The 144,179-nt window shown below is 36.2% G+C and overlaps 1 protein-coding gene across 1 annotated transcript; it reads left to right on the top strand.

The window, feature by feature from the left end:
* Positions 1–53,017: 53,017 nt before the first annotated feature.
* On the top strand, positions 53,018–132,361 carry LOC131029361 (uncharacterized). The gene is made up of 8 exons (XM_057959828.2): positions 53,018–53,180; positions 53,303–53,477; positions 56,703–56,832; positions 92,916–93,064; positions 95,301–95,408; positions 95,654–95,773; positions 131,402–131,572; positions 131,683–132,361. The coding sequence occupies exons 1-8, from the start codon at positions 53,143–53,145 to the stop codon at positions 131,782–131,784; spliced, it is 993 nt and encodes a 330-aa protein (XP_057815811.2). The 5' UTR covers positions 53,018–53,142; the 3' UTR covers positions 131,785–132,361.
* Positions 132,362–144,179: the final 11,818 nt, after the last annotated feature.

The raw sequence follows: 144,179 nt of genomic DNA, 5'->3' as shown, positions 1-144,179 counted from the left end.
TGTATCTTGATTGATTATAATTTGGTTTTGAAGCATTAATGTTACCTTTTCTAAACACTAAAATCCTGCATCAACACATATAAAACAAAATTCAATAGTTTTGCATGTAAAACTTTGTATGTGTATAGTCCAATCCAAATCATAAACCTTGAAACAATGTATGCAAACCTCGAATCAACATATTTGAGATAATTTAGTGTATATCATTTATATAGGTAGTTACTCATACAACTCTATTTTGATGCATTTGTGACATGTTTTACTGCATGTGGGGTGAGTGCACTAATATTTAGGACCAAAAAGTTGCCAAAAACTTTTTTGGCTCCCATCAGGCACTTTGGCACACACCAAATAAAGTGTATACCAAATAGGGTGCACTCCAAGTTTTAAATTCTTTATAAAAATAAAAAAAGGTTTTGATTCTTCATTTTTTTCCACAACCACGTGTTTTGTTTGATTTATTTGACCTCCAAAGTGCGCACGCCAAAGGAAGACCATGTTTGATCCCAGAGGTGTGAGATCACCATCAAAATGACACCACGACGTCAACGAGGTCAATGAAGTATGTATTTCTAATTTTTTACTCTCAAAATTTATTTGAATTGTAAATTAAATTAGGTTTTTAAATTAATTTTTTTTCTAAATTTTAGGAATTGAGAATCCATTTAAGAATATTGAAAACCCACCATCACCTACTCATCAAAAACCTTATAAAGAAGAGGTATATACAACCCCTCCTTCAATTACTAAGCATCACTTGGGCACACAAGAAAACATATTAGGGAAAGTTGTAAACAACAAAAAACAACTTGAGGAGTTGATCAATAGGCTTAAAGATCTTGCTTCAACAACCTCTCATAAGGAAAGCCTTGCAAACTCACTGCAATCTATCATATCCCATGTAGGTTCAGTCAGTGGTCAAATTAATATGTGGTCTAACAAAAGAGAAGAACAAAAAATTATCATATGTAGAAGTAAAGAAAAATAAAATAAATAAAGTTGACTTGTGTGCACTTTTTATGAACCCTTAAACCAATCAACTCTTATAGGTCGAATGCAGGAGATTCCCTATCCATTAGTGCCACCACAAAGGGATAAGGAATAACTTTTGGGATAGGTCCTGGATGGTTTTTTATTATCCGCCATTTAATAATCATGAGGTACCTCAGTACTTTTTTAGGAAACTCTATTGTGAATTTGTCCTCAATGAGATCCTTGACCATTTTGACTATCTAAATTTCCAAGGTAAGGGTGGGGGATCCTCACGTGATAGAGAAGGGGCACAACATGACCTAAATGTGGCATCAAGACCCTTGGGTAGACCTATGATAGAGCATGTGATCATTCCTTCCATTGTGAAGGAGTGTCAAGGTGGATACCTTAGAGGTCATTAGCTCACTAACTCAGACCCTCGTACAATATGTCAAGCCTCTAGTACATGTTGATGGGGGTGAATCTTTTAGCCCTCGAGTTCCAACTTATTATTGTCATTCATACATGTCTCTTTGCACTTATGACCTTAATAGTAATCAGCATATACCTATAGAGCAACCATCTACTACAGAGAACATGGTCATGATAGAGTCTTTGTTGAATGAGACATTTGACATTGATACCCAAGTAAAATTTTGTAAGTTCATTTAATTGTGTTTATTAAATTTTATTTTGAAGTATTAGAATAACTAAATTAGTTCAATGATTGTGATAAAAATCCAAGGTTAGAGTGTTTATACTACTTGTGACATTCTCCCAACCATGTTTTACACAACACCATCGGGTGATCAAGTATGTACCCAATAGAGAATTCAATTATTACAAGTGAATAGTTAACATTATATGAATGGTTTTCTCATAAGTCACTTTGGATGTTGAATATCTTGGTGATGGACCTTCAACATCGACATCTCGCAGTGAAGTTCACCAAGGCACTTACACCAAGGTAACCTTTATTCATTAATGGTGTTGTAAAATAAATTTAGGTAGTTTTGATAATTGAACAATATCTATTTCATTTTCAGTTGTTGACATCAGATACTCCTCTCGATGTTCATGCTATATTGGATCTTGGTGTTGTTGTAGCAATAGTAGGTTCTGAAGCTTTGACAAAGGTATGAGATAGATTAGTAAATTTCACTTGTTCTTTTAATAATCTATTATTGAAAATTGTAATGATACTTGTATGTAGTTAAATTACTATCTTAATGCTTGTTGCAGGGCCTTGTCACTCTTGATCATGAATGTGCCCCTATTGTAGATGAACAACATGATTATATGTATGCGGTAAGTGATTATTCTATTGTATGTCATTCTATTATTTAATTTATATTTATATTATACATTGATTTCTAAACTTTTGATTGTATTAGTTGGAGCTCCAAAGAAGTCTATATATGAGGACTAGTAAGCGCATTCAAAGGATGCTAGCATCACATACATCTCCATCCCCTCGACAGTCAAAGGAAGCTCGTGATCTATTTCCTCATGTTGGTGGGAAATCAGTATACTAGGGGCCTTTGTTGTATGCATATATGCCATTTTTAAGCATATGTTTGTTATTATGGATATGTGACATTTTATGTCCATATGGCTTTTGGAAAGCCTATATCACTGTATTAGATATATATGTTATACTCTTATCAACATGAAATGTTATATGACTTTATGACATTTTGGTTAATGCAAATCATTTTTACAACTATTATCTATAATTGCATAGACATTTGATGATTTAAATCAAGATTCTCTAATTGTAGATCAACATTTTTTTATGTGAGATATTATATATTCTATCTATTTTGTCTACAATTCTTATTACACTCTTGATTGAAATCAATTTGTGTTCCATGATTCAAGTTCGTAAGTTGGTAACTAGTAAATATTTTTTAGTTTCATGCCTAGAATTTCAAGTTTGTCATAGTCAATGGAGACATGAAGATTGTAGCTTGCATTCTAAATAAGAGTAAAAATTAGGTACAATACATGATCTTTCTTAACTATCTAGAAGATAGGAACAACTAGGAAATGACAAGGGTGTGAAAATTTTTACTTGCTCAAAATTTATGAAAGTCCTAGTGAAGTTAATTCATATCTTAACAAGGTCATGGCATGTGTAATGAAACTATGAGAGTCCTAAATAGCCTATGATTGTGCTAATGAAGTTATGATTGTCCAATGAACCTATCATTATCCTAAGAATATAACATATAGTAATAATGAACCTATGACTGTCCTAAGAAAGTTGTGACAATCTTAACAGTGAAGCTAAGACAGTTGTAATGAATTTATGATAATCCTAGATTTTTATGAACTACTCTCAACATATTATTTGTGCATACATATATAAATCATCATCATGCTAAGAAAATGACTAAATATAAGAATGCAAGTTACAATATGTACCCTCTTGAATGCCTAGGTTGTAAGTAGGTTCTCCAAGATTAACAATACCATTTGAAGTTTTTTGTAGTCCATGGAGACATAAAGACCCTTACAAAAGTCCTCTTGGAGGAATTAAAAAAGACAAAAACTCTTGGTGCTTATACAGGTTTACAAAAAAGTGTGTCAAGTTTCATACTTATCCCACACATGTAGATTTTATTTTTGTGAATTTGAGTGATTTAATGGGTTATTTCTATTAGAAGAGTGGTTATGCATGTTAGATATGTCTATTTACACCTTCCTTATCAATATTAGGGGAAAATAAATCCATTTGATTTCTGTTGTCCTAATTTAGTCCTAAAAACAAGCCTAATTTGATTGGAAACAACAAATTTTCATCTATTTCATACAAAACAACTCTATCTAATTTTCACATATGTTTAATAAGGGTGAAAATGGTATCTCAAATGGGTCTCAAATCTTAATTATTAGGTGCATGAAGAAAGTTATGGCAAAAAAAATGTGACTTTAATGCATTGAAGAGAATGTGTGGCTAAGGTATGGCTCAAAATGATAAAATGACTTGGTGAGTGAAATAGGGGCATGCCCAACATAAACCTAGCCTCTTATACTCACTCACACTGATGGTTTATGCCCATGATGAACAAAATGAAAGTTAGGGTATATTGCAACTTTTCATTGAATTCATCTAATGATTTTTGTTGCAACCAAAAAAGTGTCAACATGAGCAAATAAATTTGAATATTTGAAGTCAGAGATAGGCTATTGGAGAGGGGCATCACATGACCTTGTAGGTTTTGATGGATCATTCAAATGTGCCATAAACTCTAAGAAATGCATTGTCAAAGTTTCACAATTTTCACACTTAGGGCACTTAAGAGAACGTGTGGCTAGGGTATGGCTCAGAACAATCAATTGACTTAGCGAGTAAAATATGGGAATGCCTAGCATAAAAATAGCCTCTTTAATGCACTCGTGCTGACGGTTTATCCCCATAAAGAACAACATGAAAGTTAGGGTATATTGCAACTTTTCATTGAATGCATTTAACACTTTTTTTTGCAATAGAAAAAGTGTCAGCATGAGCAAATAAATTTGAGTACTCAAAATCTGGGAGAGGTTTTTGGAGAAGGGTATTACATGACCTCATTGGTTCAGATGAGTTCCTCGCATGTGCCATATATCTGAGAAATGCGTCATCAAAGTGAGACGAATTTGACACCTATGACACTTAAGAGAATGTGTGGTTAGGATATGGCTCAAAATGATTGGGCAACTTGGAAACAAAAATGGGGGCATGCCTAGTATAAAATTGGGCTCCTAGACATCCTCATGTTGTTATTTTATTCCCACAACAAATATAATGAAAGTTAGGGTATATTGCAAACTTTTTATTGAATTCATTTGATGTTTTTTGTGGCAACAGAAAAAATTCTCAGCACAAGCAAATGGATTTGAGTATTCAAAATCTAAAAGAGGTTTTTGGATAAGGACATCTCACAACCCCATAGGTTCAAATGGATTGTTTGTATGTTCCATAGATTCCAAAAGATGATCGGTCCAAATTTTCACAATTTTCGCCAATTAGGGCACTTAAGAGATTGCATCGACACAACTTTGCCTAGAACATTCTAACAACTTGACAAGAGAAATGGGGGCATGCCTAGCATAAACATGTACACTTAGATTCTTTGGTACTGATGATTTGTGTCTAGGATGAACAAATTGAAGTTAAGTTATATTGTGATTTTTAGGCCTATTTATGTGCTCTCAAGCCTCAAACTAGGGCAATATTTTAACTTGTGATTTAACTGGTCAAACTTCTTGAAATTTTGAATTCTTGATGCTTATCAAGTGCATGAAGGAATTTATGGAAAAAAGTGACAAATCATTCAAATTTATTACAACAACGCATTTTTGAATTTTATTACAAAAAACACACCTCAATTGTAAGACTAAATATCTTAATCATTGGGGAAAAAAAATATATTGCACATAAGTATCTTGTAAAAACATTTGATATTATAATGCCTCAAGTTTTTCATTTGCACAAATATACAAGTCATATGTACATATATCTAAATAAGCTTGATATAACTTTTTTTTTTGCATTTGTATTCAATTCAATGAACCATTTGGATTCATTCTACTATTTATTGTGTCAATTATTGCCTCATGATCAGACTCATGAACCTTACATAGGTTTCCATTCGGTGGTATACCCCCTCATTTCATCAAATGAACATTTGATTCCACCACAAGGTTGGAATAATGAAGAATCTTTCTATGTGTCTCAAAGTCCTCAAACAACCACAAGTTAGACTTCTTCATTGGGTAGCTCCTAAGCCATGTACCAATAATAACCACTGATCATGTAGGGTGTTCAATGTTTTCTCCATCTACCACAAGTCCATCCAATTAATTTTTTGTCTCCACACAACGACATAGATAATAATTTGTTCTTTCTTCAATGTCTTCAGCTGCAATAACTGCATAAACATGCCATGAAATGATATGCACAATCATTTACATAAAATTAGTGAATAAATAAGATACAAAATTTAATTTGATTAAATATAAATGTACATAATTTACCTAGTTGCATTATATCTAACACACGGTCAAAGCCAATTGATGCTTTCATCTATGTGGGTTGCAATATTGTTGGGAGTCAATATGTCTCAAGTGGGCTTAGATTTCTCATACACTATTCCTTGATTCACACTCATTTCATGATTCATCTGCACATGACGAACAAAAGAAAACCATATGTCACATATGTATGCTCCATGAACCTACATTAGAGCTTCTAAAAGAGTGTAACTCACTCGATCTTGTACAACAACCCTCATGTTTTGTAATGTTAGTATCATCTATCAACCAAAAAAATATACAAAATATAGACTCACCTTGATTACTTGAACCCATTATAGCATTAGACCACTCGACAATAGATTTCACATCCGTCAACTTTTCTTTATCTTTTTACTTTAAAACTCTTCTTGTGTTAAGGCTCTTTTGATACATGCCCCTGTGCCACCATGTTCCCCCTTTACATGCCCGACCTCACAAAAATTCCACATATATTGAACACGACTAATCTTATGCATTATTTTCAACCAATAAAACATTTGAGAGTTCTTGAATTGTGATGCACAATTATTTGAACATATGATATGTCGACAAAATGAAATACCCCTACTAGCCAAATTATGATGGAACATCTAAAGAAACCTTGCACAAACTTTGTAGAATATGTGAGATCATCGCTAATATAAAAATGATACTCCCTCAATATATTCCTATTGTCATCTATGCTATCACCAACATGAATGAATGCTATATGCACAAATATAACAACCAGTGTGGAGTTGTAATATTAGGATTGCACCTCATCATGTGGCTTTAGGGTGTAGTTCTTGTTGAATATTATTATGCACAAGACAATTGAGAGGGGGTGAATCATTTGTACCATTTATCAATCTTTTTCCTTAAATAAGATCCATAGTAATTTATCTTTATCACATAAACCATAGAAAGATATGAACATGAAAAGCAGAACACATCATACATAATGAAACACTAAATTTTATATGGAAAACCCTGTTAAGGGAAAAAATACAAAGAATGTGATTCTCAATATATTAACAACTTTTAGGGTGACATCAGTTAAGGTGATTTTTATAAAGAAAGGTTCACTACCCGAAGGAAAGAAAGAAAGGCTCAATGTTGAAGGGCTCACTACCCAGATGAAGAAGAATAAAAGAGAAAGAATCTACCACTGATATACCTCTACAATTGTAAGATTTGTAGATACCTTTGGCTCACTACTTCCAATAGCTCTAACACATGAAATTCCATATTTCTCAACACTTTTCACCAACTGAAAAAAAACTTATCAAACAATTAGGGAGATAGATCCTCTTTGACACGCCTTCATTGCATACACATATGCCACGACTCACTTCCTTTCAACTTCATGTCATGTATCACAAATCACCCATCCTCTCATCACATGTATCATCCTTAACAAATTATCCTTTATTTGTATTATCCTTGCATATGAAAAATCTCCCAAGGTTGGCTAAACATCTTAACAAAACACAATTCAAATTAGGTTGGCACTAAAAATTCCTACGGTGGAAAGAATGTAAGATGGACAAAACCACATCTTAACTAAGACCAATATAAACATCATACACATTATACAATGATCCATAATAATCAGAGCAATAATGTGAACTGTAAACACCCGAGGTTGGCTAAACCTAGAGTAAACACCATCGAACTTTGAAACCATGCTTCTGAAGCCCAAAAACTTGTGCCAACTAAATATAATGAAGCTAAAGACATTATAAAATTATCTCCAAAACTACAACACCAAAACCTATAAAGAAAAGAAATGCAAAGCATGCATTTCACATGGAAACACTGTCAAACATCGCCACACACACTAGTGAATGTAACTTCCTTAACACTGCGATTTAGAGCACAAAATCCCAAATCTATCATCTTTAAACACTACTTAACAACATATCCAAACCACATGAATATATGTACAATATAGAAGACTAGGAAACTCAATATCAACTATACCAACCAGTCACTAATGACAATCAAAGCATGTTGACATCAATGACAACACACCAACAACTAATTTTGTCCAAACTTGCAACAATCTCCCCCTTTGTCATTGATGGCAACACGTCAACAACAACAACAATATCGACAACATTCATACCAAATTTTAATGTTTTCCAATACACTATTCCCCGCCCCCCCCTTCACCAATTATTTAGTTACTCACATTTTCTCTCCCATTTTGCCAATATTTTCATTTTTTCCCAACTTCTAATTCACTCCCCCTTTTCCATCAAGGACAAAGGTCCAAACACAAAAAAATGTTAGCTTATTCTTTTCAGCTCCTCCTAAGAGGAAGCCCCAATCATTAGTCTAGAATAATAATATTCATAAAGTTCATTGCACTAATGCACGTCTATATGCATCTAGTTCAGAAAAGGAGAGGCAATAACCCCCAATTTCTCCCAGAGATATTCAAAAGTATTCTTAGAGAGTGTTTTAGTAAAGATATCAGTGATTTTGTTCTTTTGTAGGTACATAATCAAGTTTCACCTTATTCTCCAAAACTTTCTCCCTCAATAAGTGATATTAGATTGAAATGTGTTTCGTTATTGAATATAGTACCAGATTCTTACAAATAGTTATTGCACTGGTATTGTCATAAAAGATATAAACTGGCTTGTCAAACAATATACCAATATCCTTAAGAGTTTGTTTCATCCATAATACTTGTGTAGAACAAGTTGCAGCAACAATATATTTCGCTTTAGTAATACATAGAGATATCGAAACTTGTTTCTACCCGACCAAGCAACCAACTAGGGTCCAAGGGAAAATGCACCCCCAAATATATTTTTCCTGTCATCCACACAACCAGCCCAATCTACATTGGTATAAGCAATAAGAGTGAAGTTAGATCTTCTGGGATACCACAATCCATAATCTTTTGTTCCTTTTAAGTATCTAAAAATTATTTTCACAGCAACAACATGTGTCTCTCTGGAATCTTATTGGAATCTAGCTACAAGACAAACATCATGCATGATATCTAGTCTAGTAGCAATTAGGTACAATAATCCTCCAATCATTGATTTGTATTTTCTCTCATTAGTCTTTGGAGATTTTGTTGGCTTGATGATTATGATAGAATTATACTAGGTTGATTGATGACTTGAATTATATTGTCATTGATGGCAACCATGTTTTGTCAATCATTTAGTCTAACCGGTAGAGTCAAACCAGTAGAGGAAGCAGTTATACAGTGAACCGACAAACATGACAGCAAACCGGTAAACATGGATAGTGCTATGATCAAGCGATAGGTACGGTAGATCGGTGATGAGATACGTGTTGCGGTTTGGAATGCATGTTCATGATATTGGTAGGAGTTTATGATTGGAACTGCATTAGTAGATTCAATGGAATGAGTGAGTTATGTTGTTCTCAGAAGTCAATCAGGAAGAATAGTTAACCGGTACAAGCAGAGTTACTTAGATCGGTAAACCGGTAATCTTATCATTTTATTTTTGAGTTATAATGTGTTTGGCCGACATGAGTAAAGTGTAATGAGCAAGATTGACCAAATACACTGAACCTAGGAAATTTTTCCAAGGGTATTAGTTGACTTAACGAAGTTATCTATAAAAAGGTGAATATTGTGTGATGATGTATGAGATGAAGGATCTATAATGAGAATTTGATTGTGTGGTGTAAGGTGAAGCTCTATATTAATGTTTAGTCGATGCTAGAAGTAGAACTGAAGTGGATCTATCAGGAACATAGGTGCTATATACATATCACTTACCTATTGTTTCCTATCAGGCACATAGGTGCTATATGCAGATCACTTACCTATTGTTTAGTCGGTGCTAGAAGAAGAACTGAACTGGATCTATCAAGCAGATAGATGCTATATGCAGATCACTTACCTAGTGTTTCCTAATAGTTACAGCAGTATTAAATTCCCTTAACTGAGTAGGTCCTAATAGGCCTCATCTTGTAAATCCCTTCATCGGGTGACTCATTAATTTGGGTTTAAATCCTTTAGCAAGGTTACTCCTAATAGGGTTGAGGTTAAAATCCCTTCACCAGGTGACTCCTAATAGGGTCTTCTCTTAACTGGGCATTATTGTAAAGCTCCTAACTGGGCTAGGACTTTAACAGTGCGCATTCTGAAAGAGTGTAAATTTTGTGGGTACTAATTCCCACCGTGTTTTTTACCATTTGGGTTTCCACGTGAAAAATATTTGTGTTATGGGTTGCATGCTTTATTGGTTGTTAACTTATGTGGTAATATTTCTTGCATGCTTATTGATTTTGAAGTTGATTAAAATGGTGATCAGATTTATACTATTTTTGCTTGCACTGATTCACCCCTCGCCCTCTCAGTGCCTTATAAGTTTATGAATTGGTATCAGGGCCTAATTCCCTTAAGTCTTAACCACTTGGGAAGGATCCTTAAGGCTATCATGGGGATATGAGGTACAGGGAGCTTTCTAACCGGCTTGAAGATTTTGATGAAGCCCTAGGTGAACTGAGGGTCAAGTACAAAGCTTCATTGGCTAAGAGAAGAGAGTTGGCTGAATAGTTATTTGAAGTAAGTGAAAATAGTTCATCTGAAGAAGATAACATTGATGCATTGGCCAATGAGGTGGAAAAACAAAATGATGAGAAGTCAAATCTGAGGAGATATTTCAAAGCCCTAACCATCAGAATAAGTCAAGATCTGGAAGCTAGGAAGACTGCTAAAGACAAGATATGAGAAAAGGATGATGAGATCTTGAAGTTGAACCGAGAGATTGGTACCTTGCATGCTCATCTCCATGAGGAGAAAAAGAGTAAAAAGAGGAGATACAAGCTGATCTAGACATGGCTATGTCTCTTAGAGAGATTCTTATGAAAAATAATGAAGATCTTACTAAGGAGTTAGTTGATGGTAATGAGATATTGGCTAAATACAACAAGAGCATTGTTATGCTTGATGAGAAGATTCAGTCATAGAGGCAGAAAGGAGAGACACAAGGCTTGGGTTACACAACTTTTGAGAAAGGAGAACCATCCAATACTAAGGACATCATGCATGAAGATAAATCTGCACCTAAGAACAAGAAAACCACCAGTAAGAAATCCTATAAATCAGTTTGCTTTAACTATCATAAGGTAGGTCATACTGCTAATGTTTGTAGAATTAGATCCAGTGTTGTTAATGGTTATAGACCTGATACATGCAATGGATATATGCCTAGCACTTTTAATGTTTATTGCTACAATTGCAACAAGTATGGGCATAGAGTTGTTGAGTGTAGGTCTATAATGAATAATCATAGACCTTACATGAATCAAAGGTCTGGTGGTGATTGACAGAGATCCTTTTAATGATCGGATAAATCCTAATTGGTAGAGACCTTATATAAACTAGTCTAGTCCTTATGAAATGAAGAACAGATGGAATGTGATTTATACTATTTTTCATAAATATGGACATGTAGCTATGAATTGAAGAAGAAGAACTAGTAGAGGCAATGTTGGACCCTGGAGAGCATCCAGAATGGCTTGTTTTCATTGTCACAAGCCAGGACATATTGCAAGGTTTTGCAAAGCAATGATGAACCAATCGATAAATCAATCTGCTGACCAAAAAGGGAAGAAGAAAGTTGATATGGAAGAGACTAGGGCTAAGATGAACAAGATTTGGAGAAAGAAAAGTGAGGAGAAACCATCGAAAGATTCTAATTCTTCACCTAGTGTGGAGAATCCCTCACTGGTAAACTAAGCTATATATAAAGCTTAGGGGGAGCGTATTGTCAAATCTATTTTTGGACCCCCTAAATGATGTGTGGTAAGTTAAATTTATATATTTTGATGCATTATGATGTTGTGAAGTGATTTTGTGTTGAAACCGGTAAGATTAAATGTGATACGACTACCAGTAAGCATGTTTTAGGGTTGAATGATGTTTAGGGTTTGTTAAACTGGTTATAACATTTAATGGAGTAGGTGTTAAGCAAATAAAAGGAATTTTTTCAGTCTTATTTGTCACCTATCATCCTCGATAGCACTTGGAGACCAAAGAAAGAAGAGAAAGAGTTTTTGATTGCTACCTTGGCAAAGTTGACATTGGATTGCAAAGATCTGTGGATCTGTGAATCGGTGAAGTGTATTCAAACTGAAAACCCTAACTACGAAGAAGTTGAAATGTATTTATCTAAAGATCTGATCTATGTTTGAGTTTTCGCAATGGATACACTTCATATTGTTGATGTATCTATAAGGCCTTGACCGGAGTTTAAGAGGCATCCACACAAATCAACTGAAACTGATCCTATTGGAGCCCTATCCAATGTTCCTTATGGTGTTCTGCATGTGGAAGATGTCAGATGTTATATTCACTGTAAGTTGGAAGACTTAGGCATTTTTTCTATCTTTGATCAGTACAAGTTAATGTGTGATAAGGAAGGAATTTTGAAAGAACAATTCAGACGAGTAACCAATAAAGATTTTCATCATGCATTAAATTTTTTGAATAATTTTGAGGAAGAGCATGTTAGATATGTCTTGAGAAGAATATATGATCAGTTTATGTGGTTAGATAGACTGCATAAGATTACCAAGGAGGCTATTCATGATATCACCAGATTGTGGGCAACCGGTGAAGTCCCTGCATTGAGATCAACCCCTAAGGATGATGTGACTAAACTGACAAAATCGAGATGGGATGGATGAGCTATGACTATGAATGAGATTGAGGATCTAGAAGTAAAATATGTATCTATGGTCATCAATTAGGGCTTATCACTCTAGCCAAATGAATAATATTCCTTGTGCTATGATTCATACTGCGTATTAGATGATTAAGGATAATGCAAAATATGATCTTTCTGAAGCCTTAAGAGCATAGTTAATGCTGAATCTGGAGTCAATTAAGAAGGACAAAAGACAAAAATTCAAATTTGGACAGTTGATTGTTGGTTTATTTTTCTACTTTCAGAATTTCTTTCCTAGTATAGGTGAAACACAGTGGTCTTATGATACACTGGCATCCCTGCAAATCAATAACTATATTAGGGTGCTTGGGAATGAATTTAATAAGACCATTTGGGGTTACTTTAAATATTTTCATAAGAGGATGCATGAAAGAGAAAGGATACCGAAAAGTGTTGTGAAGTATTATGAGGATTCTATCTATGTCATGGTTGATACTGACACTTGTTAGATGGAGGAAACAAACCTTAGGACATCATGGGTGATGCCCATGGGTTATGAGGTAGAAGCTGATATTTTGACTATGTATGTTGATCATCTCCTTGCACAACCGATAGATATGAATGCAACCAGGTTTGGAACCTTTAAAGATAAATCATTAGAAGTGCATTTTGAGTTGGCCAAACCAGTGATTTCTAAGAAAATTAGAAAAGAAGTTGAACAATTTGCTATGGAACAAGGCTTCACAAAAGAAATGATTAATGAAGCAAGAGCTACGTTTGAAGCTAAACAGGCAGGAACCTCTAGTGCTTAAACTGGTAGAGAAACAAGGAGCACAAGTGTAAAGAAGGAGAAACCCCCTCCTCCTACTAAGATCCAAATTAGAAGAAAACCTAAGAAAGCTAAGCCTCAAGTTCCTAAAGTGAAAGAAGTGTATAGGAAATGGAAGAAAAAACAAGCACAAAGGACTCTTGAGACTATTGTTCAGGATGAGGAAGAAGATACATAATCTGAAGGTGGACAGAAAGAGTTGAGAGCCAATGGGAAGAAATCCAAAGTGGTTGGAGAGCCTACTATGAAATCTGTAAAGAAACCAGTAAGTAAACTTACTTCACTTGAAAAGATGTTGGAGAAAATAATAAAGTATGGTATTTTGGTTGATGTAAAGAAACATTATAACAATTTTGGTGAAGAGAAAACAAAAGCAAAGAAGAAAGATGAAGAAATGACTGAGCTATCAGTGATTACACAAGAAATTCTATAGACCACTGAGTAACCAAAAAAGACAGAAGCTCAAGAGCCACTGGTAAAGGAGATAGAAGAAGAGAAGACTGAAGAAAAGGCTCAAGAGGAGACAAAATAGAAGATACCAGAAAAGCAAAAGGAAGAAGAACCTGAAGAAAAAGTGACACCCCAAACACTTACATCAAAGAAGATCCTTGATGATGATGAGGAAGATGACACGGTAAGAATTCAAGGACAGATTAATATGGACATGTTGAGCCCAACTAAGCTAATGGAGATTGCATCTGCTATGTAGTCTAAGGCCCAAAAGAAAATTATGAAAGCTCAGAGGAAAGAAGCAAAGACCATACAGACCATTGTTGATATATTTTCAAGTCTGCTACCAGAGATAGACACTAATAATCTCTCCACTCCCATCAAGAAATTGGACCTTTTCATCACATCTGCAGGAGTACAAATGATGAGTCTTGAAAAGGCTTCTCTACACAATGTTGAAAAAGAATATGAGAAGAGAAGGATTGAAATATTGATCAAGGCTATTGACAAAGACATAGTAGGTCTTATTGTGAACATGAACCAGATCAAAGAAGCATTAAAGACTAGAGGTAAAATTTTGTCTATTATTTGTAACTTCTCATTGTTTTATTATGATATTGAAAAGAAGATAAAGGCAGAGCTACAAGAGTTAAAGGTTAGTGAATCATTTTATCCTCTAAATTTCAACAACTATTTTTGGTAGATCAATTATATGTATACAACAGAAGCTTAAAGGATATGAGGTTGAATAGGTAAAGAGGACATCATCATTGCAGGAGTTACAGACTTATTTAGTCCCCAAGTTACAAATTTTGTAGAGAGGTTATAAAGAAACAAAGGTTATTTTGGCTACACCAGAGAAGAGCACACTTGATGCAATGGAGGAGCTTGCATATCAAATCAAGACAGGTATTGAGATCACAAGGACACTTTTGGAGACTTGGGATAATGATTTGAAACTTTTGAAGTCTAATTTTGCATATATATTTCTTAATATGACATTGTAAAAACTGTTGAACTCCTATATATATTTTTGGTAATGCAAATTCTGATGTATATTGTACTCATATTTTTCATGTATTTACTTACCTTTGTCATTCCTGTCAAAGGGGAGTAGTATGTCAGTTAAAATTTTGTTGTAATAGCATGCAATTGCTAAGGGGGAGTCTTGAATTTTGTTTGTAATAGAAGGGGAGTAGTACGAGCCATTGAGTCATGATTTTTGTAATGTGACACTTAGACAAAAAAAATCATAAGTGTTGCCATCAATGCCAAAGGGGGAGATTGTTGGCTTGACGATGATGATGGAATTGTAATAGGTTGATTGATTACTTGAATTGTGTTGTCATTAATGGCAACCATGTTTTTTCATTCATCTAAGTCATTTAGTCTAACCTGTAGAATCAAACCAGTAGAGGAAGCAGCTATACAGTGAACCAACAAACAAGATATCAAACTGGTAAACAAGGGCACTGCTATGATCAAGCGACTGGTACAGTAGATCGGTGATGAGTTATGTGTTGTGGTTTGGAATGCATGTTCATGAAATTGGCTTGAGTCTATGACCAGAACCACATCAGTAGATTCGATGGAATGAGCTAGTAATGTTGTTATGAACGCTCAGTCAGGAAGAACAGTTAACCGATACAAGTAGAGTTACTTAGATCGGTAAATCGGTAATCTTATCATTTTATTTTTGAGTTATAATGTGTTTGGCTGATATGAGTAAAGAGTAATGAGAAAGATTGACCGGATACATTGAACCTAGGAAATTGTTCCAAGGGTATTAGTTGACTTAATAGAGTTGTCTATAAAAAGGTGAATATTGTGTGATGATGTATGAGATGAAGGATCTACTCTGAGAATTTGATTGTGTGGTGTAAGGTGAAGCTTTGTATTAATGTCTAATTAATGCTAGAAGCAGAACTGAAGTGGATCTATCAGGCACAGAGGTGCTATATGAAAATCACTTACATGTCATTTCCTAACAGTTACAACAGTATTAAAATCCCTTAACTGGGTAGGTCCTAACAGGCCTAATCTTGTAAACCCCTTCACTGGGTGACTCATTAATTTGGGTTTAAATCCTTAAGCAAGGTTACTCCTAATAGGGATGAAGTTAAAATCCCTTCACCGGGTGACTTCTAACAAGGTATGCTCTTAACCAAGCATTATTGTAAAGCTCCTAACTGGGCTAGACCTTTAACCGGGAGCATTCCAAAAGAGTGCAAATATTGTGGGTACTAATTCCCACCTTGTTTTTCCCGTTTGGGTTTCCATGTGAAAAATCTTTGTGTTATGAGTTGCATGCTTTATTGGTTGTTAGCTTATGTGGTTATCTTTCTTGCATGCTTATTGATTTTGAAGTTGATTAAAGTGGTGATAAGATTTATACTATTTTTGCTTTCACTTCAATGTCTTTTCTCAACTTACAACCAGTAGCCATAGGAGTACATACAAATTTAACATTTTCCAATCCAAACTTATTCAACATTTCTCTAATATACTTAGATTGTAAAATAAAGATACCATCATTCTTCCAACTAACTTGTAAACCAAGAAATAAATTCATTTCCCCAATCATAGACATTTCAAACTCTTCTTGCATCTCATCAGAAAAATTATTACACATACCATCATTTCCTCCAAAGATTACATCATCCAAATAACTAAATACAATCAAGATATTATTTTCCTCAACCTTAAAATAGATATTACTGTCAATAGTACCTTTTTGAAATTCTTTCTTTAGCAAATACCTGACAAGCCTTGCATACTAAGCTCTGGGAGCTTGCTTCAATACATACAATGCCTTTTTCAATTTGTAGATCGTATTTGTTCTCTAGACACTTCTTCTTTTAGTTCTCCATTCGGGAATGCAAACTTCACATCTATATGATAAACCTTGAAATCCTTGTGTGCCACAAAAGCCAAAAACATTCTAATAGTTTCCATTCTTGCCACAAAAGCATAAGTTTCCTCAAGTCAATTCCTTCTACTTGTGAATAGTCTTTACATACAAATATTGCCTTATTCCTTACTACGTGTCCATCCTCATCTAGTTTATTCTGAAATAACCATTTAGTTCCTATCACAATCTTGTCAGCTGGTCTAGGTACAAGTTCCCAAGTTTTATTCTTCTCAATCTATTCCAATTCTTCTTTCATAGATTTCATCCAATGCTAATCACCGCAAACTTCTTTTATTGTCTTCGTCTTTGTCTCTAAAATTAAGCATAAGTTCACATGTTCTTTAGCAACTACACTTTTTGTGATAACGCGTTTGTTTTTGTCTCCAATAATTTGTTTCTATGAATGATTCTTTTATACATTCCCTAGACCCTCAGGAGAAATTGTTGAAGCATCTTACTTATCATTCTACACTTGTGTTTATTAAGCATTTTCTTCTTCCAATTTACCAATAGACTCATTTGATTCATATCCCATCTCCACAACTATATTCTTCCAAGTGTCTTCATCAACTTTCACATTTGTGATTTCAACAATTGTTCTCAATCTTTTGTTATAACATTTGCAAGCTCTGCTTTAAATAGAATAGCCAAGGAATATAGCTTCATCGACTCTTGTGTCAAACTTTTTCAAATTCTCTTCATCTCTTTTGATATAACATTTACTTCCAAATACTCAAAAATATTCCACTGACAAAGTTCTTCCATACCATAGTTCATAAGATGTCTTTTTATAGTTTCTTCTAACTTGTACTCTATTGAGTGTGTATACTGTGGCATTTATTGCTTCTTTTTAGTAGATTTCAGGTAGACTTGCTTCAGTCATCATTGTTATAACAACCTCATGAATTGTTCTATTCATTCTCTCAATCACACCATTTTGTTGTGGCGTCCTAGGGGCAAACAAATGTCTTCTTATCCTATGATTCTCACAAAAAGTATTAAACTCATCATAAGTAAACTCTCCACCTTTGTTAGACCTCAAACATTTGATTATTATATCTATCTCATTTTCAATCATAGATTTTAACTTCTTGAACTTTTCTAGAGCTTCAATTTTTTCTTTTAAGAAAATAACCCTAGTCATTCTAGAGTAATCATAAATTAAGAGAATGAAATACCTGTCACCTTTTTGACTTCTTGTTCTGGTTGAACCATGAAGATCAGTGTGCACTAATTCCAATAGTCCAATAGAGGATTGTTCCTTAACTTTAAAATTTCTCCTTGTTTATTTTCCAACTTGACATTCTTCGCAGATAACATTAGTAGGCTTTGTAATCTTCAGCAAATCTCTCACAACTTGAATTGAACTAATCCTTACTAGATTATCAAAATTAGTGTGACACATCCTCCAATGCCATAACCAACTCTCATTGATCTACACCATCAAGCAATATCCACCAGTTGTCCTCAACTGATACACATTGCCATCTATCCTCTTTCATATTGCAATCATTGTTTTAGACCTTTTTCTAATCTCACACCCATCATCCTGAAAAATAAGATTATATCCATTTCCACACATCTGACCAACACTCAAAAGATTATGATTTAAGAATTTAACATAGAAAACATTGTCAGTATTATGTTTGCCATCAAAATTCATAGAACCAATTCCAACTATCCTAGTCGTCTAATCATCTCCAAATCTAGCAACACCTCCATCAAAATTTTGAAACTTTACAAACTTAATCTTGTCACCAGTCATGTGATTTGAACATCCATTATCAATAATCCATTCATATTTATCGTTTCTAGCATGAAAAGAAGATACAACAATACCTTATGTTTTAGTAGCTAGAGATGAGAAAATGGTTAGACGAATCAAATGCATATATTAATCATAAAAAACATAAATAAATCATGAAAATGCAAATGATACTCATATACCTTCTTCTCCTCCCTCGGATTGAGACTTAGGTGAAGTGAAGAATGCAACCCTTCTCCACTTGATTAGATTGTCTCTTTGATAGGATTGTGGAATGCTCTCCACTACACAACAAGGTGGAATTAGATTCAAATGATGATCATGAGTATGATGGATTTAACTATGAGGCAAGATTTTGGCATTATGATGGCATGATGGATGATTTTGGATCTCAAATGGACAACAAAAGATTAGATGAAAAGTGGATATGTAAATGAGGGGAGGAGAGCCCAATTTATAGATTGGAGGATGCCAAAATGGAGGGCCAAGATTGATTTTGTGATGAAGGGCTAGGATTGAAAGAAAGAGGAGGAGAGGATTGAGAGGACAAGGTGTGGAATTCAAAAGATATGCCATAAAGACATTTCTTGTCTCCACACCTCTCAAGGTACATGGGGAAGAGTTCCCCAAGTACATTGGGAAGAGAAAATGAATTAAAAATTCCAAAATAAGAGGATGTGTGGGAAAACTAAATGGATAAAGGAATTAAAAATTACTTGGGGAGAGGATGCATGGGGAGATTCAAAGAATTTGAATTTCCTTGAAAGGATCAGGGTGATTAAGGATGTGCAAATGATTAAGAATATTGATTAGGTGTCTTAATGAGTGATTATAGTGCAAGTGGGAAAGTTAGGAGGATGTGACATGAGGAGGGAGAATGAGTGGAGGAATTTAAAATTGGAGGATAACGATAATCATGCTTCTAGAATAATTAATTAGGCTAAGTGAGGATTAGAATAAGTGATTTGAGGAATCACTTGAATTAAGTTAATTAATTAAAATTAAATAACTTAAAGGGGATTTAAAAGAATTAATGATATTTCAAATGATTTTTAGAAGAATGGGAAATAATTAATTATAAGGTTATAATGATAAAATTGATTAAATAAGATTTAATCAATTTTAAGAGGATGAGGACTAGAACAATTAATTAAATTAATTATGTGGAAAGACATAAATTAATTAAATATTAATTTAATTAATTTTAGGTATCTATATTTTCCCCCTCTTTGATATAACATCATAAAGTGATGTTATATCAAAGAAGAATAAAACATAGTGGATGGAAAGGATAAGGACTAGTAGCACGATGCCCTAGCCATAGGTGAGATGAGAAAGTATGACGAGGAGGTAGTGGTATGCCCCCTCAAGAGAACATGTGGGTTCTAAGAACATGGTTGTGCTCTCAAAATGGATTAGAGGACTAGAGGATTGAGGATGAAAGCATATGGTGAAGGCGGAATGAATGAATTAGAGTATCCAAGATAAATGGATTAAATGAGATGAATGAATGAAATGAAGTGAGTGGATGGGATTTCTTGTTGTGTATATGTGGAGAGTGAACCTAGTTTTTATTTTGCAATGAACTATCTACACCACTAACTATAGAAGTTGGGATGTTGTGAATATTTGATGTGTGGACTAGACTTTCAGACAATAGGTATCTCAATGCACACATTTTTCGCAAACACCGATGATGGTGTAGATGTGAGACTGTAGGATTGTACAAGAGAAACCATCAAACATACCATACCACAAAAACTGCCCCTATTATACACCAACCAAGACATACCGAGATATAGGATGATCAAGGTAGCTCTGAATAGGTATAGTCCTGAGACACAAGATTAAAATCAAAGTGAAAAGATAAATCATGCAAACAACATGCACATGACCAACTGATATCTCTTGCCAAGACAAGGAAATGGATCTGGATAGACTGTTGGACATGGGAAGGATACATAACGATGGGCAAGTGATGGATTTGGATAAACCACCAAACATGGGAAGGATGCATCTTGATGGGCAGGGCGTGGATAGATTGATGGGAGGAAATAGATAAGTTGGTTGCACGGGGTCTGTAAATGAGAGGATTTCCACTTGGAGTTGATTAGCACAGTATGGATGGGTGTTTGGAATATGCACATGTCAATATAAGCTTAGAGATGGGAAAAGCTTGGTTTTGATAGGGATAAAGCTCAGTGTGATGGGGATCATAAATGGACTAGATAATGAGATTGGATGGGATGAGGAATATGATTGGATTGGATTGGATGAGATGGGGAATATGATAGATTTGATTATGGATATAGGATAAATGGATGGGGATCGATGACAATGGAGAACCCAGGCTTGGTAAGAGGATGGATGGAGGAAGTGATTGGTTGGATGGGAGATGGATGGATTAAGTAGATGGATAGTGATAGGATATGGAGGATTAAAGGATGAAAGATAGGTGGAATGGGGGTCCAAAAATTATGTTGCAAAGGAGGAAAATGCCCCACTAAAGGTAGTGTAGTTAAGGATGTAAGGATGGTGGATAAAGATGTATGAGATGGAAGGATAAAGATGTATGATATGGAAGGATAAAGTGCAAGGGATATGGATAGTGGAGAAATTAATGCTTGCATTTTCCAAAGTATGCATGGATATTATTTTGCCTCTATCTTGATCAAGATCAAAGGTATGGATTGAAGGATGGATTTGGATAGGATGAGATGGAGGATATGGATATGATAGTCAAGATCAAAGATAGGGAAGGAGGATGACCTTAGATAGGATGTGGATAGAGGATAAGGGATATGGAAGAGGTGGATGGTAGGATGACATGGATGAAGCTTCCCCCAAGTATAGAGTGAAAGAGGATGAGGGGATTATGTATGATGCTTGTTTACCAATTTGTCATCTTGGTACTTGCCCAAGGTGCCACAAGACATGGTTTTCACCATTGGATGGATTTTTTTTCTCTTTATTTATTTATTTTTATTTTATTTATTTTTTTGAATTTTTGAATCTTTGAATTTTTGGATGGATAAGGATGAGGATAAGTGGATATGGAAGATAGTGGATGTGTGAAAGTAGGATGGAGGGAGGACTCAAGCATCCAATTCAATTGATAGTATCCCTTAAAGATGTTCTTCATTGAGCCAAGATAGCTAGAGGTATGCTCATAGATGTTGGTAGAAATAGATGGGGAGATGAAATGGATGGAAGATGGTGGGGGATAAGGATTTATGCCAAAGCTTGAACTAAAGGGATGGGATTATGGAAAATGGATGTTGGATGATGGATGGGGTTATGGAAGACTTGTGGATAAATGGATGGGGATGTTGGGAGGATCAACATTGGCACACACCTTGAAGGGTGGTGGAACTGTGGAAGAGAGGGTTTTGAATTAGATGGAGGATCAAATGTGGATTTTGGGACATGAGAACAAAAAATAGATGGAGCAGATGGTGGGCTTAAGATAGTGGTTTTTGGGACATAAGGGCCCAAAATGGATTTTGAAGATGGAGAATTGTTAGATGGAGGACTAGAGGACTTATGAGTGGAGGAAGCTTTTGGATTAGATAGTTTGGATGCCAATTTGGATTTTATTTTGAGGTGCATTTCTTTTGTGAGTAGCTTGGGAATCGACATAGTTTTTTATTTTTTCTTTTGGGACCTTTGTGGCCTTTTAAATTTTTCTTCTTTTTTGGATCAAATTTTTCTTTTCCTGAGCATGTCTTTTTGATGGGACATGTTGATCCTTGGATTTTTGTGGATTTATAGCTATATGCATTTTATATTTGGCATCCAAATCACTTCCAATAGCAATGGTGCGGCTGCATGAGGATGGATGACTTTGAGGTTTTATGGATCGAATGATGGAGAGACAATGTTGGAAGGAATTCAAGGATGTGTGCCTTTGTTGATATTGCTTAGGGGTCATTTGAGGTGATGGAGTGGTGGATGGAGGGATGTAAGGACCTAAGATGGATGGAAGGGATGAAAGGTTTAGCGTTGGAACGTAAGGACCCAAACTGAATGTGGATGAGGAAGGAATGGACTTTAGGACATAAGGACCCAAAAGGGTTTTGGAAGATGGGTGATGGTGTGATTTTGATTTGTATTAAGGGATTTTGGATTTAGGAGGGATGGAAGATATACCAACATCTTGAGCATGAGCTTTATAGCAAAGGCCATATGAACTTGTATTTTCTTTGACTTGAAGGGGTTCCAATATGCCTTGTTCATGAAGGCCTAACCCTTTTGCTTGATAATTCATTTTTTGACAAATTCTTTTTCCAATGGGATACTTATTAGTTTGCAAACAAGATGCGAGTCCATTTTGAGGGGGATGGTATGTAGAAGGGATTGTAAGCTCTTGGAGGAAACCATAATGGATGAAGGTGGAAGAGCCAAGTTGATAGGTATGGGATTCATGGACAACCTGGATAGGGATTATGGTAACTTGTGTAGGAGTGGGATCTTGTGGGGGATTAGGATCATGTAGAGTATGGGAATTGTGTGTGGGATTAGGAGGAATATCAGGATCATGAGATGGATTGGTATCATGAGATGGAGATGGTGGATTACTTTGATCTTGACTTGGGATGGGATCTTGCGGTGGAGTGGGAGGGATGATTGGACCTTGAAATGGAAGGAGAACATTTGATGGAGGGATTTTTTTTCCTAAGATGGAGTGGAGGGGATGGGATCATGAGATTGAGTGGAGGATAGACGTGGATTTTGAGATGTAGAGGTATCATGAGATGGAGGGATGTTTGGATCTTGAGGTGGAGAGGGATATATGCTAGCATGCTCTAGAACAAGCACTTGACATGTTTGGGGTTTCTTGGGTAAAATTATGGAGAAAGGACTTGGAGGATGGGGATGATGTGGATTTTGGAGGATGAGGATTATGTGAAGGTTTAGGATTAGATGGAATTTTGGATTGGGATGTGGACGGGGGAGAAGATAGAGGTATAGATGTTGGATAGGAGTGGTATGTGGATGAGGGATAATACAAAGACATGGATGGGGGATAAGATGGATTCCCCTTGTCAAAGGTAGGGGAAGGATAAGGAATGAGATGAATTGGGATTGACTTGGTAAGTGGGTTGGGGTGGGAGACACAAATAGGCCAAAGTTGGATAACTTTGAGGCATGCATGAGCTAGATGGGCATGGTTGATAGGGTGATTGTTGAACTTCCATAACCATTTCCTCAAACCAACCCATGATGTTTTAATGTGGATTTTGGGTAGCCAACTTTTCTTTTTGTGATTGTGTGTAGATCATGCAAGGGTAACCTCAAAATGATGAGAATGGGAAGAAAATTTGGAATTGGATAGATAGACTTGGTTTGAGAAAAATGATGAGATGATGTTAGATGAAGATGAGGATTAGGACTTAGCAACTTCAGATTTGATTGAGGATTGATTGGATTTGATTTGATTTGCTTGGATTTGATTGAGTTTGATTTGATTTGATTGGATTGGATTGGTCCTTGGATTAGGAAAAGATTGATTAGATTAAAATGACACCTTAGCCCTTGGATTAGGACTTAGATGGGAATCAATTATGTTAACCACAAAGCAAGGTGATAACCAAGCTAGGTAAAATTAAGACCTTCACAATTGATCAAGCCTTATTCTACTTAGGGTAACCTTACATTCCAAAGCAAAAGAAGGTAAAAGGATTAGGGTTTTGATCAACCCGAAATGATTAAGTAAAGGTACTTGGGGGAGATTCTTTCCCAAGAACAAAAGATAATTGATTGATTGATTAAAGATAAGGGTCTAAATCAAACTTTCACAAAGTACCAAGCTTAGGTTAAGGTTGATTGATTGATATATGATTGATTGATGATTGGATTGGAAGGTTGATTAAGTTGACGTGCTAAGTCCTCGAGGATGAAATAAAATGATTATGTGAGAAAGGATTGATGATAGGTAGAAGAAGGAAAAAGGTTACCCAAGACTAGATTGATGATCGGCCAAAGATATTAGTTGGGGATTGATGATCGTTTGTGAAGCAGTCACTAGTGAGGAGGGACCTCAAAGATATCAATCCAGACCAGTTAGAAAGAGTAAACACAATGGAAAAACAAAGATATGAGGGAGGCAATGCAGGATAGATTGCTTTATTCCATGAAAATTTATTACATCCAACCAGTAACAACCGGGTTACAACATACTGGCTCACAAGCCAAGTAGAACATACAGAATAGGTCACAACTGTGACCTTGAATTGGGAGATCTATCTTCTATGCATAGTCTAGCAACTTCAGTTTCTAATCGATTACATCCTAATGCGTAATTACAATTATATATATATATCGATCTACAGGATCTAGTCAGCCCAAAAGGGATCAAAACCCGAAGAACAAGACCTAACATGTAAAATAACAAGGTCGATTTCCGCCAAGAGATTCCTCCAAAAAATCCAAAGGATGAAACATTGATTGCGAGAACAAGTCATCCACATGCCAAGGAACATTGAAATCAATGTCCAAGGCTCTACAAGCTTCGGAAGGGTTCCGGTAGATCACCAAAAATAGTTCCAAGCAACCGGTAACAAGAACTGCGAACCAGTAACAGGAAACTGTCAAGGAAACTGATAGAGATATCTTGCCGAAAAATGATCCAAATGCGATGCGGTCTAGAAGCAAGAAAGATGATCAAGTATTCAAGTAGAATCCAACTCCATGGGATTTGGTGAACCAAGACCACAACATACAGAAAGGAAAACTGAAACTACAAACAAAAACAAAAAGGAAAACAAAAAGGAAAATGTTTTTGGTTGATGCAAGATTTCTATGAACCGAGGATGCTCCTGCATCATACATCCGGCGTTAATGAAAAAGTGAGCCTCTCATTTTGTTGGGGTTAGAGGGAAACCAAGGTGGTCTACCTCTACCTGAGAAATCCAAGATGAATCTTCCACTGATTTTTCCTTCCACTTCACAAGATATTCCTTATACTAACTGCTCCGGGTACTATGCCAAATCCTACTATCCAAAATTTTTTTAATCTAATTTGGTTCCTTCTGGGGAAACTGTTTCTCCAAATGTGCAACACTATTCTCACTGAATTCTAGTTCATGGTACTCATGAATATCTACAATATTAAACACTGGTGAAATACTTAGACTATTTGGTAACTCCACTTCATATGCATTTCCAGAACCGAACTTCCTCAAAATCCTGCAAGGTCCAAACTTCTTCATCTACAACTTATTATAAGTTCCAACTGGGAATCTTTCTTTTATCAGATATACCATCACTTCATCGCCAACTTCAAATTCCTTATGTCTCCTCTTCTCATCGGCCTTCTCCTTATATTTGTTTTTCATGTCTTCCAAATGTTGCTTAACCCGAATATGCAATGCTGCCATGTGATTTGCAAAGTCTCCTGCTTCTAAACTTCACTGGTCTTCACTGCTAATGTCTCTCAATTCTGATATACCTCTAGGATGCACTCTGGTAACAATCTCAAAAGGTGTTTTTCCGGTACTTTTATTCACTGAATTGTTGTAGGCAAACTCTTCTTGTGCAAGGATCAAATCCCAAATTCTGATTTTATCTCCCACTAAAAATATCAACAAGTTTCCCAAACTCTGGTTAACAACTTCTATCTATCCATCAGTCTATGGATGAAAAGAAGAACCGAACTTCAAATCTGTCTTCATCTTCTTCCAAAGTGTTCTCCAAAAATAGACAACAAACTTAGTGTCTATGTCTGAAACTATGCTCTTAGGTAATCCATGCAACCTTATCACTTCCTTGAAAAATAGGTTGGCTACATGCAATGCATCTTATGTCTTCTTACAAGGTATGAAATGAGCCATCTTCGAGAATCTATCCACTACCACAAATATAGAATCATTCCCTCTCAATGTCTTAGGAAACCCAAGTACAAAATCCATTCTTATATCCTCCCAAGGTCTTACCGATACTGTCAAAGGTTTATACAATCCCACATTCTGACTACTACCCTTTGCAACTTGAAAAACTCTATAAATCTGCACATATCTCTTAACATCCTTATGAATCTAGGGCCAAAAGTACTACTCACTCACCAATGCTACTGTTTTGTCAATGCCAAAATGTCCAACTAGTCCTCCACTGTGTTTCTCCTTTATCAAATTCTCCCTCATAGAACTCTTAGGTATGTACAATTGAACTTCTCTAAATAGCATCCCATCCTAAATGAATTAATCCAACCACTTGCTTCTATTTACCACAACCGGGTCTCTACATGCTTTCCAAGGTTCTGCAAAATCCGGGTCATCATCATACAAGGTATTCAAATCTTCAAATCCTAATACTGTCACTCTCATCTCTGACAACAAATTCATTCTTCGACTCAATGCATCAACAACTTTGTTAGATTTCCCACTTCTATGCTTCAAAACAAAGGTGTAACTCGTCAAGAATTCTACCCATCTCATATGTCTCTGATTCAACTTACTTTGACTGTTCAAATACTGCAAAGCTTGATGATTTGTATACAACACAAACTCCTTAGGCAACAAGTAATGTCTCTACTTCTTCAAGGCTTGAACTATGGAATAAAACTCCTAATCATATACTGAATATCTCCTCTGGGCATCATTCAATTTCTCACTGAAATAAGCTACTACTCTCCCTTCCTGACTCAAGAATGCTCCTATTGTTGATCCACTTGAAACACTTTACTGAAATCCGGTAAATCTAACACAGGTTGCTCAATCACTTTCTGTTTCAATAGTTCAAAACTTTTGTTTGCTCTGATGGTCCACTTGAATTCCTTCCAATCTCCTTCATGGTCTCAGTCATAGGGTTACAAACTGAACTAAAATTTCTGATAAACTTCCAGTAAAAACTGGACAATCCATGAAATGATCTTACCTCTCCAATACTTTCCAGTGTAGGCCATTCAACAATTGCTTTCACTTTCTCGGGGTCCATCTTCAAACCATCTTCAGATATCACAAATCCCAAATAGACTAATTCATCCTTCATGAAAGTACACTTCTTGATATTGATCAATAACTTCTCTTCTCTCAACCTCTGCAAAACTTGTCTTAACTGCAACAAATGCTCCTCTTTTTTCCTACTGAAAATAAGAATGTCATCCAAATACAAAATAACAAACTTACCCAAGAATTTTTTCAATACTCATTCATAAGCCTCATGAAAGTACTCGGTGCATTAGTCAATCCAAAAGGCATCACCAACCATTCATGCAGTCCTTCATTTGTCTAAAATGTTGTCTTCCATTCATCACCTTCTCTGATCCTGATCTGATAATATCCACTCTTCAAACCTATCTTTGTAAAGTATTTTGCTCCACTCGAACAGTCCATTATGTCATCCATCCTAGGTAAAGGAAATCAGTATTTCACTATGATCTTGTTTATTGCTTTGGAATCAGTACACATTCTCCACTCTCCATTCTTCTTAGGTGCTAATATTGTTGGTATTGCACAAGGGCTCAGACTCTCCTTGATCAAACCTTTCTTCAACAACTCTTGCACTTGTCTATTGAATTCCTCATTATTTTCTGGTGTCAATTGGTGTGCAACTTTATTAGCAAACTAGCTCTGGGAACCAAGTCCATGCAATGACTAATACTTCTCACAAGTGGTAATCCATCAGGTATATTATCTGAAATGATGTCCTCATATTCTGTCAGCAAATTTTTATCTCTTTTGGATGTTCTCCTTCCGGTTTCGGTTTCTCAGTCTTCTTAGGAATTAAGGCAAAACACACATTCTCATGTCTGAATCCATCCATGAATTTCCTTCCATCTACCAAATAGATTCTAGCATTCATACAAACTTAATTCTTCAAAGGTTCCTCCAAGAGCAACAAGTTTTGCTTCATCCCATTGGCCACAATAGTGTATGTATTCCTCCTCCCATCATGTACGGCTTGTCTATCAAACTGCCAAGGTCTACCCAACAAAAGATGACAAATATCCATAGGCATAATATCACACAAGACTTCATCATGATAATTCCCAATTTTTAATTTCACCAAACATTGTTCACTTACTAACAACTTATGTTCATCCTGAATCCATGCTATCTGATAAGGCTTAGGGTGTTTCAATCTCTCCAATTTCAACTTATTCACCATCTCTTCTGAAACAAGATTATCTAAACTACCATTATCAATAACAACTTTACAACACTTACCAGATACCTTACATCTGGTCTTGAACATATTCTTCCTCTGCAAGTGCTCTTCATCTCCTCCGATATGACACAAAGCTCTCCTCATCACCAACATTTCTCCATCTTCCAGTTTATTATCTGATTTAGTGGGGTTTTCTTCCACCAGTGCTACTCTTCCAGTAGTTTCTATCTTCTTACACTTGAATGCATGATGTCCTTCTCCTCTACATTTAAAGTAGGTTCCTCTAAATGTCCTCTTGTCTTGTCTTCCAAAATTCTCATTCTGGTAACCATCTGGTTCTCTCCTCCTATAGAAATTTCTATCATCCTTCTGGTATGAATTACCTCCTTTTCTCACTTCCTTGTCCTTGCTTTGATCTATATTGGTTCCTCTTCCTCCAATATATCCTATTCCTCCTTAAAATATTCCTCCGGTAAACCTTCCACCTCTGCCTCTTTGCCTCTGCTCATGTCTTTTGTTTAACTTTTCTTCTGCCTTTAGGGCATACTGGTAAGCCTCTTCAACACTCTCCAAGTTGATCAACCTGAGTTCATCTTGTATAGACATCCATAATCCATTCAAATATCTTGCAACTTGTTCAATGTCATCATCAACATGTCTGGATATGATATTCAACTTGTAAAATGCTTCGGTGTACTCCTTCACACTAGATTCCTCCTGTCTCAAATTCTGCAACTTCTTAAACAAATTCACTTGATAATCAGTTGGCATAAACTTTGATTTCAACTTAGCAATCATCCAATCCCATGTCTTAATCTTCTCTTTACCTCTTATCTATCTATCAACTTGAAAATGTTCCCACCAAAGAGATGACCTATCAACTGGGTACAAACATATTTCACCTTCCTCTCTTTTGCAGTGTTTTCAAAATCAAAATACTTCTCCATCTCTGAGATCTAGTCCATCAGTTCATCTGAATCTAACTTTCCATCATATTCTGGTGGAAAAAAATGAGGTTTAGTATTCGCCCTACTCAAAACCCTCAAAAACCTTTCCTCATCCGGATCAACCGCCGGTAGCTTTGCTTGTTCTGTCAGGACTTCTTCTCCTTCATCTTCACTTACATCTTCAATATGTTGGCCTCTTCTCTGGGTTGTCTCCATGACTTCTAATTGGGTTGCTATACCTCGCAACATCTCCATCACAATAAGATCTACATTCCCACGCAGTCCACCATTCCTAGATCCTCTTCACGCCATCATTCATGGTAGTCCTCTGTAGCTACAGGTCGGATCTGCAATTCGCCACCCTACAACAAAATTTCAAGACACACAACCTCTAGAACCAAACTTCGCTTTGATGCCACTTGAAGCAGTCACCGGTGAGAACGGACCTTAAAGAGATCAATCTGGACCGGTCAGCAAGAGTAAACATATTGGAAACACAAAGATATGATGGAGGTAATGCAGGACAAATTGTTTTATTGCATGAAAATTGATTACATCCAATCGGTAACAACCGAGTTACAACATACCGGCTCATAGGCCAAGTAGAACATACATAATAGGTCACAAGAGAGACATTGAATTGTGAGATCTATCTTCTACGCATAGTCTAGCTACTTCATTCTCTGATCGATTACATCCTAATGTGTAATTACTGATGCCCTCCTAAATGGCACAATTGTTAGTTCAAGATCAAACAACATAAAACACACAAGATGTTAGAGTTAATCAATCTAAAAACCAAACACAATGAAGGCATTCCAAAGGAGACACTAAAAACATGCTAAATATATCTAACTAAATAAGTAAAGACAAATGAGATATCTCCAACTATCTCTTAGCATGAGATTAGCTCCTTCTCCCTTGTTCCTCTCCTCTCCAAGTTCCAAAATAGTGTAGCTCTCAGCAGCTTTTTGCACTATGGATGCTTATGGAGGATTGAGATTTATAGAATAGCTCTAAACATGAAATGAAAAGCTATTTTTATGCTAAAATGATGTGTTTTAACCAAAAGACAATACTTAGTTATGCTATGCTAAATGCTCTCTAAAATGGCTATAGTCTAAATGCTTACAAGTTTTCAGGATCTGGATTATGAAGGAATGGGCTCTATTTATAGGAAAAATGGAGCAATGGATGGCCAGGATTGAAGGGTTTAATCAAGGGTCAAGCTTGAAAGTTGGGGATCTATGTGCACAATTGGCACCAATAAAATAGTGACAAGTGTCAACACAGGATTGGGTTGAGAGAAGAGGTTGGAAGCATTAAAGGCCTGAGAAGACCTCATGGTTATCTAAAGGCTAAGGGTCAAGCCTAAATTAGGATTACCCACTGAATTAGGAGTTAATCCCAGGATAAACCTTTGTGCAAATGATTAAGAGATAATCATGGTCAAAGTATTAAATGCTTGATGAGACCTTTGTGGTTGGGTAGAGGTTGAGTCAAACAAATGTTTTAACCATGTGGGAGGGTTGAATTAACCATTAATGGTTATTGGAGACTTTGGGGAATTAAGTGGTTGAAAGTTGGAAGCCTTTAATGGTTTTCAAAGACTTTGGGGTTTTTGGTAGTTGAAGGTTGAAAACCTTCAATGGTTATCCAAGACTTTGGGGTCTTTGAGAAGTGACTCCATTTTGCTTAGGAATGTGACAATAATTAGAGGATGGATTAGGCTAATTAGGAAGGGTTTAGAAGAATCTAGAAGGGGATTAGATTTTGCAAGTGGATTTGGTGGGTGAGGGAAAATAGGATTTTATTGAAATAAAAATTCATTTATTTCAATAATGTGTGCAAGTTGCATTTGTAGGAAAATGCAAGTGGGGGGGTTTTAAAATGATTTAAATAAATGTTAATTTATTTAAAAGAGGAAAAGGGGGATTTAATTAAATAAATTGATTTTATTTATTTAATTGATTTGAATTGGATTTAATGAATTAATTAAAATAAATTGAATAATTTATTTAATTAATAGAAGAATGTTTGGGGATGAATTAATTAAATATTAATTTAATTAACTGATGGCTAGTGGATTTTTAATCAAATAAATACGAAATATTCATTTAATTAAAATGGACAGATTTATGTGACTACAATTACAATTATATATATATATATATATATATATATATATATATATATATATATTGATCCAAAGGATCTAGTCGGTCTAAAAGGGATCAAAACCCGAAGAACAAGACCTAACGTGTAAAATAACAAGGTCGACCTCTACCAAGAAATTCCTCTAGAAAATCCAAAGGATGAAATGTATATCGTGAGAACAGGTCGACCACATCCCAAGGAACATCAAAATCAACACCCAAGGATCTGCAAGCTTCGGAAGGGGTTTTGGTAGATCACCAAAAATAGGTCTAGGCAATCGGTAACAAGAACTGCCAATCGATAAAATGAAACTGTCAAGGAAACTGATAGCGATATTTTGCCGAAAAATGATCCAAATGTGATACGGCCTGGAAGAAAGAAAGATGATTGAGTCTTCAAGTAGAATCCAACTCCATAGGGTCCAACGAGCCAACACCGGGACACACAGAAAGGAAAACTGAAATTGCAAACAAAAAGCAAAACATAAAGGAAAATGTTTTTGGTTGATGTAAGATTGCTATGAACCAGGGATGCTTCTGCATCGGTTTAAATGGATGAAAAAATTGATTAGGGATTTGACTTGGGCAGAGACGGTGAAATAGGGGTTTGATAGTGACAAAGGTGAAGATTGAAGGGTTTGGTCAAATGTAGGGGAATGTTTTGGATGTTATCTACTCTTGGCAAGAGAAATCAAACAATGACAAGCACATTGGCCAAGGTAATGCTTTATGACAAGCGTGAAAGTGATTGGGGGCCTAGATTAGCCCAAATTGTTTTTACAGGTATAACACAATTGAAGACACTTGAAGACAACACAACTTAGGCTAGAAAGTGGAAACCACTTGATAGGCCCCTCGCATAAGAAATACCTCACTCATGCAGACAAATAGAGATTCTAATAGCATTGGCTCCACTCTACAACACTCGCTTCTTGGGCATACCAGATTCTCTTTCCCCAAAGATTCAAGGATATATTATATATGGGATTTATGTCTCATCATGAGCAGATACATGAGGAGTAAGTTTGGGGTATGATCTGCATACCCTGGACTATCAAATGTAACATTTTGGCTACTAAAACTGGTGTCTAGTGTAATTTTTGAGGGATCACCAATCCAATGACGGATTCTCAAAGTAAGCCAGTTAAGGCTCTAACTGAGCTTATTAGTGCAGGGAGGGTCCCCACATGCGACGAATTCACTCGACACTCCAACCGCCTGACCAGCTTATTTATATAGCAGCTTGGAAAAATCACTCAAGATCATACCAGGAGATATGATATCCCTAACATGTCCCAATTTGAGATACTCTTGTGGGGTGATGGAATCCCTAATCAAGAAATACCCCTCAACTACAAAAAAAATAAAAGAAGGGTGTTGTTGATAACTTTTTCTCTTACACCCAAGATCCATAAAGGCGAGGGGAGAGGATGCTTGAGTGAAACAGTGGGTCCACCCTATAATAAGCGTGCAAGTGCACCAAAAACATAAAACACTTGTTCATTTTAATCCCACATGCTTAATGTTTTCTAACTAAAAATGCACAATCAAATCTAAACTAGTGGGAAAATTTATCTTGGACAAACGTGTTGCAACAAAAACAGTTAGTAGTCTGATTTTTTAGTCTTGGACAAGCAAGAAAACCCTGCAAAACTCAAAATTAATTAATAACTGAAAACCTCTAAGGATACAGTGCAGGCGATGATCTACAAGCAGACGCATTGCAGCGCTTGCGAACGCGTTGAAGCAAGTTTGTGCACCTAACAAAACAAAAAGTGGGAAATTTGAAAATTGTAGAGTTCAAATTCAAATTTTACCTAATGCAGTCATGTTTATTTATGTCGCACGAGTTGTTGTGTATGTGCAAGCACCAAATGGAAGAAATAGGTAGTTAGCGAAAAGTAAGGAAAATTTTGAAATTTAAAAACTAGCGGGTTGTTTGGTTCAACATAGGCGTTGAACTAGGGTGTAGACGTCAATCCATCTACGCAGGTGCTGATTTGCATATAAACCCCCAAAATTAATTAATCGCCTAAAACTGATAAAAAACAAGATTTAAACCTAGCCTAAAATTATTTTTGAGTTCTTTTTAAATTATTTTTAGTGTTTTTTTTTAATTTTTTGATTGAAAGAAAACAAGAAATGAAATCCTAAGCTCAAAAATCCAGTGTCAACAGACACTGGGGCAAAGGCATTATTTCAATGGCGGACACGCTGAAACTGCAAAAAATGGTGGTCAAAGTTTCAAAATTTCAAATAGACGTGCTAATTTGTTGTGCACGCACTGAAGTAGAGAATCAAATGCAATGAAATGTTGTTGAACGTGCTGAAGCAGAACCTGTGTGCTTAAAACATAAGCCAAAAATGTTAGAAAATAGGATGTGGGTCCCACCGTGCATGCCAAAATGGACATGAGAAAATGGCTAGAGGAATCAAATGCATATATTAATCATAAAAACATAAATAAATCATGAAATGCAAATGATACTCTTATACCTTCTTCTCCTCCCTTGGATTGAGCCTTAGGTGAAGTGAAGAATGCAGCCATTCTCCACTTGATTGAATTGGCTCTTTGATAGGATTGTGGAATGCTCTCCACTACACAAGAAGGTGGAATTGGATTCAAATGACGAGTATGAGTGTGGTGGATTTGACTATGAGGCAAGATTTTGGCATTATGATGGCATGATAGATGATTTTGGATCTCAAATGGACAACATAAGGTTAGATGAAAGGTGGATATGGAAATGAGGGAAGAAGACCCTAATTTATAGATTGGAGGAGGCCAAAATAGAGGGCCAAGATTGATTTTGTGGTGAGGGGTTAGGATTGAAAGAAAGAGGAGGAGAGGATTAAGAGGACAAGGTGTGGGATTCAAGAGATATGCCATAGAGGCATTTCTTATCTCCACACCTCTCAAGGTACATGGGGAAGAGTTCCCCAAGTACATTGGGAAGAGAAAATGAATTAAAAATTCCTAAATAAGAGGATGTGTGGGAAGACTAAATGGATAAAGGAATTAAAAATTCCTTGGGAAGAGGATGCATGGGGAGATTCAAAGAATATGAATTTGCTTGAAAGGATCAAGGTGATTGGGGATGTGCAAATGATTAAGGAGATTTATTAGGTGGCTTAATGAGTGATTAGAGTGCAAGTGGGAAAGTTAGGAGGATGTGACACGAGGAGAGAGAATGAGTGGAGGAATTTAAAATTGAAGGATAATGATAATCATGCTTCTAGAAGAATTAATTAGGCTAAGTGAGGATTAGAAGAAGTGACTAGTAGGAATCACATGAATTAAGCTAATTAATTAAAATTAAATAACTTAAAGGTGATTTAAAATAATTAATGATATTTGAAATGATTTTTAGAAGAGTGGGAAATAATTAATTATAAGGTTATAATGATAAAATTGATAAAATAAGATTTAATCAATTTTAAGATGACGAGGACTAACACAACCAATTAAATTAATAATGTGGAAAGGCATAAATTAATTAAATATTAATTTAATTAATTTTAGGTGTCTACAGTAGTAACTTTCAGAGTTTTTTCCTTCACAATCTTGCTAGAGTTAGCAAAACAAGATTCTTTCTTTACTGCCAAGAACAAGCATTCACCGTCTTCTTCATAATTAGATTCATCATCAGAAATACTTGCATCTTCTTTAACATAATAAGTCTTCCCAATGAAATTTCCTTTGATTTCCTTATTCTTTTGATTTGCAATTCTATTAGGACATCTCAAAGCATAATGACCTATTTTCTAAAGCTAAAACATTTAAAGGGCAATTTACCTTTGTACTTTCTGATTCTTTTCTTCATTATTCTCATAAAGTTCATTGCAATCTCATCAAATTTCTCTTCATCGGATTCCTCATCTTTTGATGATTTAGTAGCCTTAAATGCAATTTTCATTCTCGCACTAGTAGTACCAAATTCTCTCATCTTAAAGGCATGTAATAAGCCATACAAGTATTCTCTAGTATACTTAATTCTTATTTTGTGATTCTTCTATTGTTGAGACCTTAGAGCTACAATGCTTAGTAAGAGTTTTGAGAACCTTTTTCACAACTTCATCTTCTAGCAAATTGCCACCAAGACCTCTGATCGCATTTACAACATCATCTATCTTCTGCAAGTAGCTAACTATATTGTCTTCTTCATCCATCTGCAAGCATTCATATTTGGTTTTAGCATTCTGCAATTTAGCTTGTTTTACTGTATCATCTCCTTCATAAGTCTTTTCTAATTTATTTCAAACCTCATGAGTAGATTCCAAAGATACAACTTTTGTTAATTCAGTCTTAGAAAGAGAACTAAAGATAGCAAACCTTTCCACTTCATTATCTTCAAATTCCTTGATCTCATCTGAAGTGTTCACCCCAGTTAATGGTTTGGTGTACTTTTGTGTAACAAACTTCCAAACTTTATAGCCAAGAGAAATCAAGTAACCTTGCATCTTCACTTTTCATAATGCAATAGTTGGATCCAACAAATATTAGAATTGTTATTTTTTGCGCCATCAAGATCTCCTCGAGCGGTTAAGCTCTTCTCAAAGGAATCAAAGCTCTAATACCAATTATTGAATGTTCTTATGCACAAGACAACTAAGAGGGGGGGGTGAATCAGTTGTACCACATATAAATATTTTTCCTTAAATCAGATCCATAGTTATTTAACTTTATCACATAAACCATAGAAAGATATGAACATGAAAAGTAGAACACATCATACACAATGAAACACTAGATTTTACATGGAAAACCCTATTAGGAGAGAAACCATGAAGAATGCAATTGTTATTATGTGAACACCTATTAGGGTGACACTGGTTAAGGTGATTTTTACAAAGAAAGGTTCATTTCCCGAAGGAAAGAAAGAAAGGTTCACTATTGGAGGGCTCACTGCCTAGATGAAGAAGAATACAAAAGAAAGAATCCACCATTGATATACCTTTGTAATCATAAGATCTATAGATAGATTTGGCTCATTGATTTTGGTAGCCAACAAATGAAAGTCCACACTGCTCAACACTTTTCACCAACTCAAACAACACTTATCAAAAGATTAGGGAGATATATCCTCTTTCACACACCTTTATCGCATACACATATGCCATGACTCACTTCCTTTCAATTTCACATCACATATCACATATCACATGTCACAAATTACCCATACTCTCATCACACATATTGTCCTCAAGAAATTATCCTTTCTATATCATCCTCACATATGCAAAATATCCCAAGGTAGCTAAGCATCTTAACTGAACACAATTCAAATTAGGTCAGCACTAAACATTTTTATGGTGGAAAATAGTGTAAAGTAGACCACAACACATCTTAACTAAGACCGAAATAAATATCTTGCACGTTATACAATGATCCATAATCATCAGAGTAATAATGTGAAGTGTAAACAATAGAGGTTGGTTAAACCTAAAGTAAAAACCATCGAACTTTGAAACCATGCTTTCAAATCCCAATAACTCGTGCTAACTGAATAGAATGAAGTTGAGAATAGCATCAACTTATCCCCAAAACCACAACACCATAAAACATAAAAGAAAAGAAATGCAGAGCATGCATTTCACATAGAAACACCGTTAAACATCGCCACACATACTGGTGAATGCAATTTCCTTAGCACCACAATCCTGAGAACCAAATCCTGAATCTAGCATCTTTAAACACTTCTAAACAACATATTCAAACCACATGAATAAATGTACAATATAGAAGATACATGGAGCAAATCTCTTAGCACAACTACATAGGAAACTCAATATCAACTATATCAACTAGTCATTAATGACAATCAAAGCATGTTGACATTAATGACAACACATCAATAACTCATTCTACCCAAACTTGCAACAGTTCTCTGCAAAGTTAACAACTGAAACGATGGTATCAAGTGGAAATGTGTCCTTGCATAGTGTTATCTCTTTATTTTGTCGATAGTCAAATTCCCCATCTTTGGCAAAATAAAGTGTAATTAATGTTGTCTCCCCAAATCTGGCTCGATCCATCCTTAATTATGTATCTTTCTCCTTATGGTTTTACTTGTTTTGTCTTAGTGAACTCGTGTGTTGAACCTATGTTTCGGTTCAGAGTTCAAAGTTCACGTATTGACCTTGTGGGTCCTATGACTTTGTTTTGTTGTCAAGGGGCAAGAGCACAAGAATGTTAAGTCGATTTCAAACTTGAACCTTTGAACCATTCTCATCTGGTTCAAGGTTCATCTTTGTGTTCGTTCTAAAGTCTTTGCTCGTTCTCAGTTTAGTTGTGTGTTGGGCCACAAGGTGGTGTTTTATACATCAAGTCCTCTTCATTATTGTTCTCTCATGTTGAAATTGAACCATTGAACCTCTTGCAAAATGGTTTATGGTTCAAGGTTCATTTTAAGTTGGCTCCGAAGATATAACAAGGTGAAGAAAGATAATGAAAGGCAAAGGAAGCGTGGTAAAATGAATATTTTGAGCATATCAAGTTTAAAAATTTTAATTATGGAAAGTAATCATGAAAGCTTAAGCAGCTTGTGTGGAAGTGATTTGTAATAAATACAGTCATCATAAACCCATCAAATTAGGAGTTACTTCACATGATTGTATGAGCTATTAAGAGGCATGTGTAAGTCTTGTTTAGATTTTCATGTCTTTAATATGCAAACCCTTAAGTTGTTAATTTAGTAGTTGCTTATTGTTGAAGAAGCAAAAGGCACTGAAGGTAATTATAGCTCCATACTTCCAAGGGTTATATAGATTTGATGATAGCAATAGGTGAATTTTTGGTCATCCCTCCCCGCTGTGTTACTTGCTCAGAAAGCCACTGTAGTGAAATCCTTTGTTTTGGGTAGAATTTTGTACCTTTTTAAAAAAATTGTTTGATGAATGTAAGAGCACTTTTCATGAGGCTGACCCTTCCAAAAGTTGGGCGCACATCATGTTTAGTGAGTACACTTCCAGAGCTGGGTGACACTTCTTTGGCTCAAGCTGACTTAGTAAATTTTCTAGAGAGAGGGAAGAACTCAGATGGTAATTCAATGATGGGAAAGATTGTTAAGAGTGGGTTGATTGAAGCTGCCACATTGCCTATTGCTTCCCCTTGCCCTGAACTGGCTATAGAGTGCATGAATAAGTATGATACCGACAATAGGTGTATTAGAACCAACAGCGGTGAAGTGTTGGTGAAGATTGACAGGGAAACAATGATGGCTACCATGGGCATTCCCCATAAGGAGTCGTATGAGGATTGGTCCATTGGTACTTCATATTCATTTTTCTCTAAGAAGAAGAGTACCTACAAGAGTGTCATTGCTAGGAATTGGCTCCTTAAATTGTAGAAAGGATGTTCCAAGTTACCCAGACCTCTGACAAGAGAGTATTTCATAACAGAGGTGTGAGACATTATAATTTTGTTGAATAGACTCAAATGGAACGCACATGCCTTCTATTGGGAAGACCAGATGTATTTTTACATTCAAGTATCATTGGTTGGTGAAAATATCTAGATTGGGCACAGGTTATTGCCAACAGACTCCATGAGGGTTTGCATAATTTTGTTGGTATGTCCAATTTCTATATGTCTTCCTATCTAATTATATTCTTCCTCATACCAGAGAATGGAAAGGGTTGCATCATGAGCCTTGGGTTGATGGCATGAAGGTCTATGAGTATTATCCATACTTGCAACAACATAAGTATGTTGAAAATTTTATGAGATGGAACGATGTCTTTACAGGCAGGCTTGTCTTTGAATTGCACGAAAATATAAACACAAGGATCTTAGTTGAAGCCATGGAGTTAGTCAGCATATATGGAAGCTACTACATCCAATTTTCGAGATTTACCTACATCAGGGTAGGGGGCTTCGAAGGTGAACCATTCAAACTGCCCAAGTATGCCCTAGACAACCATGTGCTTATTGAAGTCTGCAGGCAACTTACCCACATAGATAAAAGATTAAGGGAAAAAGGTAAGTCTGGAGTAGCCTTTCCAGTTGAACTTGAATATTATAGTTGCAAATCTGTTTCTGATGCTCTGAACCTAGAATTGGAATTTAAGAAATTGAACTTGCAGCCCTACGTTGCCAGGCGTAAGTTTGACAGTAGAGGATATGTTATGGAACATTTAAATGTTGATGCAGATTTCCACCATGAACCCCAATTAGAAGATTATTGGGAAAATTGTAATGATGAATTGGAGGCCAGAAGAAGATTGTGGTCAAGGTTCACCTTGCAAAAAATTGTTACAATGGAATTGTCAATAAATGTTTCAGGAGTACGAGAAGAAGAGGGAGAATATGCGTTAGATCCTGGGTTCAATGAAGAATTCAAGGGCAACTAGTTCTTGAACTTAATTGGGACATGAAAGAGGAAGAAAGTATTTAGGTCAAGTCCTTTAATGTCACAAGGAGAACAGAGAAATGGTTGAGAGACCACATATTTGTTCCTAAAGTTGAAACAATTGGTCAGCTTCATGCTACTACACAGATTCCCACTTCTTCCTCTAATATGATTGTTGATATTGCAGGTGCCACGAGACGGAAAGTCGGAAAAGTTGGAATTAAAAGGTCAAAGAGGTCTCCATTGAATTCCTCACCAGTTGGAGTTACATGCTCTAAGAAAAAATAGGAAAACAAGAAGCTTGCAGTGGAGCACATTGTTGTAGACCTGGACTCAGGCGAGGAGACCCAAGCGACCATGGATGAACAAGTGCCAAATAATCCTCTAGTTCAGGATGTGGATAAGGAAAAGGAATCTGAAGAGAACTAGGATCCAATTAGAACCATAACCATTGTTGATTCAACTAGCTACTAGACGCCTCCGCCCAAAGGTTCCTTTAGTGCTTCCAGATGGTTAGGGGTTTCCATTAGCAAAAAGCACAGTGTGGTTCCCATCACCATTCACATTGAAGACATGGTCAGTATATGTCTTGGGAAAACATGTAAGTCCAAGAAGCTTAAAACTGAAGCTATGATAGATATTGATGATGACACAAGGCACTAGGTAGCAGAAGTGGCTAGGCCTATCTCGGATAAGGATGTAGAGAATGCCACTGAAAAGGAATTTGTTGTTGAAAAGGTTGATCTAGTAGTTTCTTCTAGAACTATAGACGCCAAACATTTGGAGTCCTCCACCAAAAGGATAATATCCAGAACTTGGAAGGATGAAAAGGACAAACACTAGGAGTTGAAACAAATCATCAGATAGATGGTAGAATATATCATTGTCATAAATAACCTGAATCCCCAACCTCTATCATAAATGCCACTATCTTTTGATCCTAAATCAAGAGTGAACCAAAAGCTATTGGATCAAGTTCAAAGGAGTCGTATGATAGCTGAGATTTTTGATAAATGGCTCGAGTCCATAGCACAACAAGGCACATATTACATTGACAATCTGATAAAAGTGTTTGGGAACGTCGTGGCTATAAGTAAAGAGCTAGAATTGGAAGCTATAGCATGGGAGAAAGAAAAGAGTAAATGGGCAGCGATATTGATGTAGATGAATGATGTGCAAAAGTTTAGGGTTATTAAATTTCTTGTCGACAAGCCTGTAGATGATTTAGATGATAATGTGTTGTATGAATCAAAGAAAAACATTGAATGGAGGAGCTCGATTATCAAACAAGACCATGAAGATTCCATCAAATTGCTAAAGGAGTTAAAGGAGCTCATTAACACAATGCAAAAGGATATGAAATACATCGATATGCAACTCTTAAAGGATGATGCGGGCAATCGAGGATGCAATAGGCATGGTCAAAGCTTTCAAGGAGAGAGTGTAGCTCATCAAAGAGATGAAATACCTAACTACTAACGACTTCTGTAAAGTGGCAAGGAGATTGAATCTATGTTAACAATTTACTTTGATCATCTGGAAGCACATAAGATAAAAGTATTACAGGTAAACATGGACAAAGAGGTTTGGAAACAATGCATTATACACATTGGGCTTCCCCATTATTAGGTCATCCTCAGCTTCTCGATGACACATCTGGAGTGGCGAAATATACATGGCACTTCAACAAAATAGGATAAGCAAGCAGATTCCTCGGCCACATCGGAGTCTTGATCGTGCTACCATTGAATTTTCACCTTGTTCATGGCTCTTTGCCGATTACCTTTTTATTTATTTATGTTAGTTATAAGCAAGACAATTTCTTTAACTCTTGAAGAGGGTTAATATTTGACTCTGGTTATTTTCAAAACTATGAGCCTAGAGGCTATTTATGTAATTAAGCAAGCCTTTCCAAAGGTCCAAAATTTTTAGATAGATTAGCAGACTTTGTTTTTTTATATGTTATGGATATTCAATGAAGAAAGTTTTATCTATGAATGAAATGATACATTTTCTATCATCTTAAAATCTATGTGTTTGAATCTAAAAAGTGGATCTTTGTTAGGGTTTATTTTCATGTGCAAAATTTGTTGTCTTCTTGATTATCAATTTACTTGTGTGAGTGAATAAGTCTGTGAATGAATATATCTTATAAAATAAAATTTATTTAGCACAAGGTCTGTGAGCTTTGCGTATACAAGTATTCATCTTTTAACTGCATTCATATTGTGTTGATGAATGGATGTGAGATTCCTTTCTTGCTTTCTGGTTAAAAGTGAAATCATTATTTTGTTTCGTGTTTAAAAATTCATTGCACATCATACGAGGAGTTGTACCCTTATGCAGAGGGTTAACCAATAATCGGTTCACCCAATTGTTGGTTTATTTTGCCTTTCAATGAGGGCATAAATGAGTCATTTACTACAAAATTAGAGAAGGGAAGAATCCTTTAACCAACACATAGCTTGAATTGCAATTCCAACCATCGAACTCTATGGGTATGCCTTGCATACTCATATAATATATTCTCATAAAAATGCCCATAAATTAATATAGTGAAATCTTTTCACTAACAAATTCACACCTTTTTTCTTCCTTTCCATCTTTTAGACTGTATGCCATTGTCTTATATTTGCCAAATTCCACTAGTTCGTTACCAATAACACGTGTACTCTCCATATATTCACACATTGGCGAATTTTGCAAGCCACCACAATGAACACAATTGCTATCCAAGCATATGTTATTGTAAAATTGTTGACCATCATCTCTTTCACATAAAATGGTAGATATGAAATCTGTTGAAGATCTAGGTGGAGCCTTTATGTTACATTCCCGCAAAACAATGTTAATATGCAAATCTACACATATATGTGAATAAACATCATAATGATTTGAAAAATCCATATGTACTCTACAACAACAAGTTGTGCATTTGTGATTTATATTGACATAAAAAGCCTTTACCATTTCAAAAAATCTTTTACTAATTTTAATTTGAGGATACATCTCTAGAAACTTGGCAAAAAATTGCGTTTGAGTCATATCTAAAAAATGCTTCAGATGTGGATAAAGGATTTGACTACCAACTATCCTCCTTACAACATCTATTTGGTTAGGAGAGACCCTAGTGTTAGTCTTCCAAAATTCTTCAATTAAGGATCTTGAGGCTTTAACAATCACTTTATTTTTTCATTGTAGCTTACCAGAGAATGCCCATAATTATTTTTCATTTGAATCCTCAATTGTTTCACACCTTCCCATGCCTATCATTAGATATTTTCTACTTATTTTCATTTCTTTATTTGTCTTTCTAATGAGTTGATATTTCTTGTTTTGAGTGCTTACTATCATTAATGTGAGGACATGTCATGTGATATTGCTATCTTTTATGCATGATGTACAAAAACCACACTCTCATATGCGCTCATTAAATTCTTCACAATTGATTTCTCACTTGAATTATCTTATGCTCTTACCCCAAGAATCTCCATGATGGGCCTAAATTTTAGATTTCTCATCATTTCAACAAATAGTTGACATCTTTTGGTCTCATTTAACTTCTCAAAATAAAATCTCCAAATTTTTTTAGCATATATTTGACAGGTATGATTTGGAATCTTATCAACCATTGGTGAAAAAATATTAGCATAAATATCAATCAAATACTTATGCTTTATACGCAAAATTATAGCAGGTGTTCTCAAAGTTTGAGTTTCCTTAATATTAGGAATGTTAACATCATTAGGGATATATGGCATACCTTTAACTAGAGATGAAAATTATGACATACCTTGAAATTGATATGTACTTTCAATGCGACATTTTGTATAAGGTATGCCTTCAACTTGAGATGTGAGAGATGGTGTGCCTTCAACTTGAGATGTGAGAGATGGTGTGCCTTCAAATTGAGATGCAAGAGATGGTGTGCCTTTAACTTGAGATGTGAGAGATGGTGTTCCTTTAACTTGAGATGTGAGAGATGGTGTTCCTTTAACTTGAGATGTGAGAGATGGTGTGACTTCAGCATGACATGTACTAAATGATGTGCTCTCAACCTCACAATTCAATTGTCTCTTTGTACAAAGGTTTTGCACCCGTTCTCTTTGTTTCACCAATTCCATATCTCTCTTATATTGGGATGAGGTTTAATGTTCCTCTTGAATTGGAATATATTCTTCTATGGTGTTAAATTTCCTTGATTCACAAAGTTTCCTCATATTGTCTCTTGTCTTAGCATTCTTAGCTTCACTCTCTTCCCATGTTAGCTTTTGTCATCTTTCCACGACATGATGATAATTTCTAAATATACATTCACAAACAAGATAGTGAAATTAGTTCACACACACACACACACACACACAGAGAGAGAGAGAGAGAGAGAGAGAGAGAGAGAGAGAGAGAGAGAGAGAGAGAGAGAGAGAGAGAGAGAGAGAGAGAGAGAGAGAGAGAGAGAGAGAGGAGAGAGAGAGAGAGAGAGAGAGAGAGGACTACATTCATTTAGACTTCCATAATGAAGTTATGATAGTCCCAATTAATATGTTACTATCCTGCATTCATTAGGACTGTCATAATCAAATTATCATAGTCCTAATGAAGTTAGAACAATCCTAATAAAGTTAGGGTAGTTGTGATGAATTTATGACACTTGTAATGAATTTATGACACTTGTATTGAATTTAAGACACTCATAACTTCATTGGGGAAGTCCTGACAATAAAGATACTAAACTCTAATTATGAAAAAGGAAGATAATATTGAATAGAAAAGGATGTTTAATATATTATTGATTCCAATTTCGAGTACTTATTACCATGCATTTATCATATAGAAAATTTAAGCAAGGATGACTATAGAAAATATATCTAGGTGAATGTTTCTTTGGTATCTTAATATGCATGCAAGTTGATGGTTGGTGCATACATTCATTTATTATAAGCTATTTTTTTGTTTTGAATTTCACATTATATTATTGACCAAGTTTTGGTTGTTGGTTTTGATTGTGCAAGTCAAAAGTTGGATTTATTGTCATGTCGATGGAAACAATCTTATAGACAAGTGACAAAACAATAGCACCATATGAAATTAAGTTATGACATAACTAGAAAGATGTGATGAAGGTGGTCTTATTGACATATGCACTCATTAGATTATTCTCTTATTGATGTAGTTATTATATATTGTGAAATAACAATAACAAAATTCATAATAAACATTTTAATTATAAAAACATGAGAAATTACCTCATATAATAAAAATCACTCCAAAAACTTCAAATTTTTTGTCTTCTACCTTGTCCAATCAACAAAAATATCATGAAGGAATATGCTAAATATTCTTCTATGATATGTGATCAACATGAAAAGGAGTTTCTTTGTCACAATTAAAGAAAATAGCAGACAAAACCATGGAATGTGGGCCTGAACGAGTCCAATGTCCCTTTTTACTATTTTTCATGTGCATGTAATTTGGTGCACGCCATATGCTCTCTATTAACATTTGTAACATTCAACAAATTATGAGAGAGAGAGAGAGAGAGAGAGAGAGAGAGAGAGAGAGAGAGAGAGAGAGAGAGAGAGAGAGAGAGAGAGAGAGAGAGAGAGAGAGAGAGAGAGAGAGAGAGAGAGAGAGAGAGAGAGAGAGAGAGAGAGAGAGAGAGGATGGGGAGATAGAGAGAGAGGAATAAATGGAAGGAGAGACCTATAGAGGGGAGGGAGGGAGACCTCCTGATAGACAAAAGAACAAAGGGAAAGAGAGGCAATGAAGGATGGGGAGATATAGAGGAATAGGAACAAAGTGAGGGAGAGGCCTAAGGGAAAAGATATAGGGGAGAGAGAATGTGGGAAATTAGACGAGGGAGAGGTAGTGAGGTAAAGAGGGAGTGAGATATATATATATATATATATAGGGAGAGAGAGGTTTAAAGGGATATGTAATAAGAGAGAGAATAAACATAAATAATAAGAGAGGGAGTGAGAATTCAGTCTATATTTGGAGGAGAAAGAGAGTTAAAAATAAATATTTTTTATGTGAAACCTTTGGCATACACCGAATTCATAATTTATATTTTTGAATTTGATGCACACTAAATTTGGTGTGTGCCAAAGTATTTACCTTGAGAAACACCAAGCCTTAGATTTGAATTTTCCTTGGGCATCCAACCTAAAATCTTGGACGTCCTTCTTAGGCCCGAGATATGTTTTTTTTGCAAACATGCAAAATTTTGTCACATTTTTGTTTATGCTCCCTGTTAGGTTTACAGGTGTTTCAATACCAAAAAAAAATACCATGGAATCATTAAGATATCTCTTAGCTATTCAACCATATAATTCTATTCACATTTTGATTACGTTAAGGTCTTCATCTCTAATTTGTTTTGTTAGTGTGTCTATTTTTTTGTAAAAAACCAACATGTATTTTGGGCATAGATTTTTACTCTTTCATCGAAGTTTGAAACAAATTACATTTCTTAGAAACTAGATTCCATTCTACATAATTAAAAAAAAGAAGAAAACTTGATTTTTGATTAGTTTTCACAAATTTTAGGGGGAAGCATGCTCAAATTTCTATTTTTCAGGATGTGTCCACTTGGAAAATTTGTAAAAAATCTTATATTCATAAAAATAATAGCCAAAATTTTTGGTATAAACTACATGGTGTTAGATAGGTTCTTATTAGAGAAATTTTTAAAATTCTAAAAAAAAGAATATTTTTGGGGCACCACATATGGATCTATATTATTTTCTAATAAAAAACAAGACAGATAAATGTGGTGCCCATTTTTGAAACCCTTAATCTCCACCATTTTCAAAACAAATGTATTTTAGAAAGTAGATTCACAGCACTCCAACTTCTGTTCTTTGAGCATCTTTGAATTTTGAGTGTACCTATCTTCAATTTCTCGTTGAAGTTCAAACTTTATTGATCTTAGAAAAAATGGGGCATCTTAAGACCACTTTTTGGTCCCCCATCTTTGTGCACTTACCCTGTGCACCTACTTCGATTTTATCACCTAAATTCCTAAAAATATCTCTAGGGCTAAATCAAAATGTCATTCAAATCCTTGATTCATACTAATCATTCAATATTCACAACTCTCCATCTAGAATAAAATCATAATGCATTAAAATGCTCCTTACCCTACCTTTGCACATAGTTCATTTTCTACGATAAACAACATCCAACACCACCTAACTTAGGATAAAATTAAAATATTATTTCAAACCTAACCAATCATTTGTACACCTATCACTTTAATCACCATTTATAATCCTACCATAATCATCTTTCTTAATAAAAAATAAACATCAAGTTACAATCACATCTTAGAATTAAACCAAAATCTCAATCATACACCATTGCTAGATCAACTCTTTCTTGAGAACCTACCCTCTCTCAACTTAGCAATCACAACTAAGTTATACATCTTGAGCCAAAGGTATATAGATTAATTCAATACTTTGTCACTTGGGAAATTAACCTAGCCTAAGTAGATAACCCATATAAATCAACTTACAATAAGATATAAATCAACTTACAATAAGATATTTATTTTATTTTAGGAGTAAATCCTTTTGCCCATTTAATAACACTTTTCTTGTTGAATTACTTAAGTAATATTAGTATTTAAAAGATTAGATATTAGAGTTAGATATCCTAAATGTATTTGAATAATTAATGTAAACCACACATGTGTTGAATTGGAAAAAAGTCTAAATTAAATAATTTACTTATTTGAATTAAATCACTTGGAACAATTGTTCTTGCTCTAGGAGATTCAAGTGGTTTTTGTTGGAGTTGATAGTGAACCTCACAACTCCCATAAATCACCTACAACAAAAATGATATCACATATGAAGAGAAAATTCCATGATTATGGTATGCAACCTTGAGAGAGATCGATGCACAAGAGAATCACCTGATATTTAGACACATGAATCTAAATAACCTAGATTGAATTTATTAAATTGGATTACACTAGATAAATTCCAATGAATGCTTATAAAAGTGCATTTTAGATAAAATCCTACATCTAAACTTAGGTGAGAATTAAATTAGAGCATGAAAAGTGTCCTCATCCTATTCTATGAGACAGATGACCTACAATTAGTTTGATTTAAAACCATATAAAAACACTCCTAGGTTTATCTTAAGTGCAATAAAGTAATAGAGGACCTGACTAATTAATGATAAATTAATTAATTACTAAGTTGATTACCTAATTACTCCAACACCCCTAAAGATCAACTTAGGGAGAAGCTAAAAATCTAATGATGAATGTAATGATGGATGCATGGATGGGTCTTGGATACAAAACCTAATGAGGTATCCATGTACAAATAAATGAAATCTCTCATAATCAGAGGAAAGGAGAAAATCACACTTGAGAATAAACTCCTCTCCGAAAAAAGCATGAAATAATTGCATTAGTGACATGATAGAAAGGGGACTTAATGTGCCCCCCAAGGACTACTTCTATTACACAAGTACAATAGATTTCCTTCAAATAGGAGATGAGATGAGGATATGAATTTCCCCATACATAAGTAGCTCATATGCCAACAATGAAAGCTTGAAGACAGAACAAGATTCAATTTGTGTAAACAATATTTCTTCCATTAGGAAGAAAAAGATCCACCAGTGATAAGATAATTCATTCTTGTAATAATTAGGAATGCAAATCCAAATGATGTGTGCCTATGAAAATCACTCAAATGCCCTCAAGCCTGAATGAGATGATGTCAATCCAAAAACTTGTGAAGACTAATGTAGACTGAGCTCCAAATCTAGCGATAACAATGGACTAACAATAATTATGTGGCTATGAACGAAGAAGCGGTGAACATCCTTAACATAATACTCCAAATATATAATTTGAGACTCCACAAACAAGGATGATATGCTTGCAAGATACAAATATCAAGTAATCATGTTTGGAAGAAAATGGATGTCATATTGCACTAAATCAATGGGGTCCATGCAAGTGATGATGCAAAGCTGATTAAAAACAATAAAATATGGAGATTGAATCTCAATCCAAGAAGTACGAAAGATGAGACAAGCCTTTAATCCATCAAGACATGGAAGACTTGTGATATACTCAAGCTCCTCCAAAGTATCATCATCAAAGGGTATTTAATTTGCATCTATAAGGGGAATGAGACAATTTTCAAGATCCTTTGAGAATGGAGAGATACGAGGGTATCCATAGATCTTGCAAAGTTGAGTCCAAAGTGTGTGGGGGAGAATTAATGTCTAATACAACACACATAATAACAATCTGATCAAAACTAGAACAAATCAACCCTATAAAATAGTCAATGATGTTGCCATAAGTTGATCTACCCCTTGATGTGGCTAGTTAAGGTATGAGTCCATGTAGATAAGGCAATAAATCAAGCCACTTGCGATGTATTGGGATGTTATTTTTCCAAGATTCATAATTATCCTTTAACAAGATGACAACATAAGGATGCACACAAAAACCCATAATATCTCCTCAAATGAAAAAAAAATAGAGATCAATAACCTCAAGGCATGTAAAGTAGATCCAATAAATTCATCTCATGCAAACAAATCCTTCCAAAGTGCTCGAATGTCCAAGTAATTGACCAAAATGTGAAAACACAAAAAACTTAATAAAATATACATTGGGTAGATTCTAAAAAAAGTGAATGGGTAAATTTGAAGAGCTTTGAAATGCTTTTCCAACATCGCAAGAATCATGAAAATCAAAGATTGTGGTAGAAAGTTGTGGGCTCAAAAGTAGAAAATGAAGATCTAAGTTTGACTGAGAAAAAATGGAACAATAGTAAAATTGGATGATGAGACCTATGCTACTAGCAAGTGTTTAGAACTAGCTTTTTGATGATATCTCATTTGATTGATTTTGACTTTGTAAGCCCAAGTTATGCCAAAAAGAAAGAAAAAAGCTCATTTAGGAAAAATGGGGGCTAGGAGGGGACTAGGGGTATGGTCAATGTCAAAAAATATGTTAGGGAGTATTCCTTTCTTTTGGAAAAAAAATGACCCCTCAGAAAAATCAAATTCTTCGATGTATTCTTTGTGATGCTTGGTGGAGGGTGATGTCAACTATACATGGCTCTGTAAATTAAATATTTTGTTGTGTTTAGGAATCTCGCCTAGTGGGTATTGCCAAGAATTTCATTAAATTTTCTTTAGGGGGCATTGGGCAGTGAGTTGGAAGCAGTCAACAGTCAAGTTTTTTGTTGTTGTGTATATGAAGGGGTGTCATTGAGGAGGAAGATAGGTGACGTGCCAAAAAAGGCTATCACCAGTTGAAAAGATCATAGCACAACTTGACAAAGAAGACCACCAATATGACCATATACCTTGCAAAAAGATCTACTCCCCCTTTTTAAATTTTTTTTTTTTTGTTGATATCTTTGAGATTTTTTTAAGAAAAATGTGAGAAAAACTAGAAGAAAATAAATGGAAACCTTATGCACTTGATATTGCAAACAAATCTAGAATAATTGGTGTGACAAAATGACATAAATTTTAAATCAAGGGTCCTTCCATTAATTTGTTTTACTCTTTTTTTTTTTAACTTCTCCAAATTTGATGGTTTGATAAGCGTTCTATGGGGTTTTGGCCATTCTAGATTCAACAATGATGCCCATTTTATTTTAGAATGAGCCTATTTTTTTCTCAAGGCCAAATCTTTAAGACTTTAGATAAGAAGTCATAGATCTAGTGTTTTGATACCATGTTGGAGTTGTCATGGTGAACCCCATAACTCCCAAAAATTATTGCAACCAAAATGCCTATCACATTTGAAGAGAAAAAACTCCATGATTATGCTATACAATCTTGTGAGAGATTGATCCATAAGAAAATCATCCAATATTGAGATAAATATGAATAACGTAGATTTAATTGATTAAACTAAATTACACTAGATAGATTACAATGAATACAATAAATGCTTGTAAGAGCATAATTGATAAGACCCTGGATCTAAAACCTAGTGAATATTAAATTAGATCATGACAAGTGTCCTCATCCTATTCTATGAGACATCATGGCCCATAATTAGCTCAATCTAAATATAGAAAAACACTTCTAAGTTTAAGTTAAGTGTAATAAGGGAGCTAAGTAGTTGATGATTGATTAACTAATTACTAAGATGATTCCTTAATTACTCTAATAGTCTTGGGTCCTTATAGCTATAGCACATCTAGGAGGAACCAATTCTTATTCAAAATCCATACACATGTTTCCAAAGCATCAAACTTGACCTAGACAATCCTGAGAGTAAATTGTACCCCAAGTTGGACATGCAACATGTGCTTCTTGTCCCATGCCTATAGCCTGCCAAACCATCTTCTTCCTTAAGTGATCTCCATGCCTCTTTTCCAAGTCTCACATTAATGCTTTATATAACATTTTAAGGGGTGGTTTCCAAACTATCACACCCCTTAAAAAAGTTTCATTTTAATAGTATTTAATAAATAATTATTCCCCACCTTAAAAGAATTTATATAACTATTCTTTAATAATGTCCAATTTAACCAAAGGATCATAATATCCTTTATTCTTCTCTCTTTTTTAATTCGAAAGGGTTATTTCATAGCTTTCTCTTATCTTAGAGAAAAAAATCCACATAACAACCCATCCATTTAAATCAAAATCAAATCATTAGCTTGGCATAAGGTCCCTTTATTAATCCATTGAAATTATTGCATGCCCATTACATGATCACAAGTACACAAACTAATGGATTAATGACGTAATAACCATTTTAGATCAAACCTCCCTACCACTTCAAATTTATTTCCATCTCGCCCCGATAGATCCACAATAGGTAATCCCAATGGCTTTTTAAACCAACAAGGACATGGTTGTTGAAATGTGGCAATTGATCAACAAAGTACTGTACACTCAGCACGTATCCTTGTCGACATTGTAATAAAACCCTAAAAAGGCCGACTTTGTTTTTGCCCTAAAAACGCATGTTATAAGCGCCTGGGATGCTTAAGGCATTGTAAGGTTGATGTACTGTTTTTGTTGAATAATAAGAAAGATTGGACGACTGTGTATGGTGGACGTAACCCATTCTGGGTGAACCACGTTAAATCTCTGTGTTATCTGTGTCCTGTTTTATTTCTTTATATTTTGTATTTAAATCTGCATATAATTGTTAGTTCATATTTGCTTCGGATCTGCTTGAAACCCTAACAATGGTAACCCTATTAACACAACTATGTTGCTTTCACTAGAGTTTGCTAAATTTCTCCATGATAAAGAGTTCCAAGATGAATTAAATCATTTCTTGAGAGATAATAAGGATAAGTTTCTCAAGGAACTTTTAGATGAAGGAGTTAAACTCCAACATTATTATGATACCAATAAACTTATTAATCTCCTTAACAGTAGGCCATCAGACCATCATCTCCTGTCTATGACAATCTATGGGGTCAACCACCACGCTCATCTAATCGAGTTCATTCCACTTACAACATTGATCAACAAACCGATGCTATTATGTCTTCTCCTCCATCACAATATCAAATGAATTCACTCTAATCACAACATCATTTCAACCTTAAAACCATCTGCCTTCTCCACATCAAACATCTAATCAATATGTTCCTAAATTTCTAATATCTTTATCATCATTTTTTAAAATCTAATCAAATATAACATTTATTCCACATTTATTATTTTCTTTTTATCCCTATCTCAAATTTATGCATCATTGTGATATAATTATTTTCCTTGTGATTTATTTGAGGTTGTGTTTTTTCCCCTTCTATAAATGTGGTGTTCAAATTTTAGGAGTAATTAAAATGTTACATAATACTAAGGCGTTAACAAAATAATTTTTCTGCTCTGCCAGAGCATTACTGATATAAATTGACAGGGTTTTATCGAAGGGTTTTATGCATTGGACTGAAGTCTCATTTTCTTAGAAACGATCATGTGGGTGTTGCGAAGAACCCTTACACATACTCTCAGGTAAGTTTTCATTGTCTTCCCATTGCTTAAATCCGTATCGTAGTTTCGTTGAATCTCTTGATCTATGAATATGCACATATACCGTCACAAAACTGACAAATCCTCATATAATTGTTTGGCAGAGTGCACGGTGAATATAATAATGTGCTAAGAGCTTCTGCAAATGTCCTTGAGAACTGGAAACACAACGCCACAATATACAGTCATACCGCGGGAAGGTGCGTTGAAGATGACAATGTTTTGGCCGAAGATGAAAATTTAAGAACTTCTAAATATTTATATGGACGCGCTATCCAGGTTTGTCAGGTTTTTTATATTTAAATTGCTTGAGCGTTCTTGTTATGCTGTCATTTTGTGATATGATATAGTTCTGAATCGGTCTCTCGTCATTAAAAGCGGTTATGATTATTGAATTTATGTGCAAACATTTGGGTTTTGATCAATGTAGCAACTTTCATTAGAAGTTTTTATGCTTTTGTTTCAGCTGTCCTTCATTTGATCGTTCTTAAGTAGTATGCCATATTGTTACTTCTTCATAAGCTTTTTTACTCAATATATTTAAAAAGATCATGTGTGAAAAAAGAATAAATTATATTGATGAATGGTCAAGAGAGGTCTTGAAAATTATAGTCAGTCAACGTAGCAATATGAGGAGTGAGTAAAGCAATCCATGCCTGGCAATGTAAACATTCTTTGACTAAGAGGGCATAAGATACAGGTAAAAATGTATGAAGATCTGGAAATATGACATGGTTTTTGAGATTGTGCTGGTGAGGCTACCAATCAATGGTAATTGGGATACGCAACTTTGAAGCTCCACTCTGGAGAAATTCTCTAGCAGAGAACAGTCCAGTTGCTTATTTGCAAAATGATCTTGGTAGGAATTTTAAGTTGCAGGCTTCGGTATTCTACTGTTTGGCTACTAGTAATCATTTCTAAGTTGTTGCTCCTAAGGAGCCATTAAATTCAATGAGCTAAGTATTTGTGTCAGTTGGTTCAGATGGTCATTTGAGCTATATTTGTAAACTATCAGAAAATATTAAAATGATTATGGTGATACGAGGGTGACACCTAATTGCAGATCTGGCGATTACATATAATTGAAGAAATGATCACTTCAGCTCTGTAAACGATAAAATCTCAACAATCCTATCTCTTCACACCTAGAAAGAGGCTGTACCCTACCTAGCTGGATGTTAACTCGAATTGGGGAGAATTCCATATCCTGTGTTTGCCATGCAGTTATTTAGTTATTTTGTGTGTTTTTGGATATGTTCTACTTGATATCCTAGACTGTTTATTTGGATGCTATGTAATTTATTTTAAGTTTGTTTTTTTAAATGCTTTTTTTTAACTGACTGGTGGTCCTGCAGACTCCCTGAGTCCAAGCTTGGGATTTGTGAGGCCTGCAAGTTTAATTCACAAACTTCCTGAAGATGCTTTAGACAAAGATTTGTTAGTCTGGCTGAGTCCTTGGCGAGTTCCAACACTTTAGTTCTTTCAGAATATGAAGAAATGTTTGGAGCCTTTATCACCATAGAGTTCCAGGGCCTTAGACAAAGATTTTGTTAGTCTGGCCAAGTCCTTGGCAAGTCCCAACACTTTAGTTCTTTTCATATATTGTTTTCAGAATATGAAGAAAATGTTTGGAGTCTTTATCACCATAAGGTTCCAGTTTTCTTAGCTTGAACACTTCAGTCTTGAGCATTGTAAAGGTTTTGTCTTTTTATATCAGCCTTTAATAAATTGAAAACCTGGATAAATTAAAGTCAAACATTACATTTTTTTATTTGAAGTTTAGTTTTATTCTACTTGAGAAAGAGCACTAAATTCTTTATTTCTTTTTTCTTTTTTCTTATCTTGTTATAAACTCTCCAAAAACGGCAAACAACGATTTAGCTTTGGACAATACTGCACTTCCTTCCCATCAGTTTTTACTTGCATTCTAGGAAATATGAAGCAGTCACCAAAACAGGGAATTGTGGAACTGTATCCAGTGGGAGTTCCACAATCACCTCAAATCTTGATTGGGAGTGACCTAAATCCTTGTTTTATGTGATATTCTCAATAATAAATTACTGTGTTTTCTGATTTTTTGTTTTCTACTTTGTTTATGATCAAACGAATAACTGAAACTAACTGAAATAATATATATCTGCTGTTATAAACTCTATTCATTATGGAAACTGAGTCAACTGAAACAATACATAACGGAACTGTTGGTGAAGAAGACTGAAAAAGAAATGTGTTGCAATGTATCCAATATAATCTCAGACCTGACAAGTTCAATATGCTGTTTAATACAGCCTGATATCTTTTCCAGACAATATTAGTTACAGCGTATTGTGCCAATGGCACCATCTTCTAATAGCAGATATTGATTGACTGAAATGTCCTTTGTACCTGGTACATATTTGAGGTATGATTAAGCACTCTTCTTGACTGCCTAGAGTACTTGTCGCTTGCATACAGTCACTCAGTCCCTCCTTTGTTGCCCAACAGGGGTATGATTATTGTGGCTAAGTGTAAGGAGTGGAAAATCTGAAGTGTTATCAGGTGGATGTAGATTGGCTCAACTGTAGATCTCTCTCCTCGCTGGTGGCACAATGTAATTTGCCTTGCACAGATGCCAAATTTGCCCTCTAGTGATGTCACCTTGCTATGGTGCACAATTCTTCTATAGTCCTATGACCTGTAGCTCTGATTTATCTCCAATAATTCCTTATATGACCTGGCAATAACTTGCCGAACCTGCTCACAAATCTTAGTCTTTCAACCTGAAATATTTTAAAATAAACTCTTTCATTGTGCTGCAAATTCCTGAGTGGAAATTGCGAAGAAGAGGGTAGGGTTTCTTCCCTAACCTCTAAAAATGCCATCAAGGGGTTTCGTTCTTGCAGGTGTGAGAGCTGGAATCTCAAACAACAAATATGAATATGGAAAATCAGATGATCCAAGTGAGCAAATGAAACTTGTAAAATACCTTCCACACTTAGGAGTCAGGACCCATGGGCCTTATTTTGGTGCCACAATTTGAAATTTTACTTTTATTATTATTATTTTATCTTATTTTAATGTTTATTTATTTATTATATCAAGCTAGTGTTCAAAAACACTTTTTATTTAAAAAATATTAATATATCTCAATTTGGGAAAAGGGACATGACATTATATCATGGGAGTTCAAAACTTGATGCAGAAATAGTTATATGTTGAAATTGTGTAAAATGTTCCTATGGTGTAGTTTATGGTCATTTAGATATGAAGAAAGATGCATGCTACTTGTATCATGGAAGATGACAACTGGATGCTGAAACCTATATAATTGCTATTACTGCCTTTGACACGCCTAGCAATGCTATTGTAAATACATGTTTATTAGATCTTTTATCCAATCATTTTACAGCCTACTTTGATGAAATTATCATTTAATGCTCATTTCACCTTGTTGCAAACTCTAGCATTATCATAGCAGATTTTCAGAAAAAATTATCTGATTCATTTATCATCATTCAAATGCAGAACAATATATGGTCACTGGTTTCTGTTCGAGGATTTTGCTCAGTTATCTCAACACCACAAACAGATCTACAGATGTCCCCAACAGAGTTACTGGCAGCACAGGCAGCATATGCTGCACAAAGGGTTCAAGGTACACCCATGCATTCTCAAAGCTCATTTAGCATGAATTTCTAATTTCCAAAATGTGTTTATCTATGGAGTATGGCATCAGATCTTTTATAATGCTAATTTTGTAGCTACCCCTAATGCGTAAGAAAATATATATCATATTCTCTGATAACTAAATGTTTTATTTTGGAATAATTCACACTTAGATGATTATTGGTGTTAAATGCTAGTTCAGGCTAGTATTTGGATGAATTTTTTTGCTGTTCTACATTTAGTTTGATTAGGCTGTATTTGGAGTTGGCCTAACATGAAGAGACACTTCTGAATCTCTGATTAATAATGTTATTTGGTTGGGTTGTTCTTGACTTATTTGTTTCATCTTTGAGTGTCAGAAGCTCTGCTCATTTGGAAGAGAACTTTTGTTGATGCCAAATTTGCATGTGATCAGGTTGTATCTGGAGTTGGCCTAGCATGAAGTGACACTTCTGACGAGTAATGTTATTCAGTTAGGTTGTTGTTGACTGATTTGTTTCATCTCTGAGTGTCAGAAGGTCTGCATTGTAGTATAACTCTTCTATCACTGAACATCAGCATCCTAAATGGACCTATTAGATGTGCTATTTGAAGTCGAAGCAAAGTTACATTGGATTCCGAACTCCTTGTTTGCTTATGTTACGCCAATATGACTGTAGTTACAAAATGATCATTACTGCATGCTTGTGTATTCATCCATGGTGTTCTATTCTGATTGAATGGCATGGAGATTCATATTATTTAAAGTGGCTCCGCAAGTCTATCCTATCACAGCTGGCTGTATATATCTACTTTGATTTTGTACTTGAGTTATTAGTTTATTTAATTTTAAGCCCTGGATGCTCTGCATTGTGTCTGTTAGGACTAATTGTTACCTTTACCTTTCTCATCTCCCTTTTCCAGGCATTGCTTTAAGATGATAGGAGATTCCCACCAAGTATCTACTGTCAGATTCTATGTTAATCATGGTTCCATGTTAGACCATGTATATCATGGTTATACACATTAATGAACACTCTCAGTCATATATTTTGATGTATTATAGGAAGCTATTTGTTATTTATGTATACATTGTTCATTTTATGACATTATAAATTTGGAGGTATATGATATACATGTTCTCTTAAAAGCATGTGAAAAATATTAGTTCCATTATCATCCACCATCACTATTCATTGTAATTGTCATCCACAAACTTGAGCATAGGATCATCCACTTTTATTGAAAGCAAAAATGAAAAAGTAACAATAAGAATAACAATTAGGTCGCTGAGACCCTTAAGAGCCTTATGTAGTTTCTATTCTCTGTTTCTCTCTGGTTCTGTCTCTTTCTTGTTGCTGGTCAGTGGGTCGTTGCTGGTTTTTTGTTGCTCGTCAGAGCTTTTGCCGGTTCTTTGGCTGCTGAGACCCTTAAGAGCCTTATGTAGTTTCTATTCTCTGTTTCTCTCTGGTTCTGTCTCTTTCTTGTTGCTGGTCAGTGGGTCGTTGCTGGTTTTTTGTTGCTCGTCAGAGCTTTTGCCGGTTCTTTGGTTGCCATATGTATTGTTCTATCTTCTGCAGCCTGTTTTGTTTTGATTCTAATCCTTTTAGAATCTTCTTTGTAAAGGGTTTTAGGGCCCCAATCAAAACCTGTTTTTGCCTTAATCCAAAACAATAAGAATATGTGAAATTTTTTTATTGATGAAACATCAAACTGTGTTCAGTAAGAGACTTGAAATTTGCGTGAAGCTTAAAGGTTGCAAGTGCTATTTGAATTATTGTAAATTTTGAGGGTAATATGCTTGATGAAGTTGGCAAGAGAGTTCCAACAAAGGTATGTGCCATACATGAGAGTATTGTTGTTTGACAAACACATTAGTGATAATATTATTTATACAAACATTATGCTCTCTCTATTTTTATTAGAAGCTACGTTAAGTTTAGCATAGGAAATATAGGTTATTGTATTAGTAGGTGATGAAAGAATATTAGAATATTTAATTCTATGTTAGTCACCTAGTTTTAGTTCCATGGTTAATGGTCATTTACTTTTTTTTATGTAATTAACTTTTAAGCTTAAATTAGCTTTCACGCTTAATTTAGCTTTCATGCTTAATTTAGCGTTTAGCTCTTTAGTCTTTTACTTTAACGTTATGTTCTAATTATAGAACATTGTCTTGTAACCTCTTTATATACGTGTTTATATTGTTCAATGTAATTATCTGATTATTGAATCATTCATTCAATTTATTTTTCATGGTATCGGAGCATGGAAATTGAGCATGGAAATTAAAAATTTCAAAATTTTTTGTTATTAAAATTTTTCGAAGTTTTTTATTGAAGAGATTTTTTTAAAAACTGTTTTTTTTTAAAAAAGAGTAGATTCTTTTTCTCTTCCTGGGCAGATTTTTTTTTGCAGGTTGAAAATTTTCCTAGGGTTTCTGCAATTTCCGACTAGGGTTTTGACCCTTCAGTTAAGTCGAAATTTTATTTTGGTTGCAGATTCTTGGTGGGTTTTTTGATAGCTCAACTAGGTCATCGTCAGATTTTTCTGGGTTCATCGTTTTTCGTGCCTCAATTTTTGAGTCGTCGGATCTGCATTCTGTTTTCAGATTCTTGGTGGGTTTTTCGAGAGCTTTTCTGGGTTGGGTCTCATATTTTTCTGGGTGCCTCGTTTTCTACACCTCAAATTTTGTGCCAACAAATTTGCCTTGGAATTTAGAAATAGTTCATGGTGCACCGTTTATGTTGTTTTAAGTGTGCTGAAAATTTTAATTTTTGGGTTTCTTCCAAACCTCGAAATTCGTGCCAGAATTCTCCTATAGGGTTTAAGTTTTTTCAGCAGCTGCTTCTATTCTGATTTAAAAAAAAAATCAGATTCTTCTGTCTCTTGCTTTCACTTAGTTGACCTCGATCAACCTTGGTTTTCGTGATGGCATCATTAACCAACATCATGTTGGAACACAGTCAAAAGTTCAACGGTCGCAACTACAACACCTGGAAACAACGTATGCTTACCATCTTTGAGTATCGTTACTTTGATCATTTTTTTTGGACAAGGAATCTCGTCCTACAACAGCAGGTGATGATCAAGACAAACATGATGTGAAAAATCGAGAGGCTGTCATGCTTATCAAATTCTCTGTCATAGATGATCAACTCCCACAGGTGCCTTCAGGTAAAACAACAAAAGAGATCTGGGATCTTTTGAAGGATCTTCATGAAACATTTGACAAGAGCCGAGCTTTCTTTATGAAGAATATGTTGTTTTCTATCATGATGGATGAGAAGTCATCTATCCAGACACATCTTACGAAGATCAAGGACATCCGTGATCAGTTAGAAGTTATAGGCCGAACCATGGTGGAAGAGGATATGGTAGTGATCACATTGAAAAGCCGTCTTAGATCCTACGAGCATTTCGTTGATACGCTTAATATCTCCTCTATTAGTGTTGATTTGAAGTTTCCTGATTTTTGCAACAAGCTACTATAGCAAGATCGATGGAAGCAACAGTTTGGAAGCAGCGCTAGTTCATCCACTGAACAGGCTTTCACAACCTCAACTTTGCATAAGTACAAGGGTAAAGCTCCATCCTTCCAGCAGAAAGGACAAGGTCAAGGTCAACCTCAGCAGTCTTCCAAAAAGAAGAGCTTACAGTGTTCCTACTGTCATATATATGGCCATTTGGTGAAAGATTGCTGGAAATTGATAGCATCCCAGCAATTCAAACAGGGAGGGTCCAAGCAGAAAGCCAATTCTGACACACATCCTGATCGGAAGGAATCTGCCTTCTATGCGTTCATGGCCCAAACCTCCTTTGATGATGTTCAATCATCAGCATTGTACATTGACTTTGGAGCCTCTCGACATTTCACACATCGTCGGGATTGGTTTACAGAGTACATGCCTTTCAGTGATTCAGTGATCTTTGGTGGAGGCGAAGAGTATACTATTGTCGGCAAGGGCAACGTTCAGATTTCATCTGGTGGGAGGGATTTAACATTCCTCAATGTATACTTTGTACCTGGTATGAAGCTCAATCTATTGTCAGTCAATCAGATTATGCAGCATTCACCACAGCTGGATGTCGTCTTTGGGTTGCACAAGTGCAACATTGTTGACAGGGAGACTCGCACTACAGTTGCAGTTGGTATTGAGGATCATGGTCTTTATAGACTTGTTGATTCTTTTGGTTCTCAGGAGCTTGCCATGGTAGCTAGGAGTACTTTCATCAGCACTCTTTGGCATCAACGATATGGGCATCTCAATGTCCACTATCTCTCTCAGTTGGTTTGAGAGGATCTAGTCGTAGGATTACCTGAGATTCAAACTCAGAATCATGGAGTTTGCGGAGCATGTCAAGCTGGAAAGTAGCATAGGACTTCGTTTTCAGATGGAGACAGTTGGAGAGCATCCAAGGTCTTGCAACTCGTTCATGCAGACATCTGTGGTCCCATGAACACTCCATCAATCATTGGTTGCATGTATTTTCTATTATTTGTTGATGATTTCAGCAGATGCATGTGGGTTCATTTTCTTAAGCAGAAATCAGAGGTGTTCACCATGTTTCAAACGATTAAGGCCTTAGTGGAAAAAGAGTCTAGCTGTCAGATAGTCACTCTTCAATCCGACAATGGAGGGGAATTTTGTTCTACAGAGTTCACCAACTTTTGTGCATCACATGGCATTAAGCATCAACTTACCACACCTTACACCCCACAACATAATGGTGTTGTTGAGCGCAAGAACCGTACAGTCACTTAGATGGCTCGGTCTATGTTGGAGCATAGAAATGTTCCAAAACACTTTTGGGCGGAAGCGGTCTTCACTGCAATCTACCTTCTGAATCGGTCTCCCACAAAGTCCGTTAAGAAGATGACTCCAGAGGAAGCTTGGTTTTGCAGGAAGCCCAAAATCAGTCATTTGAAAGTTTTTGGCTCTACAGCTTATGTTTGGATTCCAGATGCCACGCGCACCAAACTGGATCCAAAGAGTCAGAAATTGATGTTCATCGACTACAGTGACAACCACAAGGCATATTGGCTGGTTGATATAGACACTAATCACCTCATATTTAGTCGAGATGTAGCATCTGATGAAGAAAGAGGGCCTTTTCAGCCTTCCTCTCTTGTTTTGAGCACTAAGGATCACCCTCCAAAGGCTGTAAGTATGGGTGTTCGTCTTCCCTTAGCTCCACCTGATGGGAGGGATTTAGTTGACTTTGAAGTTGTGGGGTCTCCCAGGCATGACATTGCACCCCCTGACTTTCCTCAGGATCTTCTCGATCCACATCCAGAGGAGCTTGCTCCAGATATTCCAGGCAATCTTCATCCTGCAGCAGATGTTGGTACTTCTACTCTCCGGCCTAAGTGGTGGGCCAAGACCATTGGTGATCTACATGATGATGAGCTCATTGAGGGTAGATCAGTTAGAGGTAAGAGCAAGCAACACATAGTTAATTTTGCTCTTATGGCCAACATTCACAGTATTTATGAGCCTCAAACATATACAGAGGCTAAAGGTGTACCTGAATGGGAAAAGGCTATGGCAGCGAAGCAACATAGTTTTCTGAAAAACAACACTTGGGTATTGTCTGATCTTCCTCTAGGAAAGAAGTCCATTGGCTGCAAATGGGTGTTTAAAGTCAAGTATAAAGCTGATGGAAGCCTTGATAAGTACAAGGCTCGGTTGGTGGCAAAAGAGTTTTCACAAAAGGAGGGCATCGACTACGAGGAGATATCTGCTCCCACAACCAAGATGAGTACCATTAGGCTTGTCCTCGCTCTCTCAACTCAATTTGGATGGAAAGTCCATCAAATGGACGTCAAGAGTGCCTTTCTCAATGGTGATTTGCAGGAAGAAGTCTACATGATGTAGCCTCCAGGTTTCAAGGTTGTCGGTAAGGAACATCAGGTATGTAGACTAGTCAAAGCACTCTATGGCCTCAAACAGGCTCCTCGTGCACCTCGTGCATGGTACATCAAAATTGATAAGTACTTGATTGATCAAGGCTTTCAGAGGAGTCCTTCAGATCCCAATTTGTATGTCAAACATACTAGTGATGATATTCTATTTCTAGTAGTCTGTTGATGATCTCATCATTACTAGCAATGCAGCCCATCTGATCATGCAGGTCAAACAAAATTTGTGTCAGCATTTTGATATGACAGATTTGGGACTTCTCCATTATTGTCTCAGGGTAGAGGTTTGGCAGACTGATAGCCACATATTCATTTCTCACTCAAAGTATGCCAAGAGCCTACTAGATAAGTTTCGAATGCAAGATTGTAAACTTGCATCTACACCTATGGAGATAGGGCTCAAATTATCAGCCAAATTAGATTCACTTGTAGTGGATGAATCTTCATTTAGGCAACTAGTGGGCAGCCTCATCTATCTCACCGCCACTAGACCTGACATCAGTTATGCTGTGAGCTATATTTCATGCTTCATGTCAGCCCCAAAAGTTGAACATTGGGTTGTAGCGAAGTGTGTACTTTAGATATGTGAAGGGCACTCCTGATTTTGGCATTCTGTACAACAGAAGCAAAGATCCTAGGCTGGTTGGTTTCACAGACTCAGATTGGGCAGGTTGTGTTGATGACAAAAAGTCAACTTCTAGGTATGTTTTCAGCTTGGGTATAGGTGCAGTCACATGGACCAACAAGAAGCAACAGGCAATAGCTCTTTCCTCGATCGAAGCAGAGTATCAGGGAACTGTTAAGGCAGCATGTGAGGCAATTTGGCTACATAGGATGCTTGCAGACATGCAAATGTCTCAATCAGGACCTACTCCCTTGTTTTGTGATAATCAAGGGGTTCTAAAATTAGCCAAAAATCTAGTCTTCCATGAGCGGACAAAGCATGTGGAGCTTCATTGTCATTTCATCCGCAAGCATGTTGAAGATGGATCAGTGATACTGCAGTACATTCCTACAGAAGATTAGACTGCAGACATCCTCACCAAGTCCTTGAGCCCGACAAAGTTTCTCAAATTTAGAGGGCAGCTTGGTGTGATAGCTAGCATGACCATTAAGGGAGGGTATTAGAATATTTAATTCTGTGTTAGTCACCTATTTTTAGTTCTTTGGTTAATGGTCATTTACTTTTTTTTATGTAATTAGCTTTTAAGCTTAAATTAGCTTTGACGCTTAATTTAGCGTTTAGCTCTTTAGTCTTTCACTTTAACGTTATGTTCTAATTATAGAACATCGTCTTGTAACCTCTATATATATGTGTGTATATCGTTCCATGTAATTATCCGATTATTGAATCATTCATTCAATTTATTTTTCAAAGAAGTCTAGTCTAGGAGCACTCTCAATTGGCATTGATGAATATGGAGATGTATTGAAAAGATCAAGCAATAAATAAGAAAGTGTAAAAGCCTCAACTAAATGCACACATAATAAGAAACCTAGAAAATAATCTAGCAACATATATTTTTAGTTTTAAATTTTATTCAAGCACACTTTCAAATTGAAATTTACCAGTTTGATACAACTTACTGGGCACATCCAACATGGAAATCTGAACACCTTTGATCCTGATTACATTCTGAAACTCAGTCTGCTGCTTAAGGGTTCCCATCTGCAAGGTAGTCTAACTATTATGCTTGATGGTTGTCATTTAAGAATGAAATTGATTTTTGCGTGTTTAATTTTTAGAAGCACCTTCTCTTTTCCTCTCAATGCATCCTATATTCCATGTGCCCTTTTTTTCCTGTGTTCCTCAGTCATATGCAGTCGCAAACAGTTAACTGACAATTCCATTCTGCAATTGATGGCAATCCCAAATAGATAACTAACAGGTTGGAGACCAATACATCTACCTTATTTCAGTAGTTAACTAACCCTAACTATAAGCACCTCTAATCCTATCTATCTACTACTTCTACGCTGATAGTCCACTCACTCATTGCTATGGATTAGAGAAGTGGACCTCTTGGACTGTGAATGGCACAAAGGGGACATTCACATAACAAGTCCTCTCTGCACAAATTGCCCTCAAGCAAGACAAATTTGGGTGGTATAAAATGTCAGCTAACTCCCAAGTGGCATCTTCTTGAGGTAGACATCTCCATTACATCAAGAATTAGTCCCTGCATGGTTCTTCATCCATTTCTGTCTAGTCCCAAGTATCTGCAAAAACACTAATAGTAAACCCTCATTGTCGAGAGGTGGAGGCTTAGTTGAAGGGGTTACCTATTATCCCATTGCCTTTTTTAAACATGGTACATGAAAATTGTATCGGATTTAAATGTTAGGAGGAAGTTCCAACTCATTGGTCATCTCACCAATGCATCACACTGCTTTGTAAGTATTGTTGAAGTGGGTTTTGAATTTTTCAACCCCACTTTTTTTCAAAGAATGCCTTATTTTAATAGTTAACTAACCCTAACTAAAAACATCTTCAATCCTATCTATGTACTACGCCTACATTGATAGTCCACTCAGTCAATGCCATGGATTAGATAAGTGGACCTCTTAGACCGTGAATGGCAAAAAAGGGACATTACAAGTCCTCTCTCCACAAACTGCTCTCAAACAATACAAAGCCGGGTGATATAAAATGTCATCCAACTCCCAAGTGGCATCCTCTTGAGGCAAACCTTTTCATTACATCAAGAATTTAGACTACATAGTTCCTAACCATTTCTTTCTAGCCCTAAGTATTTGCTAAAGCACTAATACTAAGTTTCCTTCATTGATGAGAGGTGTGGGCTTAGTGGAAGGGGTTGCCTATTATCCCACCGCCTTCTTTAAACATGATACATGGAAATTGCAGTGAATTCAAATGTTAGGAGGAAGTTTCAACTCATTGGCCACCTCACCAATGCGTCAAAGCAGTCAAACCACTTTGTAAGGATTGGAGAAGTGCGTTTTGAGTTTTAAATCACACTTTTTTTCAAAGATTTCCTATAGGGTCACAACCTAAGGAAATCCGTTTCCCCCACCTTGAAGTAACTTTTCGTGCAATTCCTATCAGCACAGATTTTTTTATTGATTTTGTGGATGCTAAAGCTGATTGCAAAGACTTGTCAAAATGTGCTTATTCTGCTCAATAAAGTCTCCTACTATGGGTACTTGCATCTCTGGAAGGATTAACTCCATGCAGGTTGGTGCATCATAACTATGCATTTGATCAACATGTGGTAGGTAGTATTGCAGTAATATTCCAGTAAATACAACCATCTCACCAACCAAGGTTGTCTAATGATTAGGTACAAAACTCCTCAAGTACCCATCACTTTGTTTGTTCACTATCTTTGTTTGCTCATTCATCTGAGGATGATAACTTGTTTTTGGTGTCAACCTAACAACTCTTGATGAAAAACACTCATGAAATGTGCATTCCTATTGTTGACAACAATACGAGGTATTTAATGTAGGTGAAAGATCTCCTTTAAAATATTTGCCACCTATAGATAGAGTGCTGAACTCACTAGGGCTAAAGAAGTTGGTGCAGCCAAGGTAGGGAGATCCAATGAAGGACATCCCCGCCTTGCAGCCTATAACACAAAACACCATGCAAGATACCGGCAACCAGTAACACAACCCAAGATCTAACCGGTAAACAGATAAAGAGCAACCCTAACCGATAGAAGTAACACACAATATAACCGGTTACCAGATAAATCAATCATTATAACCATTTAATGAATTACATATGCCTTTAGCGGCTACTCATGTTGGAAAGCAGCCTAGGATTACAAAACAATCTATACAACACCAATCTAAGATCCGCAGATCTTCTACTCGACAAATAGGTCTCCGGTAACAGTCTACACTAATCCGAACCTTAGTCCTTCTGGACTTTAGTCCCCTAAAATGAATCTCTTCAATTTCCCTTTATACCATCCGCAAGCAATAACAACTTGATCAAGTCGGCCAAAGACCAACCGGTTCACGATGAAACGTGTAAATGATAACATGTCGGCCCAAATCACCAAGAACATCCCAAAATGCATAAAACTTCACGCGGTCCTCTGGAAACATCGGTCAAGGCACAAAACAACTTCGCTCAACGATCCACAAGTTACGGAAACCACCCACAACTTGATTCATCTTCACTCCATACACTGCAAGACCGACTGGTAAGAACATACCAATATCGGACTAATACCGGGATCGATATCTCACCAGGATCAAATCCAAGTGCCGGTTTGAACTACTCTGGTGCTCCTGTATCAGAATTGTGCTAACTTCGTCACCCAATGTACAACCAATTTCTATTGAGGAAGGAATGGGAAGGTATTGAAGCGAACCTATTGAATTTGTAGTTTCATGCTTAAGCCTTCGAAACACATGTTGAGAAATAGGGTAAATAGATACAATGGAAGTACAAACTAAAAATGTACAAATGTGATCACTTGATTTGGATCAACATGTGATAGCCACTAAATCTGAAATGAAACATGGTTAAACACATATAGTAGCAAATTGAAATCAATAATAATATATAGCATTGAATGTACACAGAGAAACCCTTTTTTGGAAGAAGATTTCACCACCAAAGATATATTGAGCTTGTATTAATCTAATAAAAGAACTAGTTACATCAACCCAATCCACTCATACTCTTCAATTTGTTAGCATTTTAGTGGCATAATAGTTCTTCACTTGCATAACCATTTGAAATCTCTATCTTATGCCTCCAATTTATAGGGCAAAAGGAAATTGAAAAGCACAAGTGGTTTTAGAAACTAGTGGCCACTGAAACCATGATCCACAAGCATAAACCTATTTCCCATTAAGCATAAACCAAAACTATCAATCACTCAAGATAGGTGTCAATCAATACATCTTTGACTCATAACCCTTGTTAGGCAAACATTCCCAAGTCTAGCATTCCATGACGAAGATGGCAACTCACGTGGATCCACTGTTATGACAAGATGTTTAAGTATCACAAAAGTAACTCCTATGTGCTCCATGAGGGACATACTCCTATGATGGCGATGTTTGTAACTCCCATTGTCAATCCTTTTGTTTAATCTCCCTTATTCAGTGCCACTACAATAATAGCCCAAGAACCCCAAAAAATAATATTAAAATAGTGCTTACCAAAAATACTTTCATAAAAAATTGTAAAATGAACTATGTGTTTGAAGAGGCAAGGCCTATAAATTCTAATGATACAATAAAAATGAACTATGTGTTTGAAGAGGCAAGGCCTATAAATTCTAATGACACAATAAAAATGAACTATGTGTTTGAAGAGGCAAGGCCTATAGCCTCCCTGCACCAACAAAACTTATTAGTGATCACCGGTTTCGTAAGTGAATGTAAAATATCATTTAGTGCTCAATGATTAAGATGACAATTCATGTTGACCCCATTGTTATGACAAGATGCTGCACTATCACAAAAATAACTCCCAAGCACTTCATGAGGGAGATGCTCAATTATTCTTATTATGATGATGATCATAACTCCCATTGTTGACCTCTTTATGTAACCTCTCTTATTCAATGCCATTACAATAATATTCCATGTATCTTGGAAAATCATGATAACGTAATGCCTACCAAGCTCTCATGGATGTCCATGTTGCCATGTACCTCATTCCAAGAACGTTGGATGGTTGGAGACAAACATTATACAAAGGAATATAAGTAAATAGCACACTAATCCTAACATTCCCTCACTTGATATTTACATTGCAATGACATAATAAGAAACCATAGAATGAACATGGTGCAATGGCATAATAGGAAATTGTTGTAGTTGGCAAGGAATGAAGTAGATATGCTATGTTTTTCTATGTAATAAATAATTGTGTTTTGTATTTGTGTGTTAGTCCTCGACCTGTTAATTGTTATTGACTGTTGCTAGCCTTAACCAACATCGGTCTACTATATATGTGTACTTGTTATTCATAGTCAAAGAATGCTCCTATGATATCTTGTACCCATTGCATATTTGATGAATGATAATAAAGCTAAATCTTTTTGAATATGTTGCAAGTAACTTATATTGTTATATTTTGTATTTCCGTTTACTCTATGAATTTGTCAAGAAACATATGGTGTTATTGCCGATTCAAACTCTGACATAATATAACTCACAGACGAGAATCATGGTGATCTAATGGGATAGCCTGTTGACGAACAAGTACAAGTCAACGAAGAATGAGAAGATCAACTGACAAAAGACTTGATAAATCTTTGGGACATCTTGTTAAGAGAGTATGTTCAAAGGGAAGTTCTTGCTAGGGAGGTCTGTTAGGACGCCATTTTGGACAATCTCACTGTCAATGCAGAAGTTGATTGTCTGCTGCACAAATTGCGAAGGCTTATCGTGTGTCACTTCTTCATCCTTCAAGACCTTTGGGAAGAGAGGGAACAACAACAGTGAAGGCACTCGAGGAATGGAACTAGTGGGAAGAGGAAGAAGGCAACACGAGTAGGAGACGTACCCCTGAGAATTGATGCCCGTGTAGCCAAACAAAAATAGGACACAAATTCCAAGCGGTCATGAAGCGACAAAGGGATCAGTACAATTGAGAACAATAAAGACGATTAAGAAGAATTGTCGAAGAAACCGAAGGATTCTTGACAGAGAGCTCCAACCTGCTAAGAAGTAAAAGCGAAAGCATTAGTTTGAGTCGGAGTCGGGAAGAAAGGAAGACTCTCAATGAAGAATGTATGCAAAGCGAATGAGAGGAAATAGCCAGACACCTACCACTTCCTAACGAAGTATCTCAAGACCTTGCTGACCAAGGAAACATATTGTTTGTATAGTCAACATCGGATGAGGAGGATGGAGAAAGAAACCTCTAACTAATTGAAACATTTGAGAATAATATATGCTACATCGAGAGGCTATTCATCTTGAAGGAACTGAGAATTGGAGGAACCAAACCAAAGACCTTTGGATGAAGGGAGTGTTGGAACAAGTCTGAAGATATCTAGAGTGCAAGGTACACTTAAGGGAGATGTGTAGTGGATTCATACGTGGCCAAGAGTGCAAGGTAGGCACCAAAATGTAGAGGTCAAGATATTCCACCCAATTCCAACGCACAAGGACAAAATCAGGAAAGGAAAATGGTGACTACCTTGGCAAGTTCAAATGTGGAAAGACAAAAACTCCCAAAGTTCACGAGGAACGGGTCTGAAGATCCTATGAGACATTGCAAGATGTGCAAAACCATTTGGATAGCAAGCTACTAGTAAGACAAAGACTATTGGTTGAGAGTGTTTCCAATGACGCTACGGGGTGTAATTATAGATTGGTTCATAGAGCTTGATGAAGAATCTATAGCTTATGGGATGCGTTGAAGAAGGTGTTCGAGTAGAGTTCAAACTATTGAGAGATGATATGGAGACTGAGATAGAGATCTACAACACTAAGCAAGGGAAGAATGAGAATGCATGAACTTACAATCATAAGCTCAAGGAGTTGGTAATGTTGGAGAACTAGCCAGTTGATGGGCTTAAAAAAACGACGATGACGAGAGCATGAAAGAAAGTAGCAACGAAGAATCAAAGACAGTCCAAGCCTTATGACAATATATGATGTGAATGATGAAAGAATTAAAAGCCAAGAAAGAAAATTCAAAAGAAACTAAAGAATTATGGTGCATCGATTGTAAGGTGGAAGGTCACACCAAGGCAAGTTGCTTGAAAAAATTATTCTAAGACATCTGTCAAGTAATAGGAGATTCCATTAAGGAATGCTCGTGCAATTTGAAAACAAGAAGCTCACAAGTGCTCTTCACTTAAGGGGAACAATTAAGCCCTTCGACCACACCTCTTAAACCATAAAACAATAACAATAATGCATCTCTTGGTGTGTATTACAACAGATGGGGGAATAACAATCAATACAACAACAATGGGTTGAGAAGTAGAATCCAATATGAACCAAAGGAAGACCTACGAGCCAGTGTCAAAAATGTGGCGAATGTGGTCACTTTGCTAGGGAATGCCAGAATAATTAAAACAAAGGAGGAATGTTGTGCAAATGGCGTGGATTGGACGATCACAAAGACACCAACTTCTTGAAGTTAAAAGGTATTAACATGTTGAACGTGTAGGAAGAAGACGAGGGAATCTTGGCAATTATTAGATTGAAAACAAAGAAAGCATTTTATCTAGACCCTCGTATCGTGAAATGACGACTTCGAGAGGCAAAAGCAAAAGTAGAATAGCTGATGGCCAAAGAAAGGAAAACCTACAAAGAAGTAGCAAGCACTTCTTTATGGTTGAAGTTCAAGAAAACATTGTATGACAAATGATGCAGACAACAATACCCATCAACGTGAAAGACCTCCTATAGACCGTGTTGCAATTTAGAGTAGCAATCATGAACATGATCGGTGACAACCAAACCTAGCGACAAGAAGGCACAAGTAAGGATATGGCAGTAGAGTTGCCACTTGAGGGTGAACAAGTCATTGATCCAATGTTGCTAACAGTGAACATTGGAAGGAAGCCAACTTTTGTTCAGATGGAAATCATGTGAGACGAATGTTGTTTAGATGGAAATCATGGGGAAAAACCTGACAAACACCACCATCGACGAAGGCTTGGGAGTCAACATATTGCCCAAAGATACCTAGAAGTGCCTCAGGAAATCAACTCTCTGGCAATCAACATTTCACTTAGTAGGTGTCGACTAGCATGGTATCAAGCCATTAGGAATGCTGATGGCACAAAAGGTGATAATTAGGACACAACAATTCCTATTTGTAAGGACCCGCTAGTCCTAACCTTAGACTAACTATCATAACTAAATCTTATTAAAGTCTAACATGCATTTATACAAAAGATTACAAATACCATTAAGTTGAATGCAAGATTAAACATACATCCAAATCAAATAAAACATGCATTCAAATAATAAATAAAAGTGAGATAAATTAGGTGTAAACGTGCATGTAGAAACTAAGAAATAACATGCAAATATGATAATTATCACAAACCCATAGTTAGTGTGCATATGAAAATAAGATAAATTAAAGATAACTCAAAGTTTATGAAATGTTAAGTCAATTTAACAACTATTACAAGCTAAACTTAAGGTGCAAATAAATAAGGATTACTCATCAAACTCAAATTAGCATCAATATAATCATCCATCCCATGCGTTAAGCATTCTCAAATGAAAAGTTAGAAAACTAATCAAAGAAACATATAAGCAATAAGTCATGCACATGATGGACACGTGTTAGTAGGTTAGTGGGTTGGTGGTTTTTCCTTACTTTTTGTTAGTTACATTTTCATGTGACCTCCTATCACATCTTCGACAGTAAACCTCATAGGTCGTTATACATAGTTATACATAGCTTAATCATGAACCACATTTGGTCATTTACAATAATACAAAAACACAATAGTACAAAATACAATAGTCCAAAGGACTTAATAATGCAATATATCTGAATCTCTCTCTAGATGTATCATCTCCACTGCCATCGGACTCACCTCCATCTGCAAACTGGAAGACGGACATATGACCTAGGAGTTTTATCCGCCCAACCAAATGAAGCTTACGCTTCCCGGTGCTCATGATGAGCTCCCGTCCCTCACAGCAGAGTTCCCTAGTAAATCAGAACCAACTTTCGGGAATGGAACCTGTGCGTGCATGTAGTATATAATAACCAAACTATTGAACTTAGCTACATGTGTTATGGCAGGGAGTAAATTAATTAATTTATTGGCCAAATTAACCCTTTTGGGGTAGGCGAAAAACACGCTTCCCTGATTTAACCCACAGCAAGCACATCCTTCCAAATAAAATTGCCCTTCCCGGTAATGAGATATTATTTCTTAATTCTTAATCATGCCCAGTCTATAGAAATTTATTATTACTTACGTTCCAATAGATAAATTCTGTAATTATTTTGACAGTACTAGATTCAATTGATTTGATTTGAATTCTAGTCAACACCCAACTTAATAATTGAAACTCCACTTTGCTTATCAAAAATGAAACAGATACTATAAATAACGGAAATTGAATAATAATCCAAGCCCAATGAAAAATAAATACTGCGATTTGGAAAGAAGGAAAATTTCTGTGTAAACCCTAGAGATATAGAATGGTGTAATTCGTGAAATTTTTTGTAGAGAGAACTTCAAATTAATCCAATTTCCAATACTAACATCACAAATTGGTGTTAGAATATAAAAGAATCAAATTTTACCGACTATGCCAGCATACAAATTCAAATCGACCCATTAAAAAATAAATAACAAAATGCAGAGAAGAAAAGAAGGGGGGGAAAAAAAGCGATCTGACTGGATATGTCACATCCTTTCCTCCTTGTGAATACAATCCCAGCCACAAGAAGAATCGGCTTAACAACACCCCAAAACGCCTGACACAATTCCAAAGCAAATACAAGGTAAAGGTGGTAAAGGGTGCGATTTGCCCTTAAGCCACGCAAATTTAAAAAAAAACTATCAAATCAGCTTATGATTAAAACTGCAGGAAAGAAAAGAAATGAGTGGAGATGATAAGCATAATCAAAGGAAAATACCCTATATAAAATAGAAAAGAGTGGGTGTGATTTGAACCGACATATTTGCTTGCCTGCCACAACAACATTTGCCAGTATGCCACAAAGGAGTTCGACTGGCTGAAACTGGGAGCTGGAAGACTTCAACAAAACAACATATTTTCATTGATTTCAAAAAGAACAAATCTGCAGAAAAATAATGATGCATTGAAAACCAAATTTACCAGAATATTCAGCAGGTACGTGGTGGGAAGGTGAGAAAGAAAAGGGCGTGGTCTCCCAAAATATCCTTTGCAGCCAAACGAATCTCCCTAAGTTGCCCTATGCGGCTGAACCAAAAGAATTCACAAAGTGATGGGAATTGGAGAGGAAACTCCAGCCAAATTTGGACGTGCCATCAAAAGGTAGCTAGGCTCAATACTTATAATTGCTTTTGTTTGGGGGTTCGATCCAAGAAATATGGGTCTAGATTGGAAAAATCAAGAGTGAATGGGGAGTTGGAGTGGAGAAATCAGAATTTGATTAGACAGTTATGAAAAGCAAAAAGAGAGTTGATAGGAAGTTACAGATAGTTCGACTCTATGTTCCCATTTTAAAACTCGTGTTAATTTCAACATGTTTAATTTTAAATTTCAATATTTTATCTTTCGAAAATCTTAATTCGAATTTACTTTAATTTAATATTATAATTAGTTTATTTATTTATAAACTTTTAATTTGGTTTTAAATACTTAATGTAATTATTCTATTTAATTATTATTTATTAGTGTGTGTGTGTGTGTACAGGTTCACATTCCGTGAGTTACTGCCGACAAACTAGAAAACTCCTCCTCAGTCATATGTTCATCTTCGACGATCGACCTTGCATCCACCTCACACTCGATGAAACGTCAGATCATCATATAAAAATTCATTTAACATTTTCACATAATCATTATTATATTAAAATGTCATCAATACTATCAAAAATCATGATAGCTAACATCATATAAATTAATGTCACTAATGGCATTAAATAACATAATGCCAAGCACATTTATTAGCATCATAATATAAAATGTCATGTATCAATGTCATCTCATTACAAAAGAAGGCATATGACACACCTCTAGGGAGAGGATCGTTGATTGCAGCAAAGACAGACCACAATTGGAAATAGAACACCCTTTCAATTGAGAGCAATGAGAGGAAGTACGCCATCGACCTAAGGAATCAAGTGGTGAGTGAAGAAATAGCGTCCTCAAAGTTGGAAGGAGGAGAATTAGAAGTATATGAAGAAAGAAAATTCATGGAACCAAATGACGAAGAGGGTGCTTGATCTCGAGAATTGCTTTGAGGACGAGACACGTTCTCTCAACAATTTGTTCCATTGGCAAATAGAAGACTATGAGGTGTTTTACCTTGAGTGCATCATGTTAGGAATTAGGGAGATCAAGGAAGAAGAAGACAAGGCTACAACAAGTCGGGCATTTCCTTTGGAGTAGGAAGAATGCAAGGAGGGAGTAGTGAAAAATTAATTGCTCAAATAATCAATGTATTCAACGTATTAACAAAGGAGACGATGGCTCCTTAAATAGAGCTTACAAGACAATGTTTCTAAAAAGAAACCATCGTTAACAGGAGTTACAAGTAACGCTAAAAATAGAGACTACTTGACTAATTCTAAGACTCTAAATAATCAAATAAAAACACTAAATAATGGTCATTGTACTCAATACCCTACAGAAGACACTACAGGTTTTTTTTATCACAAACGCAAAGAAGGTTGCCCCTTCCCTTTAGAACACTCTGTGTTGCAGAGACCCTCCTAGGATCTGCCGAATGTTAATGACCAAGAATACCAAAATCCGTCCAACCTGATGTTACCTCACACTTGAATTACAAAATCGTCACCCACCAATTATTGAGCCAAAAAAATCCTGAAACCACGATTTTGAGGAAAAATCAACAAACCCTCCAAAGAGCAATAGACACGATTTTGACAAAAACCACAAAAACTTCTGTAGATGAGTACTGAGCATTTTTCGCTCCAGCAACTTCAAAACAGATTTCAAGATACCACATTTGTCGATGTTCACCCCAACAACTCGTTATGCGACCCAAAATAGACTACAACAAAGCATGATTTTTGTGGAAAAAACCTTCAAACCCTAAAACAGGAACCCTCCAAAAAAGAATTCACGGTTTTTGAGGAGAAAATCGAAAAACCCATGAATCTGAGGTGATAAATCATTTTTGTGGAAAAAACGGTTAAACCCCAGAATAACAAAATCCCACGCGAACATTGTGAATTACAGATTACACACGATTTTGGAGGAGAAAAATCGATCAAAACCCAACAAACAATTTTTTCAGGAAAAATCGTGAAAATCCACAAACAATTTTTTAGGTAAAAATCGTGAAAACCCATTAGATAATTTTTGAGGAAAAATGATAAAAACACCCCCATGATTTTTGGTGGCAAAAAAATTAGAAAACCTAGCATGATTTTTTGTAGAGAAAAATTAAAAAACCCAAAATAATTTTTTTAAGGAAATAAATATTAAAAACCCCAAAATAAATTTTTTGAAGGGACAAATTATAAAACCCCAAAATATTTTTTTGTGGACAAAAAAATTAAAAAACTTGTTCATTCTGTTTCGGAAATAAGGCAACTAAGATCAAGAAATTGCGCATAGAAAAACATGAAAAATAAAAGAAATCTCATTGCCACCGTGATGCAAAAATCCAAAAATCATGAAACAAGGAGTTGCGGCTTAAAAAAATTCGACGTCACAGAAATGGATGATCTCGAAAACCTTGAACATACAAACGCAGAGAATAGAAAAAAGTCGCATTGGAATCACGAGCAGAGCTCTCGATGCGTAGAAAAAAACTTTAATAAAAAACGCGACCCGCCTTGAGATGAACAAAATAGATCAAACAAACAAATGCAGGAAAAAACCTTGCATGCAAAAATACCCAGATAAACGACCCTTGTTGATTAGAAAATCGCGATGGAAACCCTCAACTCCTGCAGCGACAAACTCCACAAATTTATGAGATTTTCAATCTCAAAAAAGATGCACAACAAAGATCCAAGTCCTCAAACTTTGAAAACACCCTCGAATCTGCGAATAGAGAAACCCTCCCATGAGCCAGACGATAGGGTTCACAAAGAAGAAACACAAATGCGAATCAAAGACGTGAAAAAAAACACGAAAACTGTAGATGTTTTTTTCATTAAAAAGCAATTAGAAATTTTTTGTGGAAAAAATTCTAGGTAGCGCCTCCACAATTTTTTATTAAAAAATTCACCAAATCCTAAAAAATCCCATCGACCCACTCTGATACCATGAAAAATTAATTGCTCAAATAATCGATGTATTCATTGTATTAACAAAGGAGATGATGGCTCCTTAAATAGAGCTTACAAGACAATGTTTCTAAAAAGAAACAATTGTTAATAGGAGTTACAAGTAACACTAAAAATAGAGATGACCTGACTAACTCTAAGACTCTAAATAATCAAATAAAAAGAACTTAAGATGACAACTAAGATGACCATTATATAATAAATATAATATTATTTTAATAGAAGGGTGGGTGACATGCCAACTCATAACTTTGAGCAAGACAAAATAATAAAAGCACGAGGAGCCAAGAATGAAGAAGGTGAACTTAGTTGATGAAGACAACTTAAGAATGATCATGGTCGGTAATGATTGGGATCTAGTACTGAAGGCAACAACGTTTAAAATTTTCATGAAGTATAAAGACACTATTGCTTGGATGTACAAAGACCTTAAATGTATACCACCATAATTATGTGTGCATAGGATTCCTTTGGTGCGAGGAGCATAACCGGTAAGGAAAAGACCCTATAGTATGAATAAAATTCATGTTGCCAAAGTACAAGAAGAAATAGAAAAGACGTTAAAAGTAGGCATTATTTTTAAGGTGGAGACTAGTGAATGGGTCTCTCCGACCATGATTTCTTTGAAGCATGAGTCAAAACAAATCCAAATGTGTGGACTTCAAAAGCATGAATGCGGTGACTATCAAGGATTCGTTTTGAATTCCTTTTACCGATTCAATCCTAGAAGATGTTGCTGGTCACAAGATGTACTCGTTCATGGATGGATTCTCAAAATACGATCAGATAAGCATCATCGAAGAAGATAATTTGAAGATGACATTTGTAGTCGAGGATGGAGTATATGTGTACAATCGGGATGCTGTTCGGTCTATGTAGTGCCCCAATGACCTTCTAGAGAATTGTCCTACACATCTTTGACAAATGTTAGTGGGGAATTTTAGAGCATTTATGGACAATTAGTCAATCTATAGCGATTAGGAGATCCACCTAAGAGCACTTATGGAATGCATGGAAAGGTGTAGAAGAGCACGATTTGCATTGAACCCGAAGAAATGCAAAGTCATGTTATCTTAAGGCAAACTACTAGGCGACATAGTCTGTAAAGTAGTAGTACTCAAGACTGACATCAATAAAATAAGGGCGATTGTATAGATGGAAGCATTAGAGAACATCATAGGGGTTAATCATTTCTTGGGCATGTTGGATATTATAGAAGATTTATTAAAAAAACATAGCTCAAATCTTCTATCCGCTAGACATACTGACAAGAGAAGGCTAACCATTCATATGGGCGAAGGACCAAGAGAAGGCATTCAAAGCATTAAAGTTATGGTTAATAAGCTCCCCAATCCTTGTGTACCTCGACTAGAGTATGGAAATCCACATACATCTAGATGCATCGAACTACAAAATTGGAGTAACATTTGTGTAGGTGGGCCCCCAGGGATTGGGCCATTCAATATTCTTAGCTGGTCTATTGTTGCCAAAGGTGGAGAAGAATTATAGTACGATTGAGAGAGAAGCACTAGGGATGCTGTATTTCGTGTAGAAGTTTAGACATTACCTGCTGGTGACACCAGTCACATTCTATGTTGATCACCAAGCCCTCATGTACTTGGTGAACAAGGCAATTATCCAAGGTTGGGTAAGTAGGTGGTTGCTATTATTGCAAGAATTCACATTTACTATCATTGTTTGACCAAGGAAAAGCCATGTCATTGTTGATTAGTTGTTGATAATAAAGTCAGGTGAACCACTTGAAGGAGTGAATGAGATTTCCTGGATACCCACTTGTTTCAAATTGCGACACTACTCCATGGTATGAGAGTATCGAATATTATTTGTCCACCTCTATTTTTTCGAAGGAAATGCCGCCATAAGAGACAAGAAAATTAGCTTTGAAAAGTAAAACCTTTCAACTCATAAATTGACTATTATAGAAAATGGGTCTAACCAAGTCTTGAGGTGATGTGTAATGCAAGAGAAGATACTTTACTCAAGGAAGCACACAAAGGCCTCATAGAGGACACATGGGACCAGACAACACAACCCAAAAAGTTATATTGGTAGGATTGTGGTGGGTGACAATACACATAGATGATCGAGAATGGGTGGTAGGATGCAACAAATGTCAAAGAGTTGGCAAACCTATCAAGTGGGATTGCATGCCATTGTTCCCTTTGTAGTCGCAAGAACTCCTGAAGAAGTGGGGACTAGATTTCATTGGTCCACTCAAAGTCAGCCAATTAACCTAATGCAAATACATTATTGTAGGCTTGTAGCGATAGGGTACCTAATGAAGTGGGTAGAGGCAAGAGTACTCCTAGACAACATGACTATTAGTATTGCAAGATGTATCTACGAACAAATTGTCATTAAAGTACGACATTCCCATCCAGATCATAAGTGATTGAAGGGTACACATTTTGAACCATGTCATTTGATTGATGAGGATGGAGTTCCAAATTTTTCACAACTTATCAAGTTTGTACTACTTAAGAGCAAATGGCCAGGTGGAGTTGAAAAACAAAGTACTTGTCTCGGTTATTCATAAGTCATGCAACATAGAATTAGGCTAGGAGGAGAAGCTACCATTTGTATGACGTACAAGGTATGATTGGTCACACACTGTTCCAACTCATTTATGACCAAGAAGTAGTGGCCCCCATCGAGTATATGGTTTTGAGTTTGAGAATTGTTGTGGAGAATTAACTTGGTGATACTGAGAGTTCAAGGGAATGACTCTTTGTGTTGAATAAGCTCAATGAACAAATGGCCATATAAATTTTGAATATGGAGGCACAACTCAAAAATAAAAGAAAAATTATATAAGGGCAAAAGAGAAAAATAGGTGGGATACAAAAGGAAAACTAAAAGCAAAAAAATGGAGTTGACAAAAAATTAAAAATTAAAACAGGGGAACATGGAGCGAAAATTTTAGAAAAGCTTAGGTATTAAAATATATAAGCCAAGGAATATTGACTTATTAGAAGTGGTTGATACTAAAATTATTTTTTGAAATTATAAAAGTTTGGCCAGTATATTATGAAGTACAGGGATAAGGAATTATAAAAATGTCGCCAAAAAGATAGAAGCATCATTATTTAGTTTGCACAATTGTGGTATGAACTGTTCACTACATCACTATATAGCTTGGTAAAGAGAGTACAACACATCATATGGTGAATCAGCATAACCATATGACCAATTTCAGAGAATAAAGTATGACTTCTTGGCATGACCACAACAATCATCCATCATATGACATTTGTGTCCACGGAGTTCCATTTCTTGTTTGCATCATACGGTCTTCATTGGCTTTGATTGTACAACATTGCAAAGAATATTCCCTATCTATCGTACGATCACATTGCCATTCTCTTACATCCATCGTATGATGTCCTTGTCTAGAAATTCATATCCCCTGTATCGTTCAGAATCTTGACTCTATTCCTTGCGTATGGCGTGGGCATTCATTGAAGCTACAACCTGTAATTTATTGCATCAAATGACCCCATAGCGTATCACTAGCACTTAATTTTAAAGTGCAACATCCTTCTTGTATTGTATTAACATCCCCTTCTACTGTATGATCCAATTCAAAACACAACACACAATAGGTGACCATCGTTCAACTCCTAATTTTTTAGAGGATAGCGTTCCTTCCCCACCATACGATCCTTGTGATCATTGTATGACATTACTAGCTCAAAGCCTTCAGCATACAAACACGGTGTTTGTGCTGCGCAAAAGTTTCATCTAGTTCCAAGAAAAATAAAGTTGCCATTTGTCGGTCACATCATCATTCCTACAGGGTATGGCGATTGAACATTTATCCCAATTATTTTTCGAGATGTGATATTTTAAAATCTGCTACACATCCTTGAGACTACCATTTTTGCAAATACATTTTCTAGTCATGGATGCCAACAGTAGTAAGGGGAAGAGGCCAACACCTTACAAACCCCACATTGCATCGAGGAAGACAACTAAAGGAAGAGATGATGACACCATTACAACAGTTACAATCACTTGGTAGAGTCTCATTGGAAGTGAATGTAGATCATGGCCACACCTAATGCACGATGACCATATGCTAAAAATAACACTTCAACGCTTGTAGTTGGACAAGGCCTCTAGTTTCCGTTTTTCAACTCTCCAGACTTCGAACCCTATCTGTGAGCCATGATAGTGCACTACAATTGACACTCACACAAGTCAGTTATTGACTGTAGGGGTTGGCAGGTGACAATATGATTTTGGCCAACATAATTTACTAGGGTGTTTGGGATACCTTCCACGGGAGCATCGGTGTATAATCTAATAGGAAAGATTACACACTAGCACAAGGAGTCTCTTTTGAAGTGAGTTTGCCAGTTAGATCTTACCCAATAGGAGAGGGACAACATTAGAGTGCAGGCAAAAAGGACTTAAAAGGAACTTCCCTGCCACCTCTGAATCGAAGTACATTTTATGTTTGATCAAGTGTCGATTGATTAGATCGACCAGGGCATCTGACATAGCGATATGGATGATCAACTTTATGATTGGGTTAAGCATAGGGAGGTCTATAATTAGGTGAGCATGTTGTTTGAGAGGATTCGAGAGTTCTTGTTTCTAAAACACAAAGCATTCTATATGACACAACATGCTAGTGGGCTTCTATTGGATACCATACACACACGAGTACCCCCTGATAAGTGGGGATGATTTCAGCCAGTAAGCCAATTGGACACTTCATGGCCAACTGCATTTTATTGGTGAACTTAGGCCTACAAGCGGTCAGGGAGGAGACAACATAGTCAGGGGCACCACTTGTTAGGAAGAAGAGGAAGTAGAGAGATGCTTTAGAGAGTGGGGATGGCGACGACCCCATTGCACCATCTTCATCAACTGCGTGGCTACAAAGGAGGTATCACTTGCAGTAGATGCCTATTCCTAGGTTAATGTTGATGAGGCCATCTCTATGCATGATGCCTATTTTTAGGTTGATGTTGTGGAGGCCATCCTTGTGCATGATGCTCCTTCACCACCATTAGTAGCAGCAATAGTTCCACCATTGGTCATAGTCTCATCACTGATTGCACCACCACTAGCAGTCTCATCATTGGTTGCATTGCCACCAACAATATCACCACTAGCTGCACCAACACCTTTGACTGAAGGCACTCTGGTGACTGAAGAAGCCATCAAGATTGATCACTAGCTTGGCACGTTGGGGATACTAGTGGCTGTCCCCTCACTAAATTCGCTAGGGCTTGTGACAAAGGGTCTAGAGCCATAGGAGACAGAGGCCACCACCTTGGTAGTTGACACTTGGCTGGTGCCTTCAAAGCCCTCATAGACAACCTAGTTGTGTAGAGAGGTTGTCATGTAGAGGGCATTGGAGACGGTCTTGTAGTCACCTTCGGAGGTTGGCATGGAGATGACTTGGAAGGCGATCCCATAACCACCTTTAGAGGCCCCATAGTTACCTATTGTCGACTCCTTAGGTGAGGAGGAGGGGGGTCGAGTGAGGATGAGTCAGAGGGGATTTATTTTGAGATTAGTCGACTAGATGCAAATGACCCCCTTGGGATAGTGCATTGTTACCTCTTAGAGCTTCAGTCTATGGCCACAATGATGAATGAGGTAGGGGAGATTTTTCAACAACTTGAAATCGGCCATGCTCCGTTGGTAGCGAATGAAGTCGAGAGGATCCTCATGTTCATGTCGATTGAGTGCGAAGGGGAGTACTTTAGGTGTTTTGTCTCACACAAATGGTTGGGAGTGGAGACGGATGAGATGTTGGCTACTTGGCATGTAGGCAAACCGACAGTTGGAGGGAGACACGGTTGAGTGCTCTTAACACTTCACAACATGGAGATCGGTTAATTGGACATCTTTCTTCGGTTATGTTGACAAATGGCTTCAATTGTGGAGGCCACACAATTGAGAGATAGAGCCCTTTGATAGGCTTAGACTATTCGGGCAGAGTTGGTTGATCACATCCAAAATTCTCAAGAGCAATTATCTCAACTAAAGGCAGCAAAGCATGCAGGGTAACAAACTTGGAGGTGACTATGGCTGAGTGAGACACAGTTAGTTGAGTGAGATAGGCAAGTGGGTGAGCGAGACATGGTTAGCTGTGAGCAAGATAGGCAGCTAGTTGAGTGCGATAGGAAGATAGCAGAGCGAGATTGCTATTTACAAAAGATGGAGCAAGAGTTGGAGACGACGAAGAACCAAATGATGGAGGTTGCTCACATGGCGAAGGCAGCCCGGGAGTGTGAGCTTGTGGCCAATTAGCATCTTCTCCAACTTTGCCAGCTATCCTCTACTACATCCACACCCATGTCCTTAGTGCATCTAGGAACGTCTTCTCATCCTCCCTCCTTTTAGTAGTATTTTATTCAGTTTTGTAGCATACAACTCCCAATTTTGTTTGTGTTGTCTAGAAGACATCTTTCTTTTTGGGGGGTGGTGTACTCGGCAAGGAGTGAATTAAATATGTAATAGTCAGCTATGTAATAAATAATTATGTTTTGTATTTGTTGTGGTAGTCCTTGACCGGTTGTTAGTTGTTGATTAGTAGTTACCAACGGTTGGTAGCCTTAACCAACATTGGTCTACCATATATGTATACTTGTTATTCATAGTTGAGGACTGCTCCTATGATATCCCCTGCTCATTGCCTATTTGACGAATGATAATAAAACTAAATTTTTTTGAGTATGTTGCAAGTAACTTATATCTTTATACTTTGTAATTCTATATATTTGTTTACTCTGTGAATTTGTCAAGTAAAATAGTGAGTAAATAATTGCAAAACTTATTCATGTTCTTTGGTTTCATAAAAGAATTTGAAACATTATCCTAAGCGTGTCCATTGTCCACCTTTTGAATCATGAACTCACCATCCTCAACCATCCCATGAAGAAAGTGATATTGAACATCTATATGCTTAGTATGAGCATGGTATGTGGGATTCTTTGTGAAATAGATGGCACTTTGACTGTCAAAATTGACCACCTTTGCAAACAAAACCAACATTTGAACACAATCTTTGTAAATTGTAACCAAAGGGACTCCCTATAGACTTGCGTAGCAGCCATGTATTTTGCTTCTATAGTGAACAACACAATCATGGGTTGCCTCTTAAACATTAACTGAACCACCAAATAGAGTGAACACATAACAGCTTGTGGACCTCTTGTTGTCCAAATCACCAGTCCAATCAGAATCAACAAAGTCCTATATATCTAATGTGCTACACCTATTATTAGTCTCATGAAAGCATAAACAATAATCATAAGTTACAAATATTCAAACACCTTAACATAATTAGAATTCTCTCTACTATGGTTAGACAGAAAGTTGCTAAGAACTCCCACTGCTTAGACAATATCTAGTCTAATACATAGCATTGCATATATTAGGCTACCCACATCATTAGCATAAGAAACATTATACATACCCTCAAAATCATCATTTAACTTAGGACATTGATCCAAAGATAACTTAGTATGGACAAACAAAGGAATACTCACTGGCTTATGTTCCTGCATAGCAAACTGCTACAAAATAGTCTCTACAAAAATTGCCTAAGGCAAAGTTTTCTGCGAACTTGATCGTTGTTGATTTGCGTTCCCGACCTAAATTCTTCATATCAAATGCACCAAAAAGATGATTTTTGAGCTCCCCAATTATCCCGTAGTTTTCACAAAATATGTTATCAACATACAAGACAATGATTAACAATTGACCATCAATCAATTTTAAATAAACACAATTATTGGCTTCACTCTTCACAAATCTAGGTTGCAATGTGAAAGAAAAAAACTTTTGATGCTCCATAGGAGGTGATTGCTTCAAACCATATGAAGACTGTGTCAACTTGCAAGCAAGATTGTCTTTTCCTTTCACCACAATACCATCAGGTTCTTTCATATAAATGTTCTCTTCAAGTTCCTCATGCAAGAAAGTAGTTTTAGCATCCATTTGCTCTACTTCTAAATCGTAAGCAACGACAGAAAGTAGAAATTTAATTGACATAAGCTTTGCAATGGTAGATTTTTTTCACCAAAATCAACTGTCTCTATAGGAGCACCTTTTTGCCACCAGTCTTGGCTTTCACTGTTCCAACTTTTTCTTAAATGTCCACTTCCATCCAATGGGCTTTTTTCCTTCCTTTGAGAAAACCCACTAGATCCCAAGAGTCACATTTTTCAAATGTTGAACTTCCTTCACATATCTAAGTTTGTCATAGTACAAATTAAATTAAATACATAATGAAAATCTAGTAGGCAGTACATATCAACTAAAATCCATTACCTTGTGGATCTTCTCTGTAATGTCCCCATTTTGGAATAGGATTTAATAATAAATACTAGTAATAAAAATTAAAATTAAAAGAATAAAAATTAAAATATAAAAATAAAATTAAAAAAATCAAAATTTAGTTAAGTTTAACGAGTGGTTAAAAGGCATGAAATGAAAAGTTGTGCCTCTCTCAAACATGAGGTATAAAAGGGAGAAGAGAACTTCATTTGAAACAATAACTTGAATCTACAATCAGAACTGCAGATCTGATTTAAATAGTAAAAGCCAGAAATGAAGAGACATAACCTTTTTAAGGGTTATCTCTTTCCAAGGAGATGTGTCTCCTCAATGAGATATGAAGGTAGAGTGTAAAGAAGGATAGTTAGGATAGAGTTAAGGGAGGAGAATGTAATAAAATATTCTAGGATTGAACAGCAGACATAAGCGGAGATAAATCCTAAGGGCAGTAAGCAATGAGCAGCAACAATATTATATTAAGAGCAGCATAAGGGTCAGCGAACTAAATAATGCAACAATCAGTGACTACCAGTGTTACCCGGAAACGCGTTTCCGGCCTAAAGGCACACGTTCCGGAAATGGAAACCGTTTCGGGGACTTTTGGGGACAGCCGGAAACATTTCCAAGCTGTCCCCGATCCCCGAAAATTTTCAGAAACCGTCCTGGAAACGGTCAACCTTTTTTTTGTGGACTGTTGATCATCCCCAGGACAGTAGGGGACGCCCAAGCCGTCCCTTGATCGTCCCGGGGACGGATGGCTGTTTCTGGCGGTAGGCACAATTAAAAAATAATGTTTTTTTATAAAAAATATTTTTCATTATTTTTTTTATAAAAAATTATTAACGAAAGCAATAAATTTTTATTTATTTATTGATATCGATATAATATTATATTGATATCATATGATATTGATAAAAGTCATACTCAATTTTAAAGAAAAAATAAAAAAAACATTGGCGGAGCTTTCACGGCAGCGCTCAGCTAGGGAAGAAATACAGAACTGGTGAAGACGTGAAGTGTGAAAGGCGAAAGGGTTTTTTGATTTTCATTTTGATTTTGGTCTGAGCAAGGAAAAAGAAAGAAAAAGAAGACTGAAGTGTCTGATTCAATGATTTTAGAATTAGAATCTATATTCTAATTTATAAATGTTATCATGTTGCTATGATGAATGTTTACTGTGTTACAATGCCGTCCCCTGCCATCCCCTAGTCCGGAAAAAAAAAACGTCCCAGAAACCCGTTTCCCCATCCCCCCATCCCGGAAACTCGGGGTAACATGGGTGACTACACAACAATAATATATATATGCATCTATTGCAGAATCAAGCAGATTGAGCAGGGCCTGAAACTGATATAAGGATCAGATCAGAAACAAAGACAGTGATAAAATAATAAGAAAATATCCAGATCAAATAGGAGAGAAAATACAGAATATTGAATTCTGCAACAGATAATCGGATCAGAGTATAATGTGTTAATATTTGAGTCCACTATGGTAACACCAAAACTATGTTTAGTTTTTATATATATGAATTTATTGCACTTATCTGTTATATATTAATAAGCATTAAAATATACATTTAAGACTACAACAGTCTGTCAAAGAGAAGGAAGGAAATCTGCAATTAAGGGAGAAAAGCTATAAGACATCCTGCTATAGTGGCAAATAGGGAGAGAACAACTATTAGGGCACCCAATTACACTGTGAAGGGGAGAGAATGGCTAAGGGCACCCTATTGCAATTTCTCATCTAACCCCTATGTTGAGGGACTGTTTATAAATAATGTTTATATATAGTGGTATGAAATCCCTTTTGTGGGAGAAGGCCTGAGGAGTAAGAGATGGGTGGCGAGTGGGCTCGTAAGGAGGCTGTCCTGGTAGGACCATTGCAGCCTAGGACAAAGAGAGCACTTATAGAGTCAAGTAACCCCCTTACAACCTTCCCTCGATCCTGCAAGAGGGCATGTGTCTTTGGGAAGATGAGACATGAATGGGGGAAGTAGGTACAAACCGCCAAGCAAGCAAGAGGGCTATGGTAGACATTCCCTTGGGCTTGGTGTAGAAATGCCTTCGGGTGGATCCATCATTTCTCTTCCTCTAAACTCTAATGTGCTTACTAGTATTATTAGTAATCTATGATTATGATTGATTTACCTAACCCTAATGATTAAGTACATATGTATATTTGCATATGTTGTCATGTTGTGATTATAGGGTTCAAATGCAAAATCACATTATTTAAAGAGATGTATACTTGGTAAGATGTAACCCTAACCCTAATTTTTTGCAATTGCGATTCTAGGGCAAATTAGGAAGGGGACATCACATTCTCAAGGATGGAATATCAGATTTTGCTTGTTCTTCAGCATGCTCCACTTGTTCAAAGCTCACCTAAATCTTTTTTTGCTTGTTTTTCTAAATGTCCATCTTCATGCTTCTTGACCGTAGTCTCAAAATGTACTTCCCTCCCCTTTCTCCTTTGATTGTTCAAGGTCATAAATAACTCTAAATTCCTTGAAAATTACATCCTTATAATAAACAATTTTTCAGTTTAGAAGATTCCAAAGTTTATAACCCTTAACATTATTTCCATACCCAATGAAAATACATCTCTATGCTTCCAATTTAGATCATTTTATTTAGGTACATGAACATGAGCTCCACAGCTTAAAGCTTTTAGATGTGAAACAAAGGGTTTCTTACATGTCTACACTTCATAAGGTATCTTATCAACCAAGATTGAACGAGAAGTTTTATTTACCAAGTAATAGGCAGTACTGACAACCTCAACCCTTATTTCTTCAATCAAACCATTGCAAGATGCTTCTATGTAAATTGCTCATTCTCAAGTGTTGTCTGGTCACCATATTGGTAAGATATGCTGAGAAAAGCAACAAAGGCTCCAAAAGGGAATAAATACCTAAGTTAAGAGGAGTACAACACTTTATTGTCAAAGGAGGTAATAAATATAGAAACTTAATTGTCTTCTATTAGACATTTGTGGAAACAAAGTGGTGTCCATCATTTCTAATGGATGGAAGGATGTCAATTTTTTAAGCTGTTGATCAATTTGATTACAGTGTGCCCTAAGGTGTCAGTATTTTTGAAAGTCATGGATTATGAGGAGTAGGTGAAGGATGCTCTATTTATTGCTAACATCCTTATACAATGCATTTAGCAAGTGAGTTCTCAAAATGTTGTCTGAGTCATCGCAAAGAATTGAATAACACTTGGTATTTTGGTTAATCCTCAATTTTCACATATTTTCTTTACACCTTGTGCTATCCACTTGTTCAACCTCATGTTGGAAATGTTGGGTTGTAAAATAGATTGGATCAAAGAAGTCTATGTTGAGGCTGAAGAGATCCAAATGTTCATCACCAAACACCACATGTGGTAGGCCATTTTTAGATCATTCTTGCAATTGGAGTCGTTGAAGGTAATTGAAACAATGCAATTCTTTAATTTTTGTTTTGTTTTAGTAACTTATTTTTTAAAATTTAGGTATATATTTTTTTCTTTTGTTTTAAATTTTAAATTTTAATTTTCTAATAAGTTGCGAAGACCCAATTTGCATTTAACACAATCATCTTGAGATGACTTGGAAAGGAATAGAAGGCAACTCATAGTATTCTCATTAGCCAACTTTAGTCCATATGGAGACAATCCAACAATGAGAGGGAGATGAATGTAAAAGATGATCCTAGATGACACTTGGCAGGATTGCAGGAACATATTAGATTCACCAAGGCCATCATGAGTATGATTCACTCCAAATATTATGGCAGCAAAATCCTTTCTTTGCCAACAAGGCTGCCACCATATAGTGATGTAGATTTCAATGAAGGGTACATGGAAACACTTACTAAACTCTTCCCGAACTCTAATATGGAGGATGCAATTATAAGTGTAGATTTTGTAGCCTCCACTAGTCAAAGTGTTTCCATTCTTTGTGACAAGTATAGGAAGGACACTCACTCTTGGTGCTACTTTAATGGCTATAAATTGCCCGCCTCTAGAATTTTGTGGTTGTAAGTTTTAGTACAAGTAAGTTTCATAATTTTTATCTTCAACTCACTAATTTTTATTTTAGTTTTTGTATTTGTTATTTTCAAATTTAAAATTTGTTTTGCAATTTAATAACTCTTAACACTCTCAATTCACCTCAATACTCGATAATCGGCACTTCGGTAGCTCGTGCCCGGACTGGGTCCGCTTGGGTTCAGGTTCACACGCAGGTTTGGGTCGGGTTCGCTGTTTGTGGCTAGAATTTTTCATTCAGTAATATAATGAATAGTAAATTATATATAGATTGGTTAAAGTTTTTTAATAAATTCATTGATTATTATATAAAATAATATTGTATATTAATATAATATAAATGTACAATCTATATATATATGGATGAACCCAAAGGGCAAATTTTTTTTTTGCTCGAACCCACAAACAGGGTTCATGTCCCCTAACCCGAATTGGCAACTTATTCTCAATAGGTTTCTAGTACCTCTTCTTGAAGTACATACTCCCAATATACTTAGTGAAGTGCAATTGATTGGCATCAAGTGAGGTAGAGAAGCTAGTTTATGTGCATTCCAACATGGACCTTCTTATGCACAAATATAATGAGTAAAAGGGACACTGAAGTTGTCAGATGTAGACCTAGAGCAAGCTGACTTGGAAGTTTAAAAAGTTTTTGCTGCCACACAATGTTCACCTTTTGAGGAGTCAAATAGCCAGCATACTTTTACCGTGAGTGGTGTGGGGGTTGTCTATGGTTCTTCTAATCTACTTACACCATCTAATATTAATGATGATGATGACATAAGTCTTGATGACAACCCATATGATGTTGATTACTGACTCTAGTGTTTTAATATTGAACAATGAATATCTATTATGAAACTCAAATTTGAAACATTGATATATGTTACATTTCAAATTTGTAAAATTGATATATGATACATTTTAAATTTGTAACATTGATATATGGCATTTCGAGTTTAATTCTTGCTTTTAGGCTGCAAATATGTATATTTATAATTTTTACATGTAACCAGCCCATTGTTTTTGCGTAATGCCCCTCTGCTTAAATTAAATACTATGTGATCAAACCTAGCAGCCCTTGAAGAATTGATAAAAGTCAATCATAAGTGCAAGATAATGCAGTGTGGTGGCAGTTACCATGGCAGCTGATCCAAAATCAATAATTAAATGAGGCTTTACACCTTCGATCTCGTTCAAACAAATACTAAGTGATATTAACTAAAGTTAATGATACAAAGGGTCATGACTATTGGATAAGTAAGGTATATAGTATATAAAGAAGATAAATCAAAGGGAAAGGATCATAAACTGGAAAAGACATGATATATTATTTTGTTTGAATTATCCAGCAAACTAGGATGAAACCCCTAAAGACCAGATTTAAGGATGAAAACCCTTAATTTCTCTTGCCAATAACTTTAGATAGAAATTTAGAAAACATTTGAAGACATTTATAGAAGTGAGGAAGCTGCAAACTGGAAGAAAGATTACAACAGAATATAAGTTTAATATTTTCAAAATTGTATTAAAGTTTAAATTCAAATTTAAAAATTATCAAAATTATTAGTTTAAAGTTAAATTAATATTTATAATTTATTATGTAAGTATTATTGTGTGGAATATTTATTGAGGCAAAATAAGGAATTTTTAAAAAGGGACATTACTTTTTGCCATATTGGCATACCATACTCTGATTTGGCAACTTAGTTATGAAATAATAAAAACACATAGATTTGTAAAGGTATCCTAGAAGGGTTTTGGCACTACTCTTGATGATAATCTTAGAAGACTGAATAATATGTAGACATTTCTATCACTGCAATATAAATATTCTATAGATAAGCTGTTCTAAGTGCAATATAAATATTCTGTTTGTATCTGCTGTGGGTAGTGTTAGGTTGTTAAGGCTGCAATCATTTATTATATCTTGGGCTGTTAGTGAGCTGAAGTGATTTAATTGAGATTCGGTGTATCTTGATAAACATCCTTTGACTGTTGTTAAGTAAGAAATAATCGAAAATAGATACGGGAAGGTATCCATTGTCAAGGGGTTTTAACACTACACTTGAAGATAAACTCTGAGGACATGATAATATGTAGACATATTTATCATCTTGTAAACAAGTTCCATGCAATAAAATGCCTGATATAAGTTCAATATCTCTGATGTTATATTCTGTTCGTATCTTCTGTCAGAAGATGCTTTTCTGGCTGCTCTTTTTGCATGTATTTCAAGTAGTTGTGAACTGATATTTTGCATATTTATATATTTCACTACTTCTGTCTATTATAAATTTTTGGCCCTGAATGGCTTTGCATCAAAGTCCAAGACTAAGTAACATGAGATAGATGTAGCTAAGTCGAACATAGAGATTCAGTGGGAGTGACAGCAGACTTGTAGAATTAGAATTCGGAAGTTGGGAGTTCATCTAGATAGTCTAAGAGTGTTGCTGAGGTGGCAGTTTGAACACCTACAAGAATGAAGATGGTGTGCATCAAACTGAACATAGAATGTGGGCAGTTGAATGGCAACACTACATCCTTACTGCCACGCTGTGCTTTTGCTCAATTCCAGTCTCCTGTGACATTGTCAACCTTAGAACCATTGAAGATTTCAATGCTGTTGATTTCTACTTGTGCTCCACCATCTGCTCCCCAAACATTCATTAATTGTAATTGTCAAGGATATTGACAATCTTAGAAGAGGTATAGATATAGAGTACATTTTGGTCATCACTCTAGCAGCTATAATTAGACAAGACTAAGAATAAGATTGCCATTGCATGGTTATGATATGATTATTTTATGTATTAATTTTAGTTATGTAGGTGGTTAACAGATTATGATGATTGGGATCAACTGTCACACCAACACTTTTTTCTTCCTATGTGTACATGTTATGAAAAGACCAGGGATGTCCATCAGGTGTATATAGTCAGATCCTATGCTAGGCAGGCCTGCACTGGAGATCATGTACATCATGTGTTTGTGTATGCATGAAGATTAATTATTAATTTGCCTGCGTTCTTGTGCAGGTGATGATGATTACCATAGATTCTATATAATCCTTTGATGCTTGTGTGTAATATTGTTATTATATTTTACTTTTAATTGGTTTTGTTGGTGCAATTAAGGTATTTTACCTTGGTTATTTCTCACTTAGGTCCTAATTGCACTTTACTTAAGCTTACTTAGGGAATTACATAGGAGAAGTTGGAGCATTTCCACTTTGGTGTCTCCACTTTTAGTGTTTTTATCACATTATCATATCCACCTTTAGTGGTGTTATCACACTATCACTTTTCCACTTTAGGTGGGATGATAGCTTTTCGCTTTAGTTATCATGTCATAAGATTATGTCACTTCATAATATTATGCACTACTATGTTCTCACCTTGGCCTATATAACCAAGGGGTCTCCTATGTACATGTATTAGATTCTATTGCATCATTGATAGGAATACAGCTTATTCTTGTCTAATTCTATTTCTCTTGTTGTTGTGCTTTCCATTTGGCCTCTAGATCTTGGGTGGCTACCTTCATAGCCAATTCTTACAAGTTTATTTATCTGTATGAGACTCAAATTTAGCTTTAGGATACCTGCTGTTTTATTGAGAGGTGTGATGAGCTGTTAGCGATTGCTTTTTGGCTGGAACAGACAATACACTTTCTCCAGTTTTCCTATGGGATTATTATGGAAGTGAACATATGAATTTGTACGGGCTATAAAGTTTATTGTTCATTTGTGCAGGAATATCTAAAAAACTTTGTTCTTGGAGTTTAAAAAAAATTTAAGTGAAAAGATATAATTTTTGTAAGAATAGAAAACTTTTATCTTGTTGTGATAGTGGGCATATGGAGTATTCCCATTTTGTGAACTTATACACGCCATTATTCTTGACAGGTAAGAAAATGGACTTGATGCAAAGAGTAACAAACATGCATAATGAGGATAAAGGTATGATGGTGCTAGCTGGGGATGTTTTTGATGTACCAATTCGGAAAGATATTGTTCACCGAGTTGTGCGTTGGCAGTTAGCAAAAAGACAACAGGTATTATGTGCAAGGAACTAACCTAATGTACCAATGACTGTATTATCACTTTTACGTTATAGTGCTTGATTTTATCCTAAATAATTTGTATGATTTCATTTTCTATGGAGCAGAAGCAACTCTTCAACTATAGCCAAGCACTTTTTATTCCATTTTTTATTTTAGGAAGCATACTCAAATTTCCAGGCTAGGTTTTAGATCTATGGTTGCCATATATTTTTATTACTTTGTGCTGCTAAATTTTGCTACTGGATGTTTTGTTTTCCTTCCCCTTTCTATCATTATTTGTTTCTGGTTAGCTTCTAATAGTTCCCCATCTGCTGACCTAATTCTGTGACTACTTTTTGCTTAGATTTTTGTTTGTCCAATTAACTTACTGTGCCAGCTTTCTGTTGATTGCTTTCTTTTTATTGGATGTTATTCTTCTATACCATCAAGTATTAACCTTCTCCACCTTTTCATGTATGATTAATCTTTGGGCACAGATTGTCTTGATGAGCTAAAGGTATATTTAGTTGAGTGCTTTTTCTATCTGATTGTTGGAGATATTTATTTACTCTTCCATCCTAATTTTTGATGGAATTATCAAAATTAAATACTCCGATGTATACTGTTTTGGATATCTCACATCTGCTATTGTTTTTCATAATTGGATGTAGTGATTTTGAAAATATTGTCATACTGACAGCTTGCAACCACACACACCACTCGTGTGTGGGTATGAACAAGAATGTATTGGTGCTTGCTTAGTCACATGATTTGGACTTAAGAAGAACTGGGCAAGCCGACAAGTAAAAGTTAGCTTGGCTCTAAGCAGAAACTTGACATTTATTTGGAGTAGAAAAGGCAAACATAATCCAAAATGGCAAAATGACATAAACCAAAAAATGTCCATCAACTAGCTGCCATAACAATGTAGAAATATCTTGTTGGATCAATAAATTATCGTTTGTGCAGAAATTCCTATGATTTACATGGGCAAGGGGAGGTTGATTTGATGCTATGCTACAGAAAAAGACACCCATTTAAAATGTAAGTTTTATATCACTACTAAGAAAGATGGTTACTAAAGGGCTGAAAGTTTATCGCAGATTTGAAAACCTGAAGTTGTTGCATAATGGATTTTGATTTTCCAGATTTTTACAACTTAGCATGAATCTTGTTCTTGAGAAAACCCATGAAATACTATTTAGAACCATGAGGAATCCTGTAATCAGGAAAGATAACTTTTTTGATTTATCCCACCATATTAGTGGAGAACCCAGGGAGATTAACCAATCTTAAGCAAGATGTGTCCTTCAGAATGCAGGAAACTGATCAAATTCTAAATCCCTTGAAAATATACCACACAGGCTACTTTAAGCAACAATTCAACACTTTCTTCTTGGAGTCCACTTTGAATTCTGATATTATGGATTATGGGGTGCCCAGACTAAAGAGAAGATCCTTATTTCATAATTACACAGGGATGCATCATGCATGATCTGGATGATATCCCTGATATCCTGGGGATGAAAGAGCATGACACATCCCCAAATTATTTTTGGGATGCCCCTAAAATGTCTCTGTCAAATGATGACACATCTGGAGAAGTCCCCTGTTTGTGGAAATGCTTGGGGATGCTGTCTAATCCATAGTACAGCCATGGGGATGCTAAGATGCCCCTTGATGTAGTTGAACAACAACATATTTATAAACTCATATTCTCAAAGCAAAAAAGGATCATACAGGGCCTCAAGCCAATGCTTTATTTTGCCAACAACAGACCCCTAACTAAGCTGGGGCAGAAAATTTGAAGTTCTTATTGGAACTCTATCTGTGAAGATGTCTTATGTGAAGGGAAAATTCCCATTTTCATATAAGATAATATTTATTTTTAGATTCTACACTGGTATTTGTTTCAAATATGTTCACACATTGGCTTTTTCTGTCTCCATTGGTAGGTGTTTGGTATCTCTTATGTTCCATATTAGTATTTCATTTTCTCCCATGTGAATTGTCTTCTTTCATGCATGTTGTAACACTATATTGGGAAATCTTTATCATCATGTACTTGCGTTGAATCCATCTCTCATTTTCATTTTCGCAAATGATCTCTCATTTTGTACTTGTATTTGTTTGTGTTTCCCAATCCCAAGCCTTACCTTTTAAACCCACCAAACATTAGTTTCTTTCTTTTCTTAGTTTTCTAAAGTGATCCGTTTCTAAGATGTTCTTTGTTCTTGTGGTTTTCTAGGGAACACACTCAACAAAGACAATAAGTGAAGTCAGTGGAACAGGAAAAAAACCGTGGAAACAAAAAGGAACAGGGAGAGCACGCCATGGAACTCTGCGTGGCCCCCAGGTAAACTAATAGGAGTGAGGAATCATGATTCATTCTATCATTTACTTGGTTATTTGTAATTTATCTTGTGTGTTTTCATATTTGGACTTGTTCTGGTTCCCTCTTGGATATTTTGGAAAACTTCCCATCAGGTGTTTTATATTCAGTGATTTCTTGTTTAATGGAAACATAGCAAGATTGTTTTTTTTTTGGCAACACAGCAAGATTGTTGCAGCAGGTTGATGAGTTAGATTTAAATGCTGCAGTTCAGGCATGGAGCTACAATGCATGGCCCTAAGCCACGAAGTCATGCAATCAAGATACAAAAGAAAGTCCGCCGCTTGGGCCTCAAAATAGCTCTGTCAGCTCGTGCAGCTGAAGGGAAGGTCAGTGTAATTTTTTCGATTACTCAAGCAAATAAAATACAAAATGTCAGAATGATTCGCATGATAAGTTTTCCTGTATGAAGAAAAATGTTTCTGTGCTTTTTGTTCAGAAATCAGTGAGGCTGTGTATGGTAGGTTCATTTTGTTATTCTATTCATTCATGAAATATTGCTGGCAATCCATTACATGTATTGATATTGTTCTGATAATCACTTTGTTTTTCTTGAATTGATATGACCACGTAATAAAACAAATGCATGTTCAATATTTGTTTGCAACATTCTTCTGCCCATGTAAATTTGATTTTTCCTAAGCTGTAGGAAATGCGTAGGGGGTTCACACTTAGCCATTTTTGCTTTCAGAAACGGATATAGAAATTCTTTGGAAATTTTTGAGTGTATCCAAAAACACCACTGAATGTCAAGGTCATTTTAGCAATTTCCAGGGTTTAAAATCTTTGTAGGCATGGAAAATAAAAAAATATATGTATTTTGTGTGTATATATATTTAATATTTTTGTATGGATGTTGCCGTGTCATTTTGCTTTTGGTGAGTACCAGAAAATTAGCAATTCTGTGAAGATACTTCTCTTTGATGTGATTCTTGGGATGCAATTGTAGATGGAACTTATAATTTTTTTGCATTTGTGTGTCTATCCATAACACAGTAACTACAATGATTTTTTGGATCCTTGAGTAGGATTTGGATGGCTGACTCTTTTTTAGTCGGATTTGTTGACTGATTTTGTTTGAAGGATTCCTCATCATCTTGCTTTGTTTCGTCTTCATATAGTATGCCTGCTCACATGTGTCATCACAGTGCTTTGGCTTACTAGAGTTGACTTGTTAGTTGTTTCCTTATGCATTAGTAGAACCCACCCATATATTTGGTCTAGGAGTCTTATCTTTGAAACCCAAGCCCATCAACATGGCTTGTCTATGGAACTCCTTAGTATACACCTGCACACTTTGACCATTATCCTGTTCAAAATATTGCCACTTAAGTCTTTTAAATCACTTTTATGTATAGTCTGATATTTTTAAATCCCACACTCTGTTGCAATTAGATTCTAATTCGTTAATGAAGATACTAATTACTTTTCTGCTCTCTTACAAAATTAAAGCATGCCCTTCTATTATGAGATGCAAAAGAGATCTTTTTTGCCTCACTATCAGAGTGCACATTATGATTAAAGTATGCTTCCATTTGTTTGAACTGTTTATCTGTAATTATAGCATCTACTTGCCCTTCAAAAACCTAAATTTCAACTTCAGTTTCAACTTTGAAACGGTGATGTTCAAATGAATCTACCTTAGGTTTGCCATTGTTCTTCATATACTTCCCTTTTTAATCTTTGAAGTAATTTTCATCTTTAAGGGGTCTTCTTTTCTATATCATATTCAATGGATAGAGCATGAACTTCAAGGTGAATGGATGCTTGGTTCTTCACCATGAACTCTGGTATCTCGGTGATGTTATCTTGAGACTTTATCACATACTTCATTATGTTATGATGATGTTCTTAGCCATTAGCTCTTGTTAGCTTGGCCATTTTCTTAATATCCCCAACAATTTTTTTTGATTTTTAACAGTTTTACCAACACACCAAACACCTGTTAGGGTTAGAATAATACAATCCAAACCAACTGAAAGGAACCCTAACACTTTTTGATCACCGAGAGCCCAACTTGGGAGGGTGAGAGCATACAGTGCATAGGGGATCGTTAGATGCAAACTGAAAACTGATTACATTATCTGGGCGGCAAGCCAGCCCCTTCCACTTTTCAGCGGGATATGGAGAATATAATAAATCACTTGGCGGTAAACCAGCCAAGGATGATGCAAGAAATTGAAAAACAATCACTCTATTGCTTATGCAGTGGGAGGACTAAAAATGAAATTAAAATCAACTCGACTGCTTGTGCAGCGGGAGGACAATATTACAATATTCAAAATAGGCGGCTAAGCCAACCTCTTTCACTTATGCAGTAGGACTACAAGTAATAATCTAAAAGGTAGTTGTTAGTACCAAAGTTCCTAGACTCAGACTCGGCAAGGTCGACTCGACTCGTGACTCGGCTATGACTCGGCAATGACTCGGCAAAATAAAAAAACCCTTGAAATTTAGAGTTTTTTAATGATTTAAAACTTGTTTCATGCACCCATTATTGAATAAAGCTTAAAGACACTTTAACATCATCAAATAGAAGCTAATTTGATCACATACATAAACATACATCGATCACGTGTAGAAATGTAAATTGTAGCTAAAGGAAATAGAAAACATAGATATATAGAGTTATAAATGTTGTCAAATGCATATAAAATCCATGACATCAAATGTTCCCAAACATTTATGTAACTGTAAACAAAAACAAGTCTATGGCTCAGGCTCTAACTCATCCTCAGCCTCAACCTCAGAGTAGTCTGTCGGCTTCCTACAAATGTGTCTAAGGTAGGTCCTGGATGACTGAGTAGCAATAGTCTCCGCCTGCGAGGTGCCACAATGATCAACATCAGTTGTGCCTTTGCCGGATCGTGCTCTATCCTCCTCCTCTGCCATAGCCACAACCTTAGCCTCTCTGTCTGCTTGGTCAACCCACTCATGGTCCTCCTCGGTGAAGACGGGATCGATAGACTCAGTGATCCACTCAAACTCTGGATCGATCTCCGCTAACGTGATCGGAGAGGAGTCAGTGTCCAAAATCTGTCTAGTCCTAAGATGAAGGTTGCAATTAACAAAAACAAGATAATTCAACCTTTGCACAAACAATCTATTACGCCTCTTTGAGTGGATGTGCTCGAAGATGGACCAATTGCGCTCACATCCAAAAGCGCTGCATGGCTGACTCAAAATACGGATGGCAATTTTTTGAGATGAAGGTTGCAATTAACAAAAACAAGATAATTCAACCTTTGCATAAACAATCTATTACGCCTCTTTGAGTGGATGTGCTTGAACATGGACCAATTGCGCTCACATCCAAAAGCGCTGCATGGCTGACTCAAAATACGGATGACAATTTTTTGAAGCTTTGGGGTTGAGGGCCCAAACATTTGCCACCATCTATCTGAAATAACGAAAAGAAAAAAAAATCAATCTCATTTCCATATTTAAGGCTAGATTATAAAATCAAAAATTAAAATGCATAAGCCATAAACTTAAGAATCTTAAGTTTACATATATTTTTACCTGGTTGCAATTGTGTCTGAGCCTCTATGCACATGCTGCTTGCGAAGATTGCCCCTTCTTGATTATTATATTTATCGAGCTGGAGCATTGTACTTGAGGCTGTGCCATCAGTACACAACTTCTGTACCATTGTATACAGGCTACTAAGAACCTCCTCATCCGCCTTGAAGTCATCACGGAATCGAAATGCCGGATTGAGGTACTAGGCTCTTGCATGGATGGGCTTGTGAAGCTGGTTTTGCCATCTCCTATCAATAATCTCCCAAATGGGGCCATACTTATCCTCATATTTTTGCATATATGGACCTAATGGCCTCCTTGGCCCTATCCATACCCTCATATATATAGCCCATAGAGGGCTTCTCCCCATCAACAACTCGTAGGAGAACTACGAGGGGCTCAATGACCTACACATAATGTTAAACAAAAACAACTAAGTCACAAATTAAATAAATAAAAAGCAAAATTGCAAAGTTAAATTGTTAATAAATTAAAAGTAAATTACTAAATAGTAGATAATAAATGTTAAATTGTAATAAATTTACCTGCACAATTTCTCCACAAGGGGTCCAAAAACCTGGCTCATAAAAAATGCAATTTACCACATCTATCCTTGCAGTGGTCGTAGCATAGGATGAGGAAGTCCACTCCTCACCAACAAACATACGCCTCAAAGCCGCCTTTGATTTCATCAAGGATTTCAGTGTGAGGAAGTTTGAGGCAAACCTCGTGATACCAGGACGAGCCAACTCCTTTTGCCCCTTGTATTGCCTCATAATGCTAAGGACCAATGCATGATTGTAGATAAACTTGCTGATATTTTTGGCCCTTTCAACTATTGATTTCACCCATTCAAGCTTACCAATATGTTGCAACATGAGGTCAAGGCAATGGGCCACACATGGAGACCAAATTTTTTTCGGGTGCCTCTCCATCAAAAGTTTACTTGCAGCAATTTTAAATTAATTAGAAATTTTGATGTGTTAAGAAAATTTTAAATAATCATAGATGCCTCTCTATTAAGACTTGAAAAGTTCAAAGTTTACCTGCAACAACATAACTTGCTGCATTATCTGTCACCACCTGCACCACATTTTCTTCCCCCACCTCTTGTATGACTTCCTCAATAGCCTCACATAAGTATGTGGCATTTTTCACATGTGAGGAAGCATCAATAGACTTCAAGAACATGGTGGATCCTGAAAATAGAGCAAAATAATTATCAATTATCATGTATCAATCAAGTTTCAACAAATCAAAATTTAATTTAATCAATGCATTTAGGGAAGTACAAATTAGAATGATCAATCACCTCTACAGGAAACAAGAAAATTTAGGAGTGTTCCATTCCTCCTATCCGTCCGACCATTTGTCATGATGGTGCAACCCTTTTGGCTCCAAGACTGTCGATGGTCCTGTAGCTCAACTTTCATATCCTCAACCATTTCTAACAAGAGGGGGCCACTTAACTCAGCATCAGTAGGGGCTTTAAACCCCACACCACAAAAAGTTATGGCATCTACCATGCCTTGCCAATAAGGAGACCTGTCACAAATAGATTATGATTAGACAAAGTAGAGTTCAACTTCAAACTATAAATTTACTTTTAAACTTAAAGCAATCAAATAAAAAAGAATTACCTGGCTGCAATAAATGGAATGTTGCAAAAGTACCAAAATTTGCAAATTTGTTTTCTTGCAGCATCATGAACCTCCTTGTTCCAACCCATGCTCTCAAGCGAGGGTTGTGCCCTAGGAGTACTGCGTGTCACAAAATAACTATCCAACCTGGATTTCCTGAACTCTAGGGCCAAAGGTAATAGTGCCACTAGGAGGAGTAGAAGTAGAAGTACTAGCACACTAGCAGGAGAACTAGGACAAAAGGGAGGCATGGAAGAACCCTCTCCAACACAGCCCGCCGATGTGGATGCAGATGCGGATGCGGGTGCATGGGAGCCAATAGCACTTAACTCTTCCAATTGCCTCTTCTTAGTTAACTTTTATTGTTCACGTGTTTCTAATTGGACATAAAAAAAACGTTTTGCCTCAGCAGTTTGTAATTTGCATACCTCAATATCATGGCCAGGTATGCCGACAATATGGTATTTAAATCTATTGATGCCACCAAAATTAATTTCTTTACAAAAAAGGCATTTTGTTTGATTTTTTTATCTGCCGAGAAACTCTTCAGTATATTTCCAAGCCTCATCCTTTTTAGGCATTGTGAAAAATGAATGTTTATAAAACGTGAAGGCTGCTGCAATAAGAAAATTTTATAATGTTATAAACTAATAGAAAAAATCAGCAAACCCTACTTTTTTTAAAGAAAAAATTGTAAATACATGTTTACAAATTTTTTCTAAAAAAATGTAGGGTTTGCACTTTGCTATTATTCTACTTCTCTCATTGAAGTTAAACTAAAAAAATAAAAACATTCAAGATTTGGAAAATTAACTATTAAACTAAACAAATTTAACAAACAAATGAAAAAAGTCTAGTAACATACCTAAAAAAACCAACAGAATCTACAAAGTTTAACACTTACCTCTTTCAAATGAGTTGAGAAGTCTTGCTATGGACTCCTTGATGCTCTCAATGCAAGTCTATGGCTTCCCCAATGTGATTTGTGGTCTTCTTGATGCTCTTCTTCCCTGCTGGTTGCAAACCTATGGCCTCTTGTTTTCCTTCCTCTCTCTCACTTTTCCTCTCTTCTTCTCACAACTAGCAATTAGAAGACCTTTTAGGGTTAAATGAAAAAGAAATTAAAAAAAAACATGTCAAAAAGCTTTCATTTTTTTTTGTTTTTGCAAGTCGAAATTTGCACATGTTGCGGCGCAAGTCCGAGTCCCGAGTTGGCAAAACTCGCCGATCTTGGCTCGACTCGCCAACTCTGGAATTCGCCTGACTTGCGACGAGTCTGGGACCTCTGCTTAGTACTACTAACTAGCTTTACAATGCAAATGATGGATTATCAATACATGAAATATCACTATCCCAAAGATAGGTGGCATAGCCAGCCTCTTCCACTTATGCAGTGGGACTAAGAAATAACAAAACTTTGCTGTTAGTACTAGTAACCAACATTACAAATCATATAGAATGAAGAACTAAGTGTTGATAATAAATTCAACACCTGCTACGATAATAGATAATCACTCTCCAACCAACTTAGACTACTCACACCAAAAAGATCTTCCAACACACAACTATGAAATTCTGAAAATCAATAACACGTACAAAAAACACACAGACCAGCAAGCTACGGACACCCCAAAATGCTCATAACTTCTCCAAATCAACTCCGAATCGCACAAAAACAGAAGCAAATGAGAGATATAGCATTGACAACACAAATAGAACCTCAAACTTGCACCGCAAACACCACAAACAATCTACACGCAACCTGAGGCAACCAAGGAAAGGGGATGACTCTATTGGGAAGTACAATTTGCATTATAACAAATCAGCAAATGAGGATCTGCAAATTGGTAGACTCCATTGCCTAGGGTAGAGAATTAATCAGAGCCAACACCTAGAATGACTTGGCGAACACATAGGGACTCACAAATAGATTTCTACTTCAACACACACACCAATCAGCAACATAAACACTTAGAAAACACTCCAAAATATCTGAAACTGACACACAAATCTGCAACATTGTTCCTCAAATCTAATCCTCTAGATGAAGAGCAGTCACAAGCTCAATTAATTGCTATATTGCAAGCAAGAAACCAAGCGGTAGCTAGGAGGTATGCATTCCCCAAAGCTTCACTCCAAATTTTGGCAGCACTTTGTTATAATTTTCTTCATAGATACCAAAATGAGAGCCCAAGGCCTGTATTTATAACATTTTGCTAGCCAAATTCAAATTCAAATGCTCTCCAAATGCGCCCAAACCAAATACCATTACATTTCACCTCAATTAGGCGTTGCATTTCATTTTATTTTCTTTACGCAAGTTCGCCCAACTCATATTCACCATAATCGCCATTTTTTGATAAATATAAGACTCATAAAATAATATTGATGAAATTGTACTTTGGCGTCTCAATATATTTCGCCAAATAGATTTAGGATAAAAATAATATTTCCCTTCTCTAAGTCGTCCAAGATCATAGCAAAGTCACCTTATGAAAATTGCCAATAATGTGTAAAGTGAGTGCTCAACAATGACTTATAAATAATAATATAACTTAAGCAATCTTACTTAGAAAATCGTCCAACTTGCCTTAAGTTATCATTTAATTAAAAACACCATGGCAACCTTGAAGTCACAACACAAATTATGCCTAGGCCATGGGGAATAATAAAGTATTAAAAATACTCTTTCTTCCAAAAACTGAATACTGCCAAAATGAGTTGAGGCCAAGGTACTGAACATCATTGTAGAAAATAGTCATTGGAGTTCGAACACATGATCTTGCCAAAAATAACACTGCCAGACATAGCCACTAAGCTGAGTTGTAGAACCCCTGCCAAAATAGCACTGCTAAAAATATTACTTACTACAAATAGCACACTACTAAAAATAGTAAGTGTGTCAAAAGTTATTTTCATCACATTCTGAGCATTAGTCATGACTTACTAAAAATAGTGAGTCCGGAAATCATCTCCGAAGAATTTGCATGTCAAACCATGCTGGAGCTCTCAAAATAACCAGAAAAACCCTAAAAATTTCCACACTTTCTAAAATTAGTAAGTGACTCCCAACTCCATTAGGGCACAAACCGGGATCGACTGTTACTTACTAAAAATAGTAAGTCCACTGAAGAGTTGTCAGATGAAGTTCCATGTCATATTGTCGGAAAATTGAAGATGTTAAACAAGAGGAAAAAGATAGAAATTCAGATTGCTTTTGGGATGTCTCCAATAAGTTCATGTAACTTCAAATGATGAGGAAATGGAGACATCTAAGGATGCCTACATTGTAAATTTAGAAATGGAAAAGGTTAACAGGTTGTTGAATGGAGATTCATGTTATGAAGCTGAAAATATTGCAGCTAATGAAGAAGTTCTTGATGACCAAGAGGCTGTCCTATTTTGTGAGTTTAAAATAAACCAAGATGATGACATTCAAGGGGCAGATTTAGAGGATCAATCAGAAATTGCATTTCAGAATAATGGTGTTGAGAGTCATAGTTTGAAGAATGAGCTTGACCAAATTCTGAAAGTCTTTGACTTGGAGCAATGTCCTAAATTGGAATTTTCAGATTTAGGACAGCAGGATAGTTGGTCTAAGTTGGAAAAAGGAAATACTTTTCAGATTGTTGATAACCCTCTTTTCGTTATTAGTGTTGATGTGACCTTAGATAATCCACTCTTTCAATTGGATGATGAGATGGCTCTTAACACTGATGACATGAATGAGATATGGGATCCAGGTGTGGTATGTAATTGTGAAGTAGAACAGGTCGAGTTGTCTATTGGGCCATCCAAGTTTGTTGGTGACTTACTCTCTACAAAGGACCATGGTGGTGTTGATTGCTATGATTTGATGGTTGACCTTGGAAGCCTGCAGTTTGACGAGGAGTATTGAATTGGTGATGAATTTACAAGCATCATTGAATGCATTTTCAGTGGGGGCCAAATGAGAATCTTAGGAGTGCAGCAACAACATGGCAGAGCCATTCTTGGGGTTGGTATCTATGTACCAAACCCTTTTCAAGGATTGTTGGTGACGAAAGATGATGGAAGAAGTATACCATGGAGTGTTGTGAATCTGAAAGGTGATTTTAGTGCTGCTGTTACCTCATATTTTTGTGACCAAATGAGCCCATTTGAGTTCTTGCAAATGGAATGGAAAGAGATTATGAGTAAAACTCGGTTTCCCACCAAGTTTGTGATTCTTGGGAAGTCACTTCTAGCACATGGTTTGAAAAGAAAATTGATTTTGGCTGAAGTTACTCAATATTGCAGTGGCGATTCTTTAATGCAAAGCTTTTCCTTGTTCTCGTGCTTCTCCTTCAGTTCTATGTTTGTAATAGCATATATTTCATATTAGCTTGCCATTTTTTAGAATGATTCATTGTAAAGCTAAATGGTAGTGTTGGTGTTGGAAATAAGCCACACTCAGACCGACGATGGACTGGTCCAAGAGGGGCCAGTAGCTCAGTGGTAGAGCACTCTAGCAGCGTATGGAAGGTCCTAGGTTCGAGTCCTAGCTAGTCCATATCAAAACATGGTATCAAATCCAGGTCCAGGCTAGGAGCCCCCAAGCACACGAGAGGTGTGGCTTAAGGGGGGGTGTTGGTGTTGGAAATAAGCCACACCCGGACCGACGGTGGACTGGTCCAAGAGGGGCCAGTAGCTCAGTGGTGGAGCACTCCAACAACGTATGGAAGGTCCTAGGTTCGAGTCCTAGCTGGTCCATGGCTCAACAGGTAGTACCATTAGCTATCATTGTTTGCAATATTATTTGTAATTCTTGTTTGCCACATACGGGTAAATGATTAAATGCAGAAAGTAAATGCACAGAACATAATGGAAATATATTAAAGAGCCAGTTTCTATATTAATTCAATAGTCCATGTACATCTGATACAACTATTATGATACCACTTCGAAGGAAAGGTATGCAATATATAATATCCGAAGGGGTGTGACCAATCGTCACGTCCAATTGCCCTTCGGGACGACTAACTAACTGACTGCCGTAACTCATTATTACCGACGACAACATAAACATAATATGACAACATAACATAATGATTATTCTTGGCAACATCATCCCCCCCAAGAAAAGAAGTCGACTCGAGACGACTTAATACAAAATGGAGATGAACGGTAGGAATTGCTGACGCCAGTCGAGCCCGGAACTTATACACTTGCTGCATCCTCGCCTTCAAACCCTTTTCTACTACTATCCGATGCTCAAGTGCGGATTTCACCATTATTGCTTCCTTTGACATCACAGTCCTCCTGTGCCTAAGCCAAACTTGTCTGCAAAACACGCTTTTCAGTCTCAGCCTCCACCAAGTGCTACTCAACTAATAGCCAATTTGTCCTCGATAGCCACCTGTGCTGCCCTCTCGGCATCCAACTCCTGGGTACGCTGAGCTAAGTCTCACGCTAGTACTGCCTCCAACCTGGTGGTCAACTCCTCCCGAGCCCTCTGTGCATCCACCAAGGCAACCTCACGTCTAGTCGAGACATACTCCGAGTTCCTCAAAGCGTACCATTCATGCTTGGAGGTGGCCACAACCCTTTGTCACAAAGGCTACGAGACACCTCAAATCCTCCATCACACTCCCCAAAGTTTGATAACTGAACTGAATAACTCCTTGGTACCGTACGACTTCGCGTGTCAGCAATGCCTTCCCTCAGACTCTGTTTGTTCGCAACCTCCAAATCCGTCTCCCTCTACGGCTTATGGCTTCCCCGCCAATGCTTAGCTGCAGGCTTCTTTCTCACAGTACGGGACAACCCAACACTTACCGTGCCTTCTTTGATGCCCTTCGCTAGACTCAAAAAGTGTATTGTAGCTAAAAAATGAACTGGGGGTCTGGGGGCAGTGCCCCTAGCAAGGTCGAGGGGCAACGCCCCCGCGGGGTCTGGGGCAGCGCCCTAGCGGGGTCCGGGGGCAGCCACATTTCTATGATATTTTACTAAGTTACCGGGTTCGCCTCTGGGCCCCCCTGGTACGGGTCCGGGTTCGACTGGGCCCGTGGTACGGGTCCGGTTCGACCTGGGTTCGACCAGGGTTCGAAAAACCCAGAGTGGGTTCGACCCTGGTCGAACCCAGTCGAACCCGGGGTCGAACCCAGTTGAACCCGGGTAGACCCAGTCGAACCTGGGTGGCTGGGCGGCCTGTAAAGTCAAAAAACAATGCAAATTTAATTTTTTTTTCAATTCCGCCTTGTAAAAAGTGAAAGTTATAACCTTAATAAGCAGAAAATTAGACGTTTTAAAAAAACAGAAAACTGATGCACGCCATGGAGTTCCGTGTGGGTTTGAAGGTTGTGATTTGGTGTTGGCGGCGGGGGCGCTGCCCCTCGACCCCGCCCTGTACCGCGACAGGGAGCGCGCCCTGGGTGCTGCCCCGAGACCCTGCAAGGGGCGCTGCCCCTCGACCCCGCAAGGGGCTCTGCCCCTTGACCCCGCTGGGGGCGCTGCCCCTTGACCCCGTTGGGGGCGCTGCCCCTCGACCCCGCAAGGGGCTCTGCCCCTTGACCCCGCTGGGGGCGCTGCCCCTTGACCCCGTTGGGGGCGCTGCCCCCAGACCCCCGCAAGGGGCGCTGCCCCTTGACCCCGTTGGGGGTGTTGCCGGCAAAATCCAGGTCCTCAGTTTGAAAAATTAAACTTGGATGTTCTTAGTTTGAATCCATTTAATGATCAAACTTTAAATTGTTGAAAGTTGAAACAATGATACTTGAATATTTTATCATTTTGATATTAGACTTGATGTATATGATGCTGTTATGATATGATCATGATGCTACGATTACAAGTTTATGTTGGTTTTGTTGTTTATATGATGCTATGTGACATGCTAATCTTAATTCATGCTTATAGGTTGCATATATATATAATTTACATGTTTTTGTACTAACGAACCCAAACGAACCCAAACCCCTTTTCAAAATTTTGCCGTACCGGCGTACCGGGTTCTTCGAACCCGAACCGGTAACTTAGATATTTTATGATGTCAAAACCCTTCTTCTCCACTCTAATATTTTCAGTGTCCTGGCTCCACATGTCATCGAATGATTTTTCAATCTGGTCGTCGTTTTTTTTTTCTTTGTTGTTTTCCACTGTAATGTCCCCGATGGCACCTCGGCCATACAACCTCCCCGTACGGTCAACAACAGCACTGACACCTCCAATCATACGGGCACCTTCCCGTGCGGTCAACATCGTCCTTACCGTACGGACACACCTCCAGCGTACGGACAACGTGTTCAACTGTGCACACCGTACGGTCCTCCTTCCGCACGCCCAACGCAGTTCAACCGTACAGTGGACCACTGACGACGAAGCGGCTACGTGTGTGTTTGTGCGGTTGTGTGTCTTATTCTTTGCGTGGGCAGTGTATCCACCGCACGGTCCACCGTCGGTGTTGCCACCGCACGGTGGTCCACCACCGGTGGTTCCACCATGGCATCATCTTCGTTTTTTATTTTTTTTATTTTTTGTAATCCAATTTCCTAATTTAGTTGTCTAGAGAGTCATTGGCTTGGGTCCCCTGTCTCTGGGATCGCCCTTCATCCTTCTCGGTTTTCCTCGCCCAAGAGTCTCCCGCGTTGGTCCCGTGCCTCTCAAGTCGCCTGCCTAGCCTCTCGAGTCCCCTTTTGGCCTCTCGGGTCCCCCTCCGGACTCTCGGGTGTCCTTCCGGCCTCTCGGGTCCCCCTCCGGCCTCTCGAGTCCCCTGTGCGCTTCGCGTGGTAGGGTTTCAATTTGGATCCGTTGGGGGCGAGTCTATTTTCAATGGCCATCCGAAGACCTGGAACCACAAATTCTACAGGGACCACGGTCTCCTTCCCGTACATAAGAAGAAGAATAATAATAAAGATTTTGAAGGTTGCGGCCTTCTACACAGGGTTCCAATTGTTGCTGACGCGAATGATCTTCGGATTATCTACGTCACCGAGGTTTGGGGCATCTCCCTTCCAATATTCTCTGTATTCCGACAGGTACACCTCCTCTGTTGCTTGCTCTGGTTCCTCTACTTCGAACCTGTAGCTTTGGAACATTTCGTAATCCTCCATCTGCCAGTGGAAGAGCCCGTTCAATGACCCCGTCTCATCCTCGGAGCACTCTCCTAGTTTGAGAATCCCTTTGTCGTTGGGCACCCTGCAACCCCGTCCTTCATTCCTCAGGTCGCTTTCTCCTTCACCCTCCGATTTCGAAGATGATGCCAGTTCCTCACTAACCAACTGTGTCTCGAGGTCTATAATAAACTTCCTTCCTCCATTCTCCATAGACAGAGTGTTCTTCTTCCAGTTGTGGGTGGCCTTGGCTGCCACCAGCCACCCTCTCCCTAAGATCGCATCATACCCTTTTTTCTTTAGTGGGATTACCACGAAGTCCAGTATGAAGGGTTGCGTCCCAATGGTAACTTGTTGGCTCATCAGTGTCCCGATGGGTTTGATTCCATGTTGATCTGCTCCCAACAGATTGAATGTAGATGGCCACAACATCGGCTTCCCCAGCTTCCGCTAGGTTTCTTCTGGAAGAACATTCACTCTAGATCCACCATCGACGATGGTATCGGTTAGAATGGTGCCAAGGATACCCATCTCCACAATGGCCGGGTTCCTTCCAGTGTTAACTGCTAGTAGCATGGGGTCTATTGTAGACCCCCTAGGAACATCTGTGCGGGGGTTGGTATTGGTGTGTGGTTGGGAGAGATTATTCAACAACGCCGTTCGTAATTGAGGCATCGTCTGGAAGAGGTCGTGTACCTTCACGGGCACTTCCAGTTTTAATTTTAAAATGAACGACTAACTAATTGACTGCCGTAACTCATTATTACCGACAACATAAACATAGTATGACAACATAGCCTACGAGCCTCCTGAATAGGCTATTCTCTACCAAGAGTGATCACTGGCTGGAAGGGGACATTACAATTTTCCTCACTTCTTGATTCCACCTCCTTGTGGTAATCGTTGATTTGTAAGGCGGCAATTCTTCTTTTCTTTGATCTTGTCACCACAACCTAAAGATTCAACATGCTCTGATACAATATGATATAATCTTTGAGATTAAAGTATTTGCTAGAGATTACAAATAACAAGCGTGTTAATCACTTAGCTACTTTTGGATTTGATTGTGTGTCTCTTTTTTTCATCAACGTGTGTTCTACTTGGGTTCATACTTCATGATAGTTTGGTATGCAATTTACAGTAAAATCAGTCTTGTTGAATTATCGGAATAGTCACTTATTAGTTATTGAACTAAAATTAGAACAAACATGGAAAAAATGACAAATGATGTAAAATTCGTCATAATAATTTTATCCTGGAAACTTTAAAGTGGGGAAAACTAGCTGGAAGTGGAATTGGTAACTCTTTTCCTTAACTGGGCCAGTATAGATACAAATATCTTAGATAGTTCATGTTACATCCATTCCAGTACTATACTCATTCGAATTACTCTCTGCAATAGAATTCTTTCTCTACAACTAACCAAATTCATTTACTTCTCACTCACTCTCTCTTTTGTAACAATTGGTTATACATCTCATTTATACAACATTTTTGAGTGTTGTTCTATGCACTGATGGATTTCTAATCGACTCAAAATGGGAATATACACCATTTTATGCCATTATTCTTGCCTATGCAAATCTTAGTGATGGAAGCTCTAGATAGGGAGCAAAACTGTCACCTACAGGCAAAATTGCAACTGAAAATTTTGTAGATGCCATCTTCCAAACAAATAATTGTTATTTGACAAAACTACCAATTGTCAATGGTCCAACTGACATGTTGCATTCTCAACTGCCATCTTCCAAATGTGCAACTACCACTTGACAAAATCACCTGTTGATAGTGATGTAACTTCCATGTCACAATCATAACCACCATTGGCAATGACACAATTGGCACCCTGTTGTGTGTGGTGGCGTTGGCACTATGCAGCAAATACCATAGTTGAAAAATTAGGACTTGGCAATAATTCTGCAGGCCCAAAATTTTTAAAAGCTCAGGACTCGGCAATAACACAACAAATTTATCGGACATTTGGAAATGCATATTTTTTTATATATATAAATATATAAATATATAAATTATTTGATAGAAATATATAATCCTTAGAAAACAAAACGAGTTTACAATTTTCAAACTCATATGCACAATTTATATGGTCAAGAACTCAATGAACTGATAGCTCTTGAGTATTGACTGATATGTGGACATTGTAGTTAGAGGTCATCATCAAGACCATATGAAGCATCTTATTATTGTTCATATACAAGACATTTGCATAAGCATGAATTGAGAATATTTTTTATGAAGGACATTCGTAGTACATAAGATCTATAGGAGATCAAGTCAAACATTACAAGTTCACTCACAAACAATGTTGAATATTAGATTATACTCCCCATGAAGATGCTACCAATCCATTATATCCTTGCTTCCAAAAACGTCTATCAACTAGGCTTCAATTTCACCAAGTCATGATGACCATGTGAAATTTATACAACTGGGCTCCAGAAAGTAGACACCTCCCTTATGGTGCAATATAATTTTTCCCTACAACGCAAACAAATTCCTTTGTTACTTTCCTTCTTCCGGAAGAGATCAATTTGAATCTCACTTGACTTTGTTCAATATAGAAGAATTTGATGCATAACTAGCTATATGAAGAGTCATGCTCCATCTTTTTTTAAGTCTTTATTAAGAGTTTGAATTCTTTTTGTTTCTTCATGTTAAGGATATAGCTTCATTTGGATTGAAGCAAGTAATATATAACGACATTGAATGAAGGGTCATGTCGGCGTAGGGTCATGACTCTACGTGGCATAAGCCACGTAGAAGTCATGCCCCTAGGTGGACATGACTCTTCATCCTTTTATTTATAGGCATCGACACTTGCTGTGAACCGAAACCAATAACTGTGACAGTTTCACGAACTCACAAGCTGTCGATATTATCATAGAAGATTAATAGTTATAGTTATATATATATATACACATCGGAGGTAAAACATATTCATTGCAGTGATCTTATTAAAGTCTATCCTCGCTAAATGTTACCAGACTATTGTATTCTCTATCTCTGATCTCAATTCCTTAACATGGTATCAGAGCCACGTTGGTAGAGAAATAATAAAATAGTGACACCTCTTTTCTAAAAAAATTCAGACTTGCACTCAGAATCAAAGGAAAATCAATCATGGTAAACAGTGTTAGAGTGGAGGATAGACTCGAAGGCGCATCCAACTTCGTCTCATGGAGAATTCGAATAACAACAATTCTTCAAGAACTTGAACTAGATGCATACATAGAAGAAGATACTAAGATGCCCGAAGACGAGCCAGAGAAAACAACCTGGAAAAGACACAACAAGGCTAAGAAAATCATAATTGATGCTGTTAAAGATCACATTCTCCCAACCATCTCAAAACTAACTTTAGCTTATGATATGTTCAAGACCATTCAAAACTCATATGAAATAAATAATGCAAGCAGATTGCTCACTTTAAAACAACAATAATGCATATCTACATGAACAAAGGAGAAACAATCACATCCTATTTCATGAGGATTTCAGAATTAAAAGACCAATTGTCAACTATTGGGAATAGTATAGATGATATGGAGCTATCTCTAATAGCACTTAAGGGATTACCATCCAGTTGGGAATCCTTTATTCAAGGCATTAGTGCTCGTCCGACACTACCAAAATTCGATCAACTCAAGAATGATTGTACTCGAGAAGAATCTCGACTAATCACAAGAGGATTGGGTCCAAACAAAGGGGGAGAAATTCAAGCACTACATGCTAACACAAGCAACAAAGGGAAGAAAAGGAAGTTCAACAAAAGAGAAGAAATAATCACAAAAGCAAAGACTTCTCCAAGATTCAATGCTACAATTGTGATAAATTTGGACACACTCACAGGTTCTGCCCAGAAAGAAAGAAAGCTCAAGCAACCATAGCTGAAGTCAAGGAAGTAGAGAATCCTCTATTTTTCTTAGCCTTATCAAGCAGACTAAACTCAAACAAACATATGTGGATAATCGACAGTGGAGCATCTTGACACAACCGGTTTTAGAGATCAATTCGAAACATTTGAAGGCCACTCAACTGAAGAAGTTACAATAGGAGACAATTCTACCTATCCAGTAAAAGGAATTGGGACCTGCTCAATTCAATTAAGAACAAGAGTTACATTACAATTGAAAGTTGTTCTCTTTGTACCAGGTATCAAAAGGAATTTGGTCTCTATTTTAGGACTAGCTGATCAAGGATATCGTGTCACCTTCCATGAAGATAAAGTTCTACTCTGGCCTAAAAACTCTAACATAAAGAATGCTATTCCTATAGGATCTAGAGATGGTAGTTTATACAAATTATGTAATACTCAAAAACAAGCACTAAATCATGAAGTATCAAACTCTAATGAAATTTGGCATAGAAGATTAGGACATCTTTGATTTAGTGCCCTACCTTCTATAGTAAAAATTACCATAGGATTACCCAATCTGAAATCTGATCATGTTGGAACTTGTAAAGGATGTGCTCTAGGGAAGAATTCAAAAGGGTCCTTTCCCTCAAGTGAACACAAATCAAAAGTTGTTCTATAACTTGTCCACACTGTTTTGTGTGGTCCAATGTCATTACCATCACTAGAGGGATTCTTGTATTATGTGATATTTGTTGATGATTACTCTAGGAAAACTTGGATCTATTTCATAAAACTCAAAGCATCAAATGAAGTGTTACCGAAATTTAAAGAATTTAAGGTCCTAGTGGAAAATCAAATCGGGAAGAAAATAAAGACTCTAAGATCAGATAATGGGGGTGAATATATCTCTGAAAATTTTAAAGAATTCTGCTTTTTTGTTGGGATTAAGAGGGAGTGTACTGTACCTTATAATCCTCAACAAAATGGAGTTGCAGAAAGAAAAACCAGAACCATCATCGAAGCTACTAAAGCCATGATGCATGATCAAAATCTACATATCTCATTTTGGGCTGAAGCCTCAAATACAATTGTGTACATTCAAAACATATGCCCTCATTCAATCCTAGAGAATATAACACCTGAAGATGCCTTTACAAGAAATAAACCAGATTTAAGCCATCTAAGAATCTTTGGTTGCCACATGTATATTCACGTTCCTAAAGAAAAGGGAACCAAACTAGAACCCTCCGGAAAGAAAGGCATATTTGTTGGCTACAGTGAAACCACTAAAGTATACAGAGTCTATATTCCAGGACAAAGATCCATTGAAATCAGTGGAGATGTCAAATTTGAAGAAGATGCTACTTATAAACTATCTCTAAGTGCAAAAGATGATCTAATGGCAGAATCAGATGAAAATCCTACAATTGAAAATCAGAGGGAGAATAGCATAGAAAATCATGAACTTCAATCACCTAATTTCGAGAATGCTGAAAATCCTAACAACAAGAAAAGACCACTATGGGCAAGAAAGATGATTGAAGAAAATAATGTGGAACCTGATGAAATCTTCAATGAGAATAAGAAAACAAGAAGTCAATCATGCTATGTTGCCCTCATGACCGAACTTACAAAATCTGAACCATCAAATGTTGAAGAGGCTTTAACATGTCAAGCTTGGAAAGATGCAATGATTGAGGAATACCAATCTATCTTAAAAAATGATGTCTGGGACATTGTACCTAGACCAAAAGACAAATCAGTTGCCTCATCAAAGTGGTTATTCAAAATCAAATATGCACCAGATGGTAGTATTGAAAAACACAAAGCCAGATTCGTTGCCAGGGGGTTCTCTCAAAAGGCTGGAATTGATTACGAAGAGATATTTGCTCCAGTTGCCCGATATACTTCTGTAAGAACCATCATTGCCATTGCAACTTCCAAAGGGTGGAAGATACACCAAATGGACGTGAAGACCACATTTTTGAATGGTGTTATTGAGGAAGAAGTATATATAGAACAACTTGAAGGCTTTGCTACACATGATAGAAATCTCTCTGTGTAGACTAAAAAAAACTCTCTACAGCCTTAAGCAAGCTCCCAGGGCATGGTATGGAAGGATAGATAGTTATCTCTCCAAACTAGGATATTCCAAAAATGAAGCAGACTCTAACATATACTTCAAAATATTAGATGGTGACATGTTAATGCTTGTTCTCTATGTTGATGACTTGTTGATAACAGGAGAAGATCACCTCATTGCAAAATGCAAACAAGATCTTGTGGCTGAATTCGATATGAAGGATCTAGGTCTACTGCACTATTTTCTTGGCCTAGAAGTATGGCAAAAAGAGAATTATATTTTCCTAAATCAAGGAAAATACACCACTGATGTTTTGACCAGATTTGGCATTATAGATTGTAAGCCTCTATCCATTCCAATAGAAACAAATCTTCATAAGCTCAAAAGTGAAGCAATAGATTCAAAACCTACAAATCTTACATACTATAGACAAATTATTGGATCTCTTATGTACCTGGTAAACACTCGCCCTGATATTTGTTATGCTACCAATGTGTTAAGTCATTTCATGTGCGAACCTAAGAAGATTCACCTAATGGCTGCTAAGCATATTCTGAGATACTTGCGTGGCACTATTGGACTTGGCCTGAAGTATAAAAATGTTAAGATACAACTCCAAGGGTATTCTGATTCTGACTGGGTAGGAAGTTCCATTAATCGTAAAAGTACAACGGGGTGTTGCTTTAGTCTTGGATCAGCTATGATATCCTGGTTTAGCAGAAAACAATCAGCAATTGCTCATAGTTCCATTGAAGCCGAATATATGGCTGCCTCCATGGGAGCACGTGAGGCAGTATGGTTAAGGAAATTGCTAGTTGGACTATTTGGAAGCCCCTAAACTCCACTGTGATTCACTGCGATAATCAAAGCTGCATCAAAATTTCTGTAAATCCAGTTTTTCATAATCGATCGAAGCATATAGAAATCCCATACCATTACATAAGAGATATGGTAGACAAAGATGTCATCAAATTGACCTACATCAACACTAAAGAGCAAAGTGTCGACATATTCACCAAGCCTCTTGCAAAGTTGAAAGTGGAGTACTTTAGAGGTAAACTTGGTATGACTAAATTATAATGGAAATTTCTGATATTAATCTTAATCATATGTAATTGATATATTCATGAATATATTGAATGCAATATTGCATGTATGTGTTATGTCATGGAAGGTGACGATCTTTCATGTGATGTAAGTGTAAGATCGCTATTGTAAGGTGACGACTTTCACAATAGCTTGATCTGTTATCAAGATTGACTACATTAAGTTGCTGTCCCGGAATGTGCCGGAAATCTTGATACTAAATTTGCTATGATGAGTTATTGAATTGTTATCATTAAATGATTGTTCCGAAATATGTTGGAAATTATGATAACAATCACATTATGATTGACTACATTAATTTGCTGTCCCGGAATGTGCCGGATATCATGATACAAAAATTATTTCACATGTGATAATGACAATGTTACAATTGTCACTAGAATCAAGGTTGTAATTTGATAAGACTTCAAGTAGTTGTTGTTCTAGAGTGCTGGATATTAGATAATCCATATCTCTCTGAGATATGAAGTATTTCACTAGTAAGTGTTACTAAGTGAATGATCATGTCAAATGAATGTGTATATCTAGAATTTTGTTCCTTAAAACTTAATTATGAAATTCAATCCTCTTTTGCTAAGAGGGAGTGTTAAGGATACAGCTTCATTCAGATTGAAGCAAGTAATATATAACGACATTGAATGAAGGTCCATGTCGTCGTAGGGTCGTGACTCTACATGGCATAAGCCACGTAGAAGTCATGCCCCTACGTGGACATGACTCTTCATCCTTTTATTTATAGGCATCGACACTTGCTGTGAACCGAAACCAATAACTGTGGCAGTTTTACGAACCAGTAAGCTATCGATATTATCATAGAAGATTAATAGTTAGAGTTATATATATATATACACATCGGAGGTAAAACATATTCATTGCAGTGATCTTATTAAAGTATATCCTCACTACATATTACCAGACTATTGTATTCTCCATCTTTGATCTAAATTCCTTAACACTTCATCGATTCAATTCTCCTTCAATTAATGTGGCATTGAGGTTAAATGCTCTAGTTTGCACATTTTGTGCTTGCATGTTGCATATACAGGGTGAGGATGTTCGAATTTAAGGATGAAACCCCACTAGGCCTGAAATTAAGGATGAAACCCTTAATTCCTACAACTGAGCTAGTGGATGATAACTCCTAATTTAGGCAGACTTTAGAGATATTTTCATTGGTATTATTGAAGATAAATCACTGCAGATCAGAGGAAGATTTACAGCAGAAATAAGAGGATAAGTTCTATATTTTCTAAAATATATTCTAAGCATTAAATATAAATTATTTAATAAATTATTAATCTGCAATTTTAAGCTAAATTCATACATATAATGAATTTTGCAACTATAATTGAGTTAGGATTTATTATACTTTCATACTTGTGATTAATTATGCAACTATTATTGAGTTAGGGTTTATTATACTTAAAGAAATTAATGGAAATTTAAAGAGGGGACATTACAGTTTTTTTCTCGTCTTGGGTTTTCTGCAGTTGAAAGTTGGCTTTTGCTCCTCATTTGACTTGTGTTTTATCTCTGTTCTTGTTGTCTTCCTGGTGCATATCAATACCGAGCATGTTTACATTGTTGTTATACTCATATTGAATAGATATTGGAATAGTAGAAGAGTGTTCATGTTTATGGAGCTAGCATAGTTCTGTTGTTGATAAGTACCGTAGGCCTAACCTCAATCTTCTACAAATTGTATTCAATTTGGATTTTCTCTCCATATTAGAGCAGCATTGGTGAGAAATGAAAGAGGGTTAGTTTCATTTCACAAGTGAGGAGAAGCTACATGGTGCTCCTACGAAACCATTGAATTTCCTGCTTGTAAAAGAAAACACTAACATTTTTCCTATGATTGTTTCTAACCATTGTTTTGAAGGACAAATTGACAATGAAACAATTTGTCATGTGGCATAGGATGGCATTTTAAATTGATAGTAGTTTTAGATCAAAGGGTTTCCCTACATAAGTAATTGCATCAAACATGTACAGCATCCAACAAGAGGCTGCTCCAATTTTTTAGAGGCTACCATAGATTTCAACTTGAGAAGAGAAAATAAGAAAAACCTGCAGCGTTGTTTTGAAAGGTTTCATGTACGAAGATTATAAAAAGTTGCATTGTTTTTGGAGTTACAAAGCTGATCCAATGAACAGACCATGCCAACACCAACAAGTAGGTTGTTCTTAGAGAGGTCGTGCCTTCCAAAGATAAATGCAATTCATTTGAAGTTTTTCAAAAATTTCAAACCATCATACTGTGGAGCTACACATTAACAAAGCGAGCAATCGTATTTTAAATGGTAAAGCCAAATTTACTATATTTGAAGAATAGCACTTTTGGAACGTTGTGAAAATACAAGGGATATAATTTTGCCTTATGCTTTTAGTGATGCCACATGGTGTCAAATCAAAATATGGCTTCTATTATGCCTTGCATGTGGTACTTTAGGAGACAACCATATAATATTGAGTTTTTGGTTGCCAATGTGTTCTGAAATATTTCATTTCTGAAGCTTGTTGCCATTAGAGACTCAATAAGAGAAGGTTGGAAGCTAGTTATGCAGCTGATTCTTTGGATAACAATGATCACTGAGAGAAATCATTCACTCAAAGTATTCTATTTTCTCTTTCATTTGTTCATTCATACATTACATATTTATAGGCCTTTTCAAATCCCATGTTATAGGGAACAACTCTAAATATATGAGTTGTTTCAACAACTCAAACAAACACAAATAATACTAAGAAGCAATAACCATAGTTAAAAAACTCGGACTCAGCCAAATCTCGGCAAGGCTCGAAAACATGGCTCAACAACTTAAAAGATTGCTTAATTTTCATTAGAAATGTAGTTGTTTTGCAAAATTCAATGAGGAGATGCATCCAACGAGTCAATCAATGAGTACTTAAAAGAAACAAGCTGAGTCTAGTAATATTTGACTGATTTGAATGCAAATTGGGTACACAATGGCATCATAGTTTGAAACAAAATGAAAATAGCAATTTTTTTTGTAAAACTAAAATACTACATCAAAGCATTTTACATCTTCCTCTTCCTCTTCCTAGCTCTAGTGAAAACTAAGGGAAACATAGAACTAAAGGGTCTAGTCCTAGGAGTCAGCTGTGGCTTCTCCACCTTTGATGGCATGATAGGCTGTGGCTTGATCTCCATCTTGGTGTAGATGTTGGTGGCATTGACAATGACTTCTCTTCATCCTCCTCAATGTCATCTAATGACAATCCTAATCCATCCTCCTAGCCCTCCTCCATTGCTTGCCTCTCCAAATCATAGATCTTGTCCTCGGTAAACAATGGAGGCTGCTCCTACCTCATCCAATCACTGTAAGGATCTATCTCATCCAAATCAATTAGATCACTTGATATTTCCTTTATCTTTCTTATGTGCAATTGAAGATTGTATTGCACAAAGCAAGGTCATTGTGGCATATTTTAGCTAATTTGTTCTTGTTCTTCATGTGGATGGCCTCAAACAAGCCCAAATTGCGTTTATAGCTAAATGCACTACAAGATTAGCATAAGACGCGTGTGATAGACTCCAAATATCATACCTGGTGTTTGAGTGGTTCTTCCTCTCTTAGCCAGCTTTGAAGAGAAGAGCTTGTTGGACATTTTGTCATTGATGTCAAAGGATTACTCAAAGGTTTACTCTGAGCAATAGAGTTTTTGGTTGAGCTGCCTAGTTGGCTGCTTGAGGTGCTTGTGTTGCTCGAGGTAGCTACCTATCTGCTTCACCTGCTTGTGTGTCTACTTCAGCACCTTGTCAGCTGCTTGCTTGTCCACTTTCTTGCCAAGTCAGTCTACTTGCCACGTCATCATGTGAAGGCATCGAATATATTTAAGGTGAAGACAATATTCCTTAACTGTCATGGAAGGTAGAGATAAGTATAGTAATGGTTTTCTCTTTATTGGTGGCGGCTAAGAGAAACATGTGCTATGGATGGCTTCATTATAACTCATTCGATGTATTTCATTCTCAGCTAATTCTGTTTCATATAAGACAAAATTTATTTGTGTATGGGGCAGCATTCTTTCAGATTAAATGCATCAGTTTTATGACCATCAGTGGCAGGTCCGATCTCCTCATTTTTGGTAAAGTTTTTTAATGGCTGAGGAGTTGCGTTTTTGAATATGATGTTGACAAATTTAAAAACAAACTATCTTCTTCCTTCTTCGTCAAATAGTGGACTGGATGAAGTTGTGCTTTGGGTGATGTGGTTCGAACATATCATGAATTTTTTAATAAAATAAGAGAGGTCTTGATGTTGGTAACAAAAGTGGAGATAGGTGTTTTTTTTAGACGTTGGCATAAAGGTGTTAGTGCTATCGCTATTGTAAGAAGATGTAAGTGTGCCGTTTCAAGATGTCAACGCCTCTTCGTGAGGAATTGATGCCAAAATTAACTGTTTACAAGTTCAGATGCTCCTTTCCACAAAACACATATGCAAATCAACAATACAACTCTTTTTATTGATTGCTCTCTTTGTCCTCACAACAAAGTTTGCTTTATTTTGTTGAAAGTTGTATACAACAATGTTTTATGATTATGTGTCAAAACTTGCTGTGATGAACCCTTGCTGGTTCAATTCTTCAACCTGCTGTAATTTTGTAATTCTTTTTTGTATTTTTGATTATTAAAGATGGTCTTTCAGAAATAGACAAAAGTTGCAGAAGGGGTTTCTTAATTTTCAACACATATTGAAAATAATACATGAAACAATAAATTGGAGATTTTAGAAGCATACCCATAGGTCCTTAGCCAATTTATTGAAATGAAAAGATTAAATCAGCAACTTACAATTATAATTTTTATTCAGGAAACAATTCAGATCTGCTCTTATTTTAATAATAAGACGCCCAAACAGTAGAAGATGGCGCCAATTCAATGAGCAAGCTGTGTGTTTGGAAAAAGAGGCCTCCAAACCACAAAAAATTAACAGCAATAACAGTAAATAAGAATACCTAAAACAGATCTGCCCTGTAAGAAGCCAAATCTGCCTGCAATCATCACCAATTTGACTTTTGAATGAAGCCAACCGCAGCTGCAACAATTCAACTGATCTTTCACAGTCTCACCATTACCATGCACTGAAGAATAGACGTTCTCCAATGAAGAATCTAGTTTGAAATCCTCAAGCTCCAAAACCCAGAGAGGAAGATATATCAATGATCAACAAATTAATGAGTTTGATTTCTCAATGGGGTGGCTTTATGCAAAAACCCATGATTTTTAATTAGGGTTGCTTTTAGGGTTTGAAAAGTATCATTAACTGTTAAAACACTTTTAATATGGGCGCCCAACTATGGACAAAAATAATAAGTCACTTAAATAAATTTAAGTGAAATATTTTATTAAAAAGTCAATGTGACTTTATAATAAACGTCATTAATTAAATATTGCCTGTAATTCATTGAAAAATTAATCTCTTTCAGTATGACTCCAAAAGATGAACCATCAGAAGCTGGAGATAAAGCTCCCAAAACCCATGTGACCAGGGGCCTATCTAAAAATAACCAACTTCCCATCTATAAATAGCCCAAATGCTATAAATAGCAAATCCCTCAAATGGAGTCAAAAACTGCTCAAACGAAGCTTGAACTCAACCCAACCCTGAACTGAAGAACATCATCCTCCATCCACTGTCCCCATGAACCTCTACCCATACCCTTTAGCCTACAAGGGTCCAAAAAATAAGCTACCTCATCAACTCTAAAACCTTGATTAGGATGGGGACATCACAGTCCCCCCTCATCATCTAGGGATGGTAGAACTACTGAAGGAACTATATGGTGTCCTAATGGCTTCTTAATGCGTGACACATAGAACACATTATGAACCTTACTATTTGCTGGTAAATCTAACTCATAAGCCACCTCACCAACACGCTTGACAATCATGAATGGTCCATAGTAGCGTGGCTTGAGTTTGTCTGCACCCTTTTGCCTCAGAGTGGACTGCCTGTAGGGCTGAAGCGTTAGATATACCATATCACCAATGTCAAATGCTTGCTCAACCCTCTTTTGATCAGCATACTGTTTCTGTTGATTCTGAGCTTTCTGGATGTTCTCGCGAAGAGATCTCATAATGTCTTGGTTTTGTTGTAACAAATCCCTAGCACTAGGCACTTTGCAATCTCTCAACAATAAATCCAGGAAACTCGGTGCATCATAACCATACAAAGCTCTGAAAGGTGTCATCTGAATAGACATGTGGTGAGTGGAATTACAACAATACTTGCACAAGTGTAACCACTTCACCCAAGCCTTCTGCTGCCCTGAAATGTAGTTCTGTAGGTATCCTTCCACCCATTTGTTGACAATCTCTCTCTGTCCATCAGTCTGGGGGTGGTAACTGGTACTCGGATTGAGCTCTGTCCCGCAAAGTCTGAATAACTCCTTCCAGAAGTGACCCATGAACCTACTATCCCTATCACTGACAATACTCCGAGGTAAACCATGCAATCTGAATACCTCATGAAAGAAAAAATCGACCACCTAAGCAGCTGAATAAGTAGTCGTGATCGAGAAGAAATGTGCATACTTAGTCAACTGATCAACCACCACATAAATGCTGTCACTACCCTGGGCTTTAGGCAAGCCTGTGATGAAGTCCATAGACAAGCATTCCCACTTCCTGTCAGGAATAGGAAGCGGTTGAAGTAACCCTGCAGGAAAGCTGTGCTCCTGCTTGTCCTGCTGGCAAACAAAACACTCTCTGACGTACTGAAGAACATCAAACTTGAGACCCTTCCAAGACAATCTCTCCCGTACCTGCATTATAGGTCTTAAAGTAACCAGGATGTCCAGCCATAGGTGAATCATGGAAAGTCCTCAATACTATGCACTTCACCTCTGAACCTGGGACTAGAAATATCCTCTCTTTGTAAATGATGAGAGCATTCGCAAGAGAGTACCTACTGCCTTGTACTGTCTCATCAATAATACCGGAGGCCCATGGATTCTTGGCATACTCTGCTATAATGAAGTGTTTCCAATCCTCAGAAACAACTGTCAAGGAGCTCAAATGGGGACGGCGAGATAAGGCATCAACAACAATGTTCTGAGTCCCTTTGACATATGAGATGTCAAAATCATAAGATTGTAACTTGTTGACCCATTTCTGTTGACGCTCATTTAGATCCCACTGTCCAAGGAAATGCTTCATGCTATTATGATCAGTTTTAACACAACTTGCTGCCAACTAAATATTGCCTGAACTTAGCCATTGCATGCATGATGGACAACATTTCCTTATCATAAACACTATAGCTCCTCTCCAGACCCCTAAGCTTCCTGCTCTCATAAGCTATAGGATGACGATCCTGCATAATCATTGCACCAATACCCTCTCCACATGCATCACAATGAAACTCAAAAGGTTTGGTGAAATCGGGTAAAGCAAGAATTGGACATGTAGTCATCAATTGCTTGAACTTCTCAAAACACTCCTGTGCTAGAGGTGTCCAAACAAATGCACCCTTCTTTGTCAAACCAGTAAGTGGTGTGGCATGCCGTGAAAAACCACTAACAAACCCATGGTAGAAGGCTCATAAACCAACAAATCCCTTGAGCTGAGTCAAGGTCTCATGCCTAGGCCACTCAACAATGGCACGAACCTTATCAGGATCCATGCGAACTCCCTCTCTGCTGATTATGTGACCCAAATACAAAGGTTCTGCTATTCCCAATGCACACTTGGACTCCTTGGCGTAAAAGGACTCCTTGTCAAGTATGCCTAAAACAGTATCCAAGCGAACCAGGTGTTCCTCCCAAGTTCTACTATAAACCAAAATGTCATCAAAGAAAACTAGAACAAATCTCCTCAATTGAGACTGGAAGACCTTGTTCATAGTGGACTAAAAGGTAGCTGGTGCATTGGTTAACCCAAAAGGCATAACCAAAAACTCATAGTGTCCACAATGACATCTGAAAGCAGTCTTCTCAATGTCCTGCTCCCTGACACTGATCTGATGATAACCTGTCCTCAAGTCAATCTTAGAGAAATAACAAGCTCCGTGAAGCTCATCTAACAACTCATCGATGCGAGGAATGGGATACTTGTTCTTTATAGTCCTTCTAATCAGCATACGGTAATCAATGCACATTCTAAGTGTGCCATCTTTCTTCTTCACCAAAACAACTGATGAAGCGAAAGGAGACTTACTCGGCGTTATGTGTCCCATTGCTAGAAGTTCTTTGATGGTTTTCTCAATTTCATCTTTAAACCGCTTGGGCTGCCATTAAGGTATAATCATGATGGGCTTGGTGCCCTCTTCCAGCTCAATAATGTGCTCTATGCCTCTATCAGGAGGCCTACCAAGAGGTATGTCACTAAACGCCTTTGTATGCTTAATTCTAAGCTCCTGAATATCTGAATGGTAAGGTGTTTTATGTTGTTCTTCATAAGTAGGCATTAGTTTACACTCTGCTGCCCAATCCACCATGTCATGTCTGATAAGTCTCTCCATTCTTTTAAGAGTGATGAGTTTTAAGTTGTTGGCCTTGATAGCTTTAAGAACATGATTAGTCCCGTCAACCTTGAATTTCATCTCCATATCTCTAAGGTTGAGTGTAAATTCACCTATTGCATGAAGCCACGTCATGCCAAGGACCACATCCATGTTTCCCATGTTAACCACATAAAAGTCAGCTTTGAATTCATAATTATTGAGTTTCATGGGTAAGTCTGAAATCATTCTATCACAAGTCAGCACATTACCAAGCAACAACTTTCACCCTTGTGCCTTTAAACTCGAGTTTGAATCCCACGTTTCTCCACCAACCGTGCATCTATGAAATTATGAGTTGCACTTGCATCAAGTAGAGAGATGACTCTTTGACCAGCCAAGAGTCCACACAACCTAAAAGAACCTTCTCCTTGCATGCTAGACATATGAGCCTCCCTTAGATCAAATTCTCCTTCATTTTCAACTCTCTTCTTTGAATTTTCAGTCTCCTAATCATCTTGATCAGCTTGCTGGCCTGTGTTATCAGTCATGTTTTCTCCCTCATAAAACCACTCCATATTCCTATTTTGACCCTTAGACTTGAGGGGACAATCATGGTTTTGATCGTAAGGGCCCTTACAATCAAAACACAGCTTCCTTCTACGCAGATCATTAAGTGTTTCCCTGTCCAAAGGTGCTACAAACTTCTTCCCTTGATCCACATTCTCTGATTTCTTCGGATCAGACTTGCTGTCATTAAATGATGAGGACGGTTAGGAGTTGTTTGGAGTGAACTTACTACGAGGAGTGGTAAGTTCCATGCTATGTGCCTTCCTCATGTCTTCTTGCAAGGTAGGTGGATCAAAAGCCTTAATCCAACCCTTCATAGGCTCATAAAGACCTTAAACGAAAAGAATGACCAGCCTTCTCTCTGAGATATTAGTTACCATAACTGAAAGCTTCTGAAATTCACTAATGTAAGATTCCAAGTTGCCCATTTGTTTCAGTTGGGCTAGATCCCTGAACTACAACTCTGGATCTCTTTTGTCAAAACGCTCAACCAATCTGTCAGTGGATTCTTGGTATGTAGTAATAAGGTCGTGATGCAAAGTCACCATCCCATGGTGCCACCAATCATGGGCTACTCCATCCAAATGCAAAGCTGGAAACTTAATAGCATCTTCCTCTGACATAGGACGTAGGTTCAAGAAAGTATCCAACTTGCTAATCCAAGCTCTGGCTGTAACTCTACCGCTGCCATCAAAAGTTGAAAGTGTGAGCTTGTTGATTGCATATTTGAGATCATTAGTTTTGTTCCAAGGTTTCTGATTATTCCAATTCCTGTTATGATCTCTCTTCTGACTAATATGCCTATCAAAGCTAAGGTGATCCTGAACTCTGTGGTAATCTATCCCACTCATCATGCATTGCCAAGATATTGTCACCAAAACCCCTGTCATCTCTAGCTTCGGAGTCAACCTCATCTTTAGGTTCAACTCTGACAAAAGTGGGGCGTGTGGGTCTGTCATATGTGTGTGTGTTAGTCACACGAGCTCTAGAATGACCAGCAATACTGCCATTCTTTTCTTGATTCAGATCATTACCTTTAGGTATTGAAAGTTATTGTATGGCCGTGGTCAGCTATTGCAACACTGTTGCTACCTGTTGTTGTCCAGATGCTATACCTCTCATGACCTCCCTTGCCTCGTCATCATTCTGTGTAGTGTTACTGGTGGCTTCTTCATTCCTATCACCCATAATTTCAATTTGGTTCTGACCAAAATGAAATTGGTTTCTCTGAGAACCGAATCTCCTGTGGGTATAAAACCTGTGATGCCCGAACTGTTGGTGATGCATATAAAATCCCCTAACCCTCCAGGATGGCAAGATCAGAGCTCTGATACCACTATGATGAATCCTTGTTGGTTCAATTCTTCAACCTGCTGTGATTTTGTAATTCTTTTTGTATTTTTTATTATTAAAGATGGTCTTTCAGAAATAGACAAAAGTGTCAATAGGGGTTTCTTAATTTTCAACACATATTGAAAATGATACATGAAATAATCAGCTGAAACAATAAATTGGAGATTTTAGAAGCATACCCGTAGGTCCTTAGCCAATTTATGGAAATGAAAAGATTAAATCAGCAACTTACAAAGTTCTGATTTTTATTCAGGAAACAATTCAGATCTGCTCTTATTTTAATAATAAGACGCTCGAATAGTAGAAGATGGCGCCAATTCAATGAGCAAGCTGTGTGTTTGGGAAAGGAGGCCTCCAAACCACAAAAAAATAACAGCAACAATAACAGTAAATAAGAAAACCTTCAACAGACCTGCCCTGTAAGAAGCCAAATCTGCCTGCAATCATCACCAATTTGACTTCTGAATGAAGCCAACCATAGCTGCAACAATTCAACTGATCTTTCACAGTCTCACCATTACCATGCATTGAAGAGTAGACGTTCTCCAATGAAGAATCCAGTCTGAAACCCTCAAGCTCCAAAACCCAGAGAAGAAGATATATCAATGATCAACAAATTAATGAGTTTGATTTCTCAAGGGGGTGGCTTTATGCAAAAACCCACGATTTTTAATTAGGGTTGCTTTTAGGGTTTGAAAAATATTATTAACTGTTAAAACACTTTTAATATGGGCGCCCAACTATGGACAAAAATAATTAGTCACTTAAATAAATTTAAGTGAAATATTTTATTAAAAAGTCAGTGTGACTTTATAATAAACATCATTAATTAAATATTGCCTGTAATTCACTGAAAAATTAATCTCTCACAATATGACTCCAAAAGATGAACCGTTAGAAGCTGGAGATAAAGCTCCCAAAACCTATGTGACCAAGGTCCCATCTAAAAATAACCAACTTCCCATCTATAAATAGCCCAAATGCTATAAATAGCAAATCCCTCAAATGGAGTTAGAAATTGCTCAAACGAAGCCTGAATTGAACCCAACCCTGAATTGAAGAACATCATCCTTAATCCACTGTCCCCATGACCCTCTGTCCATACCCTATTAGCCTACAAGGGTCCAAAAAATAAGCTAACTCATCAACTCTAAAACCTTGACTAGGATGGGGACATCACAGTTGCATACTCATAGAGAGCCCACTAAACAACGTTTGTTTCCAATGAAGTTGAATCAGTAGTTTGTTCCCATATAGAAGATCCATCAATTCCTTGTAGTGCTTGTAGTTCCTCTGCAGTCTACCATTATCCAGATAATTGGTTTTTCTACAATAAGTGTGAAGAAGTTTCTAGGCACCTGGGCAACCAATGTCACAATAGATGGAGAAATTCTATCTAATATTTTCCATCTTTTATTGTGACAAAGCTATAGCTCTTGATTGTATAGTCCTTTAGTGCATTTGGCCTTGGATTAAAAGAATCCACTAGTTCAGATTTTCATCTAGTCTCTACTTCCACTAATGTGGGCTTCTAGTACTGAACAAGGTTTCTCATTTTGGGCCATTGTTGGCATAAAATTGAATAACTGAATTTAATGCCAACAAAGCTTGATCTCTTATTAACAGAATTAAATGTTCATTCTTATGTTTTTTGTGGTGGGCCTGTTACTCTCTTATTTACTGCATCCCCATACTCTCCTCAATCCCTGGGACATGAGAATGGCATAAAAAACAAAAAAGAGCATCATTGATGTGCAGCTTAATTGAGGAAGACAGTGAAGAATGAAAATACATTCATCAGATCAAAGGCTTGAGGAATGCATAAATATTTTTTATTTTATGGAACCCATTAATGCGCAAATCATTCCTGCCATAAATGCAAACACTTTTTTGTGGCTTGGTTTGGAATTTTATGATTCACATGATACACATGATACACATTCAATCTACTTAATTATTCTTAAGAAGTCTCAAGTCTGAACCAAAGTAATTAGTAGTAGATCAATACTGAATATTGATGCTAACCAGTCTATAATTTGGAAGACGACCATAACCAGAACTGCACCGTTAGGATCCTGATGTCCTAGCCTTTTATTATTCTGAGCATTGTAATAATTATAGTTTAGTTATTTACTTAACAGTACATTGTGTGGGTTTGTCCCCTATCACATGCATCACATGAAGTTGTAATAGTGTAAAAGTTTATATAAGATGGGTATATTTATCCAATATTGGCTGTACCTCGTAAGTCTTTCCTTGTGGAGCGTTTATATTGATGTTGTTATAAAGAGTATCATTTAGGAATCATGCTTTGTAATAAAGCTTTGCTCTTAAGGACTCACTTGATGAGGCCTGATACACTTTTTCCAGATTCATCAATATAAGCATATTTGCAGCTATTTTCCAAGCATTGTGTTTTTTTGCTTGTTATTGCTTCTGTTTTGTGCTATTTTGCAAGCAAGATCCTAACATGCACATTGGCATGCCATTTTATAAATTTGACATGAAGTGCACTGGAACATGGATACTGAGTTTCTGTTAATTTCTATTCCAAAAATCAATAACTAAAAATCAGTAGCTATGGAATGTCATTCAATCTGATGAACCATATATACATATACATATCAGAGAAGCAAAAATCTCCAAAATATCCTGAGTATACCCGATTTTTTGTGAATCTTTCCCACAAACAATGTTTTCCCCCCAAAAAACGGGACTTTTTAAAAAATTGTTGACTGCAATTTTCAACAATTTTTCTGCATTTAAATTGCATCTGATATCTTAATAAATCTCCCACCATATTGTGAAACCCTGAAATATTGTATTAATAGTGCAGTAGTGTGATATTTTTTAGGGCACAACTATAAATGAGAGCTCGTCGAGATATGCAATGAAGACACAACTAGTTGCAAGTTTGCAGGGAGTCAGGAAGTGGTGCATTTGAGTCAAAGGCAGGCAATTTTTTGCTGTAGTATCGCTGCAAATATATTCTATAACTTCGCGCCATATAAATAGTATTTACACAAAATTCAACCAGTGCATACAAATAGATGAATAAATTGTTAAACAAACTTTTCAATGTGCACATCTTAAGGATCTTTCAATTTAAATTAACAATCCAAAGAGAGAGTATTTTATTGTAATGACAAGTGAATGGTCTATATTTTGAGGTTATATCTTTACTCACTGTTCATACTTCATATTTTGTGTCTCCTTTATCATGGTATAATTTTATTTTTTTGATATTAATAATAATTTGGAATGCAGTGTTGTTAGTAATTTAGTAACATTTTACCAGTCACTCACATCATGCAATAAGCCTAAAGGTCTACTTACATATCATTCGACTGTTTTACTGTTAACTTAGCATTAACTTTATCAACTTCATACAGAACTTACCGAAGAATCATTTAGTAGCAAAGCTTACATGCTACACTGCATTCTGATATTTTAAACAAATCTTTCATTTGGACAATTCTTGGTCTTAACTATCTATTTTAGACAATTCGTGGGCTAAACTCTTTATTTTATTTGCTCTCTATATCTCTAGGCTATGGAAATGCCTTCAAATTTAAAAAACAAGTAGTTTTTGTCTTTTTTTTTTTTCAACCTTGTTTAATGTTTTTTTTTAATCTGATTTTTGCCAATTAAATCCCGATTTAAAAAAAAAATCTTAACTTTTAGTTTGCTGATTTTTTCCCTAAAAGTTTTTTGCTGCTATGATACATAGTGCTGTACATACACATATACATAGTGCTGTCTCCAAAACATGTCTCCTATCCCCAGCCACCCCATCCTGGAAATGCTTTGGAATATAGCCTATATCAGATCACTACATTCACATAAACCTAAATAACAAAATCTTTTGTAACACACGCATATATATTACCGCCACCAAAACATATCTCACCATCTCATGCTGCATCATCTTGGAATTGCTGTGGAACATAACCTATATCAGATCATCAGATTCACATAAACCTAAACAACACAATCTTTCTTAACTCATCAGCCTTTATTAATTTCAGAATACTTTACAATATTCTAATCTCATGTTGGTCTTCAACTCAGCTTTTCCTATCAATCTACGATTCCCCTATCTACCATAACATAATGTGGTATAACCATATATAATACCAGAACACATCATTATAGAAAATTCAAAATCACATCTTTAGGCCATGACGGTATCTCTTTGTGACTCTTCAATGGCGTACATGACTTCTCAACCAGCGACACTCACATGTTATAACTATGTCATCAGCAGTAGCTCTACATCAACTCCAGTACGGGCTGATACAACAATGAAATTTCCTAGTAAAGTGAAGGATATTCACAGGCCTGTCTTGAAAAACCTCTTGTCCTCAATATCAATGATTTCTTGGTCTGCAAAAAGAATTTTAGGTGACTGCATGGTCCTGGTTGTATCCATATCGATACTTGTCTAGGCATGGAGAGAAGTTGGAAAATATCAGATACTCCAGAAGTTTTGTGCTACATTCAGATTTGACCGTGTCATCAAGGGAGGGACAATTGTAATTGGGATGTTTGTGGATTGTATTCATTGCATTTCATGATTTTTTAGTTCATCCTCTCATCCTTAAATAGTCAACAGGTTTCCTATCTGCAACAGGGTCAACGTTAAGTCAAGCATTTACTACAAAAATAATCTTCACAATTCACTTGTTTTAAGCATTTTTTGTAGTCTTTGTGTATTGGAGAATCAATATATATCGAGTTATTATAATGAATCCTTGAAGTCAAATCTATATGCTTCGATAGAACAATATCTTACTATATTAGTTTATATTTTGTCTCAAAATATTTATTGAACACATTAACAATTACTAACTGCTTAGAGAAATCCTAACAAATTTGGCCTGTTGATATTAACTTATTGATAACTGTAAATGACAATACTCGACAGATGTTACACATGGATGTTGACGTGTTGAAATAATGATTCGTACATGTTATAAAAATTGAACAATGTTGTGAAATTATAGTGTTTTTTATTTATGGCGTGTGTGCACTTGCACACTTGTATTGAGGGATGGAGGGAATGAATAGATCATAACAAATTATAGATTAGTAGCTATCCGATCCCTCTCTCCATCCCTCATTCTATATATATCATCTAGACCGAACTTGCAAACTTAAGTTGAAGGCATTTCAACAAGGCTGCTTTGATGTCTTTTGTTACTTAGCACATCTTTGTGGGAACTTTAGTTCGAATTGGTAAATGTATTTCTTATATCACTTTTGATGATGCAGTTGATGATTTTTGACAATTTAGACTTGCCTTCACATAAAACAAAGGAGGTAGTGAACTATGTCTCTGAGTTGAACTGCAAGAAGATTTTATTAGTTGATGGGGGTCCTATAAATCAGAATCTTCGCCTGGCCACACAGAATCTCCACTATGCAAATGTTCTACCTTCAATAGTAAGTACCGAATTCAGATCATAAAGCTTGTATTTTAAACAATTTAAACATGTTGGGGGAACCTAAGCATGCATGTTGGTTGCTGATACATGCATATTATCAATGTGCAGGGATTAAATGTTTACAGTATTTTGCAACATGATACACTAGTGATGACAGTTGATGCGGTGAACCGAATTGTGGAACGAATGCATACTCCAATTAATCGTTGAGTGAAATAAAATCAGCCACAGCTACAACCTTATTGACATTGGTCTCACTCCAGCAATCAGTCCTCTGTTTGGTCAGCATGATTTATGGCACAAGGAATTTTTGTTTCTGCTATGAATAAGTTTGTTCTTTTTCAACTATTTTATTCACTAGCAAAGTATTCTCTTGGTCATGGACAAATATGTATCCTTATCAAGTAATACAGCTTGGTTTTCTACATTTTCTTTTATTATCTTGAGATTGTGGAAGTCAGTTTCTTTGAATATACGTACGCTGTTCGGCAAAATTTTGAAATCCTGTTTCCAGTTGATTTTCATTCTTTGCAAGCTTAGTGACATACAAATGTCCATCAGTTTGTGAGTTACTTTGAGCTCTGATTCTTATATTCACTATTTGAACTGATGAGACAAACTTGCTTGGTGGCAAACTAAAGCAAGACTTCTGGTTTCTGGAATTATTCAAATGTAAAAGCATACCATGCAACACGTTCTTTTTCCTGGAGTAGACAGACTAGAATATACAAACAAATTGAATTAAGTTTTGAACAATTTTGTCATAATTGAGAGAATTTTCAATCAATATTGCGATTCTCCAATTAATTTTATTATCTGGCTGGCATTTATGTTCTCTTATGGCCCCTTTAAAACGTGCAAATTTAATGACTGATTGATACGTATCTAAGTTTGGATACACTTCATGCATTTTTTTTTGACAAGATTTACCAATTGTACCAAGTAATATCAATCATAATCTATGAACTACTTCTGGGTGTGACTTGAATACAAAAAAGTTTTATTGTTGCTCTCTCAATGCATGGTAGATGAGAACATCTTTCTTTATTTCCTGTTTCAATGCAAGGTGAATGCATAGGGGTCACTACGACATGTGTTGCCCTTGATTTTTTAATTTTTATGTTAAAATTCAGAAGAACTTCTAGGGTTTTCAGAAGCCCATTTGTCCTTAAGACTTGAGGCAAGTTGTCATCATGCACAAGTTGGAAGGAATTCAATTAATATGTGAAATTAAATATAATATTAACTATATGCCGTATGCTGATGTTTTGTTCTAAATGGGATTTAGGAACCCAATAAAACCTATTTACCGTTAATAATATTACTATGTCATATGCCAATTGGATGCATTTGGCATGTAAATCCTAACAATGTAGAATCAGCCGGTGTTTTCAAAGTAATGGTAGGTTTGGATAATGGAGTTCGACAATTCATTGGTAATAATGATATATTATGAACAATATTTGAACAGACATTTGCTCATGAATGCAAGCAGAGGGTGGCTACAGAGAGGGTAAATAAAAAGCTTTCCAAATCTTCCAATTTTCTTTAATTATGCCAGAAATGCCTGGGTTCTGGCAAGAGTAAATTGTTATAATTATGGTTGGGTTTTGGCAAGAGTTTTTTTAAAATTGAGAAGATAAATATGACACTGACCACTACAATTTTGGACACATAGCCTTAGAAGAAATATTTTATCATATTCGTGAAGAGAAGGTATACATGGTGATAGGTTACATAATATTTCATAACAAGCAAGTATCGAGATTCATTGCCATAAATCCTTGTAATTTAATTTATTTAAGCACAAACCTCTCTAGGTATAAGATTCTTTTTGGCTTTCATTAGCATTTATTCATTGGAAATCAAAAGCTTTATCCTTAAATAAGGACAATGCAAACTAGGATGTGCATTTAAGTCCGAACATATTTTATGAGTATTAATGAACAAAGAAATGAACTAAGAAATCATCATATTTTAATATTCAAGACATCTAAGAAAGAATCTTAGCAAGCAGTAATGCTCCAACAAGGAAAACATAATCACCAAGATGTCTGGATTCGATTGTGTGTTTCTTTTTTGCATCAACATTTTGGATTTCACACTTTGATCCATAATCACTTTACTGTTACATCTCTTGACACTCACATACATCCTGATGATGGATCACAGAGTGATCTGAGACGTTGATGCAAAAAAGAAACACAATCAACTCCAGAAACAGCTTGGTGATTAATTTATGGATTGTGGAAATCTGATAAAATTAAAGAAAAACATATTCAAAAGCTATGATAATTCTTGTCCAACTCTAAAGTTTCAATTAGTATTGCTAACAATTGAATCTCAAAATCATCGATGATAAACAAACAAAAACTAAAATTTGAGAAGATTGCATGCAATTATTTTTATCAAGAACATAGTACAATTTTGATGTTCAAATAGTGAAAAAACATGTGGGCCAATCTACCATTTGAGTACAAGAAAAAAAGGATTTTTTTTAATTGTAGAAATGAGAAAAAAATGATTTTTTTATTTTATTGTTGAACAAACACTTTAAAATTGGGATTAAGTATTTCTCAAAGCAAAACACAAAAGATACCAAAAATGCTAAATGGACAATGCTGATACGTATATTTCTTCTAATATCGTAAAAACTAGTTTTATTATTATAACTACTCGAACATCAAATTATAATTTTTTATTCGTCTGTGCCATCATATAAGTTTTAATTTAGATCACCAATCTTGATAAAGGATTTTTAGGTTTTTTTTATATTATTTCTTTAGTAGTTGTATATAAATTCTTGTGGGGATTCCATTGCTAGATGTGGAGAGGATTCAACATCTCTTGCAAATGTTCTTGCATCACAATTGGAATAAGATGAAGGATCATATTTAGACAACAGTATTCTTGTATTAGTTCAAAATCCATGCTAGGTACAATATATTCATCATGTAACGAATTACAATGCTTGCTTTAAGCTGAATACTCACAAAATTCAATATCTACATTACATTCATTTTTAATTTTTTTAATCATCTTAGGATAGGATGGTGCACTTAGCACTTGGATATAATGAGAATTGAAGGTGATATTAAAGCATTGCAGGGACAACTTTGTGGTGACCGATGGTCCAAGAAATGTGTTACAAGGTTTTCAACATTTCTAACAAGCTTGCAACCTTCCTACGAGTTCATGACTTCTTGTAAGAGGCTTGACATTCACTTTCTAGCCTTCAATACCAAATGGTATCCTAATTTCTATGGCCTATCTCATTCAAAATTGTTGAAAGACTTTACACAAAAATAATCAAGCATATGTATTATGATTCCCTAAAATTACAATCAATTTACCTCTTAATTTGATTTTCATGCCATATATGAGCGAGGTATAGAATTGTTGAAAGACATTTGTAACAAGTTGATATATTACTATTGATAAGCAAATTTGAACTAAAATTAATTGGAAATATTCTACTTGAAGTCATATAATTGACTAGTTTCTTATACATCTAATTTCAACTTGTATTAGACCTTGTGTTTTTGTGTACCATCTTCTCCACACAAGTAAGGAATCTAATCCTTAAATCTTGTTCCGCCACCTTTCACCAAAAAAATAGTTAATTATACACATGTTTATAGATATTTAGTACAACTTGATTGATGAAATGAATAAATTTTAACTAAAACCAATCATATCACTTATATCAGTTCCATATCACACAATTGACCATATAGTTCAATAAATTGTAAAATAACTTATATTTCTACATCAAGCAATTGATGTTTACCCTCATCAATGATCTATAGCAATAGTGGATGATAGTAACAACTATTTCAATTCCATTGCATTATACCAAACATTTACTTTTTTCCCCCATTTCTTGGGTACAATATACTTTTTTGTAACAAGTAGTTATTGCCCTAATAAATTGTCCAAGAAGCAAGCTTGGAAAGAATATATCACCTATTTATTTAGAGTTTTTATAGATCTTTGATTATATTCTTAGTAGATGACTACTTACTAAAAAATATACAAATTCACAACTACTTAAGTTTGTGAGAGTCGCATGCCTTAATGATTTTGTAAAATGAGCATGGACAAATCACTATTTCTTGGGGTATGGACGTAGTCTTTTGACTAAAATTTATTATTTATTTCATAAATAGACGACATTATATGTAAATCAATTGAATGACTAAACACATTTCTTTTTATCATTTGGATCAACTATATATTCTAGGGCCACTTACAAATATCTCAAAGAAATTATGCAAATGATTTACATAAAAAATGTAATACGATCATATTAAACTAGTTATTATACCTATTAAATATTGGTATGAATTTTTCATAGATCTTTGATTATATACTTAGCAATTGACTCCTTCAAACATAGAACTTCTGACCTACTTAAGTTTGTGAGAGTTTCATACCTTAATGATGTTGTAAAATGAGGATGGACAAATCATTGTTGGGGGCACTGACTCAATCTTTTGACTAAAATATATAGCTATATCATTAATAACTGATTTATATAAGTAAATCAATTCAATTATTAAACACAATTCTCTTTATCATTTGGATCAACTATATTTTAGAATCACTTACAAATATCTCGAAGCATGCAAAACGATTTACATAAAAATAAAATGATCATTTTAAATTAGTTCTTCTACTTATTACAGATTAACTATTAATCATCGTGAAAAAAGACCAATTCCATATTTTAGTAAACACAAGAATATATAGATCAATAATACATATTTAGTAGATTTTACATCTAAATTTATATAAGATTCTATATGAAGCACTAAAAAATGACATTAGTAATATAATTAATATAACATTTATTATTTCTTCATCAAGAATTAATTTTATTTTGATTATTGCACTATTGACTATATTGGTGATCATATTAATAAGATATATACCTAGAGGTGTGCCTTCAAAATATGGTGTAGAGCTATCATATAGATGGAGTGTACTTAAACAAATACCTTCTACAACTCTTTGAGCAAATTTTGACTAAGAAAGAAAGATCAGTAAAAGAGTTTCATCTATGTACTAGTAAGACCCACTTTAGTGTATGAAAACAAAAGCCATGTACTCTTACGAAAGACTTCTATTTCTAGAAATAAAGCACATTGAAGTCCATGGGTACCTCATTCAAGAGAAATATTTCTATCGTAAAATTACTCATATTTTGATAGACTAATAAATAGGTGGAAGATATACTATGATCAAGAAGAACTAGGATGGAATATCGTAGATCAGAGAGTAAACATTTGTGGAACAAAAAAATTACAAATCCATTTCAATGTTTGACCTTAAGGAGTTGCCATTGAAAAGCGTGTGTATCAATGGCACGTCTTAGCGCTTAAACTCTAGATATAAGGCCTAATAATCATAATAATACTTGTAGGCATTATATGTAAGACCCATGGGAATGCTATAGTTCTCTCTATAATTATTCCACTTGTAAAAGAAACATGTTATATAATGAGGTTGGGGAAGGTTGGTTTGAGGAGGTTCCAATGAGTGTTTATAATGTCTCATTAAAATAATGATTTTTTGAAACCACTAGGATTATAAATTATGATAATCTTTATGTAGTTTGGAATGTGTGATCTTCACTTTGGTAAATATTTATGTTCATATTTCTCTTTGTAGAAGAAGACTTACATTACTAGAGCATTTCATTACTTCTTTTATAAAAAATTATAGGTTTTGCCCCAATCAACATTAAGGGTGAGTTTTAGAACATACTGTTATTGGGTGTCATACTCTTATAAAATTTATATGTCGTTTGGATATAAGGGTATAAAAATTTAAGATTATTATATGCTTTATATAAAGCATATATCATTAATAGTTAATAATCTAATAGGTTGATAGACAATTAATAATTTATAATGATAGTTTTGAATAGGTGTTATTAATAACTTTTCAAATATTCTACCACCACTTCTATATTTAAGGAACTCATTGAGAGGTAAGGGAATTTGGAGATTTATAGTAAATTCTACTGGTATGCACAAGAGATATTGCTAACCATATAGAAGTGAGGAAAAGTGGTATCTCTAATTTTTATATACAATTTCATAGATAATTTTGTGTGTTACATAATCAAATGATGTTTTAAGCAAATTTCTTACTTTGAAGGGTTTTCTACAGCGATACTAAGATCGGTTGCTTCTGAATTAGATTGTGTGTTATTTTTTGCATCTTTTTGGATCACACTCTATGATCCATCATTAAGATGATGTTAGAGTGCAATTGATCCTATTTTCTAACAAGAACAAATACAATACTATTTTTGATGGTCTTTAAATTAATAGTATTGTAATTAGAAATGCAATCTAATTGTCAACCTATCCATTTTATAAAAGACAAGTTGATAAAATATTTGAAGAAGGGCTTAGGTTTTGTGATAACACTACACTAGGGTTTTCTTAGAAGATTTTATATTTTATTTGAGGATATGAACATAACTCTTCTAGATGAAATTGATAATGAGATTAGGAAAGATTGTGCAGTAGCTTTGAGATTTTCAAATGGTGAAATGAGTTTAGGGATATTGTAAAGGATCTTTAAAAAACCAAATAATATGGTAACAAAAGTAAAAAAAAATGGAAAGAGTGAAATGCCCTGCCATGGAACCCTTAAGGAAACATGTAAGAAACCTAGAATAATATTTTTGTAACATTCTAGATAAACATTAGCAACTTCAACACCAAGATACGACACAAATCGCACCTGCATGACTATGTGCACACAAGTGTCACAATGGACACTAGGACACACAAATATCTACATAAGAACTCACCATTGAAAAAGCAAGGTGACTACAACTAAAGATCAAAAAATTTGGAACCACTCATCAAGATGAAACGATAGAGAAGAGAGAGGGAAGATGATTCGACGACGATCGACACACATGACCATTATGTCCTCTCACAAAATGATACCATAATGGGATGAGAGTATCATCAATCCTCTAATCCACATCAAATTAGGCTGACTAACCCAAACTCAAACTCTTTCGACACATGGAAGAGTTCACTATCCCAAACTACAAGCACATGACATCTTGTCGTAACTCAACTATGCATAAATGGAAGATTGAAGTCCTTAAATTCCAACCTACCATAGGAGAAGGATTGAGACACCTTAGGGATGATAAAAAATGGGTTTTGACCTTTATGAGAATTCCCTTGACAAACATGACCATCTCCTCGGTCCTAGGTGCAACAATTGACTACTAATAAACACAAACAAGAAAATTGATACAATCGACAAAACCTATCATTGGATACACAAATATTCCCCCTCAGAGGATCCCAACAAAAATTCGATGAACAATTTCCACTAGTCAGAGGCCTTGAAAACCCCACTGACAAATAACTAAGGACATTAGTGTCCCATGAGGACTTGGGTGCCTAATTGGGACACTACAATGCTAGAGGTACATTGGTGTGGTGCGCTAGTGTCCTTGAGGTGTGCTCTTGTCCTCTAGGTGTGCTAGTATCCAATCTGGGTGCTAGTTTTTATAGTAGACTGGCACCTGCATTGTCATCCTCCAAACGTGCATATGTACTAACCAATGAACTAGCCAAAGGCAGGAAATGGTCATTAGGACATCCTAAACACCTTGGATAAAACCAAAGGTTCCCAAGAAGCTCTAGGAACACTAAAACGCCAAAAATAATTAGGGAAGAATGAAGAAGGACAAATTCCCCAAATATTGAACTTGACTGATACACAAAGGAGAGTATGGGGGATGCGTAATGACCTCACCGAAATTCTAAGCTCCTTCTCTAAGAAATGACACAAAAGTCCAACATTATGAAACTAAAACATGTTTATAACACATAACAAAATTCTCTAAAAGGCCTCCAACGGACTCAAGAACACCCAAACAAGACATAGTTTGCAAAAGATAGGATGACAACAGGGGGATCTACAACACCCTAAAAGATGTCATAACACATGCTAGATTCATTTTAAGCCCAAAAGAAGGTTTCTGCATACATTTAACATTATGTGGCATTCAAGACTGAAAAGATGTAAGATACCCCATACTTGGTACCAATGTTGACACACACAAACTACTCAATCAATTTCATTTATATTTGATTACAAATCCTACTTGAAGAAGGTCCAATATTCAAAATTACAATCTTTACATAGCATATGACTGAAACATCCTTGAGTTATACATTTGCATAAATTTAAATGATAAGGAACATGAAGTGCAATCATGAGAAGAGTCCATTGAGCATGCTCAATCTAATATCCTTTGAACCCCAAAGGTGGTATAAATGCCACCCAGCCACATGGAACTAAATGGTCCACTCCCTCTATGCTAGGAGATAGTCACAAAGGTCACACATACTCACACATACAAGACACACGAGGAGAGAAGCAACACTCATCCAAACATGCAAAATACAAAGCATAATATCACACAACATCCAAGCACAAGTTATAACACAACATCATAGACCAATCATACATGACAATCATATAAATATCATAAATCAACACCAACAAGAAATGCTAAGTAACAAAGAACAAGGGAGGGAGTTTCATAAACCAATCATACATGGAAATCATATAAACATCATAAATCAACACCAATAGGAAATGCATGAACATCTTCTAGGTGCTTATCAACTATAGGGCTAAGTAAAAAAGAACAAGAGAGGGGAGTGTCATCATGTAGCTTGAAGGGATGGCTCAAGTGGAACCAAGTAATCATCTTATACAGATGAGGAGACCCAATCTTACCCAGTTTGATGCTCCACAAGAAGACATGTCTTCCATAGTCATCCTTAGTCTTTACAAGCACTCAAGTTATGAGAGGGGAATCCACTTATCTTGGCTAATTTTACTATATATGTTTTCATTAGTTACCACTTGATTAAGTAACTCCCCATACTATGGTTTTCAATGTGCCGCTTTGGGTTGGGGATACGTTGGGATCCACTCCCATCATTAACTCTAATACCTACTCTAGCTTGTCACATTCCAATGGACACAAAATCAAAACCATTCAAATGATACAAAAACTTTCCATTTTCACAACTATTCACAATATGAACCAAATTCCTCAAATTAAACAATCACATGAAATGGGATCTAATTTGATCCAAATTAAAATTCACAAGATAAAATCCATCATTTGACAAAATAATCTAGTGAAATTTCACTAGAAATCTACTTTTTAATAATTTTCCAATTTCATCAAAAACCAAGCGAATAGTGAAATCCACCATTAAATAGATTCAAGAACACATAAAAATTCCAAATTCAAAAATCTAAAAACTAAGAATACCCTTTTGGTTCTTAGGTTTCCAACACCCCAATTCCATCACAAAATCAACAATTCATCCATTCAAACAAAAATTGGGCATGGTAAGGGTATAAATTGGAAATTTCACAAAATTTCTTTATAACAAATAAACTACTCATCCATATGAATAGTCTTCAACAATAAAAAATACATTTTTAATCATGCAAAACATTCACAAACAATTAAAAATGAAAAGGAGAATAAATGAGGGAGAAATAACATTCCAACCTCAAGTTTGCACCAATTTTAAAACCACACATTCTCCAAAAACACTAAATGAGATGACAAGTCCACCAACTAGAATAAACTCCTACCCATTCATACCTCATTGCAAAAAATATTATTCAAATCCACCCACAAATGCATTCACAATCTAAATTTTAAAATCCAAGAGGAAAACGGTTTTCCAAGCTCTCAAAAACTAAAAAAATTCGTTGCATAATATGAGCACTTTTCCCTTTATAAAACCCAATTAAATTATTGAAATAAAATAATTAAATAAATAATAAATAAATAAAACTCTACTTCCCAAATATTCAAATTCAACCCCAATCATAAAATGCATAATAAAATGAGTATAAATAAGCCACATTAAAATTTATAAAAAACACATTAACATACACATAGACACTCTTCACAAGATGATCACATAGGGGATTAGGGTTTTTAAAACACTACCAAAAATGGTATCTAGGGTATAACAATTGTAATAATAGGAAATCTTACTTAAATTGAGTATGACGATTTAGGGTTAAACATATTTGGCCAATGTTACATCTCCTCATAACCAACATCGGGGTATGCTTGAACCCGTGTAGCCAGGTGAAGCCAATACGTTATACCTGCAACCACTCAACATGCATCAAGGGTACTTGTGCACATATATATAAATAGCTGAATACCATACAATTTCCCCAAATGAGGTCAACTATCACATATATCATTTATTGTATTTAACTGATTTAAAACACATTATCATTTAACTTTAACATCAAAATAAATATCTCAAACATAGTAAATCAAAATTGCATTAGTATTTTATCTTAACACATTTAATACCACAATCACATTTAATTCACATTTAACCAATATATCGAACATCATTCAATTTAAGCATACAAAATCAGGTAAACACCATCTTAGATACATCACTTAAACTATCAAGGGAGAACACAACAGTTCCTCACAAGGGACCAAGCACAATAGAACAATATGAACACATATCAATGCAAAAATATCAAAACCGACATGTCGATGGATCTCCATTTAAAACATGTGGGCAATCCATACACATCATGATGGAGAAAGACACACAATACATGTTGAATTAGAACATTGGATGATCACACCAAGGAAAAATACAATGGCAACCCATGCATCACTAGATACATTGTTGGGAAATGTCGAGACCTACACATGTCAAAGCTACAAATGGGAGGGGTGTTACACCCTTCCCCCTAGGAATACACTTACTCATGGAAGCCTAGAAAAGAAAGGGTAAGGTACACATCTAGTACTTGATCCTTCAAACACACCAAACACGCAAGAATGACCTCTCAATTTTCTTATAGTCTAGAGAACAACACTACCACACTCACATATTTGGGGTGCATGACTACGTGGACACTAGCCACCGGGTACAACTAATAAGAGATTACCGCAATTTCATATCCAACTCTTACTATAATTGTGAGCAAGGACTAACTATGTGGTCAATATAACATCAATAACTATCAAATTCCTACTTCGAGACTACTGTAGGTTCTAGGAAAATCCATCTAGCCACAATTCCAACCAAGAATAACACAAAAACTTGTAACTTTACCTCAACACGAGGCGACAAAACACAAAATTGGTCTTCTTGTAGTCTCTCCTTAGACCAAGGAACTTAATCTTTTGGGCTACAATGTATAAGCCAACGAAAAAAATCATCCCACAAGACTAGAGAAAGAACAACCATACTCACCCAGAGCATACCTCGCTTCCGAACATGATCTCTCTTCCTTAAGAATCACTCCAAAATAATGAGGATTTCCTCAAAACGACTGCTTCTCTTTGAGAAACAAGGGACAACTTAGAGGTTCTTAGAGGGAAGAATATAGAAGGATACCTCTAACAAGCAGAAGCACTCCCACCAAGGAGTCTCAACATCCCCAAAACTTCATAGAGAAGGCAACTCAATTGCCAACTAATAACAAGAATAGGAGAAATTTACATGATTTATTTGTCACTAAAAGATCAACTATGGCCAAACAAGGGTTAAACTACCCAATAAGACCATGAAATCACAATTGACAAGGTGACGAAGAACCTCTACAAGGCTCAACATCATGCACTCACAACAAGGAACACAACTACGATAGTCAATACTTCACAATAGAACCACGTCCTTTTCTAGTCTTAAGCTAGGAACACCTCAAAATTGCCAAGCAGAACTTGTCCAACCACATGGCAACCTCAACAAGTAGCCAAATAAGAGACATGTACATATAAATATAGTACTATACATACAAGAATAGGTGCTAAAGCACTTGAACCAAGGGAAACTTCAAGCAAGGTTAGCAGGTTAGTTTAAATCAAAATAAGTATAGAAAACCAAATAAAAGTAATAAACTAACTTATACCTTGCAAGAGAGGAGTCTCTTTTGTTCCTCCAATTTGTACACTAGTTGAAGCCAAGCATGCCCCTACTTGACTTGTTTGGATTGGTCCAATGGTGGGGTGTGGATGGCTCTCCAAATTGCACAACAAGGGATGGATAAGTGCTCAAAGATGGATTATGGATGCAAATATGGCTATGATGTGGATGCTCTTGATGGATGTCTAAACTTAAACTAGCAGCATAAGATTACTTGGATTATGGATGATCAAATGAGGAGATGAAGACCCCATTTATAGAATTGAATAGAGGGAAATGGACGGTCAAAACTGAAGAGGAATGGAGGGCTAGGATATGAGGAGAGGAGATCACATGGATCAAGGGACAATGACATGACAAGGGGGGTGGAGACCAAGAGATTTTTCGTAAAGGCATTTGTTGTCTCCACCCTCCTCAAGGTACATGGGGAAGAGTTCCAAATGCACCTAGGAGGAATAAAAAGAATTTAAAATTCCTTGGGGGATGCACATAGAATTAAAAATTCCTAAGATATTGTGTGTATGGGGATTGGAAAAGGGAAAAAAATTTAAAATTCCTTGGGAAGGTGAGAAGCATGGGAGAATGTGAGATTTTTACATTTTGAAAATC

Source organism: Cryptomeria japonica, chromosome 10, assembly GCF_030272615.1.
Source record: "Cryptomeria japonica chromosome 10, Sugi_1.0, whole genome shotgun sequence".
NCBI classification, from domain to species: domain Eukaryota; kingdom Viridiplantae; phylum Streptophyta; class Pinopsida; order Cupressales; family Cupressaceae; genus Cryptomeria; species Cryptomeria japonica.
This window is presented reverse-complemented; position numbering and strand designations above follow the sequence as displayed.

Bases quoted from the DNA above. Each gene is read 5' to 3' on its own strand.
- LOC131029361 (XM_057959828.2), top strand. From the start codon at position 53,143: ATGTGGGTGTTGCGAAGAACCCTTACACATACTCTCAG. The intron at 53,478-56,702 runs GTTTGTCAGGTT...ATTCAAATGCAG, and splicing joins TATATGGACGCGCTATCCAG to AACAATATATGGTCACTGGT. The intron at 93,065-95,300 runs GTATTATGTGCA...GTGGTTTTCTAG, and splicing joins AGTTAGCAAAAAGACAACAG to GGAACACACTCAACAAAGAC.